This window comes from Myxocyprinus asiaticus, chromosome 41 (genome assembly GCF_019703515.2).
Source record: "Myxocyprinus asiaticus isolate MX2 ecotype Aquarium Trade chromosome 41, UBuf_Myxa_2, whole genome shotgun sequence".
In the NCBI taxonomy this organism is placed as follows: Eukaryota; Metazoa; Chordata; class Actinopteri; order Cypriniformes; family Catostomidae; genus Myxocyprinus; species Myxocyprinus asiaticus.
Window position 1 is genome coordinate 8,360,300 of NC_059384.1, and position 144,179 is coordinate 8,504,478.

General features: G+C 37.6%; 4 protein-coding genes and 1 long non-coding RNA gene across 7 annotated transcripts; 4 read left to right on the top strand and 1 right to left on the bottom strand.

The window, feature by feature from the left end:
* The first annotated feature begins 4,335 nt into the window (after positions 1-4,335).
* On the top strand, positions 4,336-19,765 carry LOC127431828 (UDP-N-acetylglucosamine transferase subunit ALG14 homolog). Its single transcript, XM_051682410.1, has 4 exons — positions 4,336-4,881; positions 5,449-5,600; positions 6,040-6,162; positions 19,378-19,765. The coding sequence occupies exons 1-4, from the start codon at positions 4,725-4,727 to the stop codon at positions 19,606-19,608; spliced, it is 663 nt and encodes a 220-aa protein (XP_051538370.1). The 5' UTR covers positions 4,336-4,724; the 3' UTR covers positions 19,609-19,765.
* On the bottom strand, positions 15,494-61,322 carry LOC127431838 (uncharacterized). Its single transcript, XR_007895658.1, has 3 exons — positions 61,049-61,322; positions 23,807-23,917; positions 15,494-19,237 (listed from the first exon to the last, which is right to left on the bottom strand). It is a non-coding gene; the product is annotated as an uncharacterized LOC127431838 (long non-coding RNA).
* On the top strand, positions 22,731-43,907 carry LOC127431817 (calponin-3-like). Its single transcript, XM_051682386.1, has 7 exons — positions 22,731-22,967; positions 37,190-37,311; positions 39,450-39,516; positions 39,937-40,074; positions 41,017-41,133; positions 41,642-41,788; positions 42,594-43,907. Exons 1-7 carry the CDS (start codon positions 22,911-22,913, stop codon positions 42,933-42,935), a joined length of 990 nt encoding a protein of 329 aa, XP_051538346.1. The 5' UTR covers positions 22,731-22,910; the 3' UTR covers positions 42,936-43,907.
* Positions 61,323-62,122: 800 nt separating the features above from the next.
* LOC127431825 (TLC domain-containing protein 4-B-like) lies at positions 62,123-96,119 on the top strand. Of its 3 annotated transcripts, none has more exons than XM_051682404.1 (7): positions 62,123-62,463; positions 75,982-76,151; positions 78,818-78,907; positions 79,716-79,774; positions 81,996-82,090; positions 90,499-90,572; positions 93,154-96,119. In XM_051682404.1, the coding sequence occupies exons 2-7, from the start codon at positions 75,997-75,999 to the stop codon at positions 93,467-93,469; spliced, it is 789 nt and encodes a 262-aa protein (XP_051538364.1). In that variant the 5' UTR covers positions 62,123-62,463; positions 75,982-75,996; the 3' UTR covers positions 93,470-96,119. The 3 variants fall into 3 exon arrangements, with proteins under 3 accessions (XP_051538364.1, XP_051538367.1, XP_051538365.1); XM_051682405.1 differs by lacking the exon at positions 62,123-62,463 and adding an exon at positions 73,450-73,624; XM_051682407.1 differs by lacking the exon at positions 81,996-82,090 and having other exon boundaries at positions 79,716-79,743.
* Positions 96,120-97,470: 1,351 nt separating this feature from the next.
* On the top strand, positions 97,471-102,801 carry LOC127431824 (holocytochrome c-type synthase-like). Its single transcript, XM_051682403.1, has 7 exons — positions 97,471-97,544; positions 98,356-98,511; positions 98,602-98,735; positions 99,775-99,923; positions 101,278-101,397; positions 101,786-101,872; positions 101,970-102,801. The coding sequence occupies exons 2-7, from the start codon at positions 98,391-98,393 to the stop codon at positions 102,166-102,168; spliced, it is 810 nt and encodes a 269-aa protein (XP_051538363.1). The 5' UTR covers positions 97,471-97,544; positions 98,356-98,390; the 3' UTR covers positions 102,169-102,801.
* Positions 102,802-144,179: the final 41,378 nt, after the last annotated feature.

Here is a 144,179-nt window from a genome sequence, read left to right on the forward strand (position 1 = left end):
TCAATATTAGGTCAAAAATGGCAAAAAAGAAAAGCTTTCTCTAGAAACTCGTCAGTCAATCATTGTTTTGAGGAATGAAGGCTATACAATGCTTGAAATTGCCCCAAAAAAAAAAAAAAAAAAAAAAAACCCTGAAGATTTCATACAAAGGTGTACACTACAGTCTTCAAAGACAAAGGACAACTGGCTCTAACAAGGACAGAAAGAGATGTGGAAGGCCAGATGTACAACTAAACAAGAGGATAAGTACATCAGAGTCTCTAGTTTGAGAAATAGACGCCTCACTTGTCCTCTGCTGACAGCTTCATTGAATTCTACCAGTTTCATGTACAACAGTAAAGAGAAGACTCAGGGGTGCAGGCCTTATGGGAAGAATTGCAAAGAAAAAGCCACTTTTGAAACAGAAAAACAAAAAGAAAAGGTTAGAGTGGGCAAAGAAACACATACATTGGACAACAGATAATTGGAAAAGAGTGTTATGGATCTTAACCCCATTGTGCTTTTGTGGGATCAGCTAGACTGTAAGGTGCGTGAGAAGTGCCTGACAAGACAGCCACATCTATGGCAAGTGCTACCGGAAGTGTGGGGTGAAATGTCACCTGAGCATCTGGATAAACTGACAGCTAGAATGCCAAGGATCTGCAAAGCTGTCATTGCTGCATGTGGAGATTTTTTTGATGAGAACTCTTTGAAGTAGTTTAAGATGTTCTGATTTTTTTTTTTTTTTTTTCAAATTGTAAGAGTAATTTATATATATATATATATATATATATATATATATATATATATATATATATATATACATAAATATTATATACTATTATATATATATATTAAAGACTAAAAATATTCTATGAAACACTGTTTAAAGTAAAAAAAAAAAAAAAAACTCTGTTTACAATGTTTTAAATTTTTTTCAGCTAAATTTTAATAATAAACAGTATAATCACGGATTTCATGAAACTGCACAAATGACAAATAAAAAACAAACAAAATATGAAACCATTAATTTTTGGCTAACAGAAATTGTAATTAATGAAGAGTATTAAATTACAACAAAGATGCTAAACACGTGATAAGCCCAATATCAACATTACAATACATGTTTAGCTCTATCGACAGAATTTGTATTTTATTACTACGAAAAAATGATTCAGACTCATCCCTCCTTTTCTGAACAAAAAAAAATAAAAAAATAAGGCAAATATCGAGGTTACAGTGAAGCACTTACAATGGAAGTAAATGGAGCCAATGTTTGGAGGGTTTAAAAGGCAGAAATGTGAAACACAATTTTATAAAAGCGCTTACATTAATTCTTCGGTAAAAACTTGTGTATTATTTGAGCTGTAAAGTTGTTTAAATAATCATTTTTATGGTGGTTCTAAGGGTTAAAGCCTTTAAAGGTGCATTCAGTAACTTTTGTCTTTGTGTCATCTTGGAATTTCACTGACACCTAGTGGCTTGGATGCAGCATCATTTAAAATCAATAGTTTTCAGTTTCAGATGCCATTATAGAAATGTAGTATTCACAGTCAGCCATGATTACTTTAATCAATAAGTGAAAGTGTCAAATAACAGGACGGTTACTGAGATTAAGCGAGTAGTATTCGGCTGGTCATGTGATTCTAAAATGGCAGCCCCCATGTGCGGACCCTCTCCAGGTAGAATAAAACAGCTTTTATAAGGTTACTGATATGACTGGAGTCCACAACTGTGAGTTGTCATGATTTCCTACAGATATTGCAAAATTACAATTCATGTATTCAGGAGTTAAACTTTTTTAATGAGGGAAAAATGACTGAGCGCATTTTTAAAACCATAATTTTAGGCTTAAAAAGGTAAGTAAGCAATCTTATCAAACTTAAATGATTTTTACCCGATATTGTAAGTTTTGTGGCTAGAGAGTAGTTTCAAGCTATAGGGATTATTGACAGAAATTGGTTAGGGAATTTATATGTGAAACTGTCAGCCTTTACATTCGGTTTCACACACATAATTTCAGAAGGAAGCTGTATGTTGTCTAAAGTAAATGTCTGGATTCTGGTACAAAGTTTGGAGTCTCTCTACACAAGCAGATGAATGCTTGTAAAGTCTTGTAGATCTGAGACATTTTGTTTTATGACTCTGAAAACTTCTAACAGATACTCTCTGATAAGTGGAGGAAGATATATGATCATGAACATCAAAGAAGTGCATATTCACACTTACTACCCATCAATTAAGGTCCAAGGGCATATGTTGTGGAATTTAAACTGGTGTATTTTCTGTGCAGTGTGTCCCCTTGTGGTACCTTTAAGAAATTATTACAGGCAATCTTGTCCTTTATGCCCTGTATAACCAAAATATTAACCGTGATAAAATATATTGAAAATATAGAATGTGATAGTTTAATTAGCAGGCCGTAAATGAGCCAATCCAAATATCTTCTGGCACAATCAGTTGAAAGGAGCCCAAGTACCCTACCAGAACACTTATAAGTCACTATCAGAGCACTTATAAAAATGTAATTACATTTAATTTAATAAATAATTAAATAAAATTGTTGACCCTTGCCTTAATGAATGTCATTGTGGTTTTATTGTGTTTTATTCACTCTCTTGGCATGTATCAGTAAAGAACAACTAGAGACCAACATGAATGAAATTCCTTCTGTGCAACTAGAAGTAACTAAAACAGCTGTATCTAAAATGAAGAGCAAATCCTTGAGAACAGTTGCTGAATCTAAGATCAGATGGTTATGACAATATTCCCTTTCTGGAATCAATCACAGCTGCAGGTGGTCTGGGTTTGAGCTAATGTGGAAAGATTTAGTGATACAATGTCTCATTTGATTACATTAACAAAACCCAAAAGAGCTGATACAATCACATGAAATAAATTGATAATGACGGATAAAGGTTTTTTTTCATCAAAAAATGTTGCATTCAGGGATGACAGAAGTAGGTCACAAACTGAACATTAAATGCCTGGTTGAAAGCCATTTAGGATGGAAAAAGTCAGACTAACATTACAGAGCAACTCTGATAGTGACAGTGTTTAAACCACTTGGAATTATTTTCACTATAGTAAATATTTAATCTGTCAATTTACAAGATAAATGGTTGTGCATAGCACACAGTGCACCGGACTCAAAATAACTGAACTGACCACCATTCCCATGAGACAACAAACAGATGATCATGAGAATTTCCCGTAGAGCTTCAGAGAAGCTTAAATAAATACATTAAATGAAAAGATTTAGAGCAGCATATTGTTTACATTTCGTTGTGAATTCAGGAAATGCCTGCCTCACTGAAATTAAACTCCACACAATATGAGAATAATCATCATAGTTAAGTTGTCTTCTGCGGGTAATAAATATGTTAATACTGTTATATATTTCAATATACAAAAAAAAAATACATATATATATATATATATGTATATATATATATATATATATATAAAGATTTACACATTTCAATTACATAAAAAAATTTAATCAAATTAAAATGTGTAATGTTTAACTAAATTAAATTAATAAAAGTAAACAAATATATTTTTAAATTTATTTAATTTTTTTATGAAAGATTGCTCAATTTAATTTGATGGAATTTTGTTATAGCTTATAATTAAAATGAGTAAATCTTATATAGTAGAAATTACATTGTTTTGGTATTAAATTACATTTAATTGTGTTAAGATTAACATAATGTGTGTTAACTATCAACGTTAACTTTAAATGTTAACACTATAATATTATAATAGATTTAACATTCATCAGTCTTAATGAATCATCATAATGAATGCTATTACAATAGTATCTTCACATTATTTTATATTACAGTAAATTATATTTTATTATTGTATTATATTAATCAATGTTAAGAATGTGTTTTTTTAGATCAATGGTTTCCAATAATCTAAGTAACTCTTTTTAGTAAAACTAAAAAGAAAAACACTTAAAGGTTCCCTCAGTAAAAAAATGTCCTCATATAAAAAGTTTTACTTTTAAAGAAATTAATAGTAATTATGAAACATACGTGTATGTGTAATGACCACTCATGTGAAATGAAGAGTTCAGTCAAATCAGTAACCTTATAAAAGCTGTTTTATTCTACATGGAGCAGGGGTGCCTCATGGGGGCAGCCATGTTAGGATCACATGACCAGCTGAATACGGCTTGCTTAATATCAGTAACTGCCCTGTTATTTGACACATTTATTCATGGATTAAATAATTCATAGTGAATTTCTACAATGACAATGGTAACTGAAAACTACAGTGTTTGAATGATGCAGCATCCAGGCCACTAGGTGTCAGTGTAAACTAGTGTTAGCCACTTCGACAGACTTAAAAAAATGGCTGAATGCACCTTTAATTACAATGTAAACTTGAGTACAATTCCTCAGGAACATCCCTGTTCATGTATGTCGTGTGGTCGAAGAAATATGTGTTGAATTAATCATTTTTAGAGCTACCCGTTGATGGTGCTGTTTCTAAACGCCTGTTCCAGACTGTCGTATAACGTTTGTCTTCTCTGACTCGCCGTAGTGGCTGCACTGTTGTCAAATGTGGACATCTGTTTTCACAGCTAATACTTTCAATATTAGTTTACAAACACTTTTAAACTATACATTTGCGCGTTACAGTTATTGAATATGATTATGTCCATGTTTTGAGAGTCATTCTTAAAGTTCGGTGCCATTAATTCCGTAATAGCGTTTAGTTTATGAACCAGACTGATGGCATTATTCTGTGGAACGGTGTGTGGTGTCATTCTCGCTGGTGTTATTTTAATATCAGTGTTTATTTTGCGGTTATTTGTGATATTACGGCATGGATCTGAATATAAACCGGGACAGAAGGGATCTGTCTCAGTGCTGGTGGTGGCTGGATCAGGTAAGAACTAAAACCAGACTGGATTTATATTTCTATTAGCAATTTCATCAGCTGCACCCACAGATGAAACTGGGTGTTTATATATATATATATATATATATATATATATATATATATATATATATATATATATAATATTTATGTATATTTTTTTATATATATTAAATGTATAATAATTATAATTTATTATAATAAACCCCCTCTGCTGTGATAATAATTATAAACATTATAATGTATTATATTTATTAGTTATTATTATATATTTTTTATTTCTTTGAGCTTCTTGCTTTTTTAAAATTGCTTTTCAAATAATGTGTTTTGTTATTATATAATGCTTTATTGCTATTATTATCATTATTACAGATAAAAAAAAAATATTATTTGTAATATTTTGTATATATTTATTTTGCATATTTTGTATATATATCTTAACTTATTCTTTGAGCTACTAGCTTAATAAAAAAATTTTATGAATATTTTTTGTTATTATATAATGTATTATTATTATTATTATTATTATTATTATTACTTTAAAATATTTCTTTGATTTCCCTCTTTATCTGTTAGGAGGACACACAACAGAAATAATCCGTCTGATGGGTAGTTTATCTCAGTCTTATAACCCTCGACACTATGTGATCGCAGACACGGACAAAATGAGTGAAGACAAGATCCGAGCATTTGAAGCAGAGAGGTTGAAAAGTGGTTCTGGCACTCAGGTGATTAATTTTTTTACTCAATTGCTCTTTTTTCATCAGTGTGTAATGTCTTCTTGTGACCAGCAGAAAGCAGCAGATCCTACTTATAGACCTCATTCAACACTAAACTTGCATCCTTACATCCTGCATCCCAAAGCCCTAACCATGAAGTCACCACCACTTTATCTGTTAATGAATTGTTAGTCAATAAATTTTATTCCCTCCTTAAATGGATAGTTCACCTAAACATGAAAAATTCTGTCACCATTTTCTCACCCTCATGTTGTTCCAAACCCGTGTGACTTTCTCTCTTCCATGATATGCAAAAGGAGATGTTAGGCAGAATGACAGCCTCAGTTACCATGTCATACAGGTTTGAAACCACATGAGGTTGAGTAAATGAGACGCTTTTGAGTGAACTGTAGCTCTTTCTCACATTACTTTTCTGTTCAAATGACAGTTTACTCTTCACCGGATTCCTCGTAGTCGTGAGGTGCGTCAGTCCTGGAGTTCCTCTGTTCTGAGTTCTCTAAGCGCTCTGATGTCCTCTGTCCCGTTGGTCTTCAGACTCCAGCCGGATATGGTGGGTCGTCTTGCTCTCCTCCTCCCATTCATCCCCCCATCATGTCCTCATTAAGTATTAATTTCCTCTGTTCAGAACGTCTGTGCAATGCCCTCCAGGAATAGAACATTCATAACATATTTATGAATGAAATCATGCCTATGGGCAGCCCAGATCTATTTTGGGTGTAAAAAATGCCTTTTTCTTGTAAATACTAATACATTTAAAATGGTTTAATTAGAGAAGTTGGTAACACTTTACAATAGGGTTCCATTCCATATTGATTCAGTTCTTAATAAAAACGATAGTAAATAAAGAGTTGACAGCATCATAGTGAGTTCCTTATGAGACGTTGTATAAGCAGTTCTGTTCACTTACACAAATGCTATTAGGTGTGTAATCACCATCAAATGACGCTTTTCAAGTACTGTGATAATTGTTTGCCTCAATTCTGATTCACAGTCTTCAAAGTTTTCAGTCAAATTATTGCGTAATGTACCAATTTCTTTGTTTTGTTTAATGTATAAACAATATAAACAGCATTTCTGTGTCTTTAACACAGTGGTTTCTGTTGCACATCTAGTAAACTAGAGAATTCCAACATCCTGCGTACTGTTTTGTACAACAAAGTTTTATATAAACATCTCCACCCTCTATTATATATAGTGCAGATCATATCATCTGTGAAATCTAGTCCAAAATGCACACCTTCAAAGACTTTCTGAACACATGAAAGCCTGTTAAAACTGCCTTGAAATCCCAAACCTAGTTATTAACTCTGCAGCAGTTGTTTTGCACTCTGTATAGTTCCACATTCAAAACAGCAGCACCAGTGAATGTTTAAACAGGTGATTGAGGCATTTTTTCCTTCAGCAGGTGATAAGACTATCATCACATTACTGCTGCAAGACTATGTGCTGTATAAACAAACCCTAATCCTGCTGTTTGTCAGCTTTTCTTCAGCAAGAGAAAGACAGATAGAAACAGAGACTGTGAGAGAGGCATGGAAAACACTGAAGGGAGGGATTGAATTAGTAAAAGAGAGATAGACAGCGTTTAAGCAGTTTTTCAGGAATGAGGAGTAATCCAAGGCCCCTCTCTCCTCCTCCTCCTCCTCCTCCTACTGTGGTTGTGTAATGAAGGGTTTTGTGAGGAGCCGTGGAGGGGTCTTGTTCTCTGGATGTGGCGAGACCTTACTGGCTCCTCAGCCCAGTTGCTTGACTCCTCTCACACGTCCTCAAGGGGGCGGGGGCTAAACAGCATCAGGTTTCTGTGTTGCCACGGTGGTCGTCGAGGGGAGGCGGAGCATGACTAAGCAGCCTGTGCTGCAGTACTATAGCCGTGGAGCTCAACGCTTTTACTGGCGGACACGCTACCTTTTTAGATAATCTTTTATTATCACCCTCTCTCACAGTGACATCATTTTCCACTTTTAACATCAGCCCAGTTTTCTAGAAGGTGAAAGAACCATTGTGGGTTTTTTGTTTCATTTGTATCTGTTGCCACGTAAGTTTCACGTTATAAGAGAGTAGACAAACATCCTGTGATGATTCTTGAGACATTGGACAAAGAATGTCCCACAATTGTACTTCCCATTAGTTTTGTAAATGGCAACATTTCCACTTTGAATTTAATCAGAGATGAGCACTAGAATATCCTTAACACAAATTTACCATTTCAATTTTTTTCTTCATCAAAATTATTACACTACATTATAACTCACTTACCCTAAAACCATCTGTCCTCAGAACATAATACTTTTTTTTTTTTATTAAACTTAAAAAAAATGGAAATATAAATAATAATGTTAATTTAAAAAACAACAACTTTTTTTTACGGTTTCACAGCTTCACGGTGTCCATACCTTCTTGTCATTATCGTCAGATATTTATGAAAGCATTTATAAAATCTGTAAATATCTAAGTCAGCCTTTACCTTGAAGGTCGTTTTTCCATATGTCACCTGCTTTGTGTCAAACAAAGTCACAGGCTCTGGTGAGTTTTAGGGTTTTTATTAAGTTTAGGTAATTGTGTGTAGATTTTCTGGGTCAAAACCAAATTGTAAAGAAATTGTTTGGGATTTTAGACAATTTTCCTCATTATAAATGGGTTCTATTAGTAGCTAGCAACACTAGAAAAACAAAAAGGCTACTTCCATCATACACCGAACAGCCACAACATTAAAACCAACTGCCTAATATTGTGTAGGTCCCCCTCGTGACGCAAAGAGCGCCAACCCGCATCTCAGAATAACATTCTTAGATGCTATTCTTCTCACCACAATTGTACAGAGCTGTTATCTGAGTTACTGTAGACATTGTCAGTTCGAACCAGTCTGGCCATTCTCCGTTGACCTCTCTCATCAACAAGGCATTTCCTTCCACCGAACTAACCTTCACTGTATGCTTTTTATTTTTGGCAACATTCTGAGTAAATTCTAGAGACTGTTGTGTGTGAAAATCCCAGGAGATCAGCAGTTATAGAAATACTCAAACCAGCCCATCTGACAATTGTGGTGAGAAGAATAGCATCTCAGAATGCTATTCTGAGATGCGGGTTGGCACTGTTTTGGCAGCATGAACGGGACCTACAAAATATTAGGCAGCTGGTTTCAATGTTGTGGCTGATCAGTGTAGTGTCATGACAACTCGTTATAATCAGTGAGAGATGGCGAAATCGTAAGATATCGGACAACTTGGCTCATATGAAAAAACTACAACTTTTTTCCACATTAAGACCAACTGATTGACAAACAGAATATCAAATTGATACAATAACAGCATCTTTTTTCGTACGAACCAAGCTGTACGACATCTTACGATTTCACATCTCGCACGAATTATTACGAGTGTTGTATCGATTTGATATTGTATCAATTTGTTATTCTGTTTGTCGATCAGTTGGTCTTAATGGGAAAAAAAGTCGTAGCTTTTTTCGTACGAACCAAGTTGTACAATATCTTACGATTTTGCCATATTACATGAACTATTGCAAGTATTGTATCGATTTGGTGTTGTATCGATTTGATATTCTGTTTGTCGATCAGTTGGTCTTAAAGGGGAACAAAAGTCGCAACTTTTTCGTAAGAGCTAAGTTTTATGATATCTTATAATTTCGCTATCTCGCACAAATTATTACAAGTTGTCATGACACTATGTTGGAAGTAGCCTTTTTGTTTTTCTAGTGTTGCTAGCTACTAATAGGACCTATTTATAATGAGGAAAATTATCTAAAATCCCAAACAATTTCTTTACAATTTGGTTTGAAATTTTAGCTAGCCTTCTTTCCAACACTTTATTTTAAGAAAGGAAGTGTCAGTGAACAAATTTGGTTACTCATTCCATATTTTTTTATGCAATACACTGCTGTACGTCAGTGACCTGTAATACGCTTACCTCTCCTCTTTTTAAACCCATATGGGTTTTTTTTCTTACGTGGTACACACAAGTTATTTGGGCTTCATAATAACATAGTTTGTTGGTTTGTTAATTTTTCTCAATGGGAATAAAAATCATATGGCTTTGTACGAGCCAACTCTATTTTGTACAAGCCTAGGGCTAGATCTTGGGGGGTGCTGAGGTGGGCTTTGTCTGCCAAATTAACCCTATTCCCCCCCAAGCAAAGGGTCGAATTCTATCATCATGGCGCTAACTCTAAACCAGCCACCTCCCACGACCCACCCAGCCCATCCCCACCCACCCCCCAGTCGAAGGAATACACGCACAAATAGTTGTATGTCAAATATTATTTGAAATGTGAGATTGCAATATGGGTACCAGGTGGCCTTTGATTCGCCATTGGACCATGACAGCAGGATTTCCTTTTTAGTCCTGCAGACAATGTCTAAGATCTTCTTTACAGGGTCCGGCACCCCCATTGTGTCTGCGCCGTGAGGGAGCATCCTTTAATGTGAATCAAATATCAGCTGTTTGTTTTAACCAAACATGAGCATGTTGGTGATGGGCTGGGACCTGATCGTCCACATACCAGAGCGGAATTGGGGTAAATGGGGGGTCAAGTCTGGAAACTGGAAGTGAAGAGGGGGAGGATTGAGTCCTCCTATAGCCATAAAAGGAAATAAGTGCGTCATGGGTACTCACAGACTCCAGATGTGTCAGCACAAGCCAGAAGTCAGACCACGAGCGTCATTTTGAGCCTGATTTTGCATGCTGTGAGGAGCAGTTAATAGTGAATACAGCCATTCACTATTTATGTGTGAAAATGTGTTATGCAAGTCTAGACTGAAAGTCTTACTCGTGAAGTTTTACTCTACAATAATTAAAGGTATAGTGTGTCATTTTTTCCAATGTAAAAATATTTTCTTTTGTCCTAGCTAAAAATGCAGTGACAACTATAAGCAAGTCATTATTACGTCGATTTCCCCTAAAATTGTAAGAACTATGTCTCTGTGGTGCTATCAAACATTGCTCTGTTTCTTTGAGCATCTCGACCAGCCCGACACAGCAACATTGACTGAACCAATGCCATGAGTTTGGGGTGGGACAAACGACCAATGTGGTTTTTTTTTGTACAACCAATGGAAGACAAGTGTTAGGGAAACCGATTTGAAAACCAGTGTTTGGTGTCATCCAAAAAAAGTAATTAGTTACGGTAATCTAATTACTTTTAGTCAAAAAGTAGTGTAATGCATTACATTTTAAATTATTGTAATCAGATTACAGTAACTGACTTTCAATTAAATTACTTTTAAGTACATTATAAGGTTATGCTTATTTCTAAAATATTATTTATGTTGAATACATGAATTATGGCCCTGTAAGGAGTCACTGTGAAGGAGAAAAGTGAGGTGCTGAGTGTATGATTTGTAGACATTATTTTGAATTTGTTGAGCAGTAAAACAAAGTAAAATAATCAGCAATTATATAGATTTTTCCTCTTTTTCACCCAATTTGGAATGCCCAATTCCCAGTGCACTTTTTAAGTCCTCGTGGTCGCGTAGTGATTCGCCTCAATCCAGGTGGTGGAGGATGAATCCCAGTTGCCTCCATGTCTGAGACCATCAACCCACGCATCTTATCATGTGGCTTGTTGAGCGCGTTGCCATAGAGACAGAGGCTTCACGCCGCGGCATCCGCGCTCAACTCACCATGCGCCCCCACTGACAACAAACCACATTATAGCGACCACGAGGAGGTTACCCCATGTGACTACCCTCCCTAGCAACTGGGCCAATTTGGTTGCTTAGGAGACCTGGCTGGAGTCACTCAGCACGCCCTGGGATTCGAACTAGCGAACTAGTTAGTGCTAGTGGAACTCCAGTGGGGGCGCATGGTAACTCACCATGCGCCCCCACTGACAACAAACCACATTATAGCGACCACGAGGAGGTTACCCCATGTGACTACCCTCCCTAGCAACTGGGCCAATTTGGTTGCTTAGGAGACCTGGCTGGAGTCACTCAGCACGCCCTGGGATTCGAACTAGCGAACTCCAGGGGTGGTAGCCAGCATCTTTTACCACTGAGCTACCCAGGCCCCCAATCAGCAATGATATTAATATATATACATTTTCAGTGAAGTAATTATTAAAGTAATCTGATTACAATTTTAGAGAAATAATTAGTAATTTGTTGCGGATTACTGTTTTTAAGTAACTTACCCAACACTGTTGAAAACAATCATATTTTAGTGATTTTGTTTAGTGGCGCAGAAATTAAACAATTCACATTTAATAAATATTAGCTTCCATTGTTTATTTACTGAAGACTTTGATATGGAAAAATTCTGTTAACTTAAAAATTAGCTTGCTAAAAAATCAGGTTGATATTTTAACATTTGACATGTTTTTAGCAAGAATTTGCAAATAGAAAACAGCTGTTTGCAATCTAGATATCTGACAAACGCATTGCATTTCACAAGCTAGTTGAATTGTGACGCAAATACAAAATTAGACAGTAAAGTGAAAAACAATTTAAAGAATTCGCTCCATTCGACAGATCCAGCTTCTCCTACTATGGAAAAATGGGGAGAAGTCTTTTGTGGGGGTTGGGTGGTGTGTATGATTTACAAAAACAAATAATGGGGGCCTGGACGTCTCCTCGCATTCCAGTGCGACTCCTCACTGTTCTTCAGAGTCTTCACGTTGGTTTTGTTTGACTGTGCACCCCAGTGCTTCAGCTCCATATGTTTCATTTTAGCCTTATTTGGAAATTGTTAGGGAACTCAATGGATGGAGCCACAGATATTTAATCTATTTTCCCACATTTGTTGATGAAAGATAGTGATGGATAGATTATGAAACATACTGAGATATGCATGTAGAGAAATAATGCTCATATAGAGGCAATTTTCAGTTTAGGTTATAAATATATACACTGGCAGCCAAAAGTTTGGAATAATGTACAGATTTTGCTGTTTTGAAAGGAAATTGATACTTTAATTCACCAAAGTGGCATTCAGCTGATCACAAAGTATAGTCAGGACATTACTGATGTTAAAAACAGCACCATCGCTATTTGAAAAAAGTCATTTTTGATCAAATCTAGACAGGCCCCATTTCCAGCAGCCATCGCTCCAACACCTTATCCTTGAGTAATCATGCTAAATTGCTAATTTGGTACTAGAAAATCACTTGCCATTATATCAAACACAGCTGAAAGCTGTTTGGTTTGTTAAATGAAGCTTAACATTGTCTTTGTGTTTGTTTTTGAGTTGCCACAGCATGCAATAGACTGGCATGTCTTAAGGTCAATATTAGGCAAAAAAGAAACAACTTCCTCTAGAAACTCATCAGTCAAACATTGTTTGAAGAATGAAGGCTATACAATGCTTGAAATAAAACTGAAGATATCATACAGTCTTCAAAGACAAAGGACAACTGGCTCTAACAAGGACAGAAAGAGATGTGGAAGGCCAGATGTACAACTAAACAAGAGGATAAGTACATCAGAGTCTATTTTGAGAAATAGACACCTCACATGTCCTTAGCTGACAGCTTCATTGAATTCTACCCGCTCAACACCAGTTTCATGTACAACAGTAAAGAGAAGACTCAGGGGTGCAGCATTATGGGAAGAATTGCAAAGAAAAGCCACTTTTGAAACAGAAAAACAAAAAGAAAAGGTTAGAGTGGGCAAAGAAACACAGACATTGGACAACAGATAATTGGAAAAGAGTGTTATGGATCTTAACCCCATTGAGCTTTTGTAGGATCATCTAGACTGTAAGGTGTGTGAGAAGTGCCCGACAAGACAGCCACATCTATGGCAAGTGCTACAGGAAGCGTGGGGTGAAATGTCACCGGAGTATCTGGACAAACTGACAGCTAGAATGCCAAGGATCTGCAAAGCTGTCAGTGCTGCGTGTGGAGGATTTTTTGATGAGAACTCTTTGAAGTAGTTTAAGACTTTCTGAACATTTTTTTCAAATTGTAATAGTACTTTTTCACATTATTAATATCCTTACTATACATTGTGATCAGTTGAAGGCCACTTTGGTGAATAAAAGTACCAATTTCTTTCCATAAAAGCAAAATCTGTACATTATTCCAAACCTTTGGCTGCCAGTATATCATTATATCAGACTGATCATGCAAAAAAAACTGTCTTTTATTTAAGGATAGTGATCATATGAAGCCATTTATTATCACATAGTTGTTTGGCTCCTTTTTAAATCATAATGATAACAGAAATCACCCAAATGGCCCTGATCAAAAGTTTACATACCCTTGAATGTTTGGCCTTGTTACAGACACACAAGGTGACACACACAGGTTTAAATGGCAATTAAAGTTTAATTTCCCACACCTGTGGCTTTTTAAATCGCAATTAGTGTCAGTGTATAAATAGTCAATGAGTTTGTTAGCTCTCACGTGGATGCACTGAGCAGGCTAGATACTGAGCCATGGGGAGCAGAAAAGAACTGTCAAAAGACCTGCGTAACAAGGCAATGGAACTTTATAAAGATGGAAAAGGATATAAAAAGATATCCAAAGCCTTGAAAATGCCAGTCAGTACTGTTCAATCACTTAAAAAGTGGAAAATTCAGGGATCTCTTGATACCAAGCCAAGGCCAGGTAGACCAAGAAAGATTTCAGCCACAACTGCCAGAAGAATTGTTTGGGATACAAAGAAAAATCCACAGGTAACCTCAGGAGAAATACAGGCTGCTCTGGAAAAAGACGGTGTGGTTGTTTCAAGGAGCACAATATGACGATACTTGAACAAAAATGAGCTGCATGGTCGAGTTGCCAGAAAGAAGCCTTTACTGCGCCAATGCCACAAAAAAGCCTGGTTACAATATGCCCGACAACACCTTGATATGCCTCAGCTTCTGGCACACTGTAATTTGGAGTGATGAGACCAAAATAGAGCTTTATGGTCACAACCATAAGCGCTATGTTTGGAGAGGGGTCAACAAGGCCTATAGTGAAAAGAATACCATCCCCACTGTGAAGCATGGTGGTGGCTCACTGAAGTTTTGGGGGTGTGTGAGCTCTAAAGGCACGGGGAATCTTGTGAAAATTGATGGCAAGATGAATGCAGCATGTTATCAGAAAATAGTGGCAGGCAATTTGCTTTCTTCTGCACTAAAGTTGCGCATGGGACGCTCTTGGACTTTCCAGCACGACAATGACCCTAAGCACAAGGCCAAGTTGACACTCCAGTGGTTACAGCAGAAAAAGGTGAAGGTTCTGGAGTGGTCATCACAGTCTCCTGACCTTAATATCATCGAGCCTCAATGATCTCAAACGTGCGGTTCATGCAAGACGACCAACGACTTTGCATGATCTGGAGGCATATTGCCAAGATGAATGGGCAGCTATGCCACCTGCAAGAATTTGGTGCTAATTGATGTCATTGATGCTAAAGGGGGCAATACACAGTATTAAGAACTAAGGGTATGCAGACTTTTGAACAGGGGTCATTTCATTTTTTTCTTTGTTGCCATGTTTTGTTTTATGATTGTGCCATTCTGTTATAACCTACAGTTGAATTTGAATCCTATAAGAAATAAAATAAATGTGTTTTGCCTGCTCACTCATGTTTTCTTTAAAAATGGTACATATATTACCAATTCTCCTAGGGTATGCAAACTTTTGAGCACAACTGTATGTATGTATGTGTGTGTGTGTGTGTGTATATATATATATATATATATATACTAATTAACCAAACCCACTGCTTTGTCATTTGTCTTCTTTTCAATTTCTAATTCTGTTTGGAAAGTTTTTGCTACTCGGAAACCCTGTACAGACGACCATCTACTCTGTTGCTGTTTAACTCAACAAACTCATCTGTCATTTATGGACCCAACACCTGCTGTCTGGTCTGTGCTGACTCATCTCGGGTTGAAGAAAGGAAGTAACAAAAACTGTTAACAGTTTAATCTCACCTGGAGCTGCTCTGTAAGATGTGGCATAATATATTTGCCGTGCACCTTTGTGACCTCATCAGTAATTACGCCTCAGCACCTGTGCATGATGCTTCCCTCTGGTGTCCTCATCTGTCTGCAGCTGTTACCCAAAGACGACTCACCATGACAGGAATATCGACTCTTAACTCATGATAAGACCTTTGAAATTAAACATTAGTTTAAAATCTCTACATTGGCTCAAAGGGATATATCATTTGCTCATGTCGTTACAAACCTGTATGATTTTTTTTGTCTTCCGTGGAACACATAAGGAGATCTCAGGTGGAATTTTGGGGGCTGAAGGCCTCAGTCACTATTAACTTTTATTGTGTGGGAAAAAAGATGCAATGAAAGTGAAAGCTCACTAGGTTTTGGAAAAAAACTTCAATCTTGTCTATGAATGTTACCAATGCAACTATTGCGATGTTCGTTAAGATTTTATTTGAAATGAAGACAAGTTTAGAGAAACAGCTGCATTTAAGATTTTTATGTTTTATTTGCATTCGGGATTGTTAGTATCAAGAATTATGGGGGGGAGAGGAAATGCAGAAGATGCCAAAAAGGTGTCACCCATATAATATCAGGCTTTCACTGTAAGGCGTCGACTTCTCCTTCCCTTTTTACACAAAGAGAGACTTGAAGAAGCTGTTTTCTCTGATGCACATTCACCGTTTTCCGCTCCCCTATGCGGTGGCCCAAAGATGGAGGTTTTCTGACCTATGATTTATTTTGTGTTGAAGGTTCACATAATGCCCTTTTAAATTTGCACCACTATGATGACAGATTTAAACAGTGCTCTGACAGCCTGGCCTGTGCATTGCAAATGCTCTCCAATCTCAGTACACAATTCAGCAGCCCTTCAGAGCTGAAGTCAGCGATTCACTGTTGGGTGACAGTGATCTCATTCCCCAAAGTGAATTTGCAGGTGTGTGTGAAATGTAAACACGGACGAGACAGATCGCCCACCTGCCGGTCCTTCCCAGCCCTTCCTCATCACTCATCTGTCTCCAGGTGCAAAATGGGAAATGGAGTGTTTTAGAATGTTTGGAAATTAGCAAAAAAGCCAAGTGCACTATACAACTGTGGGTCATCGCCCTGTGCAAAATTAAAATGAATGAAGAATGAAATGCACTGTTTATTTACAAGCTGTCTGTGCTGGTTAGTTGCCAGATTCACTAAAAGAATTATGCAGATCAGGCAACGTTGCAAACGTGGCCACAACATTTTTGCTGAATGTATTTGCACAGTGCAATTCTGATCTTGCGGGTTGTTTCTGAGCACTATATTGTGCTGGATTCAGCAGACCACCTTGATCTGACATGCTCTGCCGGGACTGCACAGCATCAGTCCACTACTGTGATCCAGACTGAATCATCTCTTTAACATGCTGAAAGTGTGCTTCACTACACAGTGCATCTAGGTATATGCCAGGTTATAGTGCTCTTTGCCATCATTTGATCATTATTTGATGAATTACTACTGCCATGATTGATAGAAAATGTACACAAACATCTTTTTTATATAAAATGTAGTTTACCGCCTGCTTTCCTCGGGCAGTAATAGTGCAGTATTTATTGCGCAGGTCAAATAGCACAAGGTTTTGAAAATAAAGCACAATCTATAATGGGCCTGAAAATTAGCCATGTTTACGCAGAAAGGAATGATAATGACTTAATTCAAATACTTAAGACACAGCATTATTTCAGCGCTAATTGCGCCTGCTTAAACTAGATTGTGGGTGAATAAAACAGGTTTTAGCGCTGAAAACTGCGCAAAAGTATCACAACTGTTTAGTCAATTTGCCCCATATTTTGTTTTCTGTTGTTGTGCATTTTACACAACTAATTACAATTTAGATGAGTGAACTAAAAGAACATTGTTCTTTTCGACTAGAGGAACAATCCCAAAATTTGTTCTCATCAAAACTTGCGCACATAGTAATTTAATTGGCTATTGTTCATTGCTGCTCTCTGGCTAATCAGGACAGTGCGCTCACCTGATGACTAGCTGGCCAGATTTTAAAAAATCTAATTTTAAACCAAGGGTGCCCATTAGAAGAGCTTCACTGATGGGCATGCGTTGCGAGTTAGCTACGATCTGGGGACCTATTATTATATTTTATCCTGGATTTCGCATTGAAAATAACCATAAAAGCTGGCAATGTGTTAAAAATAAACAAACAAAACTATGATCTGACAAAACTATGGTTTTTTTACAGACTATTTGTAGACTTAAAATGTCGAATGGCAACGAGTTTTATTCTTGTGTTGCTTGACTTTAGTTGGAGGCCCATCTGAGCATCACTGGACCTTAAATCAGACAGAAATAAAGTGTTTGTTTAAAACTTGTCTGCAGATGCTCTAAATGGTGAATCAACTAAGATTTTTAATCAAATTAATTACATAAGCCTGCTAATTAATCATATTAATCGCATATTTATCGCATATATCAATATTTGCTTAGAAAGGCCCCCAAATAAAGATAGTGATTTAATATACACTCATCGGCCACTTTATTAGGTACACCTGTACATCTACATATTCATGCGATTATCTAATCAGCCAATCATTAGGCAGCAGTGTAATGTATAAAATCATGCAGATATTGATCAGGAGCTTCAGTTAATGTTCACATTAACCATCAGAATGGGGAAATCTGTGATCTCAGTGATTTAGACTGTGGCATGATTGTTGGTGCCAAACGGGCTGGTTTGAGTATTTCTGTAACTGCTGATGTCCTGGGATTTTCACACACAACAGTCTCTGGAGTGTAAAGAGAATGGTGCAAAAAACTAAGGTCAGAGGAGAATGGCCAGACTGGTCTAAGCTGAAAGGACATATGACATATATATGTATAATTTATAAATTATATATAATTCAGATTTAAAAATATTGGATTATTGTGGCAGATGAGTAAAGCATTGATTAGACCATTTAAAAACTGGCTTTAGAAGTCAAAATGCTATTGTTTGTTTTATTACCATATCATTAAACAAGCCTACAGTTGACAGAAATCCATTTTGTGATGGAGTTTGTCAATCTGTCCTGTTCTTACTGGCCACTTGACCTTTTAATTAATACAAGATGCTTTTGGTGTGTCTCACTGGTGTTTAGTGTAATGAGCACTGCGTTGTTAGGACGCTGTGTCAAGTTAAAAGTAGTTTAAATTTGGAAAATAGCTCGAGATCCCTGCATTCTGTTGTGCTTCGTCCAGCTGTCAAGAATGCATCCTGTGTGACCAGCTCTCATTTTGTAGCTGTTCTGCTTGTAAGGTATGTTGAGGCATGCTGACTGCCCCCTGCTGACGCAACTGGTAAAAACACGAAATTAAAAGTACTTCAAGCTCGTATTGCTTCAACAAAAGGAAAATACGTACTTTTATTATATAATTTATACGTATGGGTCAAGGAGCATGATTCATAATAATTTTTTTCATGTGTTATTTTTAATATAATCACACTAAATTAACGTGTGAAATCGACAGCCCTAGTAACAACTGAAGCATACATGAGTGGAAAAGGCCCTCACCTCTACTGATATTTTCAGTTCAGTTGTTGTCCACAGTTCCTACCTCATATCATTTTCAGCTCGGAGCAGACAGAGGCTGAATTTTTCCAGTGTTAATGTGTCTGAGCAGTTGCTGTAAGATGATTTCTCCAGACTCCATGGCTCGTCTCCATCGTAGTCTGACTGCCTTCCTGTGCTGCACTCTGTGTCTCCAGAACTGAACCAGAAAGCTCATATTTCTCAGAATCTGAAGATTCAGTACTTTATTAGGTCATATCTCTGCCGATGCATACTAGCCTATTTTAGACATTCATAATTTTACAGACCTGATCAAATATGTGTGTGTGTGTGTTTCAGGTGCTGTGTAATGGGCCTGGTACGTGTGTCCCACTATGTGCTGCTGGGTTGCTCCTGGGAATCTTGGGCCTTAAAAGGGTCCTTATAGTCTACGTGGAGAGCATCTGTCGCGTGGAGATGCTGTCTCTATCTGGGAAGATCCTTTACTACTTGTCTGATTATTTTTTTGTGCAGTGGGCACCACTGAAAGACAAATACCCAAAGTCTGTCTACTTGGGAAAATTGGTATGAGGAAACTCATGCAAAAAAAAAAAAAATTCATCTTTTGAGTTGTTCTGAGAATTACATATATTTTGATATTGTTCTTCACAGTGAAACTGTGATGTGTTTAATTCCCGTGCGGTTACTGTTGTGCTGAATAAACAGCTGAATGTCCTAATACAACAAAGTTGTCTGGGTTTCACTCAAGAGGATGGGCTGATGAGATTTGCTATCAGACCAGTTCTATTCCCTAAAAAAGTCAACAAAACTCAACTGAAGATTTTACAAAACATATACAATCTTCATATTGGACATTCTAGTTTCTCCCATTAATTTCAATACATGTGGCCCAAAGCTAGTACTATTCAATTGTTGAGATCTTGATGACGAGATGATGGAGAAGCAGCAGGTCTCTAGGTTGTAGTTTCTGTGCAATGGCATGTCAAACTTATTCTCCTGTTATTTCTATTTCCAGAGCCATTGAGACAATACTCCTACAAAATAAAACTCTAGGTATAAGGTGTCTCTTCAGACAAGTTTATACAGGTAACTTAGTCATTTCTTGCTTAGCATAAAGTCTGCCCTCACCTGCGATGTTTCTGAACAGCTGTAAATGGATGATAACATTAGACATGTATGTGACGTCATTTATTACATGGCTATGAGAAACTTGTGGTGGCAATAGATTTTTACAGAGACCACTGTTATTGAGAGACAAAAGTTAGTACCTGTTAGTAACTGTTTCTAATCACTGATTTCACCAATTAAGTTGATAGAAGACTTAATACAAATTGTTAATAAATTCGGTCTAAGAGAGATCGTAAAATTTGTCAACATTGAGTGAATGAAAATTGAGACTGGAATAGTATTTCTCCTATTAGTTCATTAACAAAACAGAACTTTTAACAGATGCATAAATTTTTTTGACACCATGCAAAATTTTTCATGCAATTTCGTTCTTAAGTGTTGCGTCACAGTGTTGTCTTCAATTTGTGTGTGCAAGAGACTTTCAGCATCTGATAAAACATGTCAAGTTGTTAGATTAAACACATGGCATAGGTCCAAACAGGAAGTTATTGTGGTGTTCTGTTTAGCTTAAATATTTAAGTTATTCGAAATATTCACTAAAACGCAACAACATACAAAGAGAGAAACAAAGTCGAGCATGTCTTTACGTCATCGTTTCCTTGTTTACGCAGAACGGGTTAAGAGATATTGATCTCCTCTGATAAATCACCTTTTAAGATAATATGCTTTCAAATTAAAATAAGATATGTACTCCAAAAAATAAAATAATATTTGCGCATTTCAATTTAATAACAAAGTTCCATAATATCTTTAACAAAATAAAAATAATAATAAAATGTTTTTTTTTGAGTATATATATATATATATATTGTTACTACAGTAAAACCATATGAAAGTAAATAAATCATAAATAAATATAATATATAGTGTATATATATATATACACACACACACACACACACACACTAGCAGCCAAAAGTTTGGAATAATGTACAGATTTTGCTTTTATGGAAAGAAATTGGTACTTTTATTCACCAAAGTGGCATTCAACTGATCAAGATTTATAGTCAGGACATTAATAACGTGAAAGATTACTATTACAATTTGAAAAAAATGTTCAGAACTTCTTAAACTTCTTCAAAGAGTTCTCATCAAAAAATCCTCCATGTGCAGCAATGACAGCTTTGCAGATCCTTGGCATTCTAGCTGTCAGTTTGTCCAGATACTCAGGTGACATTTCACCCCACACTTCCTGTAGCACTTGCCATAGATGTGACTGTCTTGTTGGGCACTTCTCACGCACCTTACAGTCTAGCTGATCCCACAAATGCTCAATGGGGTTAAGATCCAAAACACTCTTTTCCAATTATCTGTTGTCCAATGTCTGTGTTTCTTTGCCCACTCTAACCTTTTCTTTTTGTTTTTCTGTTTCAAAAGTGTCTTTTTCTTTGCAATTCTTCCCATAAGGCCTGCACCCCTGAGTCTTCTCTTTACTGTTGTACATGAAACTGGTGTTGAGCGGGTAGAATTCAATGAAGCTGTCAGCTGAGGACATGTGAGGCGTCTATTTCTCAAACTAGAGACTCTGATGTACTTATCCTCTTGTTTAGTTGTACATCTGGCCTTCCACATCTCTTTCTGTCCTTGTTAGAGCCAGTTGTCCTTTGTCTTTGAAGACTGTATGAAATCTTCAGTTTTTTGCAATTTCAAGCAGTGATTGACTGACGAGTTTCTAGAGAAAGATTGCCATTTTTTTTTACCTAATATTGACCTTAAGACATGCCAGTATATTGCATAGTGTGGCAACTCAAAAACAAACACAAAGACAATGTTAAGCTTCATTTCATGAACCAAATAGCTTTCAACTGTGTTTGATATAATGGCAAGTGATTTTCTAGTACCAGATTAGCAATTTAGCATGATTACTCAAGGATAAGGTGTTGGAGTGATGGCTGCTGGAAATGGGACCTGAATGCCACTTTGGTGAATTAAAGTACCAATTTCCTTCCGAAACAGCAAAATCTGTACATTATTCCAAACTTTTGGCCAACAGTGTGTGTATATATATATGAAAGTTGATCTTATATTAATTTACTTTAATATGATTTTACTGTAGTAAAAATAAATGTACTATGATACTGTATTTTGGTGGAAGCTATGGTAATTGTTTAAGAGTCAATAAGAACATTGCCCTTAAATGAGAAACAGATCATTAATGTACAGTTAAATATTTTGATGCCTAAAAAAATTATTTTCCATATAGCAATTCACATTTATATGTACATCAACTACTGATCTGTTATTATGTATGTACTTTAAGTTATTTATGAAGTAAAAAAGTTTTTTTTTTATCATACTCGTAAACAAAGAAAAACAAATTATATGACAATAATACAATACAGCGCTACAGATAAATCACAACTTTCCAGTAAAGTGAAACTCGGTCAATAGAAATGCCAGGTGATCCATTAGCGCGTGGCACCCAAACAAATCAGTGACCTCGAGAGACACAGGAACAATGGACTACTTAATATGCGAAACCGAGGCTTTTGATTGGTCTGATAGGTCTGTCAATCATTTACTCCGCCCACAATCAGACAGACTCAGTCTCGATAGAAGAGAGAAGTTTTTTTTGCGAGTCACTCCGTTGTCTAAACTCACAGTCCGAGCGGATCGGATTATTCATGCACGTGGAGCCCCAAATCTTCTGCACTGTGATTCTACTGCATCTTTAGGACTTACCTCGTTCATTCTTTGTTGGTCTATAAATTGACTTAAGAGAGAAAAAAAATAAAAAGTGAATCATGACTCAGTTTAACAAGGGACCAGCCTACGGATTATCTGCAGAGGTGAAAAACAAGGTAAATAAAAAGCGTACTTATTGTTTGTTTTGAAATCTATGTGCAAATTCATATATGCATGTTTTTATATTAGTATGTACATTATTACATTGGTTATTTATTTATAGGATCAGACATTGAGGAATATTACTGTGTTCTTTTTGTTCTGGACTAAAAAAAAAAAAGTAGTATATTGTGCATGGTACTTTTGTTAGTTTTTTATTGATGTGGTTTAATTAAATTGTTTTTATTTGATAGTTATTTTCCTTGATTGTGTAAGAATTGCAGTGCAGTGGAAGTTTCATTCAATCTTTCTTAAGAGTTACTTGGGCCTTTAAATGAAGATGCATTTGAGTAAAGAAGCACATTAATTATAAATTACCAGTAAACTTATTAATTATTAAGTAGATAATGTATTTATGTTGTCTTCTACTTTAGTGTTGGATCATATGGAAATTTCCTATGGAGTAAGTTAATATCACCCCTTAAAACAAGAGTTTCCCTTTTAAGACCTAAAGATAATTACTTTGTATGCTAGATTTAGTTTTTCCCCATGCCATAAGGGGAAGAACACAACAAATGGGAGAAATTCAAGATTATATTGATCTGTGCTGAATCAATTGAAACCCAAATCCTTTAGACATGTTTTACACATATAAAACCAAAGAAGCAAAGTTAAAAATGGTCCACTGTTCAGATTTCTCAAGCATGACATCATTAGTGTTAAGGAAGGGTGACCTTTTGATTTTATTCTATTTTAGATGCTTCTATTATGCAGTTTAGGAGTATATTTGTTTCTCTGAGCAAAGGCAGGTCAATTATAGTGTATTTGTACAGTGGTACCTAAATCGGTGCCTCACCTTTGAAGTAAAGAATGCTGGTAGATTTCTGACTGTCTTTCATTCAATCATCCATCGGAAGTGAGGATTTCGTCTTGGAATTCCTAAAATGTGACGACAGTGCCGGAACAGCTGTGAAGTATATAATCCCATTTCATTTAGAAAAGTTTAGCTACTGCTTTGATCTGACAAAATGTATTAGCCAAATTTAGAAAAGTCATACAAATCCTGACGATTTTGCAATGAGAGTGTGTTGCATGACCTGTTTAGTTCAACGATTGAACATTGCATTTCTAGCCAGATACAGTACTTTTCATTTATCTGGCTAAAAATTTAACATATTGATCCTGACTAGTCCTATTACACTGTCTCTTCTCGAAGTCCATGACTTATTTTCCATTTAGCCAGCTGGATTTTGAAAAGGTCCTACTTCTTGGAGTTCACTTTTCGGATTTATTGCATTTACAGTAATACCTGTTAAAACCATCTACAAGTTCTTGTCTAATACTGGTAGTATTTACTATTGTGCTGCTGACTTTTCAGGTATATCACTTTATTTAAAAAAAAAAAGTCCTAATATTTGAACTGCAAATGTTAGGTATGTGTTTCATATGTTTTGAGCAAATATACACAAGGCCTTACATCTGGTGTTTTTCCAGCTGATCCTTAACTTACCTGAAGAATGCAGGCAGTGTTATTGTGCAGGGCTACACAACATGTCTTTTGTCTTGTATAGAAATGTATAATCTGATGGCTTATTACTGTCAACAAAACAGGGTTCTACACTGAAAAAAATTACTGATAAAAGTATTTGCACACAGTCTATGTAACATTTTAATAGTATAAAATTAAGCTGAATCTACTTAACTTCACGACATAAAATTGAATAAACTGAGTAAATTTAACGTAAACAAATTAAACAGCTTTTACTTACAAATCTGATGTACATGGCACTTAAATAAATGGAGTAAAATTTGCATGAATATTTAATTAGAATATTTCACATTTGGATATTTCCGTATAAACAAGTTTAATCGTGTTCCACATGACACACAGAAATTCTTTGCCGCGTTAGTTTAAAATCTGTTCTGGGTCATGAACGTTTCGAGGGCTTGTTTGTCTCGTTTTTCATCAGCACTCAGAGTTGGTTTCTGGCTTTGCTTTCCCTAAGCAGATCTTGAGGAAAGTTTCAGTATACATGTGAAATGTTCTACCTTCTTAACCAACTTAGACTTGTTTGCTGTAAATGTCAACAGATCACACCACCTTCTCAAATAGAATTACTCTGCTTAAAAATAAAACATGAACAAATGAAATAATGGGGAAGGATGTTTCCCCCATCAAATTAACAACCCTTCTCTGGTTATGTAACCGCAGACACAAGGGGTCGTTCATTATGGGCTTGTTGCCAAAACATCATCCTCTGTTCAAGTCCAGCACAGTAAAGATATTGTTCAGAATGGTTTATTTTTATACATGGAAGAGATGCCAATTAACTGCCTATTTTTGTCATGACCATTTCTGTTATATTATATTAATCATGTCACTTGTTTTTATCATGTTAACTTTCCCAAACTGCTTGGACAATAAGGGGTCAGACAGCCATTCCTGGATGAAAGCTTTTGGAAGCCATTGGTGATGTTTTTTTTAGCTCAGTTAATGGTTTGAGATGTCTGTGTAAGAGTGTTTCATATGGAAAGCATCACATTCTAATTAACATCTGCTAAACATCTTTAAAAAAAAAACAACAAAAAAAAAAAACATTCACAAACATTCTTAACCATAAACGTCTCCAAGACATCTGCTGAATGTCTTATTGACATCCGAGAGGCAGCATCTTATAGACGGATTGCAAATGAGCAAACAACCTAAAAAATATGCCTTCCAGATATAAACACACATTAAATAGACGTCTGGGTGATGTACGTGTGCTATCAGGGTAGAAACGTCGTTTAAGTTTTAGCCACACACAGTGTGTGTGTGTGTATGTGTATATATATATATATATATATATATAAAAAACACAGAATATGCACTGGTGGCCAAAAGTTTGAAATAATGTACAGATTTTGCTGTTTCGGAAGGTAAATGATACTTTAATTCACCAAAATGGCATTCAGCTGATCACAAAGTATAGTCAGGACATTACTGATGTAAAAAACAGCACCATCACTATTTGAAAAAAGTCATTTTTGATCAAATCTAGACAGGCCTCATTTCCATCAGCCATCACTCCAACACCTTATCCTTGAGTAATCATGCTAAATTGCTAATTTGGTACTAGAAAATCACTTGCCAATATATCAAACACAGCTGAAAGCTGTTTGGTTCGTTAAATGAAGCTTAACATTATCTTTGTGTTTGTTTTTGAGTTGCCACAGTATGCAATAGACTGGCATGTCTTAAGGTCAATATTAGGTCAAAATTGGCAAAAAAAGAAACAGCTTTCTCTAGAAACTCATCAGTCAATCATTGTTTTGAGGAATGAAGGCTATACAATGCTTGAAATTGACAAAATAGACGTCTCACATGTCCTCAGCTGACAGCTTCATTGAATTCTACCCGCTCAACACCAGTTTCATGTACAACAGTAAAGAGAAGACTCAGGGGTGCAGCATTATGGGAAGAATTGCAAAGAAAAAGCCACTTTTGAAACAGAAAAACAAAAAGAAAAGGTTAGAGTGGGCAAAGAAACACAGACATTGGACAACAGATAATTGGAAAAGAGTGTTATGGATCTTAACCCCATTGAGCTTTTGTGGGATCAGCTAGACTGTAAGGTGTGTGAGAAGTGCCCGACAAGACAGCCACATCTATGGCAAGTGCTACAGGAAGCGTGAGGTGAAATGTCACCTGAGTATCTGGACAAACTGACAGCTAGAATGCCAAGGATCTGCAAAGCTGTCATTTCTGCACATGGAGGATTTTTTGATGAGAACTCTTTGAAGAAGTTTAAGAAGTTCTGAACATTTTTTTTTTTTCAAATTGTAATAGTAATTTTTCACGTTATTAATGTCCTGACTATACATCGTGATCAGCTGAATGCCATGTTGGTGAATAAAAGTACCAATTTCTTTCCATAAGAGCAAAATCTGTACATTATTCCAAACTTTTGGCCACCAGTGTATATATATGCTCTTAGACATGATTTAGAGGAAACATAATTTCAACCAAATAGCCATTGTTGCCCAATAGATTCAAAATGTTTAATGCAATAAGTAAAATACATTAACAAATTATATATATATATATATATATATATATATATATATATATATATATATATATATATATATATATATATATATATATATATATATATATATATATATATATATATATAATATATTTTTATCTTCACCAATATAACTATACATAAGATAAACAATACTATTTTCCTACATGTATTCGTACTAAAACATTTTAATATATGAAATATTGCCACGCGGAGACTTCTGTGAACATTTTTGGTTGATTCAGTTTTCTATTGATTGAAATGTGCCACTTGAGAGAACTGATTCATCAGCTGATCCAATTAATCAAACTTGGTCGAATTTGAATCGAACACCATCGCCATTTTTGCTAATCAAGTTTAAAGCAGAGATGCTATTTAAACATCTTTGCCTTAAAACTCTCATACTTACAAGTTGCAAGATAAGGATTACAAAACTAATCTAATGGCATGGTCTTTAGGAAACTCAATGGCCGAATAAAATCGCAAATTAAAATCATTGCGATAGTCACAATATTGCTTACTTTAAATCAGCAGCAAAATCATAGCAAATATATTCTCAATATTCAATATATCACGCAGCTCTAGTAGCAAAATATATAGTATTCCACTTTAGGCTTGTCTTGTACATTGTTTTTAACAATTTTCCATTTTTATTCAGCTGTCAGAATGTTGAACATCCTCCAAGATACAGTTTACATGCATAGGAATTTCCCCTGAAATGTTTGGATGTGGTTCAACACTTGAGACACCTTGAATTCTCTCAGGCCTGGGAAACTGTATTTTCTCACTGTAGTAAATTCATATTATGCTTCTCATTCTGTATCTTTCCGAGCTTGTGCATGCCTTCTGGTTTTTAAGCATAGAGGTCTGTAAATACACTTATACTTGGTCAAACGGACCTACAACTCAAGACCCAGGGTCCTAGGAGAGGACAAGGGTAGCTCAAGTCACAAGAACAGGGTCAGAACAACATGGTCATGCTGGTTCTTGGGTAAACCAAGACCAGGTTAAAGGGATATTTCACCAAAAAATGAATATTCTGTAATTGTTTTGATGAGAACACTTAGAAGTAGTTTAAGAAGGTCTGAAATTATTTATTTTTTTCAAATTGTAATAGTAATTTTTCACGTGTTTAATGTCCTGACTATACATTGTGATCAGTTGAATGCCTCTTTGGTGAATAAAAGTACCAATTTTTGGATGTGGTTCAACACTTGAGACACCTTGATTCTCTCAGGCCTGGGAAACTGTATTTTCTCACTGTAGTAAATTCATATTATGTTTGGCTCACACACCCATCTCATTCTGTATCTGTCCGAGCATGTGCATGCCTTGTGGTTTGTAAGCATAGAGGTCTGTAAATATGCTTATACTGGGCCAAACAGACCCACAACTCAAGACCCAGGGTCCTAGGAGAGGCCAAGGGTAGCTCAAGTCACAAGAACAGGGTCAGAACAACTTGGTCTTGCTGGTTCTTGGGTAAACCAAGAACAGGTTAAAGGGATATTTCACCCAAAAATGAAAATTCTGTCATTTTATTTTCAGACTCTTGTTGTTATTGTTGGAAGATTAGAGAATTTTCATTTTTGGGTGAAATATACCTTAAAACTAATGGCTTTGGTTCATCACTCTCAAATGCCACATTCCATCTTGATCTTCAGAAACTTCAGAAAGTTTTATCACCGTACTGTGACTACTGACCCCACAATGTGCTGATCAGCAATATTTTTCAGGATTGGCTAAGGTTCTGCAGAGTGTGGTGGCAGTTGTTAACCCTGTGTTGCCATTTTGGAAAGAACAGGAAAGTGGGATTTCCTGACACTATTGTTTGGCTTCTATTGTTCTGTGAGAGCTTATAGCAGTGTAAACATATACCACTCTTTTGAAAAGTGTTTTTTGAAGATAAAGTGTATTGAAAGTTAGCGTTTTTGCCAAAAGTTGTTTTTGTGAAGTCACTTCATAATCTCAGTCCTTCAACATAGCTACAGTATATGGTCGGTGAAAACATTGGGTTTCTTAAGCACCGTTTTTTCAATGCCACATATTTAGTCGTGCTTGTCAAATGACTTGGACAAATGAATTTTACTTGGAAAGTAAAATTATCATTATTTTATCACAATAACAAACATTTTGCCTGATCTCTCATTTTTGCAAAATGATTTTTCGGTTGCTCGTTGTACGTATTGCTGTTTCCTGGTGAAATAAAAACTGAAGATGCTACAACAACAATTACTTTTATTCATTTTCTCACAAATCACTAGTGAAACAGCAGATTATTATAAACACTTACTTTTTATCCTGTTGCTCAAAACACTTTTACTATTGTGCATGACTTGTATATTTGAACTTTTGCATTACTTGACCAACTTCATATATATGCTTGTTTGAGCACGTTCAAAGGGAGCGATAGCTCAACTGATGGAGCGTTGCACTTGTGACACAAAGGACTGGGGTCCAGATAAGCACCCAAGTCGACATGTAAGCCAAAAGCATCATAGGCTACGTCCACATTAATCTGTATACACTTGAAAACACTCTCCTCCACACTGCCGTTTTCAAGCTTTTTCCAAAAGTTGTTCCTCCATACTAAAACGTATGAAGACTCCTAAATCCCCTTACTGCGCATGCAAAAAATCACAGTTCCATGTACTGAAATGCAATTGTCCTCATGTTCCGTCTCCAGACAGCAATTCCGAGTAAATCTCAAGTTGCCTTCGAAGGAATGCAATGTGACGATTGTACAAAATAACATTCATCTTTAACAATGCTATCAAAGTAAATAGCATTCACAACAACGCCGCTACAATATGGGCAGCCATCTTGATTGTTTTGGGTTGTGTGTATCACATGACTGCGTCACATGATGACAAATACGTCATCATTTTCAGATATCTCCGTTCTCTGGTCTACACTACGCGAAGATGGCATTTTCAGATTTATCCACTTCGGATAAATTTGGGCTTTTCGAAAAGCTCAGTTTTCTTTGTCAGAAACGCCATCTCAGTGTTAATGAAAACTTATTAGTGTGGCCATAGAATCATCACAAAATGGTGTGGTTGCTTTAGCAATTGCATTTTTCATTTGCCGTTTGACATTTGCCGTTATGACACTATTGGTTAGGTTTAAGGTTTAGGGTAGTCAGGTCGGTTTTGTTTATTTAAAACTCGATACAGCATTAACCTTAAAAACCTAATTTGTTAAGAAGAACATTTAACTGACTCCGGAACTGCGCAATACGTGTAATGAACCACGTAATGTCGTTTTGCAAAAATGACGCCACAGATGCATAATTTTCATGAGATCATGCTGTAATTTTACAAGAATGGCCTATGAAATTCAATTTTGAATTTTAAAACAAATTGATTTAACAGTGTAAAAATGCTTTGATCATTATTTTATAATCGCAATTGATTTTATGAGTTTTAGTGTTTTAACTCTATTTTCTTCATCAGTAAATTCAGATTGGTCAAAAAAATGCAATAAATAACATATAACTGCTAGGTTGGAACTTTGCACCAATTAAAGTTCTCAAATTTAATGGGTTGAAAATTTTTACAGTATAGAAATGTAGATGTCTTGTATTGCAAACCTACTTTTTTGTGCATTTTGTGTGTTTTTTAAAAACCTAAGCCCAAGGTGAAAAGGCTGCCCCTCCCCTTCTCCGTTCCACGGTAGTCATCACTGTTTTATTGATCTCTAAGGGACTGTTTGTCCAATTGATCATTTCATGTTGAGAGCCCTTTGGCTCCGTGACCTTTTTTTAGTTCAGATGTTTACTCTGTTTTTGTGCAGTCATCTGTAAGTGTTCTGAATTATGAGTGGGGGAGGAGAGCTAGAGGTCGGACTCCATCAGGATCAACCCACAACCTTCCGGAATGTTCCTCTTCAGCAAATGCCTCAGACATCTCCATCAAGGGTCACTTTTCCACATTTCTCTTCTTTTTTTTCTACCACTGGCTGGTTTCCCAGTAGATTGGAAGGAAAAAGAATACAGATGCATGGTTCTGCAATCTTTCCGTCTCAGCCTGGAGTTTTTCCTGTTCGCTGTTCATCATTTTGTCCGTCTTTATAATCTGATTCATGTCTATTAAAAATCACCCCAGTCAATGGCTTATTATATCAGAGATATAGCATTCTTTGTCACCCATCTGAACCGGTCTAGTGCTCTTTTGAACTGTTTGGAACACAGCACAAGTTCTGCAGTTCTTCAAAGGCAGTTCTTTTTGTCTGTCATTATAGGAGAAATGTCATCACATCTGACCTCAAATTGTGTAAGAGAACTGCCACAACACCCCATATGTAATATTTTCCTAGTGCTCTCACATTCTGACTGCTGGGCTTTAGTGTGGGTGGATGCCTGATTGATCTTTTTAGCTATCTGAGAGCCCTTCTATATGGGCTCCAAGCAATATCTTGTTTCATCCAAGTACACTGATCAGCCACAACATTAAAACCACCTGCCTAATATTGTGTAGGTTCCCCTCATGCCGCCAAAACAGCACCAACCCGCATCTCAGAATAGCATTCTGAGATGATATTCTTCTCTCCACAATTGTGCAGAGTGGTTATTTGAGTTACCGTAGACTTCATAACAATCATACCACGCTCCAAATCACTGAGATCACATTTTTTTACCCATTCTGATGGTTGATGTGAACATTAACTGAAGCTCCTGACCTGTATCTGCATGACTTTATGCACTGCAAGTGATTAGATAATCGCATGGATGATTATTGGTGCCAGATGGGCTGGTTTGAGTATTTCTGTAACTGCTGATCTCCTGGGATTTTCACACACAACAGTCTCTAGAATTTACTCAGAATGGTGCCAAAAACAAAAAACATCCAGTGAGCAGCAGTTCTGCAGATGGAAACGCCTTGTTGATGAGAGAGGCCAACAGAGAATGGCCAGACTGGTTCAAACTGACAAAGTCTACGGTAACTCAGATAACCGCTCTGTACAATTGTGGTGAGAAAAATATAATCTCATAATAGGGTTAGTACATTTTTGGCAGCACGAGGTGGACCTACACAATATTAGGCAGGTGGTTTTAATGTTGTGGCTGATCGGTGTATAAACTTTGTCTCGGATGTTTCTTTAAAAATTTAGGAATAAAAATACACAAATGGGACAGTTGTTGACCTACAGTTAACATAATTTGGTTTTGGAAGAATTTGATGAGAAATTAGTTTATATTAAAATCTCAGAATTTAGATTGCAGACTTGCAAACAAACTTGTTTGAGAATAACTAGTATACCTATTTAAAAAGTATTGTGGCTGTAAATTTTACAGTGATAACATCAGATACTGAGGTACTTTCAGTACCATGGTACATATATATATATGAATGATTACCATATACATGTACCTTGGTATTAAAAGTACATGGTAGAGGTCTGCACGGGCATGAAACCCGTACCCGAGACTGTGTGGCCCGACCCTACCTGGCCTGAATGATACCGTCAGATTATAAACCCAACCCGAACCTGAAATCGCTCACTATCTTTATAATTTCTTCACCTAGCAAGTACTGTTGCAGTAGACTGTTTTTATGTAAGCATATAGGCAACAGTATTGAAACAGTAAACATACAGTTTTAACAAGACACGGCAGCCCTTAAGTACACTAGAGCAGAAGGGAAAAAAGCATTGATTTACCGTTTATGTGCTGAAACTTTGCTTGGTGCAGAACAATCTGGGATAATATGAAACAATGCAACAGTCTCCTCTGTACAGCCTGAAATTGTTCTAAATGTTGAATCTTTGTGATACCTGCACTAAAAACAATCTAGACGCAGCACATAGAATGAAACAGAGCGCAGGTGTCTCAACAAGCGTCTTTAACACTTTGAAGTTCTTTTTAACTTGACACGTTGTTTAAAATGTGCCTGTTCTGCACTAGTCACTGAAGAAACAGTGAGACGCCGTGCAACTGTCAAAGACATTCATCCAATGTGTGTTTACATAGGAAAACGGAACAGACGCACACAAAAACACGTTCGGTGTGAACGGCTCCTAACTCGTCCGTTCGCACGTGTCTGTGAGTAAGAGCAAAACAAGTTTGGTAGGCCTGGTTATTTTTTAATTAATTACAAATCCGAACCTGACCCGAACCTGGAGTCCTAAGGGAAAAACTGACCTGAACCCGTCGGGCCCGGGTCGGGTTGCAGATCTCTAGTACATGGTATCACAAGCTACTTTAAAGAATACTATATTATGATTATGGTACATGTCCAAAAACATGGGATTACCATGGTACCACACACTTTAAAAACTGAAAATGAGCAGTTGTAAACTTAAAGGATTAGTTCACCCAAAAATCATAATTCTCTCATGATTTATTCACCTTTAAGCCATCCCAGATATGTATGCCTTTCTTCTTCAGCAGAACTGAAATGAAGATTTTTATAAGCATATTTCAGCTCTGTTTGTCCGTACAATGAAAGTGAATGGGTGCCATGACGCTGCTGGCTGTTTGACAGTCCAAAAGTCCTATTTAGGCAGCATTAAATTAATCCACATGACTCCAGTCAATCAATGAATGTCTTCTGAAGCAAATCGATAGGTTTCTGTAAAAAAATAAATCGATAATTAAAAATCTATTAACTTTTAAAAAATGCCTCCTGCTACCAGTTTACCCATACCGTTGCTGTCGCGACATAAGCACAATGGCGCGTTCACGCAAGAAGACGAAAGCGCACGCTTTGTTTACAACAGAGCAATGAACGCCACGCAAGAGTTAGGTCATTTCAAACAACAATACAGTGGTGGGCGGAAGCAACGATTTAAAGTTAAAAATGTTTTATCAATTTGTTTCTTACACAAACCTATCGATTTGCTTCATAAGGCATTCATTGATTTACTGGAGTCATGTGGATTACTTTTATGCTGCCTAAATATGCCTTTTGGACCGTCAAACAGCCAGCAGCCTCACGGCACCCATTTACTTTCATTGTATTGACAAACAGAGCTGAAATGTGCTTTTAAAAATCTTCATTTCGGTTCTGCTGAAGAAGGAAAGACATACACATCTGGGATGGCTTTAAGGTGAGTAAATCATGAGAGGATTATAATTTTTGGGTGAACTAATCCTTTAAGGAGCTATTTCTATAAGAGATGTACCTACTGTATGTATCGGCTAAACTTTGTTTAAAAACGGGGGATGATCAGGGCCGATTTTTTTTTTTCCTGTCAAAAGGGGGTAGAAAAAAGCGTCGGACCATTAGCTTGTAGGACAACCCGTGCTGTGTGTGAAAAAGTGTCTCTTGTGTGGAGTTTCTTTAAATTGTTTGACAGACTGCAGATTTGCAGTTTGTAAGCTTTTAACTGCTGTAATTTCATGAGGTGGACCAACCGTTAGGCTAAAACGTTTAACACAACTAATTTGATTACTTACATTAAAGCTCGAGACAGCAAGGAATATGAATTAGGTAAAGCTAAAGTGGAGGCTGCTTCAGCTAGCGACAAGCTTCCTTCAGAAATTACAGTTAATGTCCATTCAAAACATTCAAAACTATCAGTATCGGTAAATAGGTATGTTGCTCTAAATAATTGCATATTTGTATTGGCAGTTCTGCATACAAATTTTGTATCGGTGCATCCCTAATTTCTACCTGATCTGGCTCTTAAAAATTTATTTTGGTATATTGTAATAGGTTGATTTAGTCATTTTAAATAATATTGACAAAAACAGTAAATTTTAGTGTTCATAAAGGCAATTTTTTAGGTTACCTGACATAAAATAAATTTATAAAAAAAATGGTACTAACATGCTAATTTTTGGTGCTTTTTTTTTTCATTAGTATGTACTAATAATGTTACCCTGAGCTTCTGAGAAGAAAACGGAGGTCTTCTAGGAAGGAATTATAATCAGAAGCCAAAACAAAAGCCAAACACTAAGAGGAGTGTAAGAAACACATGGTATCTGTGAAAAGTTTTGGGTTAGAGCTGTGACAGTGCTGGAAATAAGCTTTTAGAGAGCTGCCAGCTTGTTGAATGCCATGAAGAAAGTTCTGTGTTTTCGGAAAAGGCTCTGGCATATCATGTTTTGGCAGTGGAAAGAGACATCTGTCTCTTTGTTTCTCTCTTGATAGCAACATTTAACTTTGTCTGTGGAGGACTTGACCCTGAAAGCTGTCCTTGAAATCAAACCTCTGTGATAAAAGCCATTTCCTGGAACTTGTAGCCTATTAATACCTGCTTTACAGGGCTTTAAAGGTTAGTTCACCCAAAAATGTCATTCCAAACCTGTATGACTTTCTGAAGAAATTCTGAAGAATGTTCATGCTGCTCTTTCCCATAGAATGGAAGCTTACGGTGACCAAATTCTGAAGAATGTTCGTGCTGCTCTTTCCCATATAATGGAAGCTTACAGTGACCAAAAGTGACACACAAAAAAGCCCCCCTAAACTACTATAACTGGCTCTCAAACCTCATTTGCACATATATTCACAAAGGTACAGTTCATCAAGTCGCATCGTTCCAGGTTAGACGTTTTCACATGTCTCAATTGAATACGATGCGGCAAGTTTGAATATGCTGATATGGAAAATATATTTGAGAGCTACTGCGAAGGGGAAGAGTTTCTAAGCTAAAATACTAAGGTAACATATTGCTTCAGAAGACGTGGAATAAAGTCATATAAACTACTTTTATGATAATTTTATGGTGCTTTTTTGTCATTTGGAGCATTCTTCAAAATTTTTCCCTTTTTGTTCCATGGAAGAAAGTAAGTCATATGGATTTGTAAAAAAATGAGGTTGAATAGCCTGCATGATGACAGAATTTTCATTTTTAGGTCAAGTATTACTTTAAATATGCTGCCTAACTGTTGAAACTGAAGAGTTTAGTATCTTTTAATTAATTACTGTACATAGTAAAACCCCCCCAAAAAATCATATACACTCACTGAGCACTTTATTAGGAACACCTGTACATCTATTTATTCATGCGATTATCTAATCAGCCAATCGTGTGGCAGCAATGCATAAAATCATACAGATACGGGTCAGAAGCTTCAGTTAATGTTCACACCAACCATCAGAATGGGGAAAACATTTTTGATCCCAGTGATTTAGAACATGGCATGATTGTTGGTGCCAGATGGGCTGGTTTGAGTATTTCTGTAACTGCTGATCTCCTGGGATTTTCACGCACAACAAAATGGTGCCAAAAACAAAAAACATCTAGTGAGCGGCAGTTCTGTGGACGGAAATGTCTTGTTGATGAGAGAGTTCAACGGAAAATGGCCAGACTGGTTCGAGCTGACAGAAAGGCTACGGTAACTCAGATAACCACTCCGTACAATTGTAGTGGTGCTATTTGCAGTCAGAAAAGTCCTGAGAGAGAGAGTGAACCAGCCAGAATACTTTCAAGCTTCGAGTCTCTGTGGGGATTTCATGCTCTGTTGTTGGAAGAATTGCTTGTTAAAATTGCATCACACACTTTGAAGGCAAACGCTGCAACTCAAAAACAAAGGAGAAAGCCAAACAAAGCCAGAAACTAGTTTTGCTAATTAAATAAAGCTACATTGATTTTTTTCCATGGAACACAAAAGGAGATGTTAATAGGCAGTATGTCATCTGGGTTTTGGACAACATACGAGTGAGTAAATAAGGACAGAATTAAAATTTTTGGGTGAACTATCACTTTAACCCTACTGAAAAAACCAGCATTGCTGGTCACCAGCTTATGTTGTGTTTTAGGTGCTGGTTCCCCAGCATGGAATGCTGGTGTCCCCACCAGGCTTTTTAACTAGCTTAACCAGCTTCATCAGAAAGACCATGCTGGCCAACAAGCTTCATCAGCAAGGTTTAGCTGGTGAAAAGCATGGCTGTGCTGGTCCACCAGCTACACCAGCACCAAGCCAGCACTAACAAGCATAAACCAGCCTAGATCAGCATGGTCTAACTGCATGCTGGTTAAGCTGGTCTTTTCAGCAGGGAAGGTAGATGTGTTTTGCTTATCTGGTGACAATCAGACAGACAAGTGTATTGACATTGCTGTAGCTCAGATATAAAAGCATGTACGATGACACATAACTGTACAATTGCAGACTAATGGACGATCATCCAACACAATTTGGAACCTGAAAAAACAGTTTGACTCTTGAATGATATGTATTTAAATGACTGACTCACTGGCTGGCTCATTCCTTCTGCCACTCACAGATCGCACAGAAATATGACCTACAGAAGGAGGAGGAGCTTCGTTTCTGGATCGAGGACGTGACTGGCATGCCGATCGGAGATAACTTTCAGAAAGGGCTCAAGGATGGTGTCATACTGTGCGAGTGAGTCTGTGTTTAAATGTTGGCAAAATATGTCTGAATACAATCTTGTCAGGAGACTTGGTAGCTCTTTGTGGTCTGCTCCAAAGGTTTAGTGCTGCATAAGGACGCAATCACTGAAAATATAATGAGAATACTTTGCAGTGTTTTAGTATTTAAACATGTTGCTTAAGGAGGTTATTCCATGTCCAGTGAACTTCCCGAACCTGACATTTTCTTATTTTGTTAATACTTTTAGAAGAAAGATAAACTTAAATGACGATGAAAGCCAAAGTATTAAACTCCTGAGACCCGAGCGTGACTGCTGTATAAAATTTTCCATTTGCCTTTTTGATTTTTAACCAGTAGCGCCTAATAAACCAGCAATAATAATAATAATTTAAGGCAAATAGTTTTCCTAAAAATCGATGGCAACATATATGGACAGTGGGACTAAGTTGTGAAATTAAGTAATACCAAGCTATAGAAAGTCAGATTTTTTTCAATCAAATTGTTTATTATTTTTCCAGGAGTGTTGGTTATTCATGACGTTACAGACATTATTTCAGAAATTAGCATAAATAATTCTTATTCAAAGTAATGGCCAGCATCATCCAATCACTGCCAACCATGTTAAAACTAAATTATACATTATAAATTCTAAATCTATGTGCTGACTATCAGTGTCCCATGTCTGCCAAACATGTTGATTGGTCCAAACATCATCTGCAGCCTGAAACTGAATTTTTGTTCAAATTTTAGGCGTGAATGCACTTAGCTGCATAGTGCTATAGGATGCTCACTTGCTCCCTTACTCCCAATTAGTAAATGACTTAACCTCCAGTGTGCTGTCTGTCTGCACTGGTCTAAGAACAGTTCAAAATGCACCTTATTTTCATCCTAACTCCATATAAAGCCTCTGAAAGCAACATTTTCCAGCTTTTGGATGAACCCAGTGATTCTCAATGTGAAAATGCACAGTAAATATAGGAACACATTTACTAATGTTAGTGAATTGAACCGTATTGTACAGTGATAATAAAATATAACAAAATGTGTATTAAAATGAAGTGAAATGACCCACAGCTGTGTTAATGTTGAAAGTTATTTAAAATAACTAACATGTTTTTTCTACTTATGGGGGAATTGTGTCCCAAAATCCACATATGTAGACTTCATGTTTATCAACGTGCTGACGTGCGAAAAATGAATGATTTTTTTTAAAGCAGCATATCAAACAAAACTAAAAACTCTTTACAACCAAACAGGTTTCAATGAAAACACTTGAAAAAGTTTCTTACCAGGCAGTTTTGTTGGCTCTGCGCCTGTAGAAGCACTTCACGGAAATCGACGACATGTTGTTGTGTCAAGTGACTTGGTGTGGCAGACGTTTAACACTTAAACGACAGTCTAGAGTGTTGTGAACTGTATTTAGTCAGTTTAAATTCATTTAAATTATGCATTGCTTATAGCAAAGCCAAAATACATTTGTAGTTTTACACAGAGTTAGATGAGTCTATTATGCCAAAGGTGTTTTTCGAAAGTTGCAGTGCTTATAATCCTGAAATCTTAATATACTTTTAGATTCTAGTTCAGAGCAAACTTTACTTAGTCATATATAAGGCCCTGTATTTAATATTTGGCTTTGATCATCATTTATGTATTTCTTTCACCAGTAAAAATAAAATAATCAAAAACAAAATTTTGACCCTTAAGCACTAAAAAAAAAAAAAAAAACGATGTACACATTGAAGATGCTAAAAAATTAAAGAAATTAATTGCCAATCATGGAAAACCTGGAAATATCAGGGATTGTATTTTCCAAGTTTGGAAAAGCAATGGAAATTTCTATAGTGAATATACATTTTTCAGGTTATTTTCTGTTCTAGAATATTTCTTGCTCACAATCTATAGTCTAGTGAGGTCCAACTTGTAAGCCAATCAGTCCTTTTTAGATGGTTGTTTTCAATTACTTTTTGAAACCGGTTCACAAATTGATCTGAATGTTTAAGGAATGCATTAGTCTGGTTTTGAATATTTAAAAAAATCTTTATCCAGTAATCACAAATGAATGGAAAAGTCATGGAGAGTCATGGAAATTCATTGGACTAAAGTTGTGTAAACCCAGTTCCTTAAGCGTTCTCTGTTTTTACTCTTTTCAGATTGATAAACAAGCTTCAGCCTGGATCGATAAAGAAAATAAACCACTCACAGTTAAACTGGCATAAGGTAAATGTCTCACCAGCCCAAATGAGAAAAAAATTGTTTGCACTTGACAAAATTGTTATAACCAAAATACAAAAAATAAAACATGTTTGGTAGGTGCTTTCTTGCCAAAGCGACTTTCAGTATAATACAACACAAATCATGTTACTGGAAAACACAAGCAGATGCAACTGAGAATACATAAGCCTTGCCGAGCAAGACCTTAATCACCAAGAAGAAGCTTCAAACAACTGAAGTATAGTATAAAATACCTCAGTAGTGTCAATTCAGAACTCTCTTACGTGCTTTAAGAATAAATGGGCCCATTCATGCTCTCTCGAAGTCATCCACCAACAATTAGCTCTTTTATCTGAATGCAAATAAATGAGGTAACCATTCAGGTTACTGAGAAACTTACCCTTAATGTTGCCGTTGTTCCCTCAGCTAGAGAACCTCGGCAACTTCATCAAAGCCATCCTAACCTACGGCCTGAAGCCCAATGACATCTTTGAAGCCAACGACCTCTTCGAAAATGGGAACATGACTCAAGTCCAGACCACACTTCTCGCTTTGGCCAGTATGGTATGTCTACCATCCACAGGGAATCCTTCAAGCTCTGCTTACTTTAACCTTCCTCATAGTCAATAAGTCTTAGAAAGATTCTGATTTTGAATAATCTGTACAGATAAGGCCCATTAATAAAGAGTAGTGTTACTGTGGAGTAAAATGACGACATCTTGGGTCATATTACAGAAACATCCTAATGGCCGTTTTTGTGTCTGTCTGCATTGCTTTCCAATTATTTTCCTATGTAAACTTGCATTACACGGACATCTTTGACCGCAGCATCTAGCTATTTTTTAACGTCTAGGGCAGAAGCGCCATGCTTTTTAGATGCCGTGTCAAGTTAAGAAGAACTTTAGCTGTTAAAAACGCATATTGAGACACAATATTGTTTTAGTTGTTGCACTTTGTCAAGCTTTTTTTCTTTTTTTAGCACAAGACCATGTTCGGTCTTGAACAGCCCCTTACTCTAGAATCCTATCTTATCTGTTAGTCACCATGACAGTTTGAGTTCAGATCGATATATGTTCTATTTGAGGTCCTTTGTCATGTGACTTCAAAGGGATAGTTCACCTCAAAATTAAAATTCTGTCTTTTATCCACCCTCATGTTGTTCCAACTTTCAAACCTGTATGACTTTCTTCTATGAAATACAAAAGGAAATGTTAGGCACAATGTTCAGTCTCAGTCTTTATGGGAAATTATACAATGAAAGCGAATGGTGACTGAGGCTGTCAGTCCCTAAAACACTGTCTAACATCTTGTGTGTTCCATGGAAAAAAGTCATATAGGTTTGGAACAACATGAGGATGAGTAAATGATGACAGAATTTTAATTTTTGGGTAAACTATCCTTTTAAGATTGGAAGTTTCTGTAATGCAACCATGTTTTAAACTAAAAAACAGAGTTTCATCATGGCTTATAATTTGGACTATTTAACTACTTTCTCTTTTTCCATAGGCAAAGACCAAAGGCATGGAAACAAATGTCGACATTGGTGTGAAATACGCAGACAAGCAGCAGAGACATTTTGATGAGGAGAAGATGAAGGCCGGCCAGTGTGTCATTGGACTTCAGGTTATAGACACTTTTCTCAGAACATCCTTAAAGGGATAGTTCACCCAATAATGAAAGTGATCATCATTTATTAACCCTTACGTTGTTCCAAACTCATATGACTCGTATGAAGATTTTAGGCAGATAGATTGTTAGGGACTGACATTCTCAGTCACCATTTACTTTCATTGACTGAAACAAAGATGCATTGAAAGTGAATTGTGACTGATGCTATCATTCTGTCTAACGTTTCCTTTTCTGTTCCATGGAAGAAAGAAAGTGATATGGGTTTGGAACAACATGAGGGTGAGTAAATGATGACAGAATTTTCCTTTTTGAATGTTTCTGCATGCATAGCATTGTTTTGTTTTTTTTGTTTTTTTTTTTGCAGAGCAACAACCTTTCAGTTACTAGCACTCAGATCATGTGTTGTGCCTAGACTTTGGCTGGCAGTAGAAAGGGGTAGTTTTGGTGCATGTAGACAATGTACTGTAGTATTTCTGAAGTGTTTATGTTTTTATCCTTTCAGATGGGAACCAACAAATGTGCAAGCCAAGCTGGCATGACCGCTTATGGGACCAGAAGACACCTTTATGACCCTAAAACACAAACAGAGAAGCCCTATGACCAGACCACCATCAGCTTGCAAATGGGCACCAACAAAGGAGCAAGCCAGGTACAATCATTTATAACTGACTTGTATTAATAAGGATATCAAAATTACAGATATTTTGGTACCAAGTCTATTCTTAAAGGGAAAGTTAAAATAAAATAAAAATTCTCTCATTATGTACTCATCCTCATGACATCCTGGATGTGTATGACTTTTTCTTTTGCTGAACACAAACAAAGATTTTTAGAAGAAAACAGTATTTCAGCTCTGTAGATCCATACAATACAAGTGAATGGGTACCAGAAAATTGAAGCTCAAAAAAGCACATAAAGGCAGCATAAAAGTAATCCATAAGACTCCAGTGGTTTAATCTATATCTTCAGAGGTGATGTGATAGATGTGTGTGAGAAATAGATCAATATTTAAGTCCATTTTTACTATAAATTAAGAAGAATGTGAAAATGAAAGTTCCTCACCCAAACTTATATCGATTCAGAAGACATTTATTAAACCACTGGAATCTTATGGATTACTTTTATGCTGCCTTTATGTGCTTTTTGGAGCTTCAAAGTTTTGGAACCCATTCTCTTGCATTGTGAGGGCCTACAGAGCTGAGATATTCTTCTAAAAATCTTCATTTGTATTCTGCTGAAGAAAGAAAGTCATACAGATCTGGGATGCCATGAGGGTGAGTAAATGATGAGAGAATTTTAATTTTTGAGTGAACTTCCTCTTTAAATGAAACAATGTAATAATACTTTATTTTCTACAGTATCCAGTATAGAAAAGCAACTCAATTCAGTACCTGGGCACTCTCACATGTATTTTTGCATATAATAGACACTTATCTTGTCAATTTTTTCTCCAGGCTGGTATGTCTGCACCAGGTACCAGGAGGGACATCTATGATCAGAAAGCAGCTTTGCAACCACTGGACAACTCCACCATCTCATTGCAAATGGGCACAAATAAGGTGGCGTCTCAGAAAGGCATGAGCGTGTACGGGCTGGGACGCCAGGTTTACGATCCCAAGTATTGCGCCACCCCAACGGAACCCATCATCCACGCCAACGGCAGCCTGGGAACGGGCACAAACGGGTCGGAAATCAGCGACAGTGACTATCAGGCAGAATATCAGGAGGAGGAGTACCAGGCCGGATACCACGACGAATACAGGGGGCACTACGATGACCAGGGCATCGACTACTAGAGAAAACTGCTGCACTTTTAGTCAAAGCAGTATTAACACAATGTATATCAACAGAGCAAGTCTTTTGCTATGCCTTTTGCTTCTCACAATTACCCCTCCCCTCCCAGCGCATCTGTTTGGCTGGCAGTGTTATAATCGATGAAGTGTAAAACATAGAGTGGTAAGATATCTTAAATCTGCCATCTCAAAGGGATAGTTCAACTTAAAATGAAAATTGTCATCATTTACTCGCCATCGTTTTGTTCCAAACCCCTATGACTTTTCTTTTTCTGTAGAACTCAGACGGAGACGTTAGGCTGAATTTTCTGTCTCAGTCACCATTCACTTTCATTGTATGGAAAGAAGATGCAATGAAAGTGAACAGTGACCGAGGCTAACATTCTGTCTAACAACTCCTTTTGCGTTCCATGGAAGAAAGAGTCACAGGGTGAGCGTTAGACAGAATTTTCATTTTTTGGGTGAACTGTCATTTAACATTTGTGAAATTTGATTTTTTTTTAAATAATTTTTTATAGTGTTTTTATGAAGTAAGGAGAACATTTAGGTAAGGATTTACAGTTTTGCAGTAAGATTTTTTGGTTTTATACCTTATATCTTTGCCTTGCAGATTGAAGGTGTTACTAGTTTAATACCTCAATTCTGATATGAACCAAAGTTGAACAGACTGAAAAGACGACAAATGGACTAAAGCCTTCCGAAGACATTCCTAAGTCGTTTCATCTTAATTCCTTTTAAAATTCCATATCACTAAATATTTTTTTAATTTGAAGCCACAAATGTTAGCATTTTTAAAGATTAACTTTAGCAGACTGGACGACCAAAAACATTCTGCTTTATTTGCTTTTTTGTTTTTTTTTTTGTTTTTTTTTTGTGCCATAATATCAGAAAGAAAATATTTCCTTATGTATTTATTGCCCTGATTTTCATTATAAACCATTCTTCTGTCATTTGGTTCTTTTATTAATAAATGTTATGTTATAAACAAAGTATTGTTAATATACCTTGGTCCTCCCAGTATATCTTTTTTTTTTTTTTTTTTTTTTTTTGCCTTCTGAAAAGTTTAAAATTGGTTTAGATTTTCATTTCAAACATTGCTTAAAGTCAGACTCTTTTCAGCAAGATAATTTTTTTGCACTATACTTATACGAGGACGTTGCATAAAATTAACATTTAAATATATAGTATTAGAGAAATAAACAGGGCCCGTATTCACAAAAAAGTCTTAAGGCTAAAAGTAGCAACTCTTAAAAAATGGGGGCGTGTCACTTCTAATTTTAGAACTCGTAAAATCTTAATCTAAGATGTTTTCATTATTGTAAACTTCGTTAGAGATGCAGTTACCTCTCCAACAAACTGAAACTAAAACAACCCAATTACATCGGAGATAAAGGATTTGACCTCTCTGCGCTCCCTGGCCACATCGTAATAAAACTGTGCAGCACGAATGAATTGCGAATTTCTGTGATCCGTCAGCAGAATAAGTTATCAAAATATATATGCCCTCTCCAAACCACACATCATCTGACAGTTCATAGCGTATTTTTTCCAGTTGATGCACACTCGCTGCAGAGAGAAAAGGGGGCAATCAATCCATCGATCGTTCTATCTTACTGTCGTAAGTATATGTGTGTGTTATCGTTGTCTGTCTTAGCTGACAAATAGCCATTCCCTGTCTACAAATTACCGATTTAAAGGTGCGCGCTAATAACACGTGACATCATCCATAGCAGGGTTGGGGAGTAATGGAATACATGTAATGGGATTATGTATTTAAAATATAAGTAACTCTGTTCCAGTACAGTTACAATTTAAATAATTGGTAATTAGAATAGTTACATTCAAAAAGTATTTTTATTACTGAAGAGATTACTTTGCATTTTATTTTCATTTGTTTCATTTAATATTTAGTCCTTTCAGATGGAAAACATTTATCCATATAAACGATGTGATCCAAAGTGCATTTGAACAGCGGTGAAACACTTTCTTATGATGTGTTACATTCATACGAGCAGACAGAGAAGTAAGTTTGAAGTAAGTTTGGAGCAGAAGAAATAGAAATAAACCTTGTGTAAAATTGTCAGCTTTACGCTAAGCTAAAATGCTATTTCTAGCCATTTTACGTGCACATGTTGGCAGGCAAGATCATATTTTTTTATCAAGAAAATTCACGTTAGATCATAATTTCTTTTTTCTAGTAAGACCTTTGATATTAGGGCAAAAATAATAGTCTTGACAATTTTTGTATTGTTTTCCTGTAAAAATATCTAAAAATCCTTAAAACAAGATCAGTTTGATTTATCTTATTTTAGAAACAACACTGCATAAGATATTTAGGTTTTTCAGAGAATGTATTTTGAACATGTGTATTTTGTCTTACTGTACTGGCAGAGTTTTTATAGTCAAAACAAGTGAAAAAATCTACCAGTGCTGAAGAAGTAATCCAAAGTATTTAGAATATGTTACTGACCTTGAGTAATCTAACGGAATACGTTACAAATGACATTTTACAGCATGTATTCTGCAATCTGTAGTGAAATACATTTCAAAGTAACCCTCCCAACCCTTTCCATAGCAACGAGGTCAACTCTGCCTTACTCTTATCTTATAAAAACTCCTAGCTAGGAACTCTTTGGAGAACTCCTAGTGGTAAGAAAAAAAATGTGAATACAGGCCCAGAAGTTAAGTTGTAAATTATACTATGTAAAAGAAATGTGCAAAAGTAAAGTAAGTGCTAAATAAAAATTCTTGAAACACAAACAGAACAAATTCTTACATAGTTGTAATTACATCAAATTTATTGAACTCAAAGGGACAATTAATGTAATGGTTTTACACACAAATTTATTCTGCTCGTGCACCTGTAACGGGAGCCAGCTGGTAGGTAGCTGTGAAGTATGTGAACCTCACTCCCCTGGACTCAAGATGCGCACTACCAATTAACACTAGAGGCCTTTAGCCTCCTTGTTAGCGTGCCCCAAAAATCCCAATCGGAGCCCAGTGGTGCCATGACCCGGATGGGAGTGAGGTTTAGGAGGGTGAGTGTAATGGGAGCCAGCTGGTAGGTAGCTGTGCAGTATGTAAGCCTCACTCCCCTGGCCTCAAGAGGCGCACTAGTGACTGACACTAGAGGCTGTAGCCTCCTCGTTAGTGTGCCCTCCTCCCATGCTGGAGACACCAGTTCAAGTCCCGTTTGGAGCGGGTCAAGCAGGACTGGGTACACTATCTACAAGGCCCTTGATGTGCATGTAATGCCTTAGTCATCTCATTCAAAGAAATTTATATTACACAAAATGTAAGTTTCTTTGAAGCATTGCTGCTTGATTATCATCTGTAAATCTGAATTAACTAATATTACTTTATCAGAATTAAATAAAACGGTAGAAACTTGGTAATTTTTTGTGGAGTTTAAGTGGTGGTTTGCTGTTGCCCTGTAATGTTGAGGTGTGGTTTCTGCAACAGCCCTGAATTTATTATTTGGCTCTGTGCTCTTGTACATTTTATGAGGGTGAATTAAAGTGACACTGGTCCTTACATGTGTGTTCACTCTGTATAAGTAGCACAGCACAGCCATAAATCTTGTGTTTTTGAGGCTACCCTCAGAGGCGTTTTGAAGCTGCTCCTTGTGCCGATTGCCTACAGTTTCTGAAAAAACAGTTATATAACCGCACTGAGTGCTGAAAACCAGAATCTAAAGTAGAGCAACTCAGCGTTTAAGTAATTCGTGCAAATAATGCATCCTGTGCTGATGTTATACATCACCTCATGAGTAATGAGAAGTTTCCATTTGCTCTCCATTTAATCTCATTGCTGTCTAGGAGAAGTAAATGAGATATTAAAGCGATTTCAATTGTTGGTTTTCTTTCTTACAGAACATACTTACAGATTTGGGTTTCAAGTGAATTGCTGAAAAGCTTTTGGCATATGTTTGTGTCCTGGAATATGAAAAGGTTTATGTTCTGTGCCTTTTCATCCTGAACCTTCAATTATTCAGATTGATGTGCTTGAAATGCTGCAAAAATTACTCTATAACCAAAAGAACTCAGTCGATTTCCATGGAGGGATTTGGAACATGCAACAAACCACTGAAATAAATTATGGTTCCCAAGCCGTGACCCTTCTTCCTTCTCATGGGTTTCAGTGTGTTCCGAAACACGTCTGAGTTGCAGAACGGTGTGATGGGGCTCGTGTTGGAAAATTCCAGAAGTGTTGGACCAGTTTGCCGGTCTATTGCCTTTTTGCACTGGGTTGAAGCTGAGGGAAGCTTGAAGAGCTTTGAGAGCAGAAGATGATATATATGTGCAGCAAATAACATGTTAGAGTTGCATGTTGCATTCTGGGTCATTCAGATATTTATGTAATGTAATGCCACATGCCATAACGTTATTCTGTTTCCATAGTGATTTGGGGAAACTAAAGGCCCAATAATACAGTGGTCCACAAAGGTATTTAGACACTTAGGCAACACTTAAATCCAAATGGGTGCTTTTGCATTATATAACAAAATATCAAACCAAAAGGCATTTATTTGAAAGAAATACAGCACAAACGGATCACTGTATATGTTTGTTTTAAAGTATCTAAAGTATCGAATGTGTCATCATTGCCCCAAAAAAGCACTCGAGGTTGCACTCGTAAATGAAGAACTGAGAGACAACTAATTCAAGTACCGTGTTAGTGCTAAAACTCAAAACAGCACATATGTCGGGGAGTTAATGAACTTGATTGAACTGTTATTGTGTAAGTAAGTAAGTCCACATGAGGGGAGGATCAAATAAAAGTATATCCGTGTGTCCAGGACAGTCTAGTAGCCAGGACAGTGACCGAACAACCAATCAGCTTCATGAGAAAGCAATGGCATTTACTCAAGTGCTGCCCCCCACCGCCCCTCCCAACTGTGTTACTGTGGGATAATCAGCGCTTTGTGTATACTGTGGAATCCAGGGCAAAAACGCAAGACTCAATTATAGAGAAGGCCTGAAAAAGACTGTTACCGCAGCAACCACAAAGAGCCTTTAAAGGGAGATGGAAACATAACCAGTGCTTTCGTACAGTGCATCGCAACTGTGCCACCCTGGTGGCTCTGGGGGATTTGGGGCCAAAACCATGTGGAATCCTCACTGGACCATGGCATAGCAACACAATAGAAACCATCCAAAACACTTTTGAAAGTGCATAGCACTGCACAAAAAACACTCAGAGCTGCTTTGCAACCACATAGCAACACCCTGGCAAACACCAGCAACACTCTAGCATCATGGCAGGGCTCTTTTAATTTGGTCCAGTAAGCAATCACCAAGTAACCACCCAGCAATGCTCCAGAAAGCACCTTGAACACCCTAACAACCGCATAGCAACACACTTAAAAAACACTCAGAACACTTTAGCAAACACATAAAATCCATTGGCAATCACAACATCCTAGCAGTGTGGCAGGGCTCTTTTGATTTGGTCCAGTAGGCAATCACCCAGCAACAACCCAGAACCTCCAAGTATTCACTTACCAGTGGCCTAGTAACCACCCAGAACACTCTAGCAACCACACAAAAACCCATTCAGAACACCTTAGCAACCATATTGGGAACCACCCACAACACCCTAGCATTGTGGAGGGGCTCTTTTGACTTGGTCCAGTAGACAGTCACCTAGCAACCATCCAGTACATCCTAGTATCCCACTAGCAATACCCTAGCAACCACACTAAAAACCATTCAGAGCAACTTGGCAACCACCCACAACACCCTAGCATAGTGGTGGGGCTTTTTTGACTTGGTCCAGTAGGCAACACCTAGCAACCACCCAGAACATCCATTTTCCACCTAGCAATGCCCTAGCAACCACCAAGAACACTGGAGCAACCATACTAAAAACCATTCAGAGCACCTTAGCAACCACATTGTCAACCACCCACAACGCCCTAGCATTGTTGCAGGTCCCTTTTGATTTGGTCAAAGAGACAATCATCTAGCAACCACCCAGAACATCCTAGTATCCAACTAGCAATGCCCAACAATTACCCAGAACACCCAAGTAACTGTATACAAATGCACTAAAAACCATTTAGAGCACCATAGCAACCTTATTGGCAACCACCCACAACACCCAAGCATCGTGGCAGGGCTCTTTTGACTTGGTCCAGTAGGCGATCACCTAGCAACCACCCAGAACAGCCTAATATCCAACTAGCAATGCCCTAGCAACCACATAGCAATGCACTAACAACCATTAAGAGCACCTTAGCAACCATATTGGCAACCACCCACAACACCCTAGCGCTGTGGCGAGGCTCTTTTGACTTTGTCCAGTAGGCAATCACCTAGTAACCACCCAGAACACCCTAGCAACTGCACTAAAAACCATTCAGAGCACCTTAGCAACCATATTGGCAACCACTCACAACACCCTAGCACTGTGGCGATGCTCTTTTGAATTGGTTTAGTAGGCAATCACCTAGCAATCACCCAGAACATCCTAGTGTCCAACTAGCAATGCCATAGCAACCACCAAGAACACCCTAGCGACCACATAGCAACACATTAAAAACCACTCAGAACACCTTAGAAACCACATGACAATGCCCTGAAAACCACAACATCATATTTTAGCATGGTGGTGGCAAGTTTTGCATGGTCAAGCATCGCTAATCTAGTTTCTGATTATATTTCCTCTAATACTGTGTGGAAAGATAGCGTTTTATCACCAAAACCAACTCATGCAATAGAAGTGATATACCGGGCTTTGCTGAACTTCAGCCAAAACTTTTTTGCTTTATATTGTATACCTGTGGATATCTGTGATGAATCTATTGATTTCACATCCCACAAAAGAACACTCCCCACATGATAAATATGATAAAGGTGTGTAGAAGCATGTTACAGATCCAAAAACAATAGAGAAAAGGACTGAGTTGGATCTGTGGAAACAGCCTGGAGTTCATTAGCCCAGCACCCCAGTTCCTCAGGCTGAACCACACTGCAACTCGGCCTGGAATGAACAGAGGGGGAGGGAGGGAGGGAGGCACAAGGGATGGGAGGATGGAGAGCAAAGATCTATTGGTCCTCAAACAAACATTCTTGAAGGAACTGTGAGAAGAAAGTGTTTCTTGGCTGCTGGTCACCATGGGATTCATCCCCTTTGCTGGTCTTTATCAGAGATCAGTGAGAATATGTGGGCGAAGGTTGTTTGTTTGTGGGATATCTCCAAGAACGGCGCAACAGTGCAATACACAACTGTTTTAACCAATATGCTGAACCATTCCTGGACAAATCATAAAATGTTGCTGCCTGTTGTTTCCTCGATTAGGCTGCAGTGTTTCCCATTAATTACCTAATTTGTCCCAGCACAGTTTCATAATGAACCGAAAATATTTTTACACTTCTCATAATAAAAGATCTCTAACGTTGTGTTTTGCGCCATTGCTTCAGCAAAGCATCTCTCGCTCCCAGTCAGTCAATCAGCCCCCCCCACCCCCATCCTCATCCGAGACACCAAGGCATTTTAAGGACATTTGAGGTAACTAACGTTAACTATCGTTACAATATCCACTGCAGTTATCCACTAGTCCAAACACAATTTTATCATTATTAATGTACGACTGCAAACAGATAACGTTACTGCAGAAGTCATCATTGATAATTAACGTTAATCTAACGCTAGCTAAGTTAGGTAACATTAACGTTAGCTAACGACGTTAGCTGTCAGTCTCCTCACTTATGTCGACTGACATATCCGGCTGCTTGTGAAAAAACAATGTATAATATATGTAACATTATATCTAGCTAGCTAACGTTAGCTAATTATCAAACATTAACATTACCAGCGGCTCTGGTAATTTCAACTATTTTCAGCATCTGAGGAGCAAGTTGGCTCATCATGTATCGTTTGGCTATTTGTAATGTTAACAAATCAAGTTGAAGTAATGCTACTGTTTTAACTCCATCTCGTTTACCATGCTTTATGGGTATGACTTTTTTGCTGTGTCATCACCATTCATATCTATACAACCAATGTGTTTATGATTAAATTACTACTAGAGAACAAAATTGTTTACAAGAGCACAAAGTTCTTCATAGATCTAGCCTCTTACTTTTGCTCTCAAAGTGCACCAGATTTATGCATATAACTTTAAAATGTACAAAATTTCCTTACAGGAGAGCATGCCCCCGGACCCCCCTAGAGGGTCCAAGGTCCACCCACCACAGTCTCACAAAATTCTGTGGGAAACACTGAGGCTGCAAATACAGTACTCATTTGCATGCATTATAGGGGAGACCAGGGCTAGCTGTCACACATTTACTCAAGTAAATTTTTCTCGATGTTGTGTTACTTTAAAGAGATAGTTCACCCAAAAAAGGAAATGTCATAATTTACTCCCCCCCCCCATGTCATTCCAAATGTATATGACGTTCTTCTGTGGAACACAAAAGGATATGTTAGACAGAATGTTAGTCTTAGTCACACATTTTCCCCCTACAATGAAATTAAATGGTGACTGAGGCTAACATGCTGCCGGGAATGCACTGAACTGTGTTCAATTGGAAATGCCACTGGAACTGTTACCATGTTCAGAACCGTTCAGCCCAATGGTGGAATAGCGCATACAAATCCAACAGTTTTGTTTAAACCAAACCATTCCTTGATGTAAATGTATATTTCACATTATAGTTATTATGATTATTTTAGTTGAAAGATTGAGAAGAAAGGTTTAATGACAACCGCAGATGGTTTAAAGAAGCTCTCCCAGTTTAAATTTCTCTGGATACAAGCTGAAACCATGTGTCCGTGACATCTGAAACTTCCTCACATGCCTGTGGATATTTTTTTTAGCAGAATGCTCACATTCCCTGGCTGCTCAGAAGCTAAGTATTTCAGAACATACTGAGATGAATTCAGTATTGATTCTTCTCTTTTCGAATCCAAACCAACAGCCTCTAGCCATCCAAGTTTATTCTCCATATATTCAGCAAGGAAAGCAAGAGATATTTTCTCATTAGTGGAAGGGAGGAAAATTGTCCTGTATATTGAAATGTCAAAGGATTTCTTTATTAATTCAAGGGAGTCTGTGTTATAGTGCCTCCTGTTAATCTAAGACAGCTGTATCTTATTGGAGACTCATATGTTATTATCTTGCAGTTATACTTTTAAAGCGATAGTTCAGCCACAAATTAAAATCACTTCATCACCTTCATGCTGTTTTAAACCCATATGACATTCTTTCTTCCGTGGAACTCAAATGGAAATATTAGAGAGAAGTACAGTCACCTTTCACCAGTGCTGTAGTCCTCGAGACCGAGTCGAGTCAGAGTCTAAGACCATATTTTCATGATCTTGGTGTTGTCATTGACTCGTGAGCATTTTGACTTGGTCTTGACTTGAACTTGAACAAGTGTGAACTCGGACTTAAACCCAAGTCCAGTCAAGTCCCTTTTCAAAAAATATACAGTGAAAAGCTTCGACTTTTCTGACAAACATTTTTGACTGATAATATCAGAGATCTTGACGTCATGTCCCGCATTTCAGTCTGCTAAGTATTATCAGAACTAGTGATGCCCAGTTCACAAATAAATCATTCTACTGAGTCAGTACTTTTCAGCAAATTGGCCAAGCAGGTTAGCAAAAAGGTTTGAATCGATTGGCTATTCAGTCCGATTTGTTCGTTGGACAAAGTGGATATTTACCTACAGTCAACAAAAGACAAAAGACTGCTTTTTTTGAGAGGTAACTTTGAGAAACTTCCATTGGTGCTCTGTCTTTTTAATAAGGGGTTGTTCACACCAAACACATCCATCCATGCTGTTTTTTCAGTTGTTTTCTATGTAAACAAGCTAAACAGATGTCTTTGACCGTTGCATTACATATCGCTGTGTTTTTGGCATCTCGTGCAGGAGAGCCAAAACATTTTTTAAAGTTCTTTTGTCAAGTTAAAAAGAACATCAACTGTTAAAAACGTTTCACGAGACACCTGTGTTATACTCTTTTCCATGGCAGCACACGTACAACACCCAGACGTCTACTTGATGTCAATAAGACATTCTGCAATTGAGACTTTTATGATTTAGATTGATTGTAAATCTAATATTTTAAAGATGTTTAACAGATGTTAGGTGCTTTCCAGATAAAAAGATCTAAAACAGACATCTTAGAAACGTACGTGTACATTAGTTATATGAATGCTACACATACTGAAGAAAATGTAAAAAATACTTCTCTCAGTGTCATCAGAATTGAATGGTTTCTTTTGTTTTTTGTGCATACCCCAAAATGATATCTTGCATGTAAAAGTAAGCAGAAATGCTTACCTGACTTACAATGAATGAAATATAGTAGTACAATTGAGGAAATTGTTAACAAATTGAATATAAATGTTTATATCACTTTCTGCAAAAACATTGTCATATTTAATACATTATTGGTTTTTAGTTATTGTACAGTTATATTGTATTTTGTAAAGCAGAAATGTTAAATGTTAAAATAATAAATGAGGTTTATTTAACATATGTGCCTATAGTTCTTAAAACTATTTAATACTTTCATAAAAAAACTCTTGTCTTAGACTCAGCCTTTACTGGTCTCGACTCGGACTTGGCCCTCTCCGGTCTTGATCTTGACTCGAACTCGACCAGCTCTGGTCTCAGACTGGACTTGGACTCGGATGAGCTGATCTCGACTACAACACTGCCATTAACTTTCAATGTATTGAAAAAAAAAGATGCAATGAAAGTGAATGGTGACTTAGACTAACATATTGCATAAAGAAATTCATACAGGTTGGGAATTACATGAGGGTGAGTAAATAATGACAGAATTTTCATTTTTGGGGTAAACTATCACTTTAAGGCCAAAGTACTTCATCATCCAGGTCGACAAAGGCACATTTACAGCAAGGTGATAGCGCTTCTGGTTTCTACACTACCTGTAAAATATGCCTCAAGTTTATGACATCAGCTTCTGAACAATGCAAGCCACATTTCTGCAGCATGATGTGGAGTCTCTTACATTTAGTAAGCTAATAAAAGAGGAGGTAAGACTTCCTCTATTTTACAACCAATTAGTCAACCAGTTTGTTCTATTCACAGATGGAAAACAGTAACAGGCCTGAATCATTTCAGAGGCCACAAGGCTGGAAAACATGCACGGGACATTTTTCATAGGATTTAGTAAGAGACTCCAGAATTTAAAGTTACTTTAAAGCTTATTCTGGGTTAAATACAAGCTAAACAACAGCATTTATCGACAGCAGCTGTGGTGTGCTCTCCATTACCACAGAAAGTAATTTTTAGCAGAAAAACGCACAGAAATGCAGTTATAATAGAAGTTTATGGGGCAACCATTGCATGCTTGTCCAGTGACAGTCTGTTTTACATCTACTGAACTGTCCAATGGCATTTTGTAACTCGATTTGCAAAAGGACGAAGAAAAGCAATTGGCAAATGCTTTTTCGTAATGCAATTTAAAATTTGCATTACATTTATTACATGGATTTATTATTATATTGTTATATTTATTTACATTAACTTGTATTAAATGAAATGAAACATTAATTAAATAAACAGACTTAAATATGTCTATTTATTTGTCGTATTATTTATTTAACATGAATTAAAGGTGAAGTACAGTATGTAACTTTTTTTTTTTATGTCAAAATACATTCTACTATCCCAGTTTATTGTTCATAGACAACTACAAGTAAGCCATTCATGGGTTTACCTCCCCCAAAAGTATAAACACTGAGCCTCCCAGGCACAATCAAAACATTGATGCTTATATTTTGAGCGGCCCGCTCAGCCCCACCCATTCCATTTCTAGCTCAACCCATAGTGTGAGTTTGGGGTGTGGCTACTTGTAGTTATGCTGTTCAGCAGGGGGAATATGAACATCTATGGCAGACATGTACAGAGGAAAAGAAATTTAGCTTCACCAAATTTCGAACAGAGACAGAGAATGGAGTAAAACCAGAGTGAACATTGGCATCACATTTAGAAGAACCATCCTACCTAATGTGCTGGATTCCCTGCACACCCAGCTGCCGTTCAATCCGGCAATGTTATCAGACGACCCGATTCCTCTGCCACGCTTTCTGTCCTGTGTGTATATGTTATAGTGGTCTTGTTCATTACAACATTAAACTTTTATCAGCTTTTATTTAGTATGGCCTGTTAGTTCATAGGGAATCTGAGAGTGTGAAAGGGCATGATGAATCTAAAGGGTTTCCAAAGGTTGTTTGAAAACATAATTTATATTTGTAATTCCATTTGGTGCCACTAGTAGCGCAGAAATTAAATACTTCACCTTTGAACAGTTTTAAATGTCTATTAATTTGTCCATTTTAAAAAAAGGTGATTTATGTATTTACATTTTAATGTTTGAATTAAAGTTTATTTTTAAGTGTCACTCCTGGTCTTCCATACCATTGTAAGTGCATAACTAGTGTAAATGCATTTTTTATGTTCTTTGTTTATGTTTACAAAATAAGGTTCTTTGTTCCAATTAAAAGGCCTGTTCTATGGCATCAGCCTGCAAAGCCATTTTTATTTCTATTTGAAACCTTTATATTAATGATTGTAGATGCAATGCATTGGTGGATGTAATCTGAAAGCAATGGAAGCACATTTGCAGATGCATCAACTTTAGATTTACGATAACACAGGCATTTATGGCCCCCGGGATTATAACATGCTCTCAATTTCCATAAAAGTACTCCAAGATGAATCACCAACCAGGGTGAGGAATTTCCTCGCACATCGAGAATGAAGAGTTGCACACATGTGAACAAAATCTGAGACAGTTCAGAGTGGTAAAAAAGAAAAAAAGCCTCTCACTTTGGCAACAAATCCTCTATAGAAAAAAGCCTGACTGTCCTACTGAATGTTTTTTTTTTTTTTTGTCCTCCTTCTTCTTTGTTGGCACTTTGCCGCAGAGTGCAGTCTGTTGCATGAGAGCCATTTTTAATGTCCTTTGTTAAAGAGGAATTCAACTAAAGTGCCCAGTAACCTAAAGGTTCTGAAATATTACATAACCTTGAAGTAAATGGATAAACCACTGCCACACTCTCACTTTCTCTCTCTCACACACACTTCAGTATTTTTTCAGACTTGATCCAAACAGAGGGATGTCTGTAATTCTGAACTCATTCCCCTTTTATGGAGGAATATATGTCAATATGTTTTTCAGGCCAAAAGCTTTTCTGCTTTCTCTTAAAGGGATAGTTCACCAAAAAAACAAAAACAAACAAACAAACAAAAAAAAAAGGAGGCAGAATTGTATAGTTATCCACCTTTTTCCTGAATGCGGAAGTGTTCCACAATTATACGCATCAGCGTATATTCTTAGCGGGTAAAGTATTACATTTGTAGAAACTGCCAAAAAACAAACAAACTTGTGGCTCTATAGTGCCGATACTTCACAGAGTTGAGATGACCTTTTTTTTTTTTTTTTTTTTACAGTGCCTCATCTGAGTATGTAGCTGACGTGAAGCGATGGTCTGAGGCTAGTTACGTTGATATCATTAACTACTTTGAGTTGTTATAACATTTAAATGGTTGTTGTTCTCTGTCTGGAATGCTCGTTTTGGTTAGTTTTACATTGCATCTGGAGACCAGAAACAGAATACAGGCAATTAGAATCATCATGGTGCCACCCAGTGGTTGCTCAGGAAAACTGGATGGTATAGTATAGGGTAGTTTAGTCTCAATCACCATTCACTTTCATTGTTTTTTTTTCATGCAATGAGAGTGAATGGTGACTGAGGCAAACATTCTTACACCTAACATATTCTTTTGACATCTAAACCAATCTTTGGTTCAGTTTATGTATGTGTTCAAGTGAGTTTTACGATGCTCAGGAACATTTTTTGACTTCTGGCAGTGCATTTCTTTATCCCCCAGAACATGTCCTAACATGGCAAACAATGGCTGGAGATGTAAATTGGGGTCACTCCTATTTTGTAAACCCATATGACTTTTTTTCTTCCATGGAACACAAGAGATTAAAGGGAGTATGTTACTCTCTATGACAGTGAATGGTGACTGAGGTTGTCAGTCTCTAACATTCTGCCTAACATCTCGTTTTACCTTTTACAGAAAGTCATATGGGTTTGGAACAAAATGAGGGAAGACTAAATGATGACAGAATTATCTTTTTATGTGAACTATCCCTTTAATACTCAACAACAATCCTCTACTAATACTATATTTCCCTTGTGATGAACCACGCTTGGCTTGATTTCAGTGATAGAACTTTAGCGTTCATAAATGTCTGCAGGCAGTGTTTAAGGTATTTCACATTGCACATTTGCAGAAAACAGAGACTATTAATAAAATTAAAGCTCAAAGCAGCTTTTACGTAATCACATCCCCTAGTAGGGCCTTCCCTGTTTCATTTTTTCCTGTATATGTTTGCTCAGTTAGGTCACTCTCTGTTTCCTCAGGAAGAGGCTCAGAGGATGGAATAATTTTCCGAACGAGGTCTGATGAACAGGACAAAACCCTAAATTGTATTAATCTATACTCTTACTGTATGCCAACAATTGTCAAATTTGTCTGTGTTTATTTCTACTTAGGACTTTTAGAAGAAACAAACACAACTGTGAACTCCATTTTGTCTCCAGAACTCTGAAAAAGCAACCTCTAATCAATAAACATTTCCTAAGGGTGGTTCTCAACTGGTGTTGCTTTAGGACACAGATTTTACATTGGATGTCAAATAGCACTTGTACAAAAATAGACAAACATATCCTTAAAATTAAAAGTACCATAACTGAATAGACCCAACAATATTCAAAATTAGTAACATGGTAAAAATTGTGTTTGGAAACTGAAGGTTCACAAAATGCATCTATCCTGCTTATCTTGAAAACAAAATGGACCTGAAACTTCTGTAGATTAGGATAGAAGAGCATTTCCAAAGGGCTCAAACCCAGCATTACGTGACACTTGCTGTAGGCTACTTAAAGAGATAGTTCACCAAAAAATTCTCTCATCACTTACTCACCCTCATGCCATCCCAGATGTGTATGACCTTCTTTCTTCTGCTGAAAACAAACAAAGATTTTTAGAAAAATATTTCAGCTCTGTTGGTCCATAAAATGCAAGTAAATGGTGGCCAGAACATTGAAGCTCCAAAAAACACATAAAGGCAGTATAGAATATGGTTAAATCTACATCTTCAGAAGCGATATGATAGGTGTGGGTGAGAAACAAATCAATATTTAAGTCCTTTTTTACTATAAATTCTCCTCCCTCCCAATAGGTGGCGATATGTGAATGCGAATCGGCCAAAACAAAAGAAGAAAAATGTGGAAGTGAAAGTGGTGGTTTATAGTAAAAAAATTACTTAAATATTGATCTGTTTCTCACCCTCACCTATAATATCGCTTCTGAAAACATAGATTTAACCACTGGTGACAAATTGACTATTTTTATGCTGCATTATTGTGCTTTTTTGAGCTTCACAATTGTGCCACCATTAACCTGCATTGTATGGACCTATAGAGCTGAGATATTCTTCTAAAATTCTTTGTGTTCAGCAAAACAAATGAAGTCATACATCTAGTGTGGCATGACGTGAGTAATGATGACAGAATTTTAATTTTTAGGAACTGTTCCTTTATGTTTTAGTGAGACATAACAATGGAGATGCAGTATAAACTATTTTTCAGCATGTGCCTTCAATAACACATTTCTTTATGATTCCTGAAAAAGACTGTACCGACGCCTTCACCCTCCTTCACACAAGGAAGTGCCACAGAACGAATATCAATGGACATGCTGTGAATCAAACTAAGGTCAACCAGACAACACATTTTTAGGACCAATTCAATAATCACATGTAATGTTGAGAGCACCCAACTCTCACCCTCAACTCTCACCCTCATGCCATCCCAGATGTGTATGACTTTCTTTCTTCTGCAGAACACAAACTAAGATTTTTAGAAGAATATCTCTGCTCTGCTGGTCCTTGCAATGCAAGTGAATGGTGATCAGACCTTTGAAGCTCCAAATATCACATAAAGGCCACATAAAAGTAATCCATAAGACTACAGTGGTTAAATCCATATCTTCTGAAGCAATATGACAGGTGTGGGTGAGAAACAGATCAATATTTAAGTTTTAATATAAATCTCCACTTTCACTTCCACATTCTTTCACATTTTGAAAGTGAAAGTGGAGATATATGGTAAAAAAGACTTAAATATTGATCTGCTTCTTACCCACAGCTATCATATTGCTTCTGAAGACATGGATTAAACCACCTGCAGAAAAATACAGCATAAAGGTGCAGTATGTAAGATTCAGAAACCCTTGTTATTAATGACACCTGTGGCCGTTAAGTGAACTGCAGCCAGCTACCTATTGCTCGTGCTCGTGCACACACTCCATAGGCATGCGCTATTGTTTTATAATAATAGATTGTTTATATTTTCTGTATAACCAGGTTACGTTACACTAATGAATGGAGATTTTTGCATTATCTTGAACATTGTCTAGCATTCATTTCATGTATTATTGTAGTTTACCTGGCTGAATAATTACAGATTATCACTGACATTAACCTGACTTTTAGTATAAAGAGAAGATCGTTGAAATTATTTGAAAGTTACGAAGCAAGGTTGCTCACGATTTGTCAGCGATAGCAGGCAAGATCAAGTTACACAGATCAATCCTTATGGCACTATATTTCACATGCTTTGCAGTTATGTAAGCTTGCCTGTCCAATAAGAAGAATGCCAATTCAGGATCTGTTTTGATCCTCAAAACCGAACTAAGTTCCCTCCAGGAATCAAATGCCCTGCCGTTGTTCACTCTAGTTTTCGCTCAATCACATTCCCACTTAGCCACATGGGATTCAGTAGATAAAAGGGCTAATTTTTTAAGTTGCGTTACAAGACGTTCACACGTTGAAAAAAAAAAAAAAGGTGAATATTACATGAAAATTGTTACATATTACACCTTAAAGCTGGTTGCTGTGCATTGGAACATGGGAGCTGGTCCAAGCTGGTCTTGAGCTGGTCATGTGCTGGCCCAAGCTGGTTCTTAGCTGGTCGACCAGATACCATGTTCCAAAAACCAGCTTGACCACCTTGAGCTGGTATGACCAGCTGGTTACTGGTCCAAGATTGTCTCCCAGCTTGGACCAGGTAAAGACCAGCTTGGACCAGCTAGAAACCAGCTATCATGTTCCAGAACACAGCTACAAGCTTAAGCTGGATTTTCCAGCAGGATGGAGTCGTATAGAATACTGTTATGTGGCCTTTATGTGATTTTTGGAGCTTCAAAGGTCTGGTCACCATTCACTTGCATTGTAAAGACCAACAGAGCTGAGATATTCTTCTAAAAATCTTCGTTTTTGTTCTACAGAAGAAAGAGTCACACAGTACATTATGAGAGAATTTTTATTTTTAGGTGAACTGTCCCTTTAAGATTTATGATTTTCAATAAGTATGAGGAAAAAACGGGCGAAAATCCCAATAACACTGAGGGAGATAAACACATGTCATATCTAGAAATATCGCAGACGTCGATACTATGCTCTTTTTACTAAAATGCCCCTACAGAAGCGCCTAACAACCGCCCAGAACACCGTACTGCATAGAAACGTGCTAACAAAAACACCAACAATAGCATCGTGACGGCGATTTTGTGCGAGAAAGCAGCACTCACATTTTATTTAGAAAATGTGGAAGTCTTGTATTCAGAATTGAATCACACCACCAGGGCAAAATATGAAGACTGTCTGCACTCTTGTGGTGAGTGGAAGTAATTGCATTTCATCATCTGTGAACATCTGCAACATTTGTTGTGGTGTCAATACCCGTAATGCCGTAATGTGCAACGTGTTGTGGCTTATTTACTGACTTTTTTGGCACTTGTACATGATGCTGAATCATACTTTGTCCTGCCATCATAGTGTCAAAAGAATGTGACAAGATTGTAGTCCGTACAAAGGGGAACATCTGTTTGTTTGAGAGAGAGAGAGAAAAAAAAAAAACCAGTGAGCTATTTCTACTGCCCCAGTGAAACCACCACAGGAGTCATAATTTAAAGGGCAGTTCACCAAAATGAAATTCTGTCATCATTGAAGGGATTCACCCAAAAATGAAAATTCTCTTATTTACTCACCCTCATGCCATCCCAGATGTGTATGACTTTCTTTCTTCTGCAGAACACAAACGAAGATTTTTAGAAGATATCTCAGCTCTGTAGGTCCTCAAAATGCAAGTGAATGGTGACCAAAAACTCCAAAAGCTCCACAAAGGAGATATCTGTACTCTAGTGGTTTAATCAGAGTCTTCTGAAGTGACCCAGATGGTTTTGGGTGAGAACAGACCAAAACATAACTCCTTTTTCACTGTACATATTTTATTGCAGTCTCTAAGCACGATTATGAGTTCAAGATTAATTACACTTCCTAGTGCATAACGCATGCGCAAAGCGCTAGATGGCGCTATAGCTTGAACTCATGATTGCCAAGAAGACTGCTGTCAAGATGTACATTGAAAATTTGTTATATTTTGGTCTTTTCTTACCCAAAACAAACTGGATCGCTTCAGAAGACATTGATTGTGAATTAGCATTTTTCAAGCCATGGGTTCCCTCTGGATTTTCCTATGTGTTTTTATAACAGCAGACTTGGCGGTTTTGGATTTATGAGTTAAATAAGGTCTGTGGTAAACATTACTTGAAGTTACTTTGTCGTAAATAAACAGTCATACGTCAAACGAGAATTTTTAAGCCTCAGTGTTTCTTAAAAAAGTTGTGAAATAAGGACCACACCCGTTTTCGTTTAGTCAGGCACATACACTCACATGCTTGTGGTAGTTATACATCCTACAACTAGTTTGCCTATATGACCTATATTAAATGATCTTAAAAAAAATGATAATTATTCAAATAAATAAAAAATATAGGTCTGAAAACCATAAAAACAGTGTCTCCAATCATACCATGTATAAATGGGGTCTTAACCAGAAAAAGGGTTCATTGTCGCTATTTTCTTTAGTTTATTTTACATTGTGTAATTTTCTCACACCGAATGCGTTTTTCACACTTCCGTGTTCGCAGAGCGGAAGTCCTCATAGTTGGGTAAACATGACCTTCAACTAGCATTTTTTGTCGTCAGTCAGGAGAGAGAGAGAGAGAGAGAGAGAGAGAGCGCGCGAGCGAGCGAGAGCGCGCGCGCGCTGTGTGCGAATATCTCTTTAAGAATGAAATTGGATCCTCATGCCCCTCATCTCAACCACCATCACATACAGCCATCATCAGTACACATCAGTTCCACATCAACATACTGGTCAACATGGTCTCACCGACGCGGGGTTATAAAACCAACACACGATTTAGCTCGCTATTAACGGCGTTATTATAAAGACCTTATGTTTATATGATTGATATGAAAGCATGCATTTCATGTCACCGTGGAGGAGGGAGGAGAATAATAAATGTTGCTGATTGACGAAAACACACGGATTTTTCAGCCCATGTTTTCAGAGACCATGCACAACTAACCAACAGACACCATTGATGATTGATAAGAGGTAAGCATATGCGTAAGTGCGTGCATTTTTATTGCATGACATGCAGCAATAATTTAATGCATATAAGCTGTGCGCTCAGCCAGCAATGCGACGTGATCTGGCCTAAAGGAACGCACGACAACATGTGTCAATGTCCGTCCATCGCACTGTATTTAGAGAGTTAAAGGGATTTATGCACTTATTTATGCACATCTTCATAAAATCCACATCTAGCTACATATACGTGTGCGCCTGTGTTACACAAGATGCAGTTCATGCCGCACACTAGAGTTAAATGACCGAATCTATTGACAAATAAAGGCAAATATGACATTAAAAGGCACAAAGTTGTGATTTAAACATGCAAATAAGCTACTGCTTTTGTGTTGAGTCTGAACTGTAGCAGCACGTGAATATGTTCCGGTTGCAATGGTAAAGCATAGTTCAGGTTTGCGACTGGAAAATCATTAACTTTAAAAATGTCTTATGAAAGTATGAAAGGTTGCACAGGTTTTAGGATGTATTTATTTTATTAAATGGTTCTGGTCAGACTGTAGAAAATTACTTTCTCATGCATGTGGTCTTTCACCCTGCTCTTCCTGCTACGGATATACAGTTGAGTCAGAAGTTTACATACACTTAGGTTGAAGTCATTAATGCTCATTTTTTAACCACTCCACAGATTTAATATTAGTAAACTATAGTTTTGGCAAGTCATTTAGGACATCTACTTTGTGCATGACATGAGTAATTTTTCCAACAATTGTTTACAGACTGATTGTTTCACTTTTAATTGACTATATCACAATTCCAGTGGGTCAGAAGTTTACATACACTAAGTTAATTGTGCCTTTAAAGAGCTTGTAAAATTCCAGAAAATTATGTCAAGCCTTTAGACAATTAGCAAATTAGCTTCTGGTAGGAGGTGTACTGAATTGGAGGTGTACCTGTGGATGTATTTTAAGGCCTACCTTCAAACTCAGTGCCTTTTTGCTTGACAAAAAAAATTGTGGACCTCCACAAGTCTGGTTCATCCTTGGGAGCAATTTCCAAATGCCTGAAGGGACCACGTTCATCTCTATAAACACCATGGGACCACGCAGCCATCATACCTGTCAGGAAGGCGACACATTCTGTCTCCTAAAGATGAACGTAGTATGGTGCAAAAAGTGCAAATCAATCACAGAACAACAGCAAAGGAGGTGAAAATGCTAGAGGAAACAAGTATATAAGTATCTATATCCACAGTAAAACGAGTCCTATATCGACATAACCTGAAAGGCTGCTCAGCAAGGAAGAAGCCACTGCTCCAAAACCACCATACAAAATCCAGACTACAGTTTGAAAGTGCACATGGGGACAAAGATCTTACTTTTTTGGAGAAATGACCTCTGGTCTGATGAAACAAAAATGGAACTTTTTGGCCATATTGACCATCGTTATGTTTGGAGGAAAAAGGGTGAGGCTTGCAAGCCAAAGAACACCATCCCAACCGTGAAGCGTGGGGGTGCTTTTCTGCAGGAGGGACTGGTGCACTTCACAAAATAGATGGCATCATGAGGAAGGAAAATTATGTGGATATATTGAAGCAACATCTCAAGACATCAGCCATGATGTTAAAGCTCGGTCGCAAATGGGTCTTCCAAATAGACAATGACCCCATCAAGAGCACCTCCAAAGTTGTGGCAAAATGGCTTAAGGACAACAAAGTCAAGGTATTGGAGTGGCCATCACAAAGCCCTGACCTCAATCCGATGGAAAATTTGTGGGCAGAACTGAAAAAGTGTGTGCGAGCAAGGAAGACTGCAAACCTGACTCGGTTACACCAGTTCTGTCTGGAGGAATGGACCAAAATTCCAGCAACTTATTGTGAGCAGCTTGTGGAAGGCTACCCAAAACATTTGACACAAGTTAAACAATATAAAAGCAATGCTACCAAATACTAACAAAGTGTATGTAAACTTCGGTTCTGATACTGGTAATGTGATGAAAGAAATAAAAGCTGAAATAAATCATTCTCTGTACTATTATTCTGACATTTCACATTTTTAAAATAGTGATCCTAACTGACCTAAGACAGGGAATGTTTTCTACAATTAAATGTCAGGAATTGTGAAAAATGTATTTGGCTAAGGTGTATGTAACTTCTGACTTCGACTGTATTTATGTACATATATGTGTGTGTGTGTGTGTGTGTGTGTGTGTGTGTGTATGTGTGTGTATATATATATATATATATATATATATATATATATATATATACACACACACACTTTATTTAAATACATTTTTAAATTATGTATTAAAATTATTAATTCTTAAAATGTTATCATTATCATATTTTATCAACTTTGTACACAAAACATTTCGACATGACTGAGAACAATTGTAGAAAATCACATATTCATTCAGCCCCTCCGAGTAATTTAGTAAGTTCATACACTGAAGGATTCATCAAACTGATTCAAATCAAGAACTCGTGAGCTGGTGAATCACTGTTTTAAAAGTACCAGCTCATAAGAGTCATTTAGTCATGAATTGGACTAAACCAGTCACCATGTTTGTTGTTGAGGACAGCCAGTGAACACAACACAATAGAAAGGCGCTCTGTGTTAGTTCACGGTGCATGCTTTTTTATGTCACCACATTCAATTCAGACTGCAATCTCATAACTTGGGTAAAATATGATTTCTTTAGTGACGCTGGTAGTTCAGCGGTGGAGCCAAGGAAAATTGGAGCAGGAAAATAGAAAGATGCTGCTTTCATAGCTAACACTAGGGTAAAAAGATAATTTTTTTTGGGCTGTGAATGCCCAATTTCACCAGCCACTTTGATTTTTTTTTTTTTTTTTTTTACCAGCTACTTTGGTTATTCATAAAGGTATATAAAACACCACTTCTGAAGCTGTTGTGAATTATGATGATGCATGACAATTCATTACTGTTGCTTCATGTCACTTGCTTTGTATGGTTATGAATTAAGCAATGTTGCATTCACAGTGCGTGTAAATGCGAACTGCTCCGTTGAAATCAAGCGAACTAAATTTAGAGCACCTCTTGAGCTGGTGAAATCATTTGCAGCGTTCTTATGGAAGACACTGTTCTTGCAGTTGCAAACTATTTTCAGATGACTGAAACAGCAGAAACAGTGAGCACTCTGCATGCGTGTGTTCCATGAGAAGCGTTGCACTTTTGGGTGGCAGAGTGCCTCTGAATACACAGCAAATCAACGGCTTTATTCTTTCATCTGTTCTTCAAAATATAATCAAGTGTGTTTCTTCAAACGCACGTCTTTGTTGTCTGACAGCATTTCTTGCCACATTTGGCGGGTTGGTGGGTGCTGATTTTACTCTGAACAAAAGGAAAAACACGGAATTTACTAATTTTATTAACCAGAGGTTACGTCACACATACACACACAATTAGTTGAAGGGGATCAAGCAATAATATTTACAAGAAAAAGAGAGAACCACTCGCTCTTTGGCTGGAACTTTAGCCTCAATAAACCATCTGAAACCGAACATAAACACCAAGGAACTGAAAATTGCTTAAAATTAATAATAGTTCAATGGGACAGAAACAATGCAACAGTTATTACATCTAATATGAAATATGCTAATTATAGAAGAGGTGTGTTCAAGTAAATGGTTTGTGTAAATTGCATTTTTTATGTATTTTTAATTTAACAGATCTGGACAAAAATGAACATCACTTCATTGACACTTAAGACACATGGCCATAATATGCACCTGTTACCCGCTGTTATTGTATTTTATGATGAATTTTGTGAAAATAATCCACGTTATGATCAAGAAAAGTTGTTTTTCTAGATCTTTCGCTCACTGTCACAGACACGCATAACCGAACTAGTAAAGGAAATTTAGGCTGTTTCTATGAAGCATGCTTAAAGAGTGGTGTAAAAATGTTGTTCTACACACAAGCGCGTTTTATGGGCGAAACCCTGAACATTGTTTGAGTTAAAAACATGTAAATGTTGTAACTGTACACTTTTCATATCACTTTTCATATTGTTCTCTTTTTAATTTCTGAAAGTGCGCTAAAATTTTGAAAACTTGCATTGCCTTCAGTGGCATAACTTTCATGTGAACACTATGAAGGACAAATCAAACCATCGCTAAACTCCAACATACCTGCCAGTGTTTTCAGAAAACAGGCATCTTTTCGCAGTAGAGAGAGAGCTCACACGCTCAAGGTTGCCAGATTGCGTGACTAAAGCGTCACCGTGGCAGAATATATCCAAACTGTACGAGTGTCAAGATCTGATTTGGGGATTTTTGCCATAGAAATCTGGCAACCTTACCGGCAAATCTGCATTTATTTAAAGTCTGTTATTTATCAACTGTAGAAAATTTAATATTTTACTTGCATGATTAGTTCTAAGTAATTCATGACAAAATTAATCTAAAGGGGATGGTAAGAGGGGATTGCGGTTTTACAAAGGGGATGCTTTTTGGTATTACTTGCGATAAGGGGGGTGCCATCCCCTCGCACCCCCCCTCAACTCGAGCCCTGATTATAAATAATAGTGCTTTACATATCAGAAAATAAAATCAAAGAAAGTGACTCCATTAAGTAAAAACACTACTGGAATGAAACAGCTTCTCTCACCTAAATCTTGCTGTTACATATTTATTCATAAAGAAAAACAGGTTTAAAGGTTGTTGAAACTGCAATAAGGGTGACATTTGTGAAAACCCAATAGGCTATACATTTCATGCATGTGTCATACATTTTATTTACAAAGTTAAATTCTAAATGGCAAGTAATCGATTACTCGTTTTTTTTTTTTTTTTTTTGTGTACTCTACTACAAAATTACTCAATGCCCACCCCTTACTTATTATGTTAGGCCGTTATTCAAATCACTAATGCATGCCAAAAATGCAGGTTTGTCAATCTTCAGGCCCATCACCCACATAACAAACTTGAAAAGCTGGACCAGCCAAAATGTAAAAAAGAAATTTGACATTTCTGTCACTGATAGTTTTCACTGTTGGTTGGTTGTTTCTGGAACTGCGTATTCAAGGAATATGGTTGTAAAATAGAGACACACATGCACGTGTTTGGTCTGTGAGAAGAACTTGTGTTCCTGTATGCTATGTCACAGCTGTGGCCATACATTGCTACGTGACCTTTTTGGAGGTCTGCCCTTCTTAACCAGCATGAGAAACCCCGTGCTCTGAGTGGGTGTAGTATGTATGCATATGTAGCCTATTGCTACATAAAGAACATCTATTTTTAGTGATGCCATGTTTTTTACTCCGATCACCCCATGAGGAGATGTACTGATGTCACGTTTAGCTAACACTGTTTGACTATGTTCTGAAATCACGCCAACTCTGTGGAAAGTAAACTTGTTTGTTTCATTTGTTTATAATGTGTTATGTGATTTCCCATAAAGACCCCATGAAGTTACTTTTGGTCCTAATCTATGAGCTTTGAAGCCATCTATACGTGAGTGTACTCCTAAAAGGTGACAAATAATGACATTTTAGCAGATATACATATTTCAAGCTTGGTGTTCTTCTTGAAAACGAGCCAAAATAATGATGACACATCTTGCGCTTAGTATCCAGTTTTTCCCACAGGAGTTTGTGAGACTGGTGGATGGACCTCAGACCCTGCTGGGGTGGGGTCCGGGGGCATACTCCCCTGTGAGAAAATTGTATACATTTTAAAGTTAAATGCATCAATCTGGTGCATGTTGAGAGCAAAATTAAGAGGCTAGATCTATGAAAAACATTGTACTTTTGTAAACAATTTTGTGCTCTAGTAGTAATTTAATCAAACACATTGTTTGTATAGATATGAATGGTGATGACATGGCAAAAAAGTCACACCCACAAAGCATAAACGAGACAGAGTTTAATGCAGTTCACAAATGGTCAAAACACAAATTCGACTAGAGCATACATTTGAGCCAGTGCTCGACATTAAGCATTGTCATGTGCTTGTCCTCTGGACAAGTAAATTGGTCATTCATTTGTCTGAGTAAAAAAGTTACTTGTCTGTGAGGAAAAAAGGACATTTAAGTTACATGCTCAAGTAACATGTCAAAGTTTGTTGTATATTTTTCTAAAATTATGACCGATGCCCAACCTAATAGTGTACCTATGCAATCAACTAAATTTTCTGTGACAGAACTGTAAACTGCACTGGGTAGGGGAGGAGGCTATTGTCATATAATAATTATTTTATGTTACGTATGGTAGTCAAATAAAGAAAAGCCTCCATCACCACCAGTAACAACAGGGGTGCTTATAGATTTATGGAATGAGATCTACTTTTTCTGAATCAGAATCAGAATGAGCTTTATTGCCAAGTATGCTTACACATACAAAGAATTTGTCTTGGTGACAGGAGCTTCCAGTACACAACAATACAAAAACAGCAACAAAACTTTTAAACAATAATTAAAATTGAATAAAAATAGATAAAAATTGAAACGAAAAAAGTATATATAGAATAATATATATATGTATACGTAGTGCAAATCTAAATACAAATCGTTATATAAAGTGCAAGGGAATGTAATGGCAGAAGAGGTAGGATGTGTTGGATAATATAAAAATACTAAGCTGTGTATTGCACATTAATTATTGCTCAAAGGGGCAGTTTTAACTGTTCATGAGATGGATAGCCTGGGGGGGGAAAAAACTGTTCCTGTGCCTAACGGTTCTGGTGTTTAGAGCTCTGAAGCGTCGGCCAGAAGGCAACAGTTCAAAAAGGTAGTGGGCTGGGTGAGTGGGGTCCAGAGTGATTTTTCCAGCCTTTTTCCTCACTCTGGAAGTGTATAGTTCTTGAAGGGAGGGCAGGGGGCAACCAATAATCCTCTCAGCAGTCCGAACTGTCCTTTGTAGCCTTCTGATATCCGATTTCGTAGCTGAACCAAACCAGACAGTTATTGAAGTGCAGAGGACAGACTCAATGACTGCTGAGTACAACTGTATCAGCAGCGCCTGTGGCAGGTTGAACTTCCTCAACTGCCGAAGGAAGTACAACCTCTGCTGGGCCTTTTTCACAATGGAGTCAATGTGGGTCTCCCACTTCAGGTCCTGTGAGATGGTAGTGCCCAGGAACCTGAATGACTCCACTGCTGCCACAGTGCTGTTTAGAATGGTGAGGGGGGACAGTGTTGGGGGGTTCCTCCTAAAGTCCACATTGAACTCCAGCGTTTTGAGCGTGTTCAGCTCAAGGTTGTTTTGACTGCACCAGACAGCCAGCTGTTTAACCTCCCTTCTGTATGCAGACTCGTCATCTCGGATGAGGCCGATGACAGTGGTGTTGTCTGTAAACTTCAGGAGCTTGACAGAGGGGTCCTTGGTGATGCAGTCGTTGGTGTAGAGGGAGAAGAGTAGTGGGGAGAGCACACATTCCTGGGCGGCACCAGTGCTGATTGTACATGTACTGGAAGTGAATTTCCCCTGTCTCACAAGCTCCTGCCTGTCTGTCAGAAAGCTGGTAATCCACTGACAGATAGACGTGGGAACAGAGAGTTGGTGTAATTTAGTCCGGAGAATAGCTGGGATTATGGTGTTGAAAGCCGAACTGAAGTCCACAAAAAGGATCCTTGCATATGTCCCTGGTCTGTCCAGATGTTGCAGGATATGATGCAATCCCATGTTGACTGCAAAACCACAACAAATAATAACACTAATATGTAATTATGGAATAATGGTTTCAAGTTCTTAAGCAATTATTCAAGACTAGTAAACAGTAAGTAATAAAATACCAATAAAAAACAGCAATGAATAGAAATAGATTAAAAATAATAGAACAAAAAGTACAAATGAAGAAAATTCAGTGCTTTTTAAAAAAAACTGCATTAAGTTTTTAACAGCAGTAGTCTATCAAGTATTCAAAGAAACATTCAGAATGAAATGCAACATAAAACTACTACTGGTCTTTACTGTATGACTATAATACATTAATACTTTTTAAAGCTACTAAAGTTACTCAGTCAAGAGCAGCGCGAGTGTTTTCTTGTTATGGTTGTTTGATTATAATAACACGACAGCAGCAGGTCTACTAGCTTACATTTATACTTACCGCTGTTTACGTTCACATTAGTCATCACTCTGTGTTTACGTGAATACCTCGCCAAGACGGGAATTTTGGCGGAATTTTGACATGTATTTTACTATTCAGGTGCACATTAGCGTGAGCATTTTCGGAACATGCGCATGTTTAGCACACACACATACGCCACCTGTCAATCAAACAGGGCGCAGCTGTTACTAGATCGCTAGTGAATTATAAAATTACGTGCTCTTGATTACTTTCAACAGCAGAATAATATATGAACATTCTAATAAGTGACACAGGCCTAGGCTATCACAAATATAGCTGGTTATTTTTTTGTTATTGATGTTTTAATCAGTCTGCTTGTCTGGTCGGGCAAGTAAAATTCTCTTTCACTTGCCTCTTCAAAAATCCACTTGTCCCAGACCAGCGTTAATGTCGAGCCCTGTGAGCCATCAAAAAAATGAAGCAAAAGTGGTTATCTGTGTTGAACTTGCTCCTCAGGTGCTGAAAATAGTTACGCTGTTAGAGCCACCGGTAATAACGTTAACGTTAGATAATTGGTTCCAGTGCATGTGTGTGTGAGCATGCGCACGTACGGGTGGGGGCTGACTGACTGGGAGTCAGATGCTTTGCCAAAGCAATGGCGCAAAACACAATGTTAGAGATCTTTTATGTTTTGATGAGAAGTGTAAAAATATTTTCGGTTGAAACTGTATGAAACTGTGGTGGGACAAATTAGACTGGGCTGCCACAGTCTAGGTAATTAATGGGAAACACTGGGCGTATCCCAATTTTTGTCCAATAAAATACTCTCTGGAATGAGAATGTCCCCTCCCCCCAATGCAATGGCTTGTAATTATGGCTGTGATGTAAACTAAAGATTATTGGTTAATAAAAATGAGACCTTTGGTATGTCCTGCTGCATATTCCCATTTCAATAAGAAATGTATAAACACAGGAAGACCTTTTAAGAGTATTGGAATATCCTTGTTTGGGGAGGTGGAATTGGAGACTATTTGATGTTGTGGCAATAAAGAGCATTTTAAGCAGTGTTTCCCCTATATGCATTTTGCAGTGGTGCTGAATTATGAGCGCCGCTGTTGTGATTTCACATGTGTGGCGATGAGGAGGGCGTGGCCAGCACGGCCACTAACCTTGTGAGGGTGCACGCCTGGTGCTGAGTTGCCCCAATCAGCGGGAGAGAGAGTTGAGGAGGAGCCGGGGAGACTAGAGAGAGAGAGAGACACACACACACACACGCGGCAGTGTTATTGTGTGCGACTGAAAAGTGCAACAATAATTGTCTATGTGTACTGTTCAACCCGGTCCCAGCTTCCTCCTTCCCACACAACAATGAAACTTGTCCCGTTGGTGCCGAAACCCGGGAAGGAGGAAGGATGCACTGTCATGTAGTCCTCGCCGCTGCCTTCTGCCAGGAGGCGGAGGAGCCTGCTGCCGTCTGCCGGGAGGAAGTGCTGCTGGCTGAGGACCATGTGACGCCATGTTCAGAGAGTTTATTTTTTTCCTCTCTCTCTCGGCTCGGAACGGCTGAAGAGGCAACTCTTCCCCTCCAGGAAGAGGGGGGAGGGAGTAGGTCAGGCCGGTTGGTTCCCCGGCCTGAATCAGGCACTAGGGGTATGTGACAACGAGAAGGGTGTGGCCGGGCCGTGAGGGTGCACTCCTGGCACTGAGTTGTCCCAATCAGCAGGAGAGAGAGATGAGGAAGAGCCGGAGATGAGAGAGAGAGAGAGAGAGAGAGAGAGAGAGAGAGAGACACACATGTGGCAGTGTGTGTGTCTATGTGTCAGCATGAAGCAGTGTGTTACTGTGTGCGACTGAAAAGTGCAACAAAAAACTGGTTGTTCTGTTCAACCCGGTCCCAGCTTTCTCCTTCCCACAGAAGAACAAACCTTGTTAAAATATGGTTAATTTAATATTCTTGACGCAACATAAGGCTTGCCAGCCCTAGTCAGCTGTGCGCTTTCTACACTGCGAAAGGACCCCACCACACACAAATACACGCACTTACAGTGACGTCACCTCATAACAACACATGTCAAACTCTCCTCATTTCAAGTGGCCTGCAAGCTCATTTCTGAAAAATAGGATGGCAGGGTATCGCAATGTTTCACTGAACAATCAGTTAGCGCTTTCATTATAAAATATTAGTGAACCTTCCCCTGTCATCTGTATGTTTTGGAGCGCATTTTGCTCGCTTCAAAAGCGGAATGAAACAGCACTACACGGGTCAATTATCAACACGGCTTAATCATAGCAGCATGAGGGCAGAGCAGGTGCGGTTATTTGCGGACTGGTCTCAACCGAACAACAGGCTACTTTAAATGCGCCTGTGAACCAGTGAGATGGGCAGTGGGGATCGTGAAACCTGTTTGAATAAGGTACAATATTGTCTGTTGTAAAACTTGTCTCGGAATGCTTTATCGACATTTGTCATGATTTAGTTGATTACGTTAGCTGATAATCTTGAATAGTTATTCGAATAATTTTACAGCCCTAAGACTGTAAATTAAACTAAACTTTTAGGAGTACACATTAGCATATACAGGGTGGCCAAAAATAAATAAATAAGAAAAAACCGGGGCTAAATATGTGATTGCTCCTATCTAAAAAGTGCAGAAAGGCTTTGCATGATTTTTGGCATACTTCTACGACTTTAAAAAAAAAAATGATGTCACAGTCATTGTGAGCAACGACTTGCTACAAATAATAATAATTTTTTAAAAAACGGGGCCACATGGCGAAAGAGAAGCACCTAAGTTTGCTGCCATTGAAAACTTAAATGATTTACTTATTTATTTGTAGCAAGATGTTGCTCACAATGACATCACAGTGATGTCATTTTCTTGTTTACAAGAAGTCATTGAAATATGCCAAAAACCGTGCAAACGCCTTTCTGCATTTTCAAGATATGAGTAATCAAACATAGTGGCCCTGTTTATTTGGGGGGCCACACTGTAGATGACCTCAAAGCTAATAGACCCACAAAGCTACAATTTTTATATCATGGGGTCTTTAACTATTGGTTTAATTTGTATCATTCTGTACTTTCTATATCGTCTGTGCAAAGGCGCATGTTCTCTGTTTTTTCTCTTGTGTTTTGAAAACTTCTAGTCTCAGGTAAGAAGACAACCCTTGTTTTCCATTAGCTAATATGGGCCAAAGGTCACAAAACGTAGATCTGTGGGTAGTGCTGTCAGTACAGAGCAGGCAGATGCCCCATGGAATATGGGTGGCATTTTTATTCTCAGAGGTAGTTTAGACTGGAAAGGAAATCAAGGGGAAAGAAAGGGGAATTGATAACAAACTCTGGTTTCCCACACTGCATTTGAGAAGGAATTTCATGCGGTCTTTCAGTGCAAATATGGCCTAGCCTCAGATTTAGCCCAGTTGACCATGAGAATATTAACCTAATGGCATGTTCTCTAATAGACAACCATATATGGTGGGAAGTAAGAACAGCTTGAAGGAAGTTAAAAAAGCTGAGGTGCACTTAAATGCAGGACTCAGAATAGCATGAACAAGATTTGCATTTTTTGTCTTGATGGCTTGGCTTCTGCTCTCTTGATTTGTCTCAGTGGGAAACACGCCAATATTTTGCCCAAAGTTTTATCATTATGGATCATTGCTTTCTAATTAAGTGGTTTTAAAAGGGACAGACTTGTTGATCTGGTACAGAATGAGACAGACATCAAGAGGAACTGTTAAAACTGTAGCCCTTTTATTCTCAGACTTAAGATTTCACTTTCAGAACAACATTGGCATTTAGATTCAAGCCCAATATTATGTGGACATACAGAACTACCATAAAGGATTATGATTTATGATAAAATAAAAGCCCTTCCAATGCTATAATAAGTAACATGTTTTACAATAGAACTGTGTAACGTGTCTCAGATTTTGGATAGTCTTGAACGGTAAACAAGCTCTTGCATTATGCCTCAGCAAATAATGTCAGTTAGACATTTGAAAGATGCCAGGGTCATACAGTATGTTGTGTCACGTATCTGTGCACAAAACCTGTGTGCGAATGTTTTCATGCAGAAATCATGATTCATCAGTAAGTTTGCTTATTTCTTTGTTTTTTTTTTTAAATTTAAGGTTAAAATTTAAATCCAACTCAAACCACATTTAAGGATACGTTTAGAACTGTACAAGTGAGGTGGTGTGGAAAGCCCTTTATATAGAGATGATTTGGGCGTGAATCATGCTAATTACTAACTGAGGGAACACGCCCCCTCATTTAGAATAATCCAGATCAACATTTTAGACCAACATTAGAACATGAACAACACATTTATGTGCGTAACTAGTGTACATTTTTAGTTTATTTTATTCTTTTTAACAATTTTCCTTTTAAATTTAGTCTTATTTTTTATTTTATATAAATTTATTCAGATAAAATGGCATATATTAGTCAACAAATATAACATTATGTTTGATGACGAAAATGTGTACAATGAAAAAAAACGTGCGTCAAACTGCAAAAGACCAAACTTTAAAAATGTTTAAATATTTTGTAAAATGTATAAACATTTATTTATTGAATAAATTATCAAATATATAAAAGATAAACAAAATTCAACATAATTATTGTGGTGACATCCTTTTTGTGTCGTCTTTATTAGCTAACGAAGACGAGATGAAAAAGACAGTTAAGTGTTGTGACATTTAAATGTTTTTTTACAATTTTGTCAATACTTATGTCATATTCATTTTAATCCATTTTATTTAATTAAAATTACATATATTAGTCAATGAAAATAACATTATGGTTGATGACGAAAATGTGCAAAATGACAAAAACGTGTGTCAAACTGTAACAGACCAAACTTAATTTTTTTTTAATATTTTGTAAAATTTATAAACATTTATTTATTGAATCAAGTGTCATCTATATAAAAAAATAAACAAAATTCAACATGTAATTATCATCACGATGCATCCTTTTTGTCATCCTTATTAGCTAACAAAGATGAGATGATAAAGATAATTAAGTGTTGTGACATGTCCTTTTAAATTTTGTCAATAGTTCACGTCATATTCACTAATTTTAATAAATGTAATTCGAATTAAAATGGCATATGTCAATGGTCAATGTAAATAACATTATCATTCATTATCATGACAAAAATGTGCATCATGACAAAAACAAGTGTCAAACTGTAATAGACCAAAGTTTAAAAAATTTCAAATATTTAATGTGAATGAAACCCGGTGAACTTCTGTTCCCACAGTCAGTATTCTCTTTAAGAGTCCAAGATAAATAAATGGGCTTTACAAACACCTCATTTGTTTTTTACCTGTTATCACCGAGTTATACCAGCTGGCAGGTCTGTTAAACATTTACTTTGCTTTTCTACTGTAAGTGTTAGTTTCCATTCGGGTAATGTTCACTGTGTGTTCTCAACAGCACGTTGATGTTCATGGCCTCATTTAAAGCGTCTTCATTAACTGTTGTGGTGTTTCTCTTGCAGTGGGGTCGGGTGGCCATGGACCCCTTCAGCCATCTGATTCTGCTCATCTCTGTGGTGAGTTTCTGTACCTTCCAGTGGCTCTTTCACACCGTCAGCCCCTGGGCATCATCCAGAATCAGCCCTGGCTTCCTCAAACTCACCCACAAACAGAAGATCGAGTGGAACTCAAGGTACACAAGTTTATGGTCTATCTCCAACACTGAGAATGTTTGCACAGCACTTGTGTCATTTGTTAATTCATTTATTTGACCCTTTTTTGTTACAACCCTAGTTCCGAAAAAGTTGGGACAGTACGACAAATGCTAATAAAAACAAAAAAAGGAGTGATTTTTAAATTATATTCACCCTTTGCTATATTGAAAGCACCCCAACTACACATAATATGATGTTTTACCTTGTGAATTGTATTGTTTTTTTGAAAATGTACAGTAATTTCAAATCAGATGATTGCAGCACGCTCCAAAAAAGTTGAGACGGGCAATTTAAGACTAATATCAATTTAACGAGTTGAAATAAGGAGATGTGAAACAGGAGATGTTAAACAGGTGAGGCAATTGTGCCATAGTACTGTATACTGTATAAGGAGCCTCCAAAAACAGCATAGGCCTTCAAGAGCAAGGATTGTTCAAGACTTGTCAATTTGCCAGCAGATGCTTCAGCAAATAATCCAGCACTTTGAGAACAATATTCCCCAAAGACAAATTGGAAGGATTTTGGGCATTTCTCCCTCTACAGTGCACAGTATTAAAAGATTCAAGGAATCTGGTATAATCTCGGTACGTAAAGGGCAAGACGAAAACCACTTCTGAATGCGCGTGATCTCTGATCCCTCAGACGTCACTGACTTAAACATCATCCGTCTGTAATGGATATCATGAACATGGCCTTGGGATAACTTTAGTAAACCTCTTAGTTAACACCACCCTCCGCTGCATCCACAGATGCAAGTTAAGACTTTACTATGCAAAGCAGAAGCCCTACATCAACACTGTCCATAAGCACTGCCGACTTTTCTGGGCTCGGCCTCATCTAAGATGCAAAGTAGAACAGTGGAACTGTGCTTTTTGGTCCGAAGAGTCCACATTTCAATACGTTTTTGAAAAACACAGCCGTCGTGTTATCCGGGCCAAAGAGGAAAAGGACCATCCAAGCTGTTATTAGCGTCAGGTCCAAAAGCCAGTGTCTGTATGGGCCAGGGGTTTTGGAGCAACATATACTGCCATCCAGCACCGTCTTTTCCAGGGACATTCCTGCATTTTCCAGCAGGACAACTTCAAACCACATACAAGCAGAGAGTGTGGGTGCTAGATTAGCCTGCCTGCAGTCCTGACCTGTCTCCAATTGAGAACGTGTGGTGCATTATGAAGTGCACAATATGGCAATGAAGACCCCATACAATTGTGCAGCTGAAGACCTGCATAATGAATGAATGTGGGGAAAATTCCACTTTCTAAACTTGAAAAACTTGTGTCTTCAGTGCCTAAATACTTAATAAGTGTTATTAGAAGAAATGGTGATGTTTCACAGTGGTAAACATTCGACTATCCCAACTGTTTTGGAGTGTGTTGCAATCATCTGATTTGAAATTACTGTACATTAAAAAAAAATAATAATAATAATTCACAAGGTAAAACATCATATAATGTGTAGTTGTGGTACTTTCAATATAGCAAAGGGTGAATATAATTTACAAATCACAGAAGTTTTGTTTTTATTAGCCATTTTCATACTGTCCCAACTTTTTTGGAATTGGGGTTGTACTTACCTTCTAATAAAACTGATAGTTCACCCAGATATGAAAACTTTGTGAAGAGATCGCCCTTTGTTTTTCACAGAAGTCAGTCAGTCAAATGAGTTTGGAACAACATGAGGGTGATTTATATTATGACAAAATATTCCTTTTTGGGTGACAGGACTAACTGAGTCCTAATGCTTTTTTATAAAAGTGACCTTAACCAATAAAAAAGCCTGTAGTAACAATGATTGTCATAAAAAAGAAGTATGCAAGAAAGATTAAAAATCCTGTTTAATAGCCGGTCAGTTTTATAACATTCATATCTTTTGTGTTTTTGTTTTACAAGAACTAACATGGTCTTTGACACAGCTCTTTGTGCAGTTACAATTATGAATCATATCAAACTGTAATAACCGTTTTTAACAGTCAGAATGTTGAATATAGTTTGTGGTCTCGCAGTGGCATTTGTTATTTCTTATCAGGAGTGAGCAGGCAGGGAACCGCAAAATACCCAGATTACACTGTGGAGAGCAGGTTGTTGGCTGTCAATTAGAATCACTCACATCTGTATATGCAGGAAAGAAACTTCAGGGGTATTTTCTAAAAATGAATTGTGCCTGTTGATCGTGTGGTTTATTTACATGCACCAATTCCAATTCACTAAATTAATTATGCAAATTAGGTAATGGCACAAACATGCCCAAAATAATAGTGCTGATGCAATTTGTACAGAGTAATTCCCCATAGCACATGGTTAAACTTGATTGGGAGTGGTTCATGAATAAGAAGGTAGGTATTTGCACTGCAGTGCTGTGTTCAAAAGTGGTGCAACTGTTTAGTGAATTCACCCCTTAGAAAGAAAGCAAGAGAGGGCGAGAGAAAGCTGCCTGGGGATAGTACGTTCATTTTCAGTGGGCTGGCAAGAGTACAGTCAGCTGGTGAAGATCTTTAGATGTGACGCCCACAGTGCTTGGTTGATTGACAGCAGTCAGTTGCTTTGTTTCGATTGTCAAGTTGAAACATTGTTCTATGGTTGAAACAAAGTGTAAACTCTGTTGCCGTGTGTAATGGAGGAAATCTTTTGCTTGCATGTCTCTGCAGGACTGTGTCCACCCTCCACGCCCTGCTGGTCGGCCTTTTCTGCCTCTACATCCTGTTCTTCGATGAGGCCGTCAATCAAGACCCTGTATGGTAAGTGCTCGGGCTTGAAGACTGCCCCGTCACACTGGGAAAGTACAGCTATATTGAAACAAATGAGATGCTTCCAGTAATTCTGTTCTACAGGGTTCCCACGATCATAGAAAACCTCGAAATATCCAGAATTTTTGCATTGTCATGGAAAAAGTAATGGAAATTAAAGGGATCATTCAGACATAAATGAACATTCTGTCAGCATTTATTCACCCCTTTGTTGTTTCAAATCTGCATGACTTTCTTCTGTGGAACGAAAAAGGAGATGTTAGGCAGAATGTTAGCCTTGGTCACCATTCACTTTCATTGCATCTTCCCTTCAGTGAAAGTGAATGATGACTGAGGCTTACATTCTGCCTATTAATATCTCCTTTTGTGTCATACAGATTTGGATCAAGATTTGGAGGGCAATTAAACAATGTCAGAATTATCTTTTTTTGTTGAACTATCCTTTTAATATCTCAGAAGTTATGAAAAAAATCATGGGAATGTCTGTTTTGAATATAATATTTTATATGCTAGATATTGCTCTTGTGAAGGGTAAAACTTGCTCGCAAGCCATAGTGATGGTCCGATTTGTGAGCGAATCATTCTTTCAATGAATTGGTCAAACTGGTTTTCGAATCGTCTGTATGATTCACAAGTGAACCGGTCTAAATTTAATAATAATAAAAAAAATCCTTATAAAGTAATCACAAATGATTGGAACTGTTATTGACCGGTCATGAAAAGTGTGGGAACCCTGCTTCTAATATGATCATGAACTCTGAGTAATTTCAGTGCCTTCTGCTTATCTTTAACACAACAGGGGAGATCCTACTCTGGTGAAGATAAATGTGAGCATTACAACAGGCTACCTCATATCTGGTGAGCGCTTCCAGCAGCTGTTTGGTACCCCTGATTTCGGGTCTTCTGATAGATGCAACATTTTTAATTGGTTACACCAAGCAACATTTATCTGTGCACCCCCAAATCGTGTCTCTGTGGTTGTTTTAGCCTTGTTTCTAAGGATAATGTAAAGCATTGGTTATAACTGGAGTGGTGGTGGCATAGTGGGCTAAAGCACGTAACTGGTTGCTGGTTCAATCCCCACAGCCACTACCATTGTGTCCTTGAGCAAGACACTTAACTCCAGGTTGCTCCAGGGGGATTGTCCCTGTAATAAGTGCACTGTAAGTCACTTTGGATAAAAGCGTTTGCCAAATGCATGTAAATGTAAATAATTGGATGCTGTGATGGGTTTGATGGACGTAGAATACAGAGGTATCTAGAACAACAATATGTGAGAGATATTATAAAAGTAATTAATAGTTAACCCAAAAATCTTCATGTTGTTCAAACCCGTATGACTTTGCTTCCTCTGTGGAACACCGAAGGAATTATCTATTGTTATTATTATCTAAGGAATTATGTTCAGGTTGCTTTTATCTATGTCTAACAAATGTTGATTGTTATGGGGCTGTCAAGCTCAAAAATGACAAGAAAGCAACATAAGTGTTCTATATAACTCATAAGCTATATTTAGAGTGTTCTGTAATCTTTGGCTTTGTGTGGAGAAGACCTGAAAAAGAACTGATTTTCACTGAAAAACGTTCCCACTGTTGTAGCTCTCAAATCTCATTGGTGCTTGTGGACATTTAAAAATTCTGCCTCAAGACGTGATGGTGACGCCAAATTCCATTGGTTCTCCCGTTCCTTCAGAAGAATCACAACGTGACACGTTTGAACATTTTAAATTAAACGCAACCTGGAATATAATTTGAGAATCTTTACAGAATAATTTTAAAATTAGATCTTGGGATAAAACAAGGTTAAAATGGCCACAGAGAACCATTTTTGGTAGTGGATGGATGAACATCACTGGAGCAACATTTACTCGATTGTGTAGGTTGGGCATGTTTTGAACTATCATTTCATTGTTTGTAGACATTTGAAATGGACACTTTTCATACTTCTGGGTTTGGAACGATGTAAAACTCTTTAGCGGTAATGGGGAGACCACAGCACAAAAAAATCAACTTACATTTCCACAACTTTCCAAAAGAGGAAAAAATGTAAGCAGTCAGAAGAGAGAAAAATATAAAATCAACTATCACTCCCTCAGTAGCTGTATTAGAAAACCCATCGCAAGATTTGCAACTAAAAAAAATAAAAACTAAAAACAATATACCAGGCTAATTTAAAAGATATGTTATGAATGTAACATCAATATGAATATAAAAAGTTTGTTAAATTTTAGTCTTGCATGCGACTGCGGCATAGGTCTGGGGTCTATAGTCACTTGAATTGGCCTAGAACTGCCCATTTTGTCAGAAAAAGCCATCTATCTGACATGTAAAGCGACTAATCACAGTCGGTTTTGTCATACAGGGTGTTTAGGGGTGGGGTTATCCGAGATGAATCATACCATAATAAAATACCGGCATGGGGGGAAAAAATTATTTATATAATGGTGTGCGAGTCTCTGCGAGCGATTGCGCAAAATACACGGTAGAAGAGCAGAAATTGTGTAGAGTCTAAGTACAGCACAGAAAACCTCATTATAGAGAATTTCACAGACATAACTATGTAAACAAAGCAGAAAATGCAGCTCTATTCAAGGATATCCACTTTACTTTCTGTTACGTGCCTCAAAGGAAACTGAATATATTTAAAAGATTTGATGTCACTAACCTTGCAAACTTGGGCAAATTCTGTGATTAATTTCATCCTCAAAAGTGCTCATTCTCTCAAGGTGGAACCTTGTGAACACAACTCGGTTTCCAGGCAGAATGATAAAATGTCCTGTGTCCGTGAACTCACGGAAGTTCCATCGAACCAGCCAGTCAGATTTGCGCTGAGTTGATTAAGAAAGCATTTTCCAGTTTTGTGTTGTATAAGCATCAGACGGACTATGCACGGACTGTGGGCGGTCCATGGGCGTGCTGTCTGAGGCTGAGACTATTTATGTTGCTAAATAAGGTAGAAATGCATCATCACAATGACAGTCTGTGAAAAGGGTAAATTGATTTGAATCAGTTTTCTTGTCAAATTTTTATCCATCAAAGTTTTTCTGACTCTCTTCCCCTTTTTTCTGTCTGTTTTTCAGATCTGCTACTTATATTTTACTATTGGAGAGCAATAGGAGACAAGTATTTTGTAGTCCACCACCTGGCAGCATTGTATGCTTACTACTATGTACTGGTGAGTTCCATGTTGTCCCATAACAGAACATGCAGGCAAGATGGGAAAGAGACAATCAAAAGTGAACAGTGGTGGCACTCAGGTGTGCAACTGGTGCTGAGAGCTCTGTGTTCCCCTCAATAACACCTTGTGGCACCGTTACAAGTGTTGAGACCTAACACCGTGCTAAACCACAAACTATGGAGTAGGATGAATAGAATACTGTTAGTGGTCAGAAGCTGAAAGTTAGCTTTGTCCCATATGTCCAAGTCAGCACATTTACAGGCCAGTTTACATGAATGCTTACATTTGTGGGCGTTTTTTCATGTAGTAATCGGGACTTAACAATAAGGATGGCCCAGGGTCATTGGCCGCGTTTCCACTATCGGGCCAGAGCGAGCCAAGGCTGTTAACTGTTCAGCCAGACCAATAACCTTGGACCTCGAGCAGCAAGACCAAAAACGATCTGCATTCCCACCACTGGGCCAAAAGCCCTGCAGCGTTGTCCTAAAACCCACCCTTAATACACCGCCCTGGTGCCAATGTCACACACCATTCCCATTTCACAAGCAAGAGGGAAGATCAAGCTATGGAGATTAGCTAGCCCTCAAAATGAACATGGTGTAGACTTAAGCTGCCATTTGTTTGCTTATTTCGGTCTTTGCTTGTTGGAAAGCGAGACCTGACTCAGCGAAACTTCACCTCAATCCCCAGATGGCCTTCTTTGGCCTAAGGTTAATCGGTGGGCCAAAGGCACTTGGCTGTTGGCCCCGAGGAAGCCCCAAAGAGGCACGATGAAGCCCCGGAGGTGACGGTGGGAACGCGACTGTCCTTGGCGCGCACTAGCACACCCTTATTTGGCCCGATAGTGGAAATGCGGCTATTGTAAGAGAGTTCAGGGCCAGTTGATGGAACTGTCACATTCTTTGATCTTGTAAACGTGTTTTTGTGCCATATAAATATTTGGATATCTTTGATGTATTAAACAATGTTGTCGGGAATTAAATGCTGATTCAAACTAAGGTTATCTAGCCGGCCACCATAAATTAGGTTTTGTCAAAATTGTGAGAATGGCATTAGTAAGAATGGGTTGAAATTTACACATCAATCAGTAATGTTTTGCATTGTATGCCATTGTTTTCCAGCAAAGTTAAATACTTAACATGCGTTATTAACCACTAGGCTACATCAATAAAAGGCCACTGCTGTTCACTCTTGGTTCAGTTGAACCGTTACCATCTAGGTCACCAGGTTCTTTAGCTTATAATGGCTATGATGATGATGATGATGATGATGATGATGGTATTTTTTGCATGGAATGCTCATTGAAGGTTATGCAGAAGTCCATTCTATCCTCTCAACTCTTCCTCTGACCCACTGACCCCCTCAGCGACTGTATTGGTCAGTTCTGGCCACTTTTGGCCCAACTGAACCAGATTGTGTGCATGTGTTGATTCTCGCTGTTCCTGTTGCACTGGTTGAGGGTTTCCTGTGTGCATGCTCTGATACCTTCCCCTGCTTTGAGCTAAACTTTCTCTTAAAGGGTTCGTTCACCCAAAAAGAAAATTATTTCCTCATTTACTCGGCTACATGCCATTCCAAACCTCTATGACTTTTATTTATTTCATGGAACACAAAAAGGCTGTAGTGGTCGCTCTTTTCCATGCAAATACAATGAATGAGGACTGAGGTTTCAGGGGTCAAGAAGGATGCAAAAGCAGACAACTTGTGTGCTATATTCCAATCTGAAGACATACGATAGCTTTGTGTAAAAACAGGCTGTTGCAACCAGATCATTAAGTGAGTCAAACTCGAGAAGCAGATTGAAAAGATCCGACTTAAAACGATACATTTACGAATCGCGCCAGAGAGAGCTAGGAAGAATGTTACAATTTTCAGTGAATGAAAGTGGTCTGTATGACGCATACTCTATATTTAAAATCTTCTGAAGCAGCCCGAAATGTAAGTTGATGTACACTTCTACCCTAGCTGAGAGAAGTGATGTCGGATTCCTAAATAAATCATCTTTTGACTTCTTTCACAAATTGAACTGATCCATTTCCAGAGTTCAGCTCACTGGCTCAATGAAGATAATCTCACTGGAGGTAAAGATAATTGGTGAATAACAACTTAAATTTCAATCTGTTTCTCACACAAAGGTATCGAATGGCTTCAGAAGACTTGGAATATTGGTGTATAAAATACTTTGTTTTAGCTTCATTTCCCATTCAATGCATGGAAAAAAGTCAGCCATGCAGCACAGCCTTCAGAATTTTCTTTTGTGTTTCACAGAAGAAAGTCATATGGGTTTTGAACAACAAGAGGGTGAGTAAATGATGACAGAGTTTCCATTTTTGAGTGAACTATCCCTTTTAACCCTCTCACTCTCTCTTTCACTCCTGCATCTCTCTTCTCATCTGCAGGATGAGTAACAGCGAGAAACCGCTTGTTTGTTGGGCTGTTTCGAGATCTCTCTGTTGAGGGTTCCAATGAGTCCTTGATTCACCCTCACTCACGTTACGGGAAGGTTTTGCTGATTACTCACCATTGCGATTGGCATGGAATATGCATTTTACAATTAACATGGATAAAGAGGACCATATGAATCTAAATTAAGCTACAGCTGACTCAGCATTGACATGGTATGTGGAACAGGTTGATCTGTTCCTCAGCTATATGATAAACAACTACTCCATGGGCCTTATGCTATCCTTTTACTAAAATAATTAGCAGAGAAAACAGTTATATGGACAAATAACTTCTTAGGCATGGGTCATTCTATAAACTGACGTCTTTTCCATTTTCAAAAAGAGGTTTTTAAATTACATTTCTGTAAGATCTTAAACATTCTATCAGATTAATAATGTACTTATGTTAATAAACTGCATTGTGCCATCTCGGAGCTTTAGAATCAGAATGAGCTTGATTGCCAAGTATGCTTACACATACAAGGAATTTGTCTTGGTGACAGGAGCTTCCAGTACACAACAATATAAAACAGCAACAAGTAAAAATAAAAAATTAATATTACATAATAATATTATAGAATACACAATAGACAATATATATATTCAACTGTAGGTTATAACAGAATGGCACAATCATAAAACAAAACATGGCAACAAATAAAAAAAATTAATGACCCCTGTTCAAAAGTCTGCATACCCTTAGTTCTTAATACTGTGTACTGCCCCCTTTAGCATCAATGACAGCGTGCAGTTTTTTGTAATAGTTGTCTATGAGGCCCCAAAATCTCGCAGGTGGTATAGCTGCCCATTCGTCTTGGCAAATTGCCTCCAGGTCATGCAAAGTCTTTGGTCGTCTTGCATAAACCGCACGTTTGAGATCTCCCCAGAGTGGCTTGATGACATTAAGGTCAGGAGACTGTGATGGCCACTCCAGAACCTTCACCTTTTTCTGCTGTAACCACTGGAGGGTCAACTTGGCCTTGTGCTTAGGGTCATTGTCGTGCTGGAAAGCTTTCATGCAGAAGAATGTAAATTGTCTGCCACTATTTTCTGATAACATGCTGCATTCATCTTGTCATCAATTTTCACAAGATTCCCCGTGCCTTTAGAGCTCACACCCCCCACAAAACATCAGTGAGCCACCACCATGCTTCACAGTGGGGATGGTATTCTTTTCACTATAGGCCTTGTTGACCCCTCTCCAAACATAGCGCTTATGGTTGTGACCATAAAGCTCTATTTTGGTCTCGTCACTCCAAATTACAGTGTGCCAGAAGCTGAGGCATATCAAGGTGTTGTCGGGCATATTGTAACCAGGCTTTTTTGTGGCATTGGCGCAGTAAAGGCTTCTTTCTGGCAACTCGACCATGCAGCTCATTTTTGTTCAAGTATCGTCAAATTGTGCTCCTTGAAACAACCACACCGTCTTTTTCCAGAGCAGCCTGTATTTCTCCTGAGGTTACCTGTGGATTTTTCTTTGTATCCCAAACAATTCTTCTGGCAGTTGTGGCTGAAATCTTTCTTGGTCTATCGGACCTTGGCTTGGTATCCAGAGATCCCCGAATTTTCCACTTCTTAATAAGTGATTGAACAGTACTGACTGGCATTTTCAAGGCTTTGGATATCTTTTTATATCCTTTTCCATCTTTATAAAGTTCCATTACCTTGTTACGCAGGTCTTTTGACAGTTCTTTTCTGCTCCCCATGGCTCAGTATCTAGCCTGCTCGGTGCATCCACGTGAGAGCTAACAAACTCATTGACTATTTATACACAGACAGGTGTGGGAAATTAACCTTTAATTGCCATTTAAACCTGTGTGTGTCACCTTGTGTCTGTAACAAGGCCAAACATTCAAGGGTATGTAAACTTTTGATCAGGGCCATTTGGGTGATTTCTGTTATCATTATGATTTAAAAAGGAGCCAAACAACTATATGACGATAAATGGCTTCATATGATCACTATCCTTAAATTAAAGACAGTTTTTTTTGTGCATGATCAGTCATATTTTCAAAATCAATGCCAAAATTTCACAATTTCTGCCAGGGTATGCAAACCTTTGAGCACAACTCATATATATATATATATATATATATATATATATATATATATATATATATACACACAGACACACACATACATACATAGTGCAAGATCTAAAGCTAAATGAATATACTGTATATTAATGTGAGTTGGGATGTAAACTATAAAAAGTAATCAATTGCCTTTCAAGAATCAATTTTCTAATGCACATAATCGTGGCAATGAAGCTGACATTTAAAGATGAACCAAAACAACATAAAATGATTTAGTTGGGCCGTATCTAGAAGGTAACCCTGCAACAACTCTAACTCACCTCATGGGTTAAGTCATTATTAATGTATTGTATGTTAATGAGGCACTTAAAAGGCAACCCTTGTGTAGAATGACCCATATAATGATTTTTGTTGAAGTATTTGTTCTTAGAAAATTAAAGGAATCCTTTTTCTACAAATCAGCAGTACTGAAATACGCCTGATGAATTTGGGGCAGCGACTGATGATGTTAGTGGCTGTATTGTTGCTTACTTATCCCACAAATAACTTGCACTGAATGAATGGAACTTGAGAATCGCCTGGAAACTGAACGTGCATTTTGTTGTCAGGATGTAGACCATACTGTCACTGGTCACTTTAATGACTGCCTAGGTATACATGGAAATGTTCAAAATTACTCTTTTTACAAGATTGTTTATTTTAGCATCGAACTGGAAGTCTCTGTTGGGTCTCACTAATTAATTAAGTCTGTCGTTTTTGAAGAGTCATAAGTGTCATTCGTTGTTATTGTTTACTGTGTTATTTTCGAAATAACATGCTGATTGACGTCTTTGGTCGTACTGTTTTTTTTAGCATTTCAGTCCATTAGCGGCATGTTTTTAGGATTCTGTGTCGTTAAAAACTTGAAAAACGTTTAATTCTAATGTAAGTATTGTAGTAAAATTGTTTTACAGAATCTATGTATGAGTCGGGGGGTGGGGCATGATTAATTGCGCTAATTTGTTTTAGCGCATCACTTTATTAGGTGTTAAATTGACAGCCCTAGTTAAAACAAATGAGTAAACAGGCAATTTATGACAATGGCGTTTTTTTATTTTTGGGTACTTCGAAGACTAAATTCTAATATTCGTCTAATTTCATCAGGTTAAGTAATTTGTAAAAAATTTGAAGTACAATAAACCGCCAACAATTTGTTTTTGTTTAATAATTGTGCTTAATCAACTTTTTGAATAGATTTAGAGCTGACAAATAACCTTTAACGAGCTGTTAGAGGCTGAAAGTTTTTTTTTTTTTTTTTTTTTAATTGATCAAATCTAAATTGTCTGTGTCATGCGATTTGTTCCTCATAGTGCATGTCAAATGAGTCTTAAATGTGGTGTTGCTGCTGCTGTGTCGTTCGTTCCTTTTGCATTTAATCTGCACCTTTTTTTCCAAGAATCTGTCTGTCAGTCTGTTTCTGTCCCCACCTAACATGACTTCTTGAATAACGCAGCCTCACTTCCTTCATGCAAAAACTACCAGTGTAAATTTTAGTCGAGTTAAGAGATAAGGGCCAGACTTGGCTGATCTAGATAGAATCTCTCCTGTCTTGTCTGCTGTCCTGCTGTTACGGAACTCTGAGCAGTTACTGATGCCCAGTTACAGTATGGACTTACCAGTACCTAGGGGTACCAGCATGCATCTGTTAGCCAACCTGATTGTTGATTTTTCTTTTATGGTTTAAAATGGAGTAAGTATGTTAATATGTGTTTTTATTGCATTCCCTAAAGGTAAGTGTGTTATTGAAATGTAAATGTTTGACGAGGAATTGTAGTGTGCACTGCAAAAAGGCATTTTTTTTTTTTTTAAATCTGTACTTTTATGTCTTGAAGTTTTATTTTTCTTACCCCTATTGGCAAATTGTTTTATCTTGTTTTATGCACAAACCTCACAGAATTGTTAGATTTATGCTTAAAATAAGAAAAAAAAAAAAAAAAAAAAAAACTATTTGCCAGTGGGGTAAAAAAAAATACAATAATTCAAAACTTATATTATGCAATTTTGCTGTTTACGTAAATGTATCTTGTTTTATGGTTGTTTAGATATTTATACTTGGAAACAAGACAAAAATACTAATTAAAAAGAAAATGTATCCAGTGTAAACTACTTAATTGAGGCATGGTCATCCTATTGCTGCTTTAAATAGAAATAGTAAGGGCTGGGTATTGATACAGATTTGATTTTGATTCGCATGCTCTCGATTAGATTCCAATTTGATATCAATTCATATGGGTATATTTCAGTTGTAATGTCCATTTTGCTTGCATATGAAATACATTCTCTATCAGCTAATGTTGTTAATTACACGGGACCTTCTAACTAGGTACATTGCGTAAATATACATTTTAAAAATTGTTTATAGATGAACAATACTGTGTGTGTATGTATGTATGTGTATATATATATATATATATATATATACGTTAAATTTTTATTGTTTACATGCATCATTTATACTATTTAAACGTATTTCCATTGATATGTAGAAAAAGTACTACATCAATGTCTCTAAGAATGACAGCAGTGTCTCACTGGAGTGTTAAGTGAACATAACGAGAGAATGTTTTCTTTAGCGCATGAAGTGTGTCTTTGTTGTTTTTAATCAACAACTGGCTGTAAAGGATATTAACCAGAAAGGATATTAAGAGACATTATTCAATGACATTGTTTGATGTTGTCTTTGGACACACATTACACGAAATGAGTCAAACCATACTTCTACTCTCAACACGCAGTGAAAGGATCTCGGTGCTAAACTTCTCTATACTACTCAATCTATGAGTGAAATCTGAAAGTTTACCAGCAGTGCCTATAATCGCAGTCATTTTTAGTTGTATATCGTGAAATGTGGTCGCATATGCGAGTTTTGTACTTTCATTGTAGAGGGTTGCCACAGAGTAAAAGATTGATCTTGAGATTTAAGAATCGATATCGAGATCGTTCAAATGAAGATCGCGATGCATCGGAAAATGTATATCTTTTTTTTTTACCATGTCCTAGGAATGATAATTAAACAAGTGGCAAAACTGTGGTTTTGAGAGGAATGTTTAATTTGAAATCTTCATTTTCTGAAGTCACTTGCATGGCTGCCCATTGCTGCACTGATTTTATTTCCAACTGTAGATTCTTCATGGTTAAATTTCTTTGGTAAACCATTTTAGTATTTAACTAACTATATTTTAGCCACTTAAAAAATGGCAAAGATTAGTAATCTGCACTGAAGTATGAAGTTTCTTTCATCCTTTTTGTTTTCTAACAGTCTGACTGTTTTAATGGGCGTAACAGATTATCCAATTCGTTCTGCTCTACTGATTATTTTTTTAGTTTAGCACAAAATGGAACATAATTTGTGTCCCAAATGTCGCACTTTATTATCAAGATATAAATGTAAGATTTTAATTTAAATAATATCAATATATTATACATAATTTGAACATTGAAACATAATTTTAACATACAAACATTTTATTATTCTAATAACAACACTTGTTTTCATGTATTTCCGTCCCTCCATACAGAAAATATGCATTGTTTTTCAGGGTTATCACTGCTGCATTTACACTGTTACAGACCAAATATATAACAGGCTGAATAGAGACAAAATAGTGTGGCTCATTACTTTATCTTAAAATAAATACTATATTAAAAGTCTTTTTGAAATAAATGTTCAATAATGTGCAACTGCTGTTTTTGGTTGTTCTTTTCATGTCGCTCAGAGTGGAGTACCATAACTCAACACCCAAGCAATTACTCTGGGCACCTGACAGCTGGAGATATTTAAACTATTAGGATGAGATTGATTTATGAGAACTGATTCTTGAAGCAATGCTTTTCTATAACTCTTGTCTGTGTCATTGTCTGTTTGTTCTTCACCTTGTTGTTCCAGGGTCAAGGAATGTTGCCTTATTTTGCTAACTTCCGTCTGCTAGCAGAGTTTTCCACTCCGTGTGTGAACCAGCGGTAGGTATTTTTCTGATTGTGTTGAAATATCTTGTGGTTTTGTTCCTGGTCCCTGGGCTTATTGTCCACGATTCACCAGTGCATGCTATTGCAAAGAAATTTTTTTTTAGTTTGAGTCTCATAAACAACTTTTGTGCTGATGTAACCAAAGCATCACGGACAGGGAAGAATAATATCAACCAGTAATATCATACCCTAACACTGTCCTTACCAGGTGCGATTCATCTAGTTTCCTACAGCAAGTAATTTGTCTGTCCATGCTGAAACTGAAAACACTGTGTGACTTAATAAAATCACAATCAATAAGAACATATTTTGATTTTGAATATACAGTTTTAAGGAGTGGGGTTTTAGTAGAGTTAGACCTATATATCAGTCAATCGGTGTTGATAGTTGGTGTTTGGAACTATCGGTTTTTGCCGATTTAGGTTTTTTTTTATTCATCAGTAAACCTCATCTGGCATGATATATATATATACTGTATGTACACAAAACTCTTCATCTATTGAATACACAGTAAAAGCTATAAAAATCTTCATTTGGTAAATATTTACATACAGATTATTGTCCCCAGTGTATTTCGGGCTTGTTTATAGTTAAAAATAGAGGTAAACCGATATATTGGTTTTACTGATTAATCTGTGCCGATAGTTGCTTTTTGGAATTATCGGTTATCTGCAAAGATCTCTGCCAGTAATTGCTGATATATATATATATTATTTTTATTCTTTAGCAATATACCTCATATGGTGAGATATATACAGTATATACACAGATCAACCACAACAATAAAACCACCTGCCTAATATTGTGTAGGTCCCCCTTGTGCCGCCAATCCGCATCTCATAATAGCATTCTGAGATGCTATTCTTCTAGCCACAATTGTACAGAGTGGTTATCTGAGTTACCATAGACTTTGTCAGTTCGAACCAGTCTGGCCATTCTCCATTGGACTCTCTCATCAACAAGGCATTTTTCATCCACAGAACTGCCCCTCACTGATGTTTTTTTGTTTTAGGCACCATTCTGAGTAAATTCTAGAGACTGTTGTGCGTACAAATCCCAGGAGATCAGCAGTTACAGAAATACTCAAACCAGCCCATCTGGCACCAACAATCATGCCACATTCTGATGGTTGATGTGAACATTAACTGAAGCTCCTAACCCCTATCTGCATGATTTTATGCACTTCACTGTTGCCACATGATTGGCTGATTAGATAATCGTATGGATGATTGTTGGTGCCAGATGGGCTGGTTTAAGTATTTCTGTAACTGCTGATCTCCTGGGATTTTCACACACAACAGTCTCTAGAATTTACCAAAACAAAAAACCGTGAGCGGTAGTTCGGCAGATAGAAACGCCATGTTGATGAGAGAGGTCAATAGAGAATGGCTAGACTGGGTCGAACTGACAAAGTCTACGGTAACTGAGATAACTGCTCTGTACAATTGTGGTGAGAAGAATATCATGTCCAAATGCTATTCTGAGATGCGGGTTGGCTTTATTTTGGCGTCACGAGGGGGACCTACACAATATTAGGCAGGTGCACGCACACACGCACAGACACAAAACATTAAACATAGATATACAAAATTCTACATCTGGTGTATATGTAGGCCATAAAAAGTTTCAGTTGGTAAATATAGAGCATTTTAACATATTGTAAATCCCCAGTGTATTTCAGGCTTGTTTATAGTTAAAAGTCCAGTGTTATGCACCAAATCTGAATTTTTCTGGTTATTTTGGGGATTTTGGTTGCACACTAAACTGCTTATATTGTTGTTTATATTAATTTTGGACACTTGAAGCCTTAATGTCTCTGCCTGTCATAGTAAAGAAAGACTAAGAAATTTGTTATTCTATAAACTATCGGACGATTAATTGGTCATCGGCCTTTTCCACCACCTCGGTTATCGGTATCGGCAAATCCACTATTGGTCGATCTCTAGTTAAAAGTCCAGTGTTATGCACCAAAACTTAATTTTTCTGGTTCTTATTGGGTTTTTGGTTGCACAATAATCTGCTTTTGATGTTATATTAATTTTGGACTCTTGTAGCATCAATGTCTGTGCCTGTCATAGTAAGGAAAGACTAAGAAATGTTTAATCATTCTATAAATAGATTTGTTTAAATTATCGGCCAATTAATCGGTTATCATCCTTTTTCACCACCTTGGTTATCAGTATCGGCAAAATCCATTATCTATTGACCTCAAGGTTTTAGACCAATTAAATTTAAGTGTAACGCAACAGAAATAGAAACTAACCAACAAACTGTCACTTGTCACAGTCGCAGCTGGTTAGGACAAGAACGTATTGCTTTACTACTTGTTGCTGTATCTCGTGAAATATGTAACATGACCACTTTTCATGATCCAAAAATGTTGATGGATAAAATCTAGTCTCGCTTTACATTATTTCCTACTGAATATTTATTCCCTCTGAAATGCTTTGGAGTACAGATGTTAAATGTGTGTTCCAAATATCCTTTTTGTCTCAGACAAAAAAATGACAAAACTAAAATGAATTATGAGAAGGTTGATTAGTTTACTTTGTCATTTTGCTCACCTGTTTTCCAGCTGGTTCTTTGAAGTATTAGGTTACCCCAAATTCTCCAAGTCCAACATGGCTAACGGGGTTCTAATGGCGGCTGTGTTTTTCCTGGTGCGGATCGCCGTCATGCCAGTGTATTACAGTCGAATGTCCTCTGTGTATGGCACTGAGGCCTTCTACAAGGTCTCCTTTGGCGGCCGCAGTGCGTGGATCTTCTCCAGTATCTGCTTGGACATCATGAACATCATGTGGATGCATAAGATCGCTCGCGGCTGCTATAAAGTCCTGCGCTCCAGCCGAAAATCCAAAGCCGAGAGTCAGGAGAATGGAAAAACAGATTGAGCACAAGCAAATGGCCTGAATGCATTTTAAATTTATACGCCACACGCCACATGGACAGTGTTTGGGGTCTTGTTGCCAGTCTTCAAGGGCAGACATCTACGTTAGTGGACGAATGGGACAATACAACCTTATGGAGACCAGTACAGAGAAGGCAAACCGACCAAGAGCAATATTTTCGGTCCATGGCCAGTTCTTTCAACTGAGAAGACCTAAAACCTGACAGGCCGCCGCCTCCTTTTTTGTGCTTGTTATGAAACTGTACACTGAAAGTGAAAATAATGCGCTATTCGAGACCACGGGCTAAAGCACCTGACCTGTATTTTAACCATGTTTGTTTTTTGACCCCAGAGGCTAGTTTTTAATTCTCAAACTGTGGGCAGGTAAACCACGTTATTTATTCATCAAAGTCCATTCAGTCACTCTGAATCACTGTACTGTGCAAAGGGGCCAAGAGGTCAGCGAATTGCCTGATGTTCTTGTTTACTTTGAAGCCGTGTGTATTGACTGTGAAAGATGAATCAAAACTGCACTCGGAAAATCAGAGATAGCAGGGTTTGCTGGAAGAAGAACCCTCCCTACGGACAAACAAGTCTACTCAAGACCTTGATTTATTTGTGAATCTCTTGGAAAATCAACCATCACACAGTAATTGCGATGTATTGGATTCTGATGAAAATGATAGACTTGCAGATTTGACTGCTTGTTAATATAGTTCTAAAAGGGGAAAATGTAAAATCTGGGATAAAGAGCCAAAATATTCTTCTACCTATTTGATTTGTGTAAGATTGGAGTAGTAATGCGGAACCCTTCTCAATAAATTCACATTAATACGGAACTAGTTTTGTTTTTAGGAGTCACACATCAGTTTACAAACACACAAGATTCAAATGTATGTTAAACAGCCAAAATGTTTTCCAATCTATTTGATTTGCGTGAGTTGGTAGTGTGAAACCCTTCTCACTTCAATCCTGTTAATACAAAACTTGTTTTGTTTTTGAATGAAATCGGTTTACACTCACACCAGATCCCGTTCTGATTCCGTTCTGTTCCCACGAAACTGTTCGCACTGTACAGGTAACTGCATGCGACCAATGTTGTTTTCGGAATGTTTGCATTGTACATGGAAATTTTATTGAACATACGATAATTGTTTTAATTATGTTTGTGTACAGTTTATCCAATCAATATTGAAACTATGGGTAATGTTTCGCAAAAGGGTTTTAAAAGGAATTCTAAAAGAGCTCGAGTTAGCTCGTGAATGTTTGAGAATTTTTGGGGCGTCGGTGTCAAATAGTTTTCCTGCATCATACCTAATTTATTTAACCAGTTTTACACTGAGAGAGCATGGTAATGTTTGAACTACATATTTATTATTTTGTAATGGAAAGATATAAATGGTGTCAATGTATCTGATTTAGATATACAGCATATGAGAGAATACACAATACAGAGATACTTTCACAAATGCATTTTAAAATTGTCACTATGTATGAGGAATTTAGTGTAGAATATATTCACATGTGCATTCAGTGGCGACACAGATATGAGCACATAGGTTTTATTGAATGAAATATTAAAATGTATGAAAGAACGCTTTGCATTGCTCTGATGCATAACGGTTATGGTTTTTAAAGAACAAAGTACTTGAATTTTTATCGATATTATTCAGAGAGAATCCTTGTTGTGATTTTTGCCTTTGCATTCAATCACTCAATATGCCTTTTGTTTGTTTTTAAATAAACATCTTTTATTTACTTGGTTTAGTGTCAGTTTAACACATGGTTCATTGTATGTTCATGTAAAGGATGTACAAACCAACTTTGTTTTTTATGGGGGGTTTTTTCCTCGCCAATGTTACAACCAAAGGTCAGAAGTAAGAATAACTGTTTGAAAGATGTGTTTTTAATCTTAAATATTAAACTAAATGGTGATACACCAACACAAGGCAGGTTTCTATAGTATTTTAAAATGTAAACCACACATGGGCCTACAGACCTGCATTATAGCTATAATTGTTGCATAGAGTATAAAATACAGAAAAGGGAAAGAAGGGATAATGATTTATGAATATGAATACGTTTTCAAAACCTCTTGCAGGTTATTTCCACAGCACTGGTTCGTTTTTAAAGATTATGGATTTAATGGTTTTATCAAAGAGAAAAGCAACACATTTTCTTGTCTTCTGTTTGCCAAATCAATTTTGAATTAAATTATTCCTTTCATTAAAATGCTAAACCTCCAGTGTTAGGAAGTGTATCTGGCTGGATATTAGAGTTTTAACACCTTTAAAATATTTTGATGTAAAATGATGTCTTAAAAGTGTGGACACTGCAAATGCATTGTCAAAACGTTAACATTTGACGTGGAATGTGGAAAGATTGAGTATCATGACTGTTTCTGTTTTTGTTACTTACACGTTTCATGTTCTGATTTTATGTCACAGGAAGTTGTTTCCATGTCTAGGTTTATATATATATTACCAAGGTGGCCACAGGGTTTGTGTTCCCACGTAGGAAAGTACATGTACTTGAGGAATGACAGTCACAGTAGTGTTTTTTTTATTTATTTTTTACATTTATTCTTTCACATGTCTTAATTTTTCACTTTGTCATTTTCCTCAATAAAGCAATATGTTCATCTTGATCCAAGAGCACTTTGTATTTGCTTGTCGGGGTTTATGTACGTATGCATGTCTCTTATAATTTCATGGCAACTGCATCACAATTGCTTTTGTGCACTGAAAATGATCAGATAGGTTTACTGACATATTACAACTGAATTTTAACTTGTTACCAGAAAACAAAACATGAACCGTTAGATCACGAATTACATACAGCCTGATCTTACGCTAATCTGAATGCTTTTAAAAATAAAGATTCCAGATAGAACCCAAAAGGCCAATTTTTTCTTCTCTATTTTTTCTGGGCCATCTAATTACTGGTTCTTGAAAGCCTGAATTAGAAATAAGCATTGAGGCCTAAATATACATGCTTTATGTTAAAGGAATATTCCGCGTTTTGCTCAATTGACATCATTTGTGGCATAATGTTGATTACCATAGAAATTAACTTTGAGGTTACAGTGAGGCACTTACAATGGAAGTGCATGGGGCCAATTTTTGGAGGGTTTAATGGCAGAAATGTGAAGTTTATAATTTTATAAAAGCACTTGCATTAATTTTTCTGTTAAAACTTGCTTATTATTGGAGCTGTAAAGTTGTTTAAATATATATATATATATATATATATATATATATATATATATATATATATATATATTTGTTGCTGTGGACTACTGTTATGAGCAGATGAACTTCTAGTTATTTGTCACCGACGTTGTCATCAAGGCAACAAAGTTGTAAAATTGGCTATAACTTTACACAGAAAAGGTTAGTAAGTGATTTTATCACTCTAAAATCATGTTAACACACATACTGTTTACGTCTTGTGTCTATACTTTTAAAGTTTATAGACTGGCCCCATTTACATCCATTGAAAGCGACTCACTGTAACCACTCACTTTTTTTCTTTTAAGAATGAGGGACATTTGTGTGGTAATCATCATTCTGCCACAAATGCTGTCTATTGAGCTTAATTTATAAAATGCAGAATAAAAATATTTAAAAAAAATAATTATATATATATATATATATATATATATATATATATATATATATATATATATATATATATATGAATCAGAATCAGCTTTATTGCCAAGTATGCTTACACATACAAGAAATTTGTCTTGGTAACAAATAATATATTATTTGCACTATAAAAATAATACAACAGGCAGAAATATCAGCATCTCCACAGGTAAAATAAACTATATATACAATATATTTGCAATGTTTAATTACATACGAATGCAAAAAAATTAAATTTCTTCTTAGAAAAACCTCATTCACGCATACATTTACATGTTATCCAGCAACACTTGCACAATCTAATCAATATTCATGAGCAACGCTATCGCCCCGCCCCTATACACTGTGCGTCCTTGGTAACCGGAAGCAGCATAGCAGGTTGACATTGTGGTGCGTCCAACAGTTACAACAGAGATACAGAGAGAGGTGAGTAAAACTCAAACGGTCACAGTTTAAAGGAATATGTGGTCTGTTATGCAGTGACATTATTTATTTTTGTGTACCTGCTTCTTACTGCCTTCCATGCCTGTAGTTTATATGCATGAATGATGTTACACAAGTCTTTTGTAACTCTCAAGTGTCAGGATTGTTAATAGCCTGAAATTTGTAAATATATTTGATAAATTATTAGATTAGCATTAATTAGATTGTTTGTAGGAAGAAGTACTCTCCATTAAAATATAGTGTTTTCCCATTTGCCTTTAAAGACCATTCTCATTCAACAGATTGATGCTTTAATGAAATTTAGAAAGGACAGTTTAGTCTGCTAATCTTTGGTCAGATACTTCAAATAAACTATAAGTAGTCGTATTTTGGTCAGAGGTTTGGAAACACATGCTCATCCATTATTATTGCTTTTTAGAATAATAGTAAAGTTCTCAAAACTATGAAATTACATTGTGGTAGGATGGGAATTATGTTGTGATTAAAAATGAAAGTAATCAAAACTATAATATGTCTCTCAACTAACGGCATGATCCAGGGATACTTTTTAAACAGCACTGAAGAAGTTTCCATGTATGCTGTACATTTGCTGGCTACTTTTCCTCCCCTATCTGGTCCAACAAATCCATTAAAAATAAATCATTTTTATTTTTGCTAAGAACTGTTTATAAAACTAATTTTAACCATTTAACCATAAGCCAAAAATAGTGAATCGGATAACACACAGTCGGACCCTCTTGATGCTCTTGATGCTCTTGATCTTCATATCAGTGTGCATGCTTGCTTTCTTCAGGGGTTCCTCTGACACTTTAAGGACTGGTGTTCATTATGGGAGCTTCATTGTCTGGTCCTGCCACCACCGTTAGGGCAGAGGCTGCAGTGGCAGCTCCACATTTTGGTGGGGTGACCCCACCCCCTGGATGTCCCATGCATCAAGAGCCCCCCAAAAGTGAGTCATGCACCATCTATTAAATTGAGCTTGATGATATCAAATGTGGATTTATGTAATAATAATTCGTAATGTGTAATGTAAACCCAGGCTCTCCGCTGCCTGAGTGCCCAATGCATAAGGCTCAGATGGCACCGGCCGGACCAGTGCATCAGGACAGAGCTTACGAGTTTGTCCAGTGTCCCATGAAAGCTGCAGATGGAGCCATCGATACCACAAACATGGTGAATGGTGCTTTTCGCAGACTCTTAAAGGGATAGTTCACCCACCGAAAAATATAAAATTATGTCATTGTTTACCCACCTTCATGTCATTTGGCACCTGTGTGAGGTTCTTTCTTCTTTGGAACACAATGAGAAATTCTGAAGAAGGTTGACTCTGCTCACTCCCATATAATGAAACTTAAGTGAATGGTGACTGAGGCTGTCCATGGAAGTGTTCCACAGAAGAAAATAAGTCATACAGGTTTGTAACGACATGAGGGTTAGGGTTAGGTAAATAATGACAATGACAAATAATAAAAAAGAACTAAATATCATAGCATGATTACTGATGTGAAAAAAGGTTATTTTGTACATTTAAAACCGTTTTGCACTTTTGTTTTGCAGTTTAAAATAACAGAACTCACATTTTAAATGTTTGTACTGTATATAATAGAACATCACAAATTCATATTACGCATATGTTGGGCAATTCCACGGAAATGTTAACCACATCATGGAAAAGTAAAAAGTTACCAAAGTAATGGGTAATTCTGTCCAGACCGCTAGAGGGTGCCGCTTGCTTACACAATGCTGACTGAAGCGCTCCTTGGCTGAATGCAGCCTATTTTTAAACGCAGCCTTTCAAGGTTAATTTATCATGCAAGACCATATTGCGATTTCAGTCTTAACTCAGTCAGTCGTGCAGCCTTAATGGATACCATACCAATGTTGACTCTCAGAAGTCAAAAGTTTGCTTTAACGTTTTGTTTTGTTTTACTTCATAATATATAGGTAAGCTTTCACAACTGTCACGTCTGTAAAGTATTTCTTCAGTGTGAGAAGGATAATGATTACAAATTAAATGTTACATGTTCTGAGGTGTGCTAACCCTTATCATTATTTCTGGATTGTACATTTGAATTCAGAGTTTTTATAAAGTGAGTTGATAATTATTAATTTGGTCAATAATTGGCCGATAAATATTGGCACATCCCTAAAATCCTTCTCTGTGATTTTTCTGATAATGTGCATTAATGTTCTGCTTTCATGTGTCCTACAGATGCCTCCTCCAAACCAGATGCCCGCCCCTGACCAGCCCTTCCCTCTGTCTGTGAAAAGAGAGCAGTCGAAAATCCCTCGATCAGGCACAGAAAAGAACTGGGTCTATCCTTCTGAACAGATGTTTTGGAATGCCATGCTGAGGAAGGGGTGAGTTTTTGCTGGGGTAGACCTACACTACCAGTCAAAAGTTTTGAAACACTTACTCATTCTTTATTATAATTTTTTTTCATATTTTAGAATAATAGTAAAGTCATTAAAACTATGGAATAACATAAATGGAACTATGGGAATTATGTTGTGACTAAACAAAATCCAAAATAATTAAAAAAAGGTGTTATATTTTAGCATCTTCAGAGTAGTCACCCTTTGCCTAGAATTTGCAGACATGTACTCTTGACATTTTCTCAACCAACTTCTTGAGGTATCACCCTGGGATGCTTTTTAAACAGTACTGAAGGAGTTCCCATCTATGTTGGGCACTTATTGGCTGCTTTTCTTTATTATTTGGTCCAAGTCATAAATTTCAAAAACTTTTTTTTTTTTTTTATTAAATTTTAGATTTATAATGAAATAAATTAATATGGTGGCACAATTATATTTTTGTCTGCAAAACTAATTTCAAACATTTAAGCATACGCCTTCAGATCAAAAGATTTTTAAGATCATGAGAAACATTTCAGTCAAGTGTTTCAAAACTTTTGACCGGTAGTGTATATATTTTATGGGACAGTCAGTATGTTTACATGCACTTTAAAAAGTTTGATTTCAGTTGGACTAAAAAATAAAAAAAAATCTGTGATTTTAAAATGTCATGTAAACCCTTTAGTTCGACTTAAATTGTACTGTACTGATTTTTGTTAAGTTGGACTAACAGACCTAGATAATGTAGCTCTGCTTCGTCCAGCATGTATACACTAATTGGACCATAATTACCCATAGTAAGGTTGTCAAATTAAATTTCGAAATTTGAATATTTGTCAAATTTAAGATAAAAATAAACATTTGAATGCTAAAATGTGCGTTCAAATTTTGGATGTGTGACAAGCACTGACGATGACTTGTGGGCTGTTTAGACTGACCGGCCTAATAAAATGCAACGCTTCTGTACGAAACGCTGAAAAACAGCAAGACACGATGCTTGATTACATAAACTGTTGAAAAAACACTGTACATTTTATCTCCAGTGTCAAGAAAGAGAACGCATACACGGAAAAAACAGTTCAGCTCAGTCCCACGAAAATCTCATAACACTTTGCATTACTGCATCCCAAAATGACTAAATTTGTGGTCTGTTTTCTCAAAAATGTTCTCATTGCCATTTCAAAGGATAGTTCACCCAAAAATAAACAATTTCATTATTTACTCACCCTCATGTTGTTCCAAACTGTATGACTTTCTTTCTTCCATGGAACACAAAAGGAGATCTTAGGCACTAAATAAAGAACATCAGGCTTCTATGAAAAGGTTACAAGAAACCAGTTCTAATAGTTACTTTTTTTAGGTGGCGCTGGAAGGACGATAATCTTGCTCCTGTAGACATGTCCAACATAATCCAAATCCACAATCGTAACAACGATCAAGCCTGGCAGGAAATCCTGAAATGGGAAGCACTACATGCCAGGCAAGACACAATACAACTTCCATTCTCACATAGCCAATGATCGAAATTCCTTTATGATGGAAGTGTAATCCCACAGTGATCCATATTGTATAACAATGTGTTCCAATGCAATGTTTATATTGTTAAGAGAAGAAATAAATAATGGAGACTAAGAGATTGTAATGCCAAATGCAATTTAATTACATAAAAGCTGTATCATCATCTCTCAGACTCACAAAAACATAGTTGTTTTTAGTTTGTTGTCAAGATTTTCTTCACTGTTGATTACTCCCAAAATGAGGTGATAATATTGTGTCGGTCGCCTTCTGTTTATCATTTGATAGTCACTGGCAGAATGATACTGCAGTCATACTGTTTAATATATTTTTCCATATTGTGTTTTCGATAGCGAATGTCCATGTGGTCCATCTCTTAAAAGATTTCAGGGCAAAGCAAAAGAGTTTTCTCCAAGAGCCAGAATACGACACTGGATGGGGTAAGATCATTGAATGTGTATCTTGTGATCAATGTGTGCCGTTAACTGTTTTTAAGCTACAGTGTGCTTGATTTCCCTTCCAATTGTTTTTCTGTAGATACGAATTACCTTACGACCGACACGACTGGATCGTAGATCGCTGTGGAAAGGAAGTTCGCTATGTCATCGACTACTACGACGGAGACATTGATAAAGACACCTACCAGTTTTCCATCCTGGATGTGCGTCCGGCCACTGATTCTCTGGAGGCTGTTTGGGATCGGATGAAAGTGGCGTGGTGGCTTTGGACGTCGTAGAATTCATCTTTACACAGTTCTAACCTTTCTGTACAGATATAAAACATCACAGAAAAACTTCAAATGTACCACGTACTAATATCGCATAGGTAGAGTCTTATGTAAACACTTGCACACATTGATTGTTGGTGATATATCTGGCTTTAAACATTTACTGGAGATTTACTATGAATAGTGCCATATTCCATATTATTAACCACTAAGGTTAAACATATCTGGTGGTTGTTTTCTTTCAAAGCCTGGTCATTGAGTGTTTTAGTGGAAGTGTGAAGAAAGATTTGGCAGCTGTTATACGTTTGTAGCTCAGTGAAAATGGTTCAGTGGTCCCTGCATTTTTTTTTTTGCTTATGAATGTAATTGATCTGCCTCATGCAATGAAGCATATGATACCATATATTTTTTTTTTTTACTTGTCGTCTTTCTTCCCATATTCACCTTGCCAACTGTAACAGTTTCAGCTCTGAAATTATGTAAATTCTTGCAAACTCTCTCTGGGTTTATTTATTTTTGCAGAAATGGCTGTCTATGTATATACTAAAGTGCTGATGTCTGTGATCACTATGAGTGAGAGTGTTTTATAAAGACATTTATCCTCTGATTATTCAAATAAATACATTGTATCTGGCTTTGAAACATGAATGGCTTGCTGATTATTTGTAGATCTGTCATGTTCCAACTAATCCTGCATAGTCTTTATTAGTGTACATTTTTCCATGATTTGCTTAATTGTAAGCTTTCAGCTACCCATCTGTCAAGAATGAGAAGGATCACTGTTTATATTGCCACCAGCAGGTGACGCCATTCCCTTAAAAATTTAATTCTTTCACTTTATTTCACCATACTTTTGAATGAGAATGATATACCTTGATAAAATAGTGGCTAAATTAATTCTTAAATAGCTGTGAAGATTGCACTGTCTCTTCATGTGGCACTTGGTATAGACAAACATGAAAAATATAATGAAGGATTATTTCTCACTGGGTTAAAAAAAGGCTTTGTATCCCAAGTCTATTATTACACCAGTTTTCAAAAGGCATCGAACGAATGTACCACACAGGATCACGTGATTGATTATTAATGGCAAAATTACCTCCTTTAAGTGACCATGGCATGTACCCTTCACTAACGGCCTTGTGGAAGGGCCCTTCGTGAAGGGATTCAGCTTACTTTCATTTGAAACAAGGAGCTCTAAAATACAGTTTGAAATGACCCTTCGAGTGGCGTCCCGTTCCAGCTGTGATACTTCCGGGCCACATACTTCCGGGGCTACCTGCGCCAGCTGAGGAACTGCTTTTGAGGTGAATGGGAATGCCAACGTATAGCTTCCTCCAGGTATTGCAGACCTCATTCAGTGCACCTGTAAACAAAACTGCTAATGTTCCCTAATATGTCCATAGTAAAAGAATATAAATCTAAAGAACAGCAGGAAACCTCACAGTGGACGTGAAAGTGATCATCCTTATGCCCTACTCCCGTCGAAGGACAGATCTCCTGTGGGCACTCTAAAGGGAGCATGAAAGTACTTTATGAATGTACTCTTCACTAATAGTGTTGTAATAGGGCTCTTCGTGCAAAAATAAATAAATAAAAATTATTTTGTTTGGAATGAACCTTCAAGTTGCGTAAGACAGTAACACAGGGATGGCATGAGAGAGAGTAAATGATGAAAGCATTTTAATTTTTAGGTTAACAACTCCTTTAAAAGCAATTTCAACTGTGCCTGATCTCTCACCAACATGTTTACATTATAATTACGCTATATTTGGGGGTCCAGTGCATCCGATTTACATGCGTTGTTCTTTTGAAAACAGGCCATTAATAATGCGCGCGCGCGTGTGTGTGTGTGTGTGTTTGTGTGTGTGTGGTGACAGAGATACTGTATGTGTGTATTTGGTTTTCCTCAGGGCTTCAGTTCTGGCAAAGAACCAGAAAAGCCCTTGTAGAGCAGAAAGCAGATATACAAACAGCCTGTGGCAGTTGAGTCTGGTGGGGGCATTCAAGCCCCCTGCAATTCACCCAGTCTGTTTCATTTACATACCAAAAGATGTCCAGCTGTGCCAAGTACATTAACCAGGCTTTGCCTAGATTCCAGAACTGTAACATTAATTACATGGAGTAACAGAAAGGGAGGCAGAAAGTTTCAAGCTAGCAGGGCATTGGTAGTCCATGGCGTAAGTGGATGTTTTAAAAGTTTTTTGCTGCAGTGTTAGTTGTTAACTGCATCCTCAAAGTTGCCAATGGAACAATTTCATATTTCAACCCCAATTAATTCAAATGACTCAGAATTACGACGTTCTAACTTCCTTTTGAAATATGATTGTTAATGCAAATGTAACCACAGGGGTTGCTCAACACAATAACTGTGGACATGTTTCATTAATGTTTGAAAATCAGAATGTTTTCAAATACTTTGGTCTCAATTTTTAACAGTTTATCTATAGTTGTTAGATTCTGAGAAATTCACAAAACTACTTTTTCTGAAATGTTTTGCTTTTTAAAGTGTGCTTGTGCAATCTTTCTTTACATGCCAATTGGTTAGATATTTTCTTATCTAATGCATGACATTATTATATTTTTAAGTGTCGCTTAAGTGCCCAAATATATTTTGTGGCCACTGTATATTTATCAGGTATGTATATGCCCTGTATTGTGCTATAACTTAAGGAGAAATGCTCCGTCGGGCAGTCGCCCATGCCTAAATCCGACCCCTGCTCAGAGTTCCGCGGGGACGGGTGTTGTGAGGCATGATCCGAGCTGCGAGGCGATCGTCTGTGTTGCGCGACTGCTATTGGGTCCATGAAAAATGTATAATGTGCGAGGAAGGGCAGTCAGTTGAGTTTCTGGTCTCCCCCCTAGGGTGAGATGGTGCCCTACACAGATTGCGTAATATGCGTATAGGGAGTGGCGGTACTGATCAAAGTAAAGCGTGTGTCATGGAGAGCTTTTCCGAGTCTGTTCACACCAAATCCGTGACTATTTTGTTGAAAGGTCTATTCACATAGAGAATGAAAAATGAAAAATGAAACGAAAAACCTCTGTACAGTAGGCAGCACTGTTGCTGTTTAAATATTTATACATTTATATTTAAACTAGTTTCCTAGCATAGTTGATTAGCACCACCAATGCACTGGATTGCTGCAGCGACTCTCAGTTTTAATTGCAGTCTGAAGAGAGAAAAAAAAAAAAAAACAGGACACTCTCCATAAAAGAAACTTTTGGATTGCTGGCGGATGATTTGTCGGACCCGGTGTGAATGGCTCCATGGGAATCCAGTGTTCTGAGACAAAAGCTCATTCGGAACGAACTTTTGTATAAAAAAACAGACTTGGTGTGAATAGGCCTTCAGGCCACATCCGCACTATTCCGTTAAAGTTTGAAACAGGTTTCAGGTTCATAAGGTCATCATTTTCGAAAGTATGCGGTTATGGAAAGCATTTTCGGAAGTCGGTGAAAACGGTGTCCAAGTGTTGATAAGAGGCATAAACATATCAAAATCAAAACGTTTTCAAACGAAATTGGATTTGCATGGATGTGGCCTCAGTTTTGAAAATGTCGTTCTACTGTGGATGAGAGTGCAAAATTGAATGCACTTTTAAATGAAACCGTATTATTGTGGACGTGGCCTTAGACAAATCTAATGTTTAGATATTTTTACAAGACAAAAATAGATATCATTCCTTGACATGATAAAGTTAGGGTCTTTTAGGCGTTTACAACATCAAATCCGTCTTGATGTAGCCACACCCTTAGGCTGGAGAAATCCAAAGACGTCAGGAACATTCAGGAACAAGGCTGTATGGCTCTCTCACCTCCAATAATTTATGCACCCAGCACACCGCCAGAGGGCTTTTGAATAAATTAGGCACTATAACTGGACCTCACACTGTTAGTTAGTCATGAAAGTGTGTGAGTGTTTGTGTGCGTGCTTCATAGGTCATGTTCTGGAATGACCTTAGTAGCCTGTGGCCAAAGGACTGGCATGGATCCATCGCAGATGTTCCTAAGGGAGATTTGAAACACATCGCACTGGAAAGAGAAAGAGGGTGAGGGGCTTCCACAAGGCCTAATCAAACCAGTTTCAATTTGTGCTGTGAGCTTATCAAACCTCTGAAAGTGATGAGTTCTTGACTTTTATAGTGCAGTCAACCAGCAAGCTGAGATAGGCAGGCCATCTGCATTGTTTTTTAATGAGCTCTGATGGAAACGGGTAGAAAACAAACCGGTTTAATAAGTTCAAGGGGAAACCAGCCCATGCATAATGACTACTGCAGTCATCAGACCAGCTCCCTCTCGCTACATCCGGATCAATACACTCGTCCCCTCTTCACCGAGCCTCTGTGAGTTTGTGTGGTTCTTATCATAGCGAGACAAGATGAAATATCAGCAGCTGTAGAATAATTGTTTTGTGTCTTTGTTTGCATCATTGTGACCTTATTTTCTCCCATCATCACAATTGGATTGATGCCTCGTTGCGTCTGATTAGCTCTGCTCATGACCAGCATCCAAACGAAAACATGCTCCTCACCTTCTACACTTAATTATAGTTGTTGAAGCAATTAAATGTAACCAGGCATTTGGAGCCCCAACACCTCCCATGATTCCGTGCACATTTCTGAAACAGAGATGAGGTTGTGACATGATGTCCTGTAGATGTAAGCATGTAAGTTGCTCTTTCAAAGCTCAAAATACTTATTGGAGATCTTTCTCAGGAGAAAAATCAGAGAAGCAGGAAATCTGTATGTGATCTCCATTCAACCCGATCTCACAAGAATTCCTCACAATAGTACGAGGTGGCGAATTCGCACCAATTCATACAAGTTATACACCCACCAATGAGATTGTATGAATTCGCCACCTCTTAGTATTGTGATGAATTCTCATGAGACTGTGTTGTCTCCATTTAATGTCAATGCTGTCTTGGAGAAACAAGAGAAATATTAAAGAGATCTCATTTTTTATTTGAATTTAAGAAGATTGTTCGGTAATTTGATGTTATAGACTATCTGCCTTAATGGGTAAAATTTAAAAATATGTATTTTGGGTGAATTTTAGTGTTAACAGTTCCTGCAATTGGGTCTGTTTTTCACTTTATTACATCTGATTGTATAAGTCTGTTTGTTCAGATATTTTGAGCACAACACAATTATTTCATATACAGTATGTGGCAGTTTAAAGTATGAAGGAAGAAAATAGTGCAATACAAAAAGAAAAGTTTCTGATCCATTGGTCTCCATATTGACCATAACTCTAATCACATAGTCCTTTGCTTTTCTGCAATGTATTTTAATGGAAATTAATTCTTGATGTTGAATTAAAATGAGCTCTTTTGGGTGTCTAAAGAGCACAGTGGATTAATTACACCCATCTCATTGTAATGGCCGACCATGGCGCTTCTATCTGGCCATGAGTGCTAATAGCTTTAGATGATGATCTTTTATCCAATTACTGGCTGGTGACCTGTGAGGCTACCTATGTATGTGGGCTCAGGTTGGATTCATTAGATGGATAAACCTGCTACTGACCTGCCAGATTGGGCTGGATTTTGGGGCCATGGGAGGCCTGTGTTCTAAGGAAAAGGAAACTTTAGATTGCTCACCTCCCCCTCCAAATTTCCAGATATCAGCTCTTTAGCTGTGATAAATCAGCTGAAGCGACTTCTGACCTTATTCAACAAGGGCTGGGTCAGATAGACAGAGAGATATATGACCACCGAAGACAAGCAGCACAAGTGAGGTGGATAGACTCTTATTCTCTCTGTCTCTCTTGCTCTCTCAGATTAGGGGCCCCAGTGGCCCCTGAGAGGAGGGATGTATGCACAGCCATTTCCAAGCACGACTGCTATTATCTCTGCAGGTCTGTGTGGAGATTACTGTAATCAGGAGTTACAGTACATGAACGGATGCCCTACAGCATGTCAGTAGGTGGGATTCTGGGATGCCGACTGGATGCCGTGCTCCTGGAAAGATTTTAAGCTCAGAATGAACCCTTTTTTGCGAGGCACCTCACAAGTGTGAGAAAATCTACTTTCTTAGCTTTGAAAGGACTAGAATTAGATGATGTAATTTGTTAGATAATAAAAATTATAAAAAGTTAGTTTTGTGACTTTTAGTACATGTCTGTTATCTTTGAGGCCATCTAGTGTACTCTTAAATGTTAACAAAATGTACTTATAATAACAGATATATGCATTTAAATTGAGTCTTTCTCCTCTGGTAAAATGGAACAAAAATATTGATGACTCATCTTGCAATAGATAGGTTTTTGTCCAATCAAATATTCTCTAGAATGTGGATGTCCCTCCCCCTAATACCACCTGTAACCAACTAGCTAGTAGAAAATCATGGCTCATGGCATGGATCATGGCATTAAACAAAAAGGGACGAGCCCTTCGATATGTCAGAGAAGGACAAAAAATTCTAAAACTCTTGTTTCAAGAGCAAGTATGTCAACACAGGAAAGAAAACTCTGCTCACCTAGCAATTTCATGGGGTCTTTAAAATGCTTTCGCCCCCATTTGGAGGTCTCCGGCCTGCAGCTATACCAACTTGGAAAGTTGGAGAAGGATATAACTGCACGCAGAGCTCCAAAAAGGGGCGGGAGCTCCTAACCACCAGTAAAGATATAGGGAGCCCCTAACCTAACCCTTTCCTTAAACTTGAGTGAAAGTGACACCCCCTTTTGGAGTTGGTGCAACCCTGTTTTGGAGTAACCCCACTTCCTTGTGGAGTAACCCCAAAAAATTCTAAAACTCTTGTTTCAAGAGGAAGCATGTCAACATAGGAAAGAAAACTCTGCTCGCCTAGCAATTTCATGGGGTCTTTAAAATGCTTTCACCCCCATTTGGAGATCTCCAGCCTGCAGCTATACATACTTGGAAAGTTGAGAAAGTTTAACTTTATGCAAATGAGGACCAACTTTCGGCAGCAACAACCGACAGGAGTGAAGATGGAGTCAGTGGAGCTCACGTCATCTGTCTCCTTTGAGATAATGCTGTCAAGTGCAGACAAGACGGAGGAGAAGCTTAAGATTCTGGTAGCATTTTTCACTGTTTTGTATGATTTGTCTGTAAAAATAAAAATGATGCCTGGAAAAGAAACTGTCGTCAGTCTGAGTAAGTTTAATTCATACATTGATATATCGTTCATCTTGTTAATTATATGATGCAATGAGCACTGCTGCAGTTCATATTAAAACACGCTTCACTGCAGAATGTTCATTTTTAGGGACAAGAAAACGGATTCCTCGTCAGATTAGAATGACTTTTCAGAAATTCTTGGCAATCTGAGTGAGTTCCATTCGTAGGTTTCATATATTGATAGAGCGTTCATCATCTGGTTAATGATTGTATGCACTTCGCACTGCTGTAGTTTATATAAAACACTCTCCACTGAAGAATGTTCATTTTAAGCAACAAGAAAACTAATTCTAATTTGTCAAATTAGAATGATATCTTAGTTTTACTGGCAATATGCCTCATCTGTGATCAGATTTGTTAAATATACAGCCAGACGCGCAGTCCACCAATAATGTTAGAGCGACAGCAGTACGTTTCATCCCACTAGCAACTTCACAGTACAGAGACTAGCGACATCAAGCAATAATGTCGCTGCATGTGTGAACGGTGCTTAACTCCTCCTAGAGCTTTCAAGCTACCTCTGCTGAAAAGACCAGCATTGCTGGTCAGCATCTTATGTTGCGTTTTGGATGCTGGTCAATCAGCTTCTAGACAAGCACCAAACCAGCACTAGTCAGCATAAGCCAGCCTAGACCAGCATGGGAATTGCTTGCTGGTTTAGCTGTTTTTTTGTTTTTGTTTTTGTTTTTTTTAGCAGAGACATCCACCAAACTCGGCACAAACCTTCAGACTGTTCTGACTTGGTGTACTATGTCTTTTCTAACTGGTTGGACTTACAGTTTTCGCACAGTGGACAGTCAAAAACCAGAATAATCCCATAGACCATAATCTGTGAAAGTACCGTTAATGGATGGCCTTTAAAACGTGGTGTACACTCACTGAGCACTTTATTAGAAACTCTATGGTCCTTATAAAGTTCCCGACATGGTCTTCTGCTGTTGTAGCCCATCTGCCTCAAGGTTTAACGTGTTGTGCGTTCTGAGATGCTATTCTGCTCACTACAATTGTACTGAGTGGTTATCTGAGTTACCATAGCCTTTCTGTCAGCTCGAACCAGTCTGGCCATTCTCCGTTGACCTCTCTCATCAACAAGTTGTTTCTGTCCACAGAACTGCCACTCACTGGATGTTTTTTTGTTTGTTTTAAGCACCATTCTGAGTAAACTCTAGAGACTGTTTTGTATGAAAATCCTAGGAGATCAGCAGTTACAGAAATACTCAAACCAGCCCATCTGGCACCAACAACCATGCCACGGTCGAAATCACTGAGATCAAATTTTTTCCCCATTCTGATGGTTGATGTGAACATTAACTGAAGCTCCTGACCCATATCTGCATTATTTTATGCATTGCATTGCTGCCACATGATTGACTGATTAGATAATCGCATGAATAAGTAGGTGTACAGGTGTATCCAATAAAGTGCTCAGTGAATGTAAGTGGGTTATTAAAGTGTTTTTTGCATGCTGAAAGTGAAAGGGAAATGATTACAGTTTTAAAATTTGTATAGTGTTTTCATCAAGTTCACATTCTCTGTTCTCTGGCTTCATTAGTGGAACATTATTAGCTTTAATCTCATTAAAAACATATCATACTGAATCAAGTATTTTAAACACAGTTGTGAGAAAAACTGTGAGATCTTTATATTTATCTGGATTTCTGCATTAATGGCCCCAAAATGTAAACCACACTTAATGTATGCATGTTATAGCATTGGATAACACAATGACAAACCAAGAGGCCTTTATTTTATAGACAGAAAGCAAGTAAAATATTTCACAAAAATAAGCTGGTTAGGTTTTAAATGATAAAACAGTAGATAAACTGTTCATGAATTTGACAAAAAGTGTCACACTTAGTGAAACATGACCTAGACTTTGACCATAGAACATTATAATTATCTGGATTTCTGCACTAATTGCCTCAAAAATGTATTGTAGAAAAAATTAAATAATATATATATATTTCTTGAATATTATGGAAATATTTGACACTGTCTGTGATTTTTGCATGGAGTTATTGATGTTCCTCCACTATTTGTTTACCTCTTCTTAATGTCTTGCAGTTCAGCACGACTATAGCCTGAAACAATAATTGGGCAAAACATCTGTGCACATGTACCCGGCCTCTTCCTAATCTGAATATACAATTCTGTAAAATTGAACATTCAGGATTCTGAATCCAAGATGCAACCCATGTCATTGAGATGTAGTGCCAAGTACCAGCCACTAGAGGGCACCGTTTCACTTTTAAAAAAGTCCTTGCTTTCTGAATGAGAGGGTGAATGTATGTCACATCGAATCATAAGGCTGTTTTAAATATAAACTCAAATTAATGAGAGTGGATTGACACATTATGTTGAGAATTATGCTTAATTGGACTTCTTTAAATAACACTTACTGTCAGACCTTGTATAACCCTTTAGAATTGTTTATTTCTGCCTTCCTCCACTCTTGCACTAAGTGATGGTGTCTTCTGTCAGCAAATTAACTGAACTGTCTTTGCAATTGGATTAAGCTTTTCAAATACACATTTCTTCATTGTCTCTTTTGATTTTAGCTTTTACTCTCTAAACTATACTTTGCAATTTTTTGTTGGTTTATTTCTTGTCAGAGATTTGTGTGTGTTACAGTTGTAGAGAAAATATATGTTTGCTTTTTTCATGCAAGGCTACAACAAAAATCTCTCTTGGCTCTTGAAATGTATTCTCTCTCTCTCTCTCTCTCTCTCTCTCTCTCTCTCTCTCTCTCTCTCTCTAGCTCTATTTCTTGGCTGACACATGCTGTGCCCTCTTGTTTGGTTGGCACTGGGCCCTTGCATGCCCAGGCTCAGCCCTGGGTCTATTGCATTTAAGCCAGAAATATTGACCCTGTAATTCCCAGTGCGTTCAGATGAGATCAGATCGGGCAGTACAGCTCAGAGACAGTGATGTGTTGGAGAAATAAAACTCTGCATCTGCATCTGCCCTGCTGGGGTAGTTCAGGTTTGTGACTGCAGGGGGCATAAGAGACAGTGCAAAAGAGATAAACCCGAAATGGAGCACTTGTATTCAAGAGAATGGGAGAAATTGGAACAGCCAATATGGCGGATGTAGAAAAGAAAGTCCCGCCTTACAGGTAAAAGAGCCAATCACCTTTTAGATGAAGAAATAACCTGTCAGTCAGCTGGGGAGCATGAATGCGAGTTAGCAGGACCAGCATTAAAAGTAGCGTTTTTAGTGTGAACTTATATAAAATAAAAAAAGCACAATTTATGCTACCATTGTTGTCAGATTTTACTGCTGAATTGAAATACGTTCTTTGATCGCATTCTTGACCCACCTTTCTAGAGATTTTGGTCTTTCACCATTCAAGTAGATAAGAGCTGTACTTTTATGCCACTTGTATCCATAGGAAATAGCTGCCAGATGGCAGCAATTGGACTGACTTGCCTTTAAAGGGACATTGGTTGAGGGTCTCAACACCTGTTGGACCATTTAGATGTGTGTGAGTGTGAATTCTTTGGTGTGACTGTCGTCACTTATGCAACTTTTGGCCGTGTTGCCCTTTGCTCTTTAATTCTGATAGATGATCCCTGTCAGGAGGGTCAGTAACCTCCCCATCATGCATCAGGGGCCAGACAGAAGGCCACTGAAACAATCAATGACAAACCAATCATTGCGGCTAGATTTAACTATGTGTGCAGACTCAGCCAATCAGAACACAGCTCTCTCTCTCACTGTCTCTGCCTGACAGCGTCAACAGAGTCTCAATGTTCTGATATGAACCCAAATGAAAAGATTTATTCTTTGCTGTTTAGATTTGGTGTGTAGTTCATCATTTGTGCCACACTGCATGATCTACGGTATGTGGGTTCCAGAATTTTATGTGAAGTATTTGCAAGAGTGTGTGTGTAAGAGTGAGACTGATTAAACAGCTAGCAGCTTGTAAGAGCTTTCATTATCCCTTTGCTGGGCACCACAGTGGCCTCCCAGACCTCAAAATTTTTTACACTTTTGCAAAACTCTCAAGTACCAAGCTTATTTTGAACACACATTGTTAAATCCTAAACTCTGTTGGATCTGGTTTCTGGTGCCTCATTCCTTTGTTCTCTGCACGCCTGAGGATGCTAGCATAGCAGCTTGCTGTGATTTTGTCTGACTCATGATCTGAGATTTTAAGATTCAGTTTTGTATAGTCTGGTGCAAAAGTCATTGCATTATATCACTAAAACATTGAATCCAAACTCACCTTTAAATGGACTTCTGTGGAATTCTGTATTTCAAGATACGTAGACAACTATGATGGCAGCTTTTCCCAAGTTATACACCATTTCAAGCATGTAAACAATAACAAAAGAATTAGAATGCAACTATTCCTGAAGCACTTCCAGTATCATTAAAAGATCCTTTAAATAAGGCTCAGAGTTAAAATGTTTTCCTCAAATAATGTCAGATGTTTACCTGAAGTGAGTTATCCAGACATGTTGTTGATACTGAGCATCTATGCGAGAGAGGCGATGAAATTGCATCATAGTTTAGATGCTTACAATTATTTTCTCAGCTGGGAGATCGGGAATAATTGATATTCAATTTATATTCAATTTATATCCTGTTGTATTCAATGAACCTGTCTGCGTGACCTGCGAACAAGGTAAGAAATTTTGTTTTTAATGAAAAAAATACTTTTCTTATCTCTTTCTTCTGGATAAAAGCACCTGCCGATTCACCAAATGTTAAAGTAAATGACTTGTGCAGCTTCATTCATTATAATGGGAGTGATTTATAGTCACTTTTACAACTCCGTCTCTCAAACTCACAGTTATTTGGCATACATTTAATTCACCTACCAGAGATAATATGTATGCTACAGTTGTTATAACTGCTCGTATCCATCCAGCCATCACACTTCACTGGAGTGGTTCATGCGTCCAGTTGCGGTTGCTTTTTCGGAGATCTAAACACTTTAATTTCCGTTAGTTCCAGGCATCCAAGGAGCATCCAGGGACCATCCAGCCACCGAACAACATGGTCCACATTTTAATAATGACATTTTATGACAATCGTGTTAACGTTAGTAACGTTAATTGTGGTAAAGTCACTATGAATGAAGCACCTCCCGCTGTTGTTTCGAATGAGGGTGCGTTCCATTCAGAAGTGATCATTCCTATACCCTTTTCACTTCGAAGACTTTACCATCAACTGTGAAAGCTTTGAAAGTCTAAAAGGTGTGGTGCTCAAAAATAAGAGACATTCGGAACTCACTTTTCAAGTAATTTTTATTGGAAATTCTGTTTGACGCGATCTTACAGCATAACTATCATGATTGTTCTCCCTTCAAAGTGCCCTTCGGAAGGTGACTTATCCCGCTCTTGCAGTCTGAGTTCGCGTCTAGATGGAAATGTTCAAGGAACAATAAGATGTCACTTCCTTAAACCATCTTGAAATGGTCTATACTCTGAGTGGCAAAGCTATAATTTTCCTTATTTTTACAATATTTTTATTACCTTATATGACAAATGATAATTGATACTTATGCTGCATGTCAATATACAACACTCTAGCATTGTCACAGTGAGTTTTGCACAGGTAAACACCACTCACATTTCCTTTTAGTTTATATCATTCTCTTTACATACCTTCCTGTTGTATGGTACCTCATGAATGGGTGTTTCTTCAACTTTGGCACTTTTAGCATTGTGGATTTCAAGGAAGTAAATGAAGTCATTTTAAATCGTTTTAAAATTCATTAAAACATTTTTCACACTTGCACTTTTTTTTTTTTTTTGTCATCTAACAATGTCCAACAGTGTATGAACATGCATCACAGAACATTAACTGTATGTCACTTTTTTCTTAAAGTCATGAAATTCTCCCCCACTGCAAAACTGAGCCTCTCTCTCACTCTCTCTCGCTCGCTCTCTCTCTCTCTCTCTCTCTCTCTCTCTCTCTCTCTCTCCCTCTCCCTCACAGAAAAAGTTACGTCTGTTTCCTTTATAGAAGTGGAGCATGCTCTCATACCTAACAATGCTTCAATGCATTTTTGTTTCTCTCTTGTCTTCAAAAAGCATTTCCCCTTACTTGCATATTGCTTAGTTTAGCTTAACAGAGAAAAAATATAAAAAATTTACAAGGCGATAGATGGGGTCTGGTAAGCTGCTCGGTACTGTTGCTGTTTTTTGCTCTCCTGTGTTGTATGAAGTGATGATGAAAATGTGCTCTGATTGGCTGAGACATCATTGAATGGAGCACTCTCTGACACTCTGCTCCAAAATCAGCACCACTCACTAATCTGGCAAAATGAAGTACAAGACAGCGTTTTCAAAAATGTCCATTCTGAGTAGAGAAAACGGCATTCTAGTGTGGATAAGAGATGTGAACGTAGTAAAATCAATGCGTTTTCAACTGAAAACGTATTAGTGTGGACATGGCCTTAGAAGGCAGCTGCCAATCTAGGCAGGAGACAGTAAGGAAGCTTACTAGGTACTAGGGGTTACACAGACTAGTCGACTACAACTAACATGTTCTAACATGTCAGCCTGAAGTCGACTAGTTGCTCACCACCTGATTTATAAAATGTGTATGTAGGAAAGCCTGATGGCTCTGCACTGAAAAGGTGCAGTGGCTCAAATGTAGACTGTGATGTTCTGTCAAACTCACAATGTCACGACTAGTCGAATTCGACTCGACTAATGGGCTAACCTAGTCGACTATTAAAAATCAGTAGTCATGCAACCCCTTCTAGGTACTAGGTTTTGGAACAGAGCTGTAGATTTCACAAAAACATTTGGTATCTTAATGAATCATAATACCCTACAGTTCCCCCTTATGAATGGAACAAAACAGCCCCACTCGAAATGCTTTTATGTCATGTTGTAATTTGTTGCGTTTTAGCAAGTTCCCCTGCAGAGAGCCTGGTGTCATTAGAGTGAGACGAAAGCGTGGCACAACCCAGCACCAGGGTGGAATGATCTGTTTGAATTCTTAACAAATGTAATTTGTCAGCATTTATTATGGCAGGTGGGGAGGCTTCACTCGCTGAGAAGGGGGTAAATAGGTACATCCACATGGATTAGTGTTGGAGACAGTACACGGGGCCTGAGTGTGTGAGCTGGCATCAACCACCTACAGGCTGTCTGGAGTACAGTCTACTGAGTACTAAAGACTGAGAGAGAGAGAGAGAGAGAGAGAGAGAGAGAGAGTCATTCCACTCCCTAGTTCCCTATGACGTGAATCAGTTTTTAAGGGAACACAAATTTGGACACTAGCAAGGATTTTCAGCCAATAAACATTGGAACAATGATGACTCACCTGCAAAACGATTATGAGGTTGCGCATTAAACCGCTCTCGTTTTTTATCAGCAAAATTTCTACAGTATATAACACCATTCTGCAACTTTGTTATAGTATATGACAAATATAATAAGGCGAGATACAAAAGGCTTACAATATAAATATTAGTACCTCAGTACCAAACAGCAGAACTTACATAAAGTCTTTTTAAAGTTCTTCTATCAATTCCAGTTCCTGTAAAAAAGACCTCATGAAATCACATGATTTACTACTTGCCATTGCTAGTCAGAACAGAAGCAGGTGGTATTAGAGGGGAGACATTCTTGTTCTAGAGAGAATTTCCATCCATCCATCTTCTATAGCCACTTGTCCTAGGTAGTGCCGTAGCTAGCTGTCTCCGGCTGAAGGCAGGAAAACACCCTGGTGTCCAGTCCACCACAGGTAACCCCCCCAGTAATCAAAACAAGCAATTACAACCCCCCCAATATTTATACCATGATCAATGGGAACATATAAATGCCCCCCCCAATGTTTAAGCTAAATCTACACCATTGGATTCACAACATTAAAAAATTTTAATAAGCAGTTTTCAGCTCAGTTTGTCCATACAATGCAAGTAAACAGGTGCCATCAAGCTGCTGGCTGTTTCACGGACCAAAGGGCATATTTAGGCATCATAAAAGTAATCCACACAACTCCAGTCTATCAATTAATGCATTCAGAAGCAAATCGATAGGTTTGTGTAAAAAATAAATTGATAATGAAAGCTTTATTAACTTTAAAAAACACTTCCTGCCAGCAGTCTACGCATCAGTGACATAAGTGCAATGGTGCATTCACCCGAGAAGTCGGAAGCGCACGCTTTGTATTCAACAGAGGAATGAACGTCATGCGAGAGTTAGGCAGTTTCAAACAGCAATCCAGCGCTGGCCGGAAGCAACGATTTAATGTTAAAAATGTTTTAATTATCTCTTACACCAACCTATCAGTTTGCTTCAGAAGACATTAATTACTTTTATGCTGCCCAAATATGCCTTTTGGACCATCAAACAGCCAGCAGCCATGACACCTGTTTACTTGCATTGTATGGACAAAAAGAGCTGAAATGTGCTTATAAAAATCTTCACTTTGTTTTTGCTGAAAAAGGAAAGTCATACACATCTGGGATGGCTTAAAGGTAAGTAAATCATGAGAGAATTTTCATTTTTGGGTGAACTAACCCTTTAATATCTTTAATAATGGAATTAACAACAATCCCATGAAGCATTGTGAATGACAGAATTGAATGAAAAAATAAGGAAAAATATAAAATGTGATTAAAAGTTGATTGTTCAAAAGTATAAAAACAAAAAAGTTTATTGCAAAGAATTCAGATTAGATGTGTTGAAATTAGCCCACTAACGCATTTGATTTAACGTAAAATGTGATGAACGTATTTACCCATTTTTACATTAGATTCTGATTTTTTTTTCAGTTCCGTGTGAGTACTGATTGGAATAGGGCAGAACCATTGCGATGTGTCTTCGTCATTACACTGACGCACACACCACAAACACACACAACAATGATTTTTGTGTCAATGATCAAGTGATGGAGAAAGGACCTCTTAATTGTAATCTTTGTTAAAACAAAACCAGATGGGACCTGTGTAAAGCTGCATTCACATGACTCAATGGACTGAAGTATCAGCGTTTTCCCTGCGCCATGTTGCTCTTCCGTCTTACTGGACAATTCGGATAAAGTATCATTTATGTGTGCAGTGCCAGTGCTCATAGCAAAACAAGACGTCCTCTGCAATGCTTTTTAGGTGGAGTTCAAAATGGTGCGAATCATGTGAATGCGACATCACGATAGCTGTAGTAGCAAAGTGAATAGCCACGATTAATATTATGGAGGATGAGGATTTAAGAGATTTGATGCCCATTGTAAAGAATAAGCAACATATGTGGACTAGTTCTTTCAATTATTCAAACTCCCACTTAGACTTTGGAAACTTTAATGATACTTGAATTAGTAATATTTTATTACATTTCAGTCTTTATGCTGTGTTATACTTAGTTTGGAAAATTTTAATAAACCATTATTGTTAGAAAAGAAAAGAATAAATAAGGACTTTCAAAATCTGTGATTAATCGTGATTAAATCGCAGCAGCAGCGTTGCAGATCTAATCCGCCAAGACCAATATTCTATCAATATGTCATTCCCACATTAACATGCTAAATCTTTCAGAGAGTTTTCATGACTGAAATACATTTACACTTGTCCTCTGATGACTTAAGAAGACATGGTGACATAGCCAGAAGGTAAATAGCGAGGAGCCAATGTTCAATGGTTTCTACGATACCTTCTAGAAAATTCTAGTGAGCGAACATTTCAGTGCAGTGTAACGGTTTTGACAATGGGACAGCCCTAGAAATGGCAGACTCCATGGGCACAGTGGGCTGTGTCTTTACTAATGAACTAGGGAGCGGATTGACATACTCAAAGAAAAATTGAAAAGGAAGAGAGGTTGAGGAAATTCAGAGCAGGAAGGGCTCCCTCCTTGAGCGCAGGTGGCAAACAGCAAGACATCTTCCAACAGTCTGAAACTTCGGTCTCCAAAGGTGACACCAGGGTAGACAGTTGAGGGGGATTAGACACTTATATAATCCTGCTCTTAGGTGGACAGAGTTGTGTGTACAAGAGAAGTGTTTATTGGCTTTTGCAATGTTAAGGGTGTGTGTTTGTCGTATAACTGTGCTTGGGCACAGAGGGGTGTGGGGATTACCGCACTTTTTCAATTTCCTTTCTGTAGCATCATAAGCTGTTTATGAAAGCTCACATGGGTGGCTTGTACGAAAGCAACCTTTGGCCAGACCCCAACATTTCCCTGGCTTAAAAGCCTAATGGGCACCCAGTATAGCAGACAACATACTGAGTTGAACATCTACTTACAACACAGCATCTATTAGCGCAGACAAAGCCATCCTCGGGTAAACAAGTCCACAGTGAAGCCACTTTAAAGAGTGGAGACTTAGCAACAAGAAGCAATGGCAATTCAAGAATTACTGAAAAGGAATAGTTTATCCAATAATGGAAATATTCACAATATAAGTGACAAAACCTCAGATATCTTACTCCAAATGCTATTTTCAGCACATGTGAATAGAGACCACATAATCACAGATTTTTTAAGGGGGCTGACAGTTTAATCACAGATTTTTAGATGAAGGATCTCTCAAGGGGGGCTCCCTGAATCTAAATCTAGGCTCTGGCACCTATGACTTGGACTACTTGGTCTTTTTCAAAAGACAAAATGTATTATTAAAATGAGCAGACGGTAATGGCCTCTTTAAAATTCAAATAGACTTTTGAGATGGACAGAATATTTTGCTTTATTTAATATAATATAATAAATACATTAAGATGATTCTTCTGGATTTTACAGCCCTCAGATTAAGAATTAAGTCTCTGCTGGTTATTATGTTAAGGACGGTTCCCACATAAGATAATAAACACTAAGTTAAACAAACATTCATATTATCATTTAGAAGGTCTTGCTGTGTTGTGCTGTGCTTTGTGGAAGATTTCTCCCATCTCCAACCTTAATGTGAATTATGATCTCCACCAGAGACTGTGGGTGGCTATTCTTGATTATGATATGAATTTATTTAATTTGTGTTTCTCTCCAGAGCATAGGAGAATTTTCACTTATTAGAGTCTTCAGAGTGGTCCACAGATCATACCCCGGCAGCTAATGTATTCAGAGAGCCTCTATGCTGCATATAAACCCATATCATTAGATAACGAGGCTGCCCATCAGGGCTTTATTTTCTGAATAATTTACAAATCAACACGTATATCAAAGTATATATAAATTACATGGCGTATTAATGAGACAGTGTGCATGTGTTAATGTCTGCTTTAATTTAACCCGTGTTCAGACAGTAGATACAAATTTATATGTACAGTACAGTATAGCCTACTTGTATGCTAGAAGCCAACAGAGCTTTCTCAAGGGTGAATAACACTAACATTTAATAATAGAGTAAGTCGTTAGCAAACATTGTTCTGCTTAGCAGATCAATGGTTAATGTACCTTGAAATATTTATATATTTGAAAATATTTCGAACTTGACATTTATTACTATTTGGATGCATATGTTAATGACAGATTAATCTCTATATGCAGTTATAATGTGTGTTGATTAGTTGTTACTGTTGTCACTATTATTGGTGCTTATACTTAGGGTTGGATAGATGGATAGATAAAATCACATGGCTTTGGATGATAGATAGATAGATAGATAGACTGACAGACAGACAGACAGACAGACTTCCAAAAGTGACGACCCCTATGATCCAATAAAAGATAGACTGAGACTGGATGGACTGACCTGTCTGCGACATATCTGTGCGCTTGTATGGAAAGGAACCCTTTTGAATATTCACATTCAGACATCAGCTCTGGTGTTCTTTACATAAGGAAGCGACACAGTTAATTTTTACACTGTCAAGAGAAAATGTCAGGGCCACTTTCCATAATGTTTTAGACAGAGATAGTTACACAGAGAATGAAAGCAAGAGAGAGAGAGAGAGAGAGGGAGAGAGAGAGAGAGAGAGAGAGAGAGAGAGAGAGATAGTGAAATGCATAGACTGGAAAGATTATCCCAGCTAATCAATTTCTGTATTTTCAACAGTCTATTACTGTGACACACACACACACACACACACACACACACACGTGTATGTATGCGGCTATCCTTATGAGGACTTTCCATAGACATAATGATTTTTATACTGTATGAACTATAGATTCTATCCCCTAACCCTACCCCTAAACCTAACCCCCACAAAAAACTTTCTGCATTTTTACATTTTCAATAAAACATCGTTTAGTATGTTTTTTTTTTAAGCAATTTGAATGATGGGGACACTAGAAATGTCCTCATAAACCACCTTTGTAGCATAATACCCTTGTAATTACCAGTTTGTAACCTCAAAACATTTCCTCGTAAACCACCCAAACATGCGCGCACACACACAATAGTCCATTCAGTGAATGGGTGTGTAGAAGGAGGGGCTCTTGAGATCTTCAGGAGGTGGAGAGAAGAGGAACAGACTGATGGCACAGATGGCCCAGTCCATTTCCAGTACCAATTAATCCCCAGTTAAATCTGACACATTTTAACCTGCACTGGGTCTCATTCAGCACAACAGGAAACCCCATATGGCAAGAAGACACTTTCAGGCAGCAATTTAGACTTGGCAGGGTGCCAACCCTCTTCCGGCTGCAAACACACACACACACACACACACACACTCCTGCTAATAATCATGTTTGTTCTACATGTCTAGCCAGCATGCGGTACCACTGTCCGCTTGTTTTAATGAGGGCCAGTTTTGATATAAACTTGTCTTACATTCATACATTTGGCCATTGCTGAGAGATAAGGTGAGGAAAAGCACACAGCTGTAGAGTAGAGAGCTTTGTTGTGAAGGAATAGTTCACCCAAAAATGAAAATTCTGTCACTGACTCATGTTGTTCCAAAACCTGTATGACTTTCTTATGCAGAACACAAAAGGAGATGTTTTAATGAACAGTGGCGCCTGCAGCTTTAAGGACGTATGCACTGTGTGTACCATGAGTGCTCCGACTGACCGGAGAAATATTTACTCTCAGAATATTTCATCAATCATGAGGTGTGTCCCGTATATCTGTTGACTGTTTAAAAGAACTAGCGATGACCAATTTGCAAATGAATAATTCTTTTGAGTCGGCTCTTTTCAGTGAATTGGCCAAACAGGCTTACAAATCTGTCTGAATCAATTAGTGATTCAGTACAATTTGTTCAGAGTGCTCTCTCACTGAATCATTTGGAGCGGTTTCTCACACAGTAAAACAGTATCAGGATATTTCAGGAAATTTACCTACAACCAACTGAAACAAAAGTCTGTCTTTTTGAGAGGTAACTTTGAGAAACTTCAACTAGTGATGTGTCATGTGAACAAGGGGCTGTTCAAACTGACCATGTTTTTGCATTGGCTCACACTGTTTTTCATTCGTTTTCCATGTAAACATTCGCTAGATGGATGTCTTTTGACAACTGCGCCATGTTTCACTGTGTTTTAGCATCTCTCACGGGAGCGCTGCATTTTCAGAAGCCATTTTAAGTTAAAAAGAACTTATTCAACTGATAAAAATGCGTCTCGAGACACCTGCGTTCTGCTCTATTCATTGTGGTGCTTTTGCTTTTTTAGTGCGAGAACGCGGCTGTTCTGAACCAATGCTTTGGTGTTGTTTTTGCAAAACAATTCTCCTGGGGGAGCATGCCCACGGACCCCCCTACATATAAGGTTATGCAAAGCAGATTTCTGCACGTACCCTCACATGAAATCCTGCAGGTGCCCATGTTAATGAATATCATGGTTTGCCTTTTCAATACAATCACAGTTGATAGCAACTCACTTTAAAGCAGGAGTTCTCAACGGGTGTGGTACCACCCCCCAGGGGGGCGCTGAGAGCAAATTAGTAGAGAGGGGGGCCATTAGGTTACAAAAAGGGTACGTTTATCAGTCATAATAATCAAATCTATCGTCAAGTTCCTCTTTGCATTAAAACGTTTATCATGACTTGGAACATATCAGTTGTTTCTCAATTATATGGGTATGGTTCATCTGATTTTGAAGTCTAGCAACGCATCTGAAGTATCTGGTTTAGCAGCGTCAAATACACACAACCTCCACTAATGCACCTATATGGCTCTGTAGATGGATACGGCACAATGGACAGAGCAGCACGAGCGCAAAGCTCTTAAAGCTCAAGCTCTTAAACTCACAGCTTTGTGAGAATCAGTGCAAGGCACGAGAAGCGGAAACCATTTGAATTTGGCACAGAATTCTACATCACCACCCTTGAATTTTCTATAGTAACGCTAACTGTATTTTAGGCAGAAATAGATTGATAATAAATATGATCATATCACTACTTCAGCTCTATTAAATTTGTCATAGTCTACATTCTCTTACCACTGCTACACTGATGACACGCAACTCTACTTGTCTTTCCAGCCCAACGACACCACAGACTGCTCGAATTTCTGCCTGCCTGGCAGACATCTCGGCCTAGATGAAGGAGCACCACCTGCAACTCAACCCAGCCAAGACTGAACTCCTTGTCTTTCCAGCCAACCCTGCTGTTGAACACAACATCACCATGGGTGCAACTACAGTAACGCCTTCCAAATCAGTCAGAAATCTAGGGGTGACCATCGACAACAGACTAAATGTCACAGACCACATCTCAAAGACCACAAGATCATGTAGATTTACACTCTACAATATCAGGAAGATAAGATCCTTCCTCTCTGACCATGCCACACAACTGCTTGTCCAGTCACTTGTCATAACTAGACTGGACTACTGTAATGCTCTCATTGCAGGCCTCCCTGCGTGTGCAATTAAACCCCTGCAAATGATCCAGAATGCAGCAGCACGTCTGGTCTTTAATGAACCAAAGAGAGCACATGTTACATCGCTCCTTGTCTCTCTCCACTGGCTGCCGGTTGATGCACGTATCAAATTTAAGGCTCTGATGCTGGCATACAGAACAGTCACTGGGTCTGCTCCAGCATACCTAAAATCATTTATGCAGAGCTACGCGCCCACTAGAAGCCTGCGGTCAGCTAAGGAACGTCGCCTTGTTGTACCAACACAAAGAGGCACCAAAACACTTTCCCGGACTTTCAGCTTCATCGTACCACGTTGGTGGAATGACCTTCCCAACTCCATCCGTGAAGCTGACTCACTCTCTGTCTTCAAAAAACGACTAAAAACACATCTTTTCCATGAGCACTTAACCAGACATTAAAAAAAAAAAAAAAAAAACATTTCCTGTTGCACTTTATTCTGTTTTGAATACTATTATGATGCTAGTGAAACTTTGTAATACAGCACTTTTAATACCACTGTCTCCTTAAGATGATTCGATTATGTTTTCCTCTTTTGTAAGTCGCTTTGGATAAAAGCATCTGCCAAATGAATAAATGTAAATGTAAATGTAAATTAGCGTAGTGAAGGAATATAATTATTTTTTGTTACAACTTACAAATATTTATATTTTGTATTTATAGTTTTTACATGTGTTTAGAGTAGGTCTACTGTTTATAATTACAAAAATGCCATAATTGTTTTATAGTGATCATGTTACATCTAACAAAGAGATGGGCTAAGGGAATGAAGTAGGGGGGCATTCATCAAAAAAAGGTTGAGAACCACTGCTTTAAAGCTTAATGGACCCAAAAGTATCATAAAGTAGTCCATGCACTTTTTGCGTCATAATGCAAATCTTCTAAAGGCGTACGATTTGAAGCAATTTGTTCAGTGGAAATCTTGATGTCTGCTGCTTACGCGAGAGTGCAAGAGAGGAGCTTGTTTACAGTGGCATGTGGTGTTCACGCAACAACATTGCGTTGTTTTTAGCTCTGAAAAAGGGAATGCTCCGGAATTAAAAATGGCATTCAAAATATCCACAGCAAAATGTATTTATGGCTATAATGACATAAAATCTACACATACAAATCTTCCATATAGACCTACTAAGAGTTCTGAGATTCTTGGTATATTCTTCACTAGAAGCCAGGATTTAGAGTGGTTTTAACCGTATTTTATTTATTTTTTTAAACTAGCACTGACATTGAAATACCTTTGCAAAACCATTCACAACCATCTACTGCAGACTTGCTTTCTACTTTTTTTCACATGCACAATGTCACAACTCTGCAAATCGGGTATCATTGAGAATTCTGAGTATTCCACTGGTAAATACGACTTCGCTTGGTCATTAATGTGGACGTAACACGTAATTAAGGTATTCCCAAATTCACTTTAATGCCACATTAATATTGAATGTTGCAGCTAGGTAACATTAGCTAACTAGAGATAGTTATATTTAACTATCTATTCCATCATAAAAGATGTTAAGTGCACAGTCTTATACCTCTGCCTTGTGTAGGTAGCTATCTAACTAACTACCTAGCTAATGATAGTTAAAATAGGATGTTATACCTCGGTAACATTAGATACTAATAGATAGCTACCTAACTAGCTATTTCATCATAAAATAAATTAAGTGCAGTCTCATACATTTAAATACCTATTTATACAGTAGTTAAAATGAGATGTATTTAGGTAATGTTAGCTAACAACAGCTAGCTACCTAACTAGCTATTCTGTCATAAAATATGTTAATGTACAGTCTTTTACCTTTGTCTTAAGTAGCTAGCTATCTAACTAGTACCTACCTAATGATCATTAAAATAGGATTTTGTAGCCAGACAATGTCAGGTAATGATACGTAGTTAGCTAACTAATTAGCTATTCCATCATAAAAGACATTATTTACACAGTCTTAAAACTTTGACTTAGGCAGGTAGCTACCTTAATTGTTACCTACATAATGATTGTTAATATGGGATTTTTTAGGCAGGTAACATTATCTTACAGTAGCTGGCTTACTTCCAGTCTTACACACAGTCATTTGTCTTAGGTAGGTAGCTATTTAGCTATTTAACTTCCTACCTACCTTACTAGCTATTCCATCATAAAAAATAAATAGGTGATATACTAACGCATAGAAGATGTATGTAATAGTGTTGAGCTCCATACTGCAGTGTGTCTCATAGCTTCTTAAAATTCAAGTGCTTGAGCATTGCCATAATTCTACACTTGTTTTGGAGGGAGAACTGTTACAAACCAAATTACAGGGTCCCACCACCAACTCCTAATTGGGATAAATTTGTCACATCTATCTAGACAATGAACTGAAAGGAAATGCAATCTGTTAAACTGGATTTTAATTTCACAGGCATTTGGCAAAGCCAATGTGATTTTACAAATATCACACTTCTATCAGTCCTTCTTTTAGCAGAGGAGTTTCCCATTTATTCATTTTTAGCTGTGCCAACATTTATTTACTGGAGCATCTAAACATTACAAATGTAACCACATTAAGTACATGATATTCAAACAATTGCTTTATTTGTTAACTCACTGCTTGAACTTCCGTTTTGAAATTAGAATGTTTCCCTCAGCGGAATGTGACACCATCCAGTTGCTGTTGTACTTGAATGAGTGTGGTGTCATTTTGTGCATATTAACATATGCAGGTGAGCTCTGTCTTGGATTTACATTTACATTTATGCTTTTGGCAGACACTTTTATCCAAAGCAATCCCCCCAGAGCAACCTGGAGTTAAGTGCCTTGCTCAAGGACACAGTGGTGGTGGATGTGAGGATCGAACTGGCAACCTTCTGCTTACCAGTTCTGTGCTTTAGCCCACTATGCCACCACCACTCCATAATGCAGATTATTCCCTGCCTACCTGAGCGTGAAAGGAGAGGGATGTGGCAACTTGAAGTGACCCACGGAAAGTGGATTTCCAGCTCTTTATGGAGGCGTTGAAGTGTGCCGTAATTTTAATGACTTCTGCTGAACGTGCCCGGCAGATGTTCTCTGACTGTAATATGTACTTTGCTTTCACAGGCGTGAGACGTCCGTTTGAATGCAGGCCATTATGTCTGCTGTGAAATTCTTCTGTTGTGCACCTGGATTACCTTGTGTGGAAGATATGGCTTGTTCTGGTGAAGGGAAGCATTTGATCTGAAGGCTCTTTCAGAAAGAAAAATAGCATTCAAAAAGTAGTGTGCGTAATGAGAATGAAAAAAAGAAGCACAAGCTAAAAGACTTGGACAAAAAGTAACAAAACTACAGTACAAACAAAACCATTTAAAAATACACACCTGTAGTTGTGGCTTATCCAGAGCAGTCATTGCTATAAGTGAGCGAATGCTGATTTTAAATAAATTCAGAAATATCTGTTACTACATACACTGGAAGTAAATTAATTTCCGCTGTAAATAAAACAGTCGATATGTTAAAACATGCAAGAATAAAGAAGTGATATGAAAATTCTTACACATCCTTGTATTACCGATTAATGTAATTACCGATTCCAGAGGAATGTGTGCCTTCCACTGATCCAGACTTATTTTATTTCACATAATTCCATTGTTTTTAAATTGTCTACCAACCCTTCATTGAGAGCCAAGCCAACTAGCATGATCGTGCCATATAAAAAAACTAATGCAATTGTAATCTCATCTGTTTTAATCACATCTAATCAGATATTATCTAAACTAATCACATCACATATCACATTAACCCACTCTAATGTAATCCTGTTGTCATGGTGATTTCTGGTATCCCTGAAGTTTTCTCAGAACATGCTTGGCTTCTTTTCTTTTTTTTCTTTTTTTTTAATTTTTTTTTTTAGCTTAATTTAGAAATTAATCTCATTATTCTAAAAAAATAAAATGTCAGAACAGCTCTGAAAAACTCTTTTTCCACGGCTTCTATTTCAAAGTATAAACCTCACAATATCTTGTATCGTAATATCTTATGACATCTTCTCTTTTTTCTTTTTTGAAGGATGTAAGAAAGTGATTATTTGCAGTGTGCAAAATCTTTGGAAAGGTTTGCCAGCCTGCTTTGTAAGGTGTCAGAGTATTGGAAAACTGATTTCCTGTTCTTTGTTGACATTTATTATCATTTACATGCATTAGGAAACTGTACCTCTATTGATTCTGTTTTAAAAGTCTTAAAAATTGCTTGTTTTGTCTCCATCAGTACAAACTAAGTGGGCTTGTTTCAGATCACCTGGTGCTTTATGAACAATAAATGACTCCCAGCAAGCATCGTACTTGCTGTCATGTTTATGTGTTTTGTTCTTGTTTCCATGTCTTTTATTTCCAAGTTTAGTTCCTGTTCCTGTCATGTCATGTGATTTCCTGTTCCCTTATGTGATCTTGTCGTGTGTTTCCCCGTTCATGTGTCTTGTTTTCATTGGTTCGTTGTTTGATTACTTTGTTATTAGTCTTGTCTTTTCATTGGTTTAAGTTCATTTAGTCTTGTTATCTTGTTTATAGTTTAGTCTTGTTATTGGTTGTCTTGTTTACCTGTTACCCATGTCCTTGTATTTAAGCTCTCATGTTTGCCATTTTGTGAGGTATTGTTAATGTAACTTTGTTGTCCAGTCCAGTCCAGTGCAGTCCATTCCATGTTTTATTTATGTTTGTATTAAATTGCACTTGGGTTCCTCATTTCTTCATCATTGTCTTCATTATTGTCATTGCCAGCCCATCGTTACAGAATGCCTCACCGCTTACAATGAACCCAGCAATCCAGCTCCTCCGCCTACGTCAGGGGAATCGTACCCTGGAGCATTATGTTGAGGACTTCTGCGTTCTGGCCTGCCTGGTGGACTTTAATGAGGTTGCCCTCAAAGACTGTTTCTGTTTTGGATTAAGCGAGCCAATCTCACCTTTGATGCCTGGCGGTCGCAGTTCCCTCAATCTGGTCCAGTATATCAACCTTGCCCTGCAGATTACTGGTTCTATGTTCACTGTGGGGGAGGCGGATACCGAACCAGCAGCCCACGTCATGGTCGGCGAGCCAGCGACCCACGCCTGCCACGGCCAACGAGTCAACGCCAACGCCTGCCACGGCCGACGAGCTGGAAGCCTCGTCTGTCCCAGAGCCTGCGTTGCCAGCCTCGTCCGTCCCAGAGCCTGTGTTGCCAGCCTCGTCCGTCCCAGAACCTGCGTTGCCAACTTCGTCCCCCCGGAGGAGGAAGAGGAGAAAGGCTTCCGTTTCCAAGTCTCAGCCCATGTACACGACCACGGAGGTCATTTCCAAGTGTCTGTCTATGCCCACGACCACAGAGGTTGTTTCCGTGTCTCAGTCCATACCCACGACCACAGAGGTTGTTCCCGAGTCTCTGTCTGTGCCCACGACCCCTGAGGTCGTTCTCGAGCCTACCACGGCTCCACCTTCCACGACTTTGCTCCACATCATGGCCGCCAAGCCCGAGTTCCACGTCATGGCCGCCAAGCCGGAGTTCCACGTCATGGCCGCCAAGCCGGAGTTCCACGTCATGGCCGCCAAGCCGGAGTTCCACGTCATGGCCGCCAAGCCCGAGTTCCATGTCATGGTCACTGAGCTTGCGCCACCTTCTGCCCCGGATCCTCAGTGTGCTCCAGGCCATGTCACAGCCGCGCCAGGGTCGGCTCCAGGCCATGTCACAGCCGCGCCAGAGTCGGCTCCAGGCCATGTCACAGCCGCTCCAGAGTCGGCTCCATGCCATGTCACCGCCGCGCCTCAGCCTGCTCCATGCCATGTCACCGCCGCGCCTCCATGCCATGTCACCGCCACGCCTCAGCCTGCTCCATGCCATGTCACAACCACGCCTCAGCCTGCTCCATGCCATGTCAAAGCCAAGCCCCGGACTGCTCCATGCCGTGTCACAGCCAAGCTTCAGTCCACTCCATGCCATGTCACAAGCAAGCCTCTGCTCCACGGTCCAGGCCCGCCTCAGCTCCACCTCCATCCCTGCGGCTCCGCCTTGGTCCTCATCCCCATCGGCTCCGCCCCTCGAGCCTCTCAGGGCCCCACTTTCCATTGACTTTGCCCTGTTTCCACGCCCCACGCTCTGTCTCACCAGGCCATTCTCAAGGACCCCACTCCCCCCAGCTCCCTAATTAACTTTGTTATTATGTTTTGGGGCGTTGGGAGCCGCCCCAAGAGGGGGGGATATGTCATGTTTATGTGTTTTGTTCTTGTTTTCATGTCTTTTATTTTCAAGTTTAGTTCCTGTTCCAGTCATGTCATGTGATTTCCTGTTCCCTCATGTGATCTTGTCATGTGTTTCCCCTGTTCATGTGTCTTGTTTTCATTGGTTCATTGTTTGATTACTTTGTTATTAATCTTTTCATTGGTTTAAGTTCATTTAGTCTTGTTATCTTGTTTATAGTTTAGTCTTGTGATTGGTTGTCTTGTTTACCTGTTACCCATGTCCTTGTATTTAAGCCCTCATGTTTGCCATTGTCTAGTGTGAGGTATTGTGAATGTAACTTTGTTTTGTCAAGTCAAGCCAAGTCATGTCATAGTCAAGTTTATGTTTTATTTATGTTTGGATTTACTTTTTGGGATTTCACGTTTGGATTCAATTGCATTTGGGTTCCTCATTTCTTCGTCATCATCTTCATTATTGTCATTGCCAGCCCATCATTACACTTGCTCTCAGCAGACGGATCATACTGTGAATTCAGCAGCAGTATTTCAATAGTTCTTCAGCTAAAATTGGCTTACCGAAATTCGCACCACTTGACCCAGTGGCCGAAGGTGGAAGTTTTGTTAAATGTACGTGCGTGTGTGAGCTCCAGTTTACAGGTGAAATGTCCACAGAGGGGCACCTAAAGCAAGTTGTAAAGCAAGTTGTTTTAGTGCTAAAGTATGTAATACAGTCAACAGGAATGCATGCAGTATTTGATTAACCATACACCCTAACCCAAACCTCAACCCTAAAATTAACTCTCAATGGATTAAAATGTAATCTTAGAGAGAAAAAAACAACCTCCGAACAATGATCATCATTGATTATATGAATGTGATTACTTCCTGGTTTCCACAGGACCAGAACTTGTGTTTTTAGGCTGCTAGCGCAACGCATTCTCTTACAAAAATCGGGAGTTCTGGCAAACTTGTCGCATATTCGGCACTCATTATTTTCACATGCAAATGAGTTTTGCGGCAAATTTGTAATTGTCGCCAAGGTTCACCACTACTGGTAAAGAGCTGAATACTTCTGGCAAATATTTGTGCCAAATCGCAAGCTCATTTGCATGTCAAAATAATGAGTAGGAAATTTGCGGTAAGTTTGTCAGAACTCTAGATTTTTTGTAAGGGTTATCAATAGCAGGGAAAGGTAAACACATTTGAATTGCTGCAAAAATGCCTGATGGGAGTTTCTGCTTGTCAGTAATTCGGCAGAATGGGGTTGTTGCCAAGGTATCAGAACATTTGGTAGCAACATGTCAACTTGTCGTATGATCATGTTGCTCTCAAAATCATTGGATGCTTCACTGTTTTGCTTCAGTTTTATGTGAGGCTGGGCAATGGCAAAATGGCTTTAAATCTACAACTTTAGCCATTATAAACCAAACTCAATTACTCTGTAAAGCTCTTTAAAGTCAACATGAAATTGTAAGGAAGCCATTTGCATTCCATTTGGTGACACTAGTAGCACGAATATTTCCACACGCACTTCAGCTTTAATTCATATTGGAATACATCAGGAGTACAGAAATACAAAAACATTCAGAGATGATCAAAGATCTAATATCAAGCCTTGAATAATTGAAATCTCATAATAGTAAGTCTATTGTTGTCTAATTAGCTCAGTTGATGAATACAGAGAAACAGAAATCTGTCACTAATGGAGAGAATGAAGGGAAATGTCTAACTATGGTGTTTGTGTTGTGAGTGGTTACCAGGGCATTGCTATGTGGATTCTAAGATTTTCGGAGTGATTTCTTGCATTTTGTTATGCGGTTGCTAGGGTGTTCTAGGTGGTTGCTAAGGGATGAGTTACAGTATGTATTGAAGTTTATTTATTTTATTTTGATTTTTGTTTTCTCCAACAAAGACAGATTCTCACTCTGTTTTATCTTGAGAAATTGTATCTTTGCTCTTGTAAATAATTTAAGTTTCAATAAAACATATTTAATTCTTAGGAGGGACAGGAAAATGTAATAACATTTGCATAGTTGTGCATTAATTATACATTCCGCATTGTAATGTTAATCAGGCCTTTCCCTTCTACAGATTCATTTGGCATCACTTGAATAATAAAGAAATAAACAGAGTTAGTTTTTTGCTATGGCTTTGGGGGAGATTTTTAAGATAAGCAAACACTCAACAGGAATAACGGCCCATGCAATCCACTCACACTGTGTAAAACACAATACACTCCATTAGAAATAGAACAATATTACAGAATTAGCAATTGAAGCAGTACGAAATGTGCATTTGGACAAAAGGGACACTTCATAAGATATCATCTCCTTATCTAGTCTGATGTCTAGTATAGCCTCTTTTATGCCTACCCCATTCTGTAACAAAAACTAAAAGCCTACAGATAAACAGCTATGAAAATGCATGCTGAGTGCACAAAAAGCACTTTGGAAAGAGAATGGGTGCTTCCATTTTTTAGATTTATACAAGTGCTCAATTATTTATAGGCAACAAAAGATATGTACACCCCTCAAAGATTTTACAACAAAGTTGTAAAGCCTTTGTCGCTGCTCGCTGTCATCTTTACATAGTGTCCATCGAGACAAACGTCAAGCAATTAATTACAGCCATACTTTTTTCTGTGGCCGCCCAGTCCCCCCCATCTACAAACTGCTTTCACACATCCAGTTAGCAACATTGTTCATTAAATGCTGCACTACTTCAACTGCCCAGGAGTCTCTGAAAGGGTCTTATTGGGAGTCATCAAATAGAAACACTTGGATAAAGACACTGCCGGGAGTGAGTGGAGTGATATCCTGAGAGCAGAGCTTTTGCACATCGAAAGGCAGCAAGTCTGACTGAGGTTTAAATCAGACTGCCATAAAACACTCGTTTACTGTAATGAAATCCCAGAAAAAACTGTCAATTATAGGAGCCAAATCATTAGAAATGTTCCTGTGACTTTGACTTTCCTAATTATTTAGGTGCAACTTGTCATCTTTGCATACCTTGGTACCAGAGTTCATTTAGGGTGAAAATAAGCAAATACTAGAACTGTGATAAGACATTTGTTGTTCGGCTTTTTAAATGATTAAAACTGTATTTTGCCTGTATTTTGAGCATGATTAACAGAAAAAATATTTTCACTCAATTTAATCAAGTATATAAAATAAGTGGAGATTCTATTAAATTATTCAACCTGGTCTCATAGTATCACTTTACTATAACTTAATTTTTGCAAAAAATATTTTTATGTGGCTTGTTGTTCGTATCACAACAGTTTCTTGGTAAAATAAACATTAGAGGTGCTACAACAACAATGACCTTTATTTCCTTTCACAAAAATCACGAGTAAATCGGTAGATTATAAATTCGTAAACACTTACTTTTTGCCCTGTTCCTCACACAATGATATCTTATAACATCAAAACACTTTTTCTATAGCACATGATTTGTGAGGTGATACATTTTAACTGATTAATTATATAAAAAACAACGTGTTAAAAAAAATGAACTCAATTATGTCCCTGGACTATAATAAGGTATATTCCTACTATCTGAGCAATTCAAGCATGAAATACCAACTGTTTTCTCCAGGGGGCAGTAAGCAACACTCCAGCTGTACAGGCAACATGCAGCTTATACAGAGAACAAACCACACTCACCGACAGCAGACAGCACAAGATGAGAACACGTTCTTGCATTTAAACACTTGAAGTTTGAAGGCAGGGATCTCAAAAGTTTCAAACTAAGTTTAACTTGACACAGCGACCTGTAGGAGGTGACAGCTGGGTCCTCAATATGGATATTGAAGAATAAAAACTGGTTCGGGTTTTGCAATAATCAAATGAGAGAGAGAGTTTACTGATTGTTCTCTGCAAGTTCAGTAGGCATCACAAGTCGATAAGATACAACAGTTAGAAAGACAGGAAGTTGAAGTGCAGATTTACAAACTTTCCAAAGCAATTATAGTCATATGCAAATTCATTTTTTTGATTTTCTCAACTTTTCTCCCCAATTTGGAATGCCCAATTCCCAATGCGCTCTAAGTCCTCATGGTGGAGTAGTGACTCGCCTCAATCCGGGTTGCGGAGGACGAGTCTCAGTTGCCTCCACGTCTGAGACTGTCAATCCGCGCATCTTATAACGTGGCTTGTTGAGCGTTTTACCACAGAGACGTAGCACATGTGGAGGCCCACACTATTCTCCATGGCATCCACGCACAACTCACCACATGCCCCACCGAGAGAGAGAGAACCACACATTATAGCGACCACGAGGAGGTTACCCCATGTGACTCTACCCTCCCTAGCAACCGGGCCAATTTGGTTGATTAGGAGGCCTGGCTGGAGTCACTCAGCATGCCCTGGATTCAAACTCGTGACTCCAGGGGTGGTAGTCAGTGTCAATACTCGCTGAGCTACCCAGACCCCATTGTACCACAATTTCTAGCATTTTGGTAGGTCAACTACTTCAAACATTTTAACATATTACAAATATGGACTGTTTCCGTCTTTGTGCAAACAATAATTGTTAGCCACAACATGAATCGAGGTCCCATCTTTGGTTGAAACAACTTATGGTCAGATATCAAAGGTTAGCTATTCTTTACGTCAAAGGGGTAACAAGGTAATTAAAATCCTTGGAAGTTGTATTCGACTATGGCAAAGTCACATTTGAGAGGGCACAATAACCGTAAATAATTCAGAGACATGAGTTATTTAGACATGCAATGTATAGGTGTTGTCTCCTTCTCAGGAATAGAGGCCTTCTCCCCAACCTTGCTGGAATGCTGGGCCTCACCATCTGTGGAACATTAGGACAGAGTACAGAGAGAAACAAAAGAGAACAAAAGAGCACACTATTGCTGCATCTAGTTGAAGTAAATTCATGTTTCAAGTCATTGATGACATGAGGTAAATGTGTTGTCCAGTCATGGTTATTTTACAAACCATAAAACAAAGATAATAACAAAAAACCATAACTACAGTCTCTCTCTCTTACATTACTACTTGTGATTAATCAATCCTCAATATAATCAAATGGTTAAATAGGGTATATGATTCATTATGTAATGAAAATAGAAATAGAAATGGAATAAATGCAATACAACATAAAATGCACATACTCCGGAGGCCGGGCTAAATGAGTAAACACGGTTACTGCACTCCTGACATGGCCCAGACCCTCAGTCACCCCTCAGATTACATACATATTACTTGTACCTTTTAGGAAAAGAGGAACAGAACATTGATTAATATAATAAGAATAAGTGAGGATTATGAAATTTAAGGTATAACTTTCAAGAGCAAAGAGGGATTAGAATTATTCCCCTTCAGACCTAAAAACTGTATGTTTATGACGCGATGTAACCAAAGTGAGACGCTCCAAAAGCATCCGTCTGATTCAGGTGTACATTGATGCATCCTAAAATAAGCCCTTATAATAAATCTCTGACTGATTGACGAATTCAATTGCAAAATGGATTGCTGTGGATACTGTAGACCAATGATTGGCTTTTGTTCAATAACATGGAAATAAACAATATATTGGATTCTAAAGCCACTTTTTGTACTGTCTTATCAATGCTTTACTCTTCTGCCACAATAGTGTAATGCATTTTAATTATCTAAATTATTATTTTTTTATATTATATTTTATTTGTAATTATTGAAATATAACTATTTATAATTATTTCATAATTATCATTTGAAGTGCTTTTTTTTTTTTTTTTTTTTTTGCTTTTATGACACTATTGGTTAGGTTTAGGTTTAAGATTTAGTATAGGGGGTCAATTTTATTTACTGTTAACATTACCTTAATGTTGGGCCTCATGTATTCAGATAGAAGACAAAGGCAGACCTAACACAGTCGTAAAAACCTAGCTCAAGCCCCCACATTCCAAGTCGTAAATCGTACTGATAAAAATCACGCCAAAATCAAACAAAGGGAGTCCAAAAAAGACTACAAATCCTATGAAGCCTTGCTCACTAAAGGATCGAACTCTCAACTCCTATTGGATGAGGCACACAACAGAATGTCCCTCAAACATGACATCATCAGGAGTTGAAATCATTCTGAAATGCTTTCTGGATTTGCTTCCAGCGACTTTGTTCACCGAATATAGACGTAGTTTATCGCTGCTCTCAGGTGCAACCTCGTGGCACAAGGAAGTAACGTCCGACTTGAAACTGTGGCCATACAATCTCCATCTCGCTGGACGAGTTGAGATTACTCTGTGTTCAACCGAACACTCTAACGGATCCGAAGGAGACCGCCGAGCAATTCGCATCTTCATCCGTTTGCCTACAGAAGTGAAGAGATTAAAGATTTCTCTTCCATCTTCAATCAAGTCGACATTTCTGAGTTCTCCGCCAGCCCGCCGAGAATCAACAGCCGTACCGCCCGCCGACAGAGCGAGGAAACGGCCTCCCGTCATCACCCGAGCCTCAAGGAACCGGGTCAGAGTTAAAGAACGGAGGAAAACACATTCTACCTGTGTCCTCATGTGATTCAAGTAAGAGGTTTACGTCTGGGCAGAGATAGAATATTATAGTGTGTTATTCTTGTGTTTCAAGGTTTTTGCTTGTACAGTTTACGGACCGCCATGTCCGCTCATTATTAATACTCAGCGTATTAATTATCACAAATTTGTTTTGCTGTATTGTGGTCCAACCAAATTGGATTGTTGTGCAATTTCGCCATCACGGGTGAGACAGCAACTGAGTTCATCCATTAAAGAGTCAAATAACGTGGGACTTTTACGAGCCGTCCACCGCGTCTCTGAGTGATAAACTGACAGCTGTTTTCTCTCCCACTATCGCGAAATCGGCTTTAGGGCTGTCACTTAATTAATTTTCTCTCTCTCTCTCTCTCGTACTAACCACACACCCACCCACCCACACACACCTTATGTGTTATAGGATTATTTTTATTTCCATATCTAATCATATCACTGTTTAGTTTGTAGTTGTAAGTCGGAAGTTTATTGACTGCATTGTATTAATTATTAATTGATATTACTGCATAAATAAACTTTGTTTATATTACAAAGAGAAGTGTTTTGGTTTGTTTTGCATACACCTGTGTCATGCTGACGGGATGTCAGTGCTCGGATTCAAACCTTCATTCATTGTTTTTTTTTTCCCGAAAATCGATATTCTTCGGATGTCGATGTTCCTAAGAAAACAATCTAATATTGAGACTGTTTTACTATTTGGTTATTAGTCCCTGATTCCAGGGTGGTGCCCCGTCAATGTTAATCCTTATTAATATTCTATTGATTTTTGATAATTGATAATTATCTTTGATGATTGAATTTGAATGATCAATAAGCTAGTGTTAATTTTAATTAATGTTTCATCGGTTAACAGTTAATGATTATCTTTGATAATTGTTGATTTAAAGGATTTAAAAAAGCTAACATTGATTCTCATCAATGTTCTATTGATTTTAAAAATTAATAATTATCTTTGATAATTATTAATTATTGCTAATTACCAAACTTGCTCCTAAACGTAACACACTACATTTACTGGAGCCCCATATGAGGTTTTAATGAGTTAGATTCAATCAATTAATTTAAATATTAATTAATAACTAAAGAAATAATTATTAATTATTTCTGATAGTAACACTGATCTAAACAACCAGGAAAGCCCTACATTAACAACGTCATCCATTTTTCATCTCACATTTGCGTTTTATGACACTTTGTTGGCTTTTGTAGGTTTTGTTGATTTAAATCTCAATAGAGCATTAAACTTAAAAACCTCATCTGTTTGGGACAAAACTTAACTCGCTTGTAGCGCCACACCTCGGAATGTGCAATATGTGCAATAAACCATATAATCAAATTTTGCTAAAATGTTACCATAGTCAAGTAACTTTCATGAGATCAGGTTTAAATGTTTGCAGCAGTGCCATGATAGTTTTTGGAGTCATTCTTTAACCTTATTTCTTTAACATTTAACCTTATTTCAACATTAGTTAACCTAAAAATTTTAATCCAGTTACCGTTAACTCACCCTCATGTTGCTCCAAACCCGTATGACTTTGTTTCTTATGTGGATGTAGATGTTATAGGCAGAATTATTACTCTGCTCTTTTTCATAATGGTGACGGGGGCTGCCGAGCTCCAAAAATGACAACAAAGCACCGTAACAGTCATTACAACTTGTGCTCTATATTCCAAGTCTTCTGAAGCCATATAATACCTTTGTGTGAGGAAAATACCAACATTTAATAAAAGAAATATAGCACACAAATTGTATGGGCTAATTTTATGGTGCTCATTTTTGAACTCAGTCCCCATTCACATTTATTGTTTGAAAAAGAGCACTGAATATTCTGTAATAATTTATAAAGTCATAAATGTTTGCAACAACATGAGGATGAGAAAATGACAGATTATGACATAATTTTCATTTACGGGGGAACTATCCCTTTAACATTTTTCTCTGCAGTCCTAATTGACCAAGCAATATTTCCAAGCTATCTGTCAAATTTACCAGGATCTTTCCAAACTCAATGAATCAATGTCCTCCTGCTGATGGCCAGGATGATTGTTTGTGTAGGATTACAACCTGTATTGGTTTGTTAGGGCAGGGGATAAAGTCCAGAGCCAGATGCTCATCTTTTAGTGACCTGGGGTTCATCTTTCTTATCAGCTGTTTGTGTGTGAATGTTTACCATTGGCCCAGGACGGCTGAAGGAATATTTGCTTGAGGCATTTGATTGCATCAGTCTCACTCTTTTGCCCTGCTCCTCCTCCTCTCCAGTGATTTACTTCCTGGTGTAATTACAGCTAAATCTCCTCTCAATTCTCACCCACATCCTGCAACCTCTGGTCAGCCCTGGAGCTCCCAATATGCAGTACTTTAAATTTAAAGAATAGTTCACCCAAAGATGAAAATTCTGTCTCTATTTACTCACCCTCATGTTGTTCCAAATCTGTATGATTTTCCTTTTTTGCTGAGCACAAAAGGAGATTTTAGGCAGATTATTTACATTGCTGTTTTTCTTAATGGGCACTGGTAATGTCGGGCTCCAAAAAGTTCAAAAAAGCACCATAAAAGTTGTCCATATGACTTATGTGCTATATTCCAAGTCTTCTGAAGTGATACAATAGCTTTGTGTGACAATGTGGAATTTAAGTTATTATTTACTAGAAATCTTGACTTCCACTGAGTCGTTAACTCAAGAAGAGGATCATTGAGTCACTGAGTTTGATTTACAAAACAAATTAACCAAAATTGATCCGGTTCAAGAATTGGACTGATTTGGTTCTTGAACTCGCTGACTTAATGATCCAGTTGAACAGTTCCTGAGTGAACAGCTCATTGGATGGAAAGATTATCAGTGAATAATGACTTTTTTGGTCTGTTCCTCACACAAAGCTATCATATAAATAAGGCAGACTGTCTTATCACTTATGTCATATACAACCCATAAGTTTGAGTGTTCTGTATTATTACATAATTTTATTCTGTGTATTTTTAATATTAATTTATTATTATTATTATTATTATTATTATTATTATATATATTTTTTTATTTCTCTTTTTACTATTATCTTATTTTATTGTTTTTATAATTTTTTTTATTTTTAAAACTACTGCATTTAACAACTTGGTTTAGGCCCTCTCTTGGTCTAAGAGGTTTCCATGTTTGGATGTTTATTTATTTCAGGTGTGTAATATGTTTATATAGATATGATTTTCATGAACACTGTCAATGTCAAAAAAAGAAAAAAAGAAAAAAAAAAATAAGAAAAAAAGAGACTTTGAATTAAGCACAGAAGTCATATGGACTACTCTTATGATGTACCTTTTGTCATCTTTGGGGCTTGACAGATATAGTCACTATGAACTGTCCTTATGTGGAAAAGTGAAGATTCTTCAAAATTTTCCTTTGGTGTTCTACAGAAAAAAATAACAGCATACAGGCAAGAACAATATGAGGGTGAGTAATTAATGACAGATTTTTCCTTTTTGGTTGAACTATTCCTTTAAAAGACATCTGCATCCAGTGGCGCATCTGTGAGAAGAGCTGTTAGATTTCTCTCAAAATCTCTGTTTCCTCATCAAGATGGGATCTTTTGAAACATCTCATCTCAACAGCATATGGTGACTGCCTCACCCTGATGAGTCGAATAGAAGTGCTGGTGATTGTGTCTGTAAATCATTGCACCAGTAACTTTTTCCAACCTTTTACTGAGTGATATAACATCAGGATTTCAGTCTGAGTGTAGCTGACTCTTGTGTGGTGGTGATTTAGCATGCATGCAGTAGTGTGAAAGAGGTTACTGGGTTCATATTGCTCTTAAAGGAATAGTTCTTCCAGAAATGAATATTCTGTGATAAGTTACTCACCCTTATGTTGTTCCAAACCCGTATGACTTTCTTTCTTATGAAGAACACAAAAGGAGAACTCATAAAAAGTAGTCCATGCGACTTGTGTGTCATATTACAAGTCTTCTGAAGGCATACAGTAGGTTTTGGTGAGAAGCAACCTGAAATTTAAATAATTTTTTAGCTAAAATCTTGCCGTCTGTTGCATGTTCATAAATTCTATGAGAGAAGCTCATTCACAGTGACTTTCAAGTTCACACGAGAATTTGCATAGTTTTTAGGCTGTTGAAAGGCCTCCTCACCTGCTAGAGGCCAAAAGTGCAGGAGGGATAGATGTTATGTAATTTAGCTAGTTATTGAGAAATCACAAAATAATATGTAACAAGATTTAACAATAATTATATTAATACAGTTTTTTTTTTTTTTCAATTGCTAAGACACATTTACTGAAACAATTGACAATTTTCTTGAAACAGGACAATCTCGAAACTATACCAATTTATACAAACCTCAATCTTCCATGTCAAAATGAAATATTTCACTCAAAAACATATTATCTTCTGTCAAAATGAAACATTGACTTCAAATGACACACAAACCCAGCAAACATTACAACTTTTTGCACTGCTCACAACACATCAGTGGGATCAATTCAAAACACTGCTACAAAAACCTCTATAAACCAGGGAGAATTTTGAAGGTCATTCTGTATATGTTTTACAGTTAAAGTACATAATACAAAATAAATATGGAAGTGTTATTTGGAAGTAAGCCTAAATTACAGTACTGTAAAGTGATACTGGGTGAAAATCACTGCAAATTCAGTGAATCTACACTAACAAATTGCTTCAAAGTACAGATAAAATATATAATTAAAAATAGGAATATAGTGTATGACTGCAAGTAACAGCACGACTCTGCATGGTAAGATGCTCCCTAGTTCTGCAGAAATAAAGCGCATTGCAGTAGAACAAGTACTGATGGCTAGACAAAGTAGACATCCATTTTCACAAATGATCAGAACAAGTGTCATGAACATGTGATGCATTAAATGCACTACACTATAAAGTACATGGCCTCTTAACTGCAGTCACGTAGTATACCTGTAAAAGCCCTCTAGGTTACCTTCTTGTCTACAGCACGTTTCAGTTACTGTAGTTACTTTAGCTACCTGTTGTCTTGTCTGAAGGTTTGAATGATAGGTGTAACTGTGATACAACTCCTATTTAGCTGAACTTGTTGCCCAGCATTGTCGTACCATGCACAAGAACAAAGTCAAGTTGAATACTGTAGAGCATATATCATCAGGCACAACTGTTCCTCTGCCCTTTCATCTTCCTCTACCCTGTCGTCTCTGTCTACCATCTCTATGCCTTCCAGCTTTTCAGACATGGTTGGCATTCGTTTCTTCAAATCACATTATCATCTGTGGCAATTTTTATTTATCCTGAGATTTTTCAAATTTTTGCTACTTACTGTTGACACATGTAGAAATGTGTGTTAACTGAATTTAGGCTTTAATTCCTTGGTGGTTGTGCTTTCTGAATGAGAACATGGTTAAACCTGCAAAAATGTGGGTATTTTTGTGTAGAGTTTTAATTTGATCCCCTTTTCTCCCCAATTTTGGAATGCCCAATTCCTACTACTTACTAGGTCCTCGTGGTGGCGCAGTTACTCACCTGAATCCGGGTGGTGGAGGACAAGTCTCAGTTGTCTCCGCTTCTGAGACAGTCCATCCGCACAGCATGTGGAGGCTCTTGCTACTCTCCACGATCCACGCACAACTTACCACGTGCCCCATTGAGAGCGAGAACCATGAGAAGGTTACCCCATGTGACTCTACCTTCCCTAGCAACCGGGCCAATTTGGTTGCTTAGGAGACCTGGCTGGAGTCACTCAGCACACCCTGTATTCGAACTTGCGACTCCAGGGGTGGTAGTCAACGCCAATACTCGTTGAGCTACCCAGGGTTTTGCAGAAGATATTAAACATTGGAATGTGTGAAAACAAGTGAATTGTATTTATAGTTTAGAAAAATGTGTCTTTGTTTCGAGAATTAAAGCATTGGTTTGGGGAACTGGGCCAATAGAATCAGTCATAATGTGTTAGCAATTGAGAAAAACTGTAATAATAATGATAATAATATATGATATGTTAAACAACCCTTTTGTTAATTAGTACTTTAATAATACAATAATTGTTTTACAGAACATTAACCACCTTTAGTGTGTGAATTGTATCGCTGACTAAAAACTGTGAAATGTTTATTTTTTCCTTTTTTATTATTGTCATTGAATTGATAACTTTTTAATATGCTTTTCATTCCAAATCTGGAGAAATGCTGTCATCTTCTCCACTGTGTCATTGCATTATATTAGTTTTGTTTGTTAACTGAATAGCCAAAACTATTTGGGTTAACACTTTACAATAAGGTTAAAAAAATCACATAAAGGCCACACACACACACACACACACACACACACTTCAGAAGCGATATGATAGGTTTCACATTCTGGAAGTGAAAGTGGAGATTTATAGTAAAAAAGAATTGAAATATTGATCTCTTTCTCCCCCACACCTATGATATCGCTTCAGAAGACACATACTCAACCACTGTAGTCGTATAGATTACTTTTATGTGGCCTTTATGTGATTTTTGGAGCTTCAGAGGTCTGGTCTCCATTTACTTGCATTGTAAGGACCAACAGAGCTGAAATATTCTTCTAAAAAATCTGTGTTTGTGTTCTGCAGAAGATAGAAAGTCACACACATCTGGGATGGCATGAGGATGATTAAATGATGAGAGAATTCTCATTTTTGGGTAAACTATCCCTTTAATGCATAATAAACTAACATTAACTGAGATTAATAAATGCTGTAAAACTATATTGTTTATTGTTAGTTCATGATACCTACTATATTAACTATTGTTAACAAATGGAACCTCATTGTAAAATGTTACCGTATTTGGAAATATATGAATAAAAGTGAACCCGGAATGTGTTGCCGTCACAATGCACGTTATGTAGTGTAGAGATCAGGCAATCATTTAATTACTGAAACATGCCAGCTGACATTGTAATATTCCTAAATGAATTGATACTGAATTGAATCGTAATTGGAATCTAATTGAATTGAACCAAATCAGAAAATCTGTGCCAGTACCCAAACTTACAAATATTAGTTGATTTAATTTAATTGGTAACAGCCTACAGTGTCTCATTATTCAGATTTAATTAATTGAGTAGATTGATGTATTTTGACATAAAAGAGAAGAGAAAAATGCCCTTATATAGGTAAAAATCTCCCTAAAAATAAATCTCAGGGGGGAAATATTGCCGTTTAATGGAAAGGTTCATTTCTGACACAGAAATTAAATTTTTGACTGAACTATTCCTTTAAAATAGCCGCTGTTGGCTGCAGCCAGATTTCAAGAAATAATGATTGTTGCAAACGTGCTGTTTGGTGGAGCAGGTGTCTGAGAGGACGACCCATAATTCCCCCTGCCTCTTAAGACTCACTCATGAGCAAACAACTGCACAAAGACATGCTCATTCTGTCATAAAAGACCTTAAGGTATCCAACATCTGTGTCCTGACACCAAAGCAAAATCACAACATGTTTTGTGATTCTAAAAATTGAAAG

Bases quoted from the DNA above. Each gene is read 5' to 3' on its own strand.
- LOC127431828 (XM_051682410.1), top strand. From the start codon at position 4,725: ATGGCATTATTCTGTGGAACGGTGTGTGGTGTCATTCTCGCTGGTGTT. The intron at 4,882-5,448 runs GTAAGAACTAAA...TTTATCTGTTAG, and splicing joins GCTGGTGGTGGCTGGATCAG to GAGGACACACAACAGAAATA. The intron at 6,163-19,377 runs GTGGGTCGTCTT...TGTGTGTTTCAG, and splicing joins TCAGACTCCAGCCGGATATG to GTGCTGTGTAATGGGCCTGG.
- LOC127431817 (XM_051682386.1), top strand. From the start codon at position 22,911: ATGACTCAGTTTAACAAGGGACCAGCCTACGGATTATCTGCAGAGGTG. The intron at 22,968-37,189 runs GTAAATAAAAAG...TGCCACTCACAG, and splicing joins CTGCAGAGGTGAAAAACAAG to ATCGCACAGAAATATGACCT. The intron at 41,134-41,641 runs GTTATAGACACT...TTATCCTTTCAG, and splicing joins AGTGTGTCATTGGACTTCAG to ATGGGAACCAACAAATGTGC.
- LOC127431825 (XM_051682404.1), top strand. From the start codon at position 75,997: ATGGACCCCTTCAGCCATCTGATTCTGCTCATCTCTGTGGTGAGTTTC. The intron at 78,908-79,715 runs GTAAGTGCTCGG...TTAACACAACAG, and splicing joins GTCAATCAAGACCCTGTATG to GGGAGATCCTACTCTGGTGA. The intron at 82,091-90,498 runs GTGAGTTCCATG...TTGTTGTTCCAG, and splicing joins ATGCTTACTACTATGTACTG to GGTCAAGGAATGTTGCCTTA.
- LOC127431824 (XM_051682403.1), top strand. From the start codon at position 98,391: ATGGGAGCTTCATTGTCTGGTCCTGCCACCACCGTTAGGGCAGAGGCT. The intron at 101,398-101,785 runs GCAAGACACAAT...TGTTTTCGATAG, and splicing joins TGGGAAGCACTACATGCCAG to CGAATGTCCATGTGGTCCAT. The intron at 101,873-101,969 runs GTAAGATCATTG...GTTTTTCTGTAG, and splicing joins AGAATACGACACTGGATGGG to ATACGAATTACCTTACGACC.